The sequence below is a fragment of the Dreissena polymorpha genome, chromosome 1, assembly GCF_020536995.1.
Source record: "Dreissena polymorpha isolate Duluth1 chromosome 1, UMN_Dpol_1.0, whole genome shotgun sequence".
Classification (NCBI taxonomy): domain Eukaryota; kingdom Metazoa; phylum Mollusca; class Bivalvia; order Myida; family Dreissenidae; genus Dreissena; species Dreissena polymorpha.
In genome coordinates this window covers 101,232,179-101,376,357 of record NC_068355.1, presented here as the reverse complement: position 1 = coordinate 101,376,357, position 144,179 = coordinate 101,232,179, and the positions used below count along the sequence as shown (strand labels likewise).

Below are 144,179 nucleotides of genomic sequence, written 5' to 3'. Positions count from 1 at the left end.
ATCAGGGGAGACATTCTTGTCAACAATCGCTAGTGTTTACTCTATGCAATACAGGACAATAAAAATGACACGACAGTATAGACATTAACTGAGCAAAGCTTTTCTCACCATCCTTGAACTTGTATTTGTATAACCACCCAAGCCGAGAATTTATCGCAATCAAATTAAATAAATACAAAAATCAATTAAATTCGTTCTTATTGACAATATTTTTTAATGTTGCATCATAGGATGCTCACCGGTATGTCATATCCGCTTATATCTTAAGAAGTTAAAAAATCAAACATAATGGCACATTGTTTGGTTTATACACGCATATACAAATCAACATCGCATCGTGTTAGAGTAACAGACGTTAAGATGATTTCATTTCAAAATAGGTATATTACAAGTTGTTTTTTTTCACGTATTCTATATTCTATACTTTATTAATACTTCTCTATGTGTCTCTATATTCACTTTTATTAACCAACGAACTCATTCAAATTCCTGAACCATATCACAGAACCGATCACATGACAATGTTTTTATCATATGAAGAAAAATATCCGACCAAACTCGGACGGCCAAATAATATTATCATAAATCATTATCAAAATCAATCGTAAACGTTTGCATGTCATAGAATCAAACATCAGGGTGCAGAATCAATGGGATTTTCGGGAGATTTCACACGGGCTGGACATAATGTAAACACACCGTTAAAGGGGCCTTTTCACGTTTTGATAAATTGAAGGAGAAATAGTTGTTTCAGATTCTCAAAGTTTCATTTTAGTTATGATATTTGTGAGGAAACATTAATACTGAACATTTACCATGCTCTAAAATATCCATTATATGCATCTGTTGACGATTTAAAACCTGAAAATTATAAAGCGTTGCAACGCGAAACGATTGAATGATTTGGAGAGTTCTGCTGTTGTCGTTATTTGTTGAAACTACAAGGATTGCTCATATAAAGTATAAATACACCCATCATTGTATGAGCACGGATGGCCTAGTTGTCTAAGTGGTAAACTTTTACTCCAGGACTCCAGCGTCAGCGGTTCGAGTCCAGTTGAGGGTTACCTTTTTTATTTTTTTAAATTGTATCCTTGTGTTTTTTTTAATGAACCTTTTTAGATCCAATGTTTAGATTTAACAATATGAAGCATTTAATAACAAACTTCAATACATGCTAAAATCTGTGAAAAGGCCCCTTTAAGAATATTTTTTGCAAATATCTCAAGTTATTGAAATACATTTCCAAAAATCTTAAGTGCATAAAAGACAGTTTTTCTTTGAGTTTGTGCCGATGGAATTCGAATAAATCCTTGAATACGTCTGCAATTGTTGAAACAATGTCACGTTGCGTGAAGCATAACGTGCAGTACAAATTTACGTTTTGAATAAGAACACAGGCTTATTAAATACAGCAATTGTGATGTATTTCATATTGCCATAAGCAGAAAAAAATCTGCATTGTATCTACTAGTTGAAACTCTTAAGAAAAATTGTTTAAAAAAAAATATTTGAAAAAAAGCAACACTTAACAGCGTGTTTACATCCATTGGGAATCCCACAAAGTCAAGTATCCCTGAACATGGTTCATTATATATTTTTATACCAACGAAATTACATTCCTGGCAATTTAAAGCAAATACCGTTTCTGTAATGAAAACTCATAAATCGATGTGGACAACATAATGTGTAACATTGTTCATCGATACTTCGGAAATACGTGTTTTATTACTATATCTTTTTATTTCTTAATTCTTATTATCGCAGTGACAGCAGTTTACGTTCTTATACCGGTGAAGGCAAAACAAATGACATTATTTCCTTTCAAGAGAACTTATTCTAAAATAGTTCACACAGTGTATTTGTTAGTAAATTCGTGTTAATATTTTTATTAAAATTACGAACATATTGCAAAACGTTACTTTAAATAACATACCTTTGCAAACATATTTTGTTTAACATTCATTTTATGAAAACTAGTATGGAGACTTAATGTTTTCATTCGAAGAAGTACCATTTATTTCATTGCATACCTTATATCCCACAACAAGGACCATGTTACATTTAAGGTACTGCCAACCGTGTTTTTAAGTTCCCATATGTCTTGTTTGTTGGTTGGAAAAATAAAACATGTCTTAAATTAAGTTATATTTTTCTTACGATGTCATTGATATAGACATATAACATGCATTTTATTAAAATATATCTCGTTATAACACTACAGGTAGTTAGATTACTTAGATTAATTATCCGTTTGCTACTCATTCCCATTAATTTGTACGCAAATAATAACGTACTCACAACATGATGCTCATATATCAATAATAAGTTAATGTTGTTGATATGCTGCTCCGATGCTGGGTGATAAAATCACATATTTCCTTTCATACAGACGTTGAAGTAATTAATATGACATTTCTGAGGAGAAACTATACATTATTTGAAGTTAATTACCGAAACCGGTATGTTAACTGGTTAATGCTTCTTTTCATCGACCCCGGTGTTATACTGCTAATTTCCGACCAAGAGAGTTTTGTTAAAGATAAATATTCCAATAAAAAATTAATATGATAGGCAGATGAGGGGTGCCGTATATATTGTCACCCGAGGTAATTGATGTATACCTTTGAAACGAAAGTTAGGTATTATAAAAAGTTGTATCAAGTGAAGAACCAACTTCTTTGAAATGTGATTTAGTATAATAACGTTATTAAGTCCTATCATGCCTATTTTACGTCTATAGATTGACTGATTGGTATTTGTCAACATCGGACACCGGTTGTTATGACAACGTACAGCGTATTCATCATTCCGATACCGTTGACTGATGACAAATAATGTGTTTAAGCGGTGACATTGTTAGAGCTCTCACTATCTCCCACACTTTTTATTATTAAATTGTTCGAGAATTGTATCGAAGTCTGAACCTTATTTATATGTCTGTCACTAAAACATTTATGTAATAAGCATCCTTTTTTAAAAATATTTAATTGAGATATTGTACCAGATGAATACGCGAACACCGCGCTGTTACAAAAGACATTTGAATCCATTAATAAACGGCGGTCTGAATACTTGTGCTCACAAAACCTGTATGTCCGAAAGTTTGATTTGTTTGAGGTTTTTTTTTTTGAGCATGCCAAAAGTAGTTGGCACACAATCATGCATTTAGCTTATCCATGTCTATATTTATAAATGGTATGGCGTGATTATAGCATAATCTGTAATGTATTTCTATGTGTATGTCTTGTTTATTAAACCTTGTTGACACTATTTTATGTGGAAATATTTAGGGCATGCTTATAAACTTTCCGACTTTTCGCAATGAATCGAACTCATATATAATGCATAAATGATGTAATATAGCACGGTATGTAATATATGTGTGATTAATTTGTACAAGAGAAGCTTCAGATATACAAGTTAAGTTAACATATCTTCACGTGCAACCATTGCCGGATGGGGAGCTGAAATAATAATTTCTGATCATTTTAATCAATAGATTGAATCTGCAATTGTCAAAATGAAACCGAACGCCCAATTATTCAATGTGGTTACGATGGAACAATATGTGTTGCTTTTGCACATCCTCGCGTCCAAAGTACTTAAAGCAGACCTGGACAACGTAATGGCATCGATACTTTTAAGTAGTATTTTATTAAGAAACTTATTTAACTCACATATTCACAGGCAGACGGTTTATATTAATATATAGATGACGACGAAAACGACTAATGTTATGGTCATTTCTGTCTAGCATTCGTAAACCCTAACCCGTGAATAATATAATCGTCCTAAGGAAAAGCCGCACAAATTGAATACCAATTGAATAGTGTCAAAACTGTTACCAAGAAAACTGGCTACGTTTAATATTAAGGAAAGTGTTTCAGATAGGTTTAAACAAATATAACAACCACGAAAACACCTGTTTTTAACACCTGATGTACCATGTTGCTAAAAAAAATTACGGGAACCATTCTACTAGTTTTCAAATAAATGGTTTATTTATTACAGCTAGTTTTTGCAAATATTGTTGATGTTATTTTAATTTTCTTTCAAGACAAACATTATGGAATAGGTTCTGATGTTTTGAAGTTCAACATTATTGTATTTTATCATTTTATGTGTAGTATATTCGGTGAGTCAAACAATTTATGTTACCGCAATTGTGCTTTAGTAAGAAGTGAAATGGTTTTTGAAAGTTCGTAATGTTTCCGGTTCGTTATGTACATTCGTTCCCTGTTTAATGTTTCGATAACCGACACACTTACATTTATTATCATATATGAAACAATGTAAGTGCTTATAGGCTTCAGTATTAGATTGGCTCACCTCTACATTATGTACATACACAAAACAAGTTAGCCAGTTTGCAGGACGGACGTCATCTTTTTCATTTGGTTAACGCAACGGTGAGCCGAGAATTAATACTAAACCTTACTTTTACACGGTAATAGAGCACAAAACGTCTCTTAAAATAAAGTGGATACCGACATCGCGAGGAATCGATATTGTTAAAAAAAAATATTATTGCTATTTTTAAACAAATGGCCTTAGCATTTAAAACGTTTATTTGAGCCGCGTTCTGAGAAAACATTATGCCCAGTTTTCTCATAACGCGACTCATTTAACATCTGCGACCGCTTTCAGTTTCAAGTTAAACAATGCCCACACCTGCAACAACGAAATCCAATATTTATATGGTTCATAAAACAGGTTTTAAAATGACTGACAGATCTGAGACAGTTCATAATACCAGAGTTAGTCCGATTCAGATTTAATATCTTTCTTATAAACGAAAATAATAGTGTCATCCAAAAAACACTGCTTGCAGTATATTGTATGAAAGAAAAAGCAACGAATTTGTTGTTTATATAGTTGATATCATATGAAGTCGACTGAGAATAACCTGATATGCACAAAATACGCCTATGTGTAAAACTACTCAATGCATCAGACCTTGAATTTAAAAGTATTTTGTGTCATTCAATAAATATTGCAACAATCGATCTCTGAAAACTTGCAAAATATATCGTCATTTTGTCATGCAACACAAGCCGGTCAGCTTAACTTGAATTATAACTGCATTATGATTTAATCATTACGATTATAAAGGACGCTTATAGAAATGATACATGCATAAACTGATCGTTTTATGAACGGACAAACGAAAATCCAAATAAACCGTTCAACTGTAATACTTCAACGATGTTATCGAAATATTATATGTTGATTTTAAATGTATAAAATATTAGAAAATTGTCGCCTTTTCTAAAACAGAATATTCGAAAAAATGTCGTCCATTTCTTTTGCTTATATCCTGACATTAATATTTTTTGTGTAGTCGCTTAGTACTATTTTGTTTTAATGTGATAAATAGACCGTGTTGCTTTTGTTATTCACTTTGAACAAAAAGTTACCCCAGTTTTGCTGATGTTGGAAAATAGCATGTCTTCACAAAATTATCATTTTTTTCCTATTAATGTAATTGTTTTTAATAGTACATGCGCATGGTAAATTTATACCATATTATTTCACATTAAAACTTACGAAATTATTAATAGGACTTTCATAAAACCATGTATATATTCCAACAATTTGTGTAGGAATTTTAAATATAAATTACAACAGCCATAACACTATTTGCTATAACAAGTGTTAGCCTACTGGACGGAAAAGCTGTTCAAGCAAAATGTTTCAGTACAACTTCATGGTCTTAGAGTCGAAGTATCATAATGAGTATTATAAAAACACTTATTTAATGAAGCAATACTTACAAACACTTAATTACAAAAACATGTGTACATAAAGGTGTACAAATCACATACTTTATACCAAAACTATATCAAACCATAGGAAAAGTTATGTTTAACAACGTACTAAAACAACGTATCTATATGTTATCAAGTAATCAACATCATTAGACCATATTTATCAATATCATACGTTCGCATGATTACAAAATTGAGCTTAGTTGCAATGTTTATTTTATATTTGATGCACGGCATAATTTTTGACGGAAATGGGCTGTCAATTTGGTTTCGATTTCTGTAATTCTTTGAATATTTGCAAATGCATACATTCCGACTTCAAACTTTTCTTCGCAGAGTAGTGTAGTAAGGTAGTAAGCTAGTTTTTTTTCTGGAATTATGATAATTTATATATCACTGTTCATACCTCGACATTGCTGCAGATGAACAATAAACACGTTTATGAGTGTAAAGGCAGCAACTCGAAGTATGCTTAATTGTTGTCATTTGTCTAAAACACATAAGTGTAATACATGTATATGGACATACATAAGTTTTAAAAATGTAAATTAAATAACTATATACAAAACAACGAGACTTTTCTCTGAATATATATTTTCCGTTCTGTAGGCATCGGGTTAGTATTTGAGTTTTGATCAAATTGATTAGATCGTAACAAAAAATGTCGGACATAAAAATCAAAAGTTACTATTAAATCATTTGCAGATCATTTTAGAGCAACACATTTTACATTTTAAGGAATGTGCAAAATAAACAGTAGTTATATAAGAAAACTTTTCAATAATTGGGTTCAGTTTGCAATTTGATATAAGCGAACTATTTTACCATTACAATTGAACAAACACAAACATATTTTGTATTATTCAATTACATTTATAAACATTTGATGTATGGATTCTTTGATTTTTTTATTATTTATTATAACTAATCTATTTCAAAAAGCAGGTGGCTTTACTTTAAACAGATGTGAAACATGATCTAATAGGATTAGAACGAAAAACATTGTTTTATAAAGTACTCCTCCCTATACAAATACAATTGCATGTCATAAGATCATAATAGGATTTTCAATGATGGAAACCAGAGAAAGTATGGAGTTACATATGCGAAAAACAGGTACTGGGTTTACAAACCATTTGAAAGGTGAATGGGAGAGAGAAAGAGAGAGCGAGAGTGACAGCGTATTGGGAAAACATAAAATTAGTTTTGAAATACTTTATAAGTGCAAAAGGAGCAAAACGGGTTGAGAGTCTTTCTCTAGCATATCACGAATCGAATCGAAATCACTTAGAATTAATAATACAATTGTGAACTGCATCGGTTATCTAAGTATTGGGTAAGTAGTCATGAGTGTTGTCTCATTATAGAATAGTGTCAATGCAGGGAACGAAATAAATGGATAAAGTGTTTAAAAATTCGCATACTGGGTGCATTCGAAAAAGTAATGTGAAGTCGTTTCAATAATTCCGCACAGGTTGAATTATTTAAAGGCTTTATGAAATTATTAATTGTCAATCTGCAAAAGGAAATGAACACTGGCCTTCCACACCAAATTACCAAATGACACCAAATCAATTGATTATAAAACAACAGGAGTTTGTTTAATGTGTTTGAAAGGCCATAAAGAAAAGAAATACAGATTTAATGTATAAGTCCACACGATCATAAATAATAATTAGTGTTCCATTTAATTTGTTCAAGAATGTAATGAAAACAAATCTTTAAAACGTCAGCTACATGTGAAGCTTATTATCTTTAACAATTTTAAAATTGTATCTATTGTTAAAGGCTGTATACTATTATTAAATGTATTTTTTGTATCTAAGACGTTGTCGATGCACAAAAAATACTTAATATTGCAAAAACGTCACCGACTGTTATAGGTACTTATGTTTAATTGGAGTCAAGTACTTCAGGTAAACAATAATTATGTGTTATTCTTATGTTATATACAATTGTATTACTTTGTTTTTAACATGTATATTGATGTTTTTATATATTGTTTAATCTCAACGAAGTCAATTTTAAATACATAACATTCAATTACGTTTATGGTTTGAGGTAATCAAAACATTTATCTTTATTATATTCATTATGTATTCATACATTTCCACTATTTCCAATCCTTAAAAGTTTATTAAGTCATAATGTATATGTTAACCAGTTCGATGGCTAGTTTGAATTGTTAAATGTATTAGTTTTTTGAAACATGAGATAAATACTATAATACTCTATATAGTGCACAATATTGATTAACATTCTAATGAAAACTGAAATAATTGTATTTTGTAATAGAAACCTTGTAAGATCATAAGCAATTTACTTTTTTTATGTAAATCATATTGACAATAGATTGGATTACATATACAAAGGGTTTGCTATATTTTGCTTTATATTCCTAAACCCTGTGGGTCAAATGAACCTGGAACCTGTTAAACTGGTAAAACTAGCATGTAATACAAAGTTTCCAGAGCGCTTTTCGAAATCTTGACCTTCACTAGTATTGCAATATGCGATGGTTAAATCATCCTTATAAATTGGGCTGAACTATTCAGCCATTTTATTGTGGACACTATATAATAAAATTAAAGACACTTTTGAAAAGTAATAATCGCTCTGAATTAAAAAAATCCATTCTTAGATTTTGGTGAGACTGGGTAATGAGAACTTTGTTAAAAGATTCCTTAATTAAACAGACCGACACTGACTTATAGAACATAACATTTGCGATTGTCAATGTTTATATGTTGACAGATTATGCGTCGTTGAGAACCATTATACGGTGATGTTGTTTTGTTAAAAAAAAATCCAAATATATATTTATATATACATATATATATATACTTATATAAATTCCTTACTGTTTCAGGGCGTTTATCATTTATTAGAAGCATGCAGATAAAAGTATTATCAGCTCTATTACAGTGTATCTGTATCATTGGGGTCACTGTATCCTATGATTTTCCCTCAAGCCTTACTGAATTGTGTCCATACAGTTCTTTTTGTGGTCATAACAAGAAGACTATCAACGTTTCCCAAGGCCTTGAACCTTGTTGCCGGTCATGCTCGTGCGATTCGGACTGTGGTCTAAAGAGGAATTGCTGTTTCTACGAGGACGATCATTACAGAATAGAAGAGAAGGGTGAGACATCTTGTGTTGCGCCTATCAACATTGAAAAATCTACAAATCTACAGATCGGGAGATATTTTATGATAGACAAATGTCCAGGAGCCAATGATACTTGTCGAATTATAAAGGCAGCCAGATGGGGTAATCTCTTCCCACATTTGTCTTACAACACGGGTGTTATCTATTATAACCAATTTTGTGCCCGCTGCCATAATGAACTTCACGTCGTTCCGTGGGCACTTGCTGTTCATTGCCCCCCGCGTGTACGTGCGGATACTAAACCATTAGAAATTGAGAAACTTCTTGCAGGTCGAAACAGCTATTGTTTTCTTTATTTTCAAGCACCAGAAGGCATTGATTTGTCATCTGAATTTTGCAGCTCGGAAATAATTCAAGAATGCAAGAAATTAAATTCTTCAACGGATATTGATACCTTTCAAAATCTTGAGGAACAGTGTCGTCGCTTTAATGCAACATTCGCCCCTTATTCTTTCCAGTTCCGCTCTGTTTTTCGAAACGTTTACTGTTTCCTTTGTAGCGATGGACTCATCTACAAAACCACCAACATAACTAATTTATGCATTTCCCATAATAACGAAGTTGGCGGCCGCGTTAATCCGGGAAATCTCGAGACAATTCTTCTATCATACGTCACAGATTATTCAGTGACTGAAGATGAGGGGGAAGAAATGGTATGTGACAGAATCCGAAAGGTAAGAAATAAGCGTTTTCCCCTTTCTCAGAAACGCTTGACCAAAGCGATAAAGTAATGACATTCTTTTCATTTCAATATAAACTCGTGCTTTTCTTATATAAAATACACGTTTTAAATTATGAATATGTTATGAAGATGGCAAAATCAATTATTTTGTTGAGCCATAGTTTGGTATTTGATAATAAAATCAAATTATTAGTATTTATATTCTGAGCAATATCGTGCACGAAAGTGTATTGATTTTCAAATTGTTTTAACCGGCAAACCATTATTTAATCTTGAAAAACGACTTTTTACAGGATGTCTGTCGCCCACTTGTGTGCCCCGAAGGTCAGCTTAGTATGAACAACAAATGTCATTTTCCTCCTATTTTCGTCGGAGATACATGTTCAATTTTAATTAAACTGGAACCAACTAACCTCGAAATATCTAAGGATATGATTGGCTTATTGGATCGTGTAAAGGGACACGAACTTTTGCGACACGGATTAAACGAATGGACACTGGAGTTTTTCAAAGTAGTGAACAATGCAAGCTCAATCGAGATCAAGTATTTCGTCGCACGTTTGTACAAAAATACACATGAGGAATACCTTGAACATATACTTGCCTCCGTACGACAAGCTCTAGACAATATCTGGCAGTTAAAGGTTGGTAATGTATTCGTTAACCTTACACCATCATTTAATGACTTTATCACTGTCAGTGGGTCGTACAACAATACGACCTATTTCTCTGTGCTTTATCAAGAGGAAGTAAAAAACTACATGTTTGTTGAAAAGATGATAATTTTGTCTGAAGTACATACGATACGATCACCATCTCTGATCATTACTAAGTCATATTTCTGCAATCAGGTTGATTTCTTCGACGGGGAATACGTATATTTCGAGTATCACGTTTATTTGAAAAATGTAAATATAACACTCGGGAACGGCAAATTTCGGCGACTACAAAATAGCGACGGAAATTACATAATCCGAGTTTGTTATGTTGACATAGGACACGAATGGATGTACAAAAACAGCGCCAACATATTCATTGACTGGGCACTTTCTGTTTTTGTGCCTATTGGAGCCTCATTATACGTGCTCAATGGGTTTAAGTTGGTTGCATAATTATTCGTTTTATGTACGATATTTAATCATATGAGTTTATATTTTACAGCTTTATCATCCAACAATACCTTACGTGTTGTATCTTTTCCATTGACGGATAACGTATTCGACGCATTCATATAACCAAATGGAAATGTGTTATGCTTTATATGTTCCGTTTTGAAAGATTAAACTTTGAACGTTATACAAGGCCGCGCGAACAACAACTTCGACTTTACATTTCACAGAAATTTTATTAGCATCAAATCTACAATTCATAACTTTTTTTAGTTTGACACAAATTTGAAATGAATATGGAATTTATTTATAAAAAAACACATTTAAATGTAAACCAAAAATATAGTTTGCACAAATTGGAAAAAAATCGCTAAAATATAAAACCCCCAAAATGTTTGATCATTCATGTATCTTTGTTAATGTTCATCTTTGTTTCATGTTTGTTTTATCATCCTCATATTTTTCCTGTTTGTAATTTTTTGTCAGTAACCTATATATAAACTGCCAAAAAAATCTATAAAAAAATAAATGACAAAAAATATGTATAAATTAAAAAAAATATGAATTAAAAAAACTTCAAAGATATATAAAAATCCAAACAGTTGTTTTTGCTTGTTTTCATTTTTATTATACTTTTCTCCTTTTTTGTTTAATTTAACTCATCTTTGTTTCATTATTTTCATCATCCTCATTTTGTTTTCATGTTTGTACTTTATTGTCAAATTCTTGTATATAAACCATAAGAACACAATGTTTTGCAATCAACATTCAACATTCGACAATACTATTTAAATATGAACTTATTACCATTGTATAATTCGGGTTACTATTAATGTGGTATCTGTGTCAAATGACGATTGGACACGTGTCACACAATTAAACAAATATATTGTGTAAAATTTGCCTTAAGTTTTTATAACTCCAGACAATGCATGTAACACTAGGCACCCAACATGTTGCAATATAAATCGATAACATTTTCTTAGTTTTATATTTTATAAGATTAAAATGTACATAAGAAGTATTCATTATATCTTAAAAATAAGTTTTCTGTCTTTTTGATTGTTTGTTAACACGTTATGTTGCAAAGAAGGAATAAAATATATGTCATACAGTCCAATGTACAAAGAGATCAAGCATTTATTGAGCGACGGTTTTATAACATCGGATCAAGGGCCTAGTCGCATTGTATATTCGAGTAAGTTTATTTGTATGAGAAATCAAAGACAACAATATACCAATCTCTCCACAGCTTCACAATACAAATGCTTTTCTCACCTGGAAAACATTTACTTGAACGCCTGCGGAAACATATAACAAAACGGTTTATTTATTACAAAATGTTGAATCTAAAGTAATAATTAAGACATATTTGCAGTGATTTTTTTACCTGCGTCCTGGACTCACAAAAACCTCTGAGGATGCAAAGTTTCGAATTGTGTGAGTCCCAAAAATGCATAGAAATTTCTCAAAAAATAATATTGTTTTATATTTGGACTCATTCCATCAATTCGGGGACTCATAGATTTGCAAGTAAACGAGTCCCAGGACACAGATGAGCAAATTTGTAAAAGTATCACTGATTTGTTAAAATTCATTATTGTTGAGATTGATTGTACAAAGTAAATAAAATTAAATATAATATTGTTCTCTGTGCAAAGGTTATTTATCTTTATATATTTTAGACATATCCAAGAATAAAATATCGGTTGCAAAAAAAAACCCATACACAACGAATATATTTACGAGTAAATCAAAGAGTTGGGTAACTTTGACACTAGAACTATACGTTAGAGCTGACACGGGTGGGAAGGTGCGATCAAAGTTGTGTATATCTTATTTCAGTGATAAATACGCGAGCTTAACAAAGTGTTGACATAGGTTGTGTCCTTTATGTCCGTTAATTTACAGCCCGAAAGTTTAAGTGGTGCATTCTTCCTAGGATCCGCCAGTGATTTTGCGGAAGCCGGAATTATAATTACGGATATACAAGCAAATGCATTTGTTTGCACTCATACGCATGCCAAACAAACTTCTGCTACTTGTATGCACATGTTCGAATGGTAATCAACAACAACAACAACAACAACAACCTTTATTAGCATATAAGCATAATACAATGCTTTTTTGCCAAAAAACAGAAAGTTACGCAGTGCGTGTGTTAAACATACATTGATTCAATATTCAATAAGAGAAGTTTACAAAAATCGGTAGTACGTACAGCAGATCAATATAATTATATCATCAACTGTAATACGAGGAAAATGTAGAATTATTTTAATTATACAAACATATTCAATGAAATTAATAAAATTAAAAATAACATGGCTATGTCTTGTAGAAGTTAACAATTATATCTGATTGTCTATATTATTACGCATTTCATTAGCATTGAAAATATATTTAGCAAGGCTTATTATGTCCCTTTTATTTGCCGACTGCATTAGAAAGTCAAATTTATTGAACGTTGGCCACCTTTGAAAATATGATTTTAAATGTTTCTTTCTATTTTCTCTATATAAAGGACAAACAAGTAGAAAGTGATACTCGTTTTCTATAGCGTGTCCGTTGCAAAACTTACATTTTCTATTTTCGCGCTTATGTTATTATAACGACCTCTTTCGATTTCTAATCTATGTGACGATAATCGAAATCGTGTAAGTGGTGTTTTGTATTTCTTATTTGTTATAAAATCAAGATATGGTTCTAACTCAAAAGTGTTTTTAAATCTACAATAGCTCATGAGTCTAGGGTAATTATTTATTTCACTATACCAGCCTTGTTTGTAATTATCTAATAAACGTTGTTTAATTGTATTGTAGATGAATGTTTGATCGGTTTGATTTATGATAGTTGTTTGATCCGCCCATATATTGCTTAACCCAAGTTCGTCAAGAGTGTTTTTTATGTGTGACGCCCAATTTCGATGGTTGTATTTGATATTGTGTTGTGCATCGTTAAATATCACAGAATATATTGTTTTTGTGATACTGTTATCACTTGATTTAAGTATTTTTAACCAATAGCGGAATATTTGTAATTTGCGTATTATGTATAGCGGGTATCGTCCTAGTTCTCCGTACATACCAGCTAGATTTGTAGATTTGTTTACTTTTAAGATTTTTCGAAGTAGTTTTGTATGTATTATTTCGATTTCTTTACCTTTCGTAAATCCCCATACTTCTGCTGAATAGTGTAGGGCTGGGGTGACTAGTTTATCAAATAGGTTTAATTGTTCGCGTGTTGAGAATTCGTATTGATTAATAATAGTGAAAAGTTTATGTAGAGATCTATTTCCACGTTCTGCTAGTGTTTGGGCAATCAATATAACTATCTTGAGTTTCCATGTCTCCGCGTTCCGTGTCCGTGTCCGCGAAAAAAACGAACTGCATGGTTGAAATCTGTTGGAGCTATTCCATGTATCCACGATCGTCGTCCGCATTTTTCGTCCGCGGACTCAGTTCACGTACGGCAGTCAACACGAAAGGTCGACTTTCAAGCATAGATATTAGTGGTAAAAAAATAGTAAGGTATCAACCTGAAATATACAACCAACGTATGAAAGAATACAAAGACAAAACATTGCATCGAACATCTGGCAAAGCATAGCCAAAGAAATGTCAATTGATGGCGTTTCAGGTAAGTGAGAATAGTAATATGCGAATATATATCGTCTGCATATTGTACACTCTATAATCGCTTTTCAAAAGACACAGTATATATTTCAAACAAGATATAACGCTAAAAGAAGTCGCTATTTATGTTCTTTGTTTGTCTATGCGAGATCACTTATAAGTTTTGAAGTCTGTCTAATACGAATAAATCAGTAATGTTTATCAATATAATTATGCTAATTGTCATGAATTTAGCCTGTCCAGAGTGGCTTATCAGCTACTCTCGGCTTTCTGTACTGTGGTGTTGGAGAAATTAGTTGACAGCGGTGTGAAACAAGGAGACAATAAGGATTTTTTTTATACCTTTGGTTATAACAATATTAAACTATTATGTTAATAATTATTAATAACTTACCATTATTACAAAGAAATATTTGTGGAAAATAGACATTATTTGGGATTAAACAGTGATTACCAGGATCAGTGACATTAATTATCAGGACTTGAATTTGAAGTTTCCGTTTACAAACATGCAGTACTGCTGCAGCAGTCATTATAAAAAATGTGTGCTCTTCTAATAACGACATCCAAGTTCAAATACCACCACGTTTGGAATGAGCTTTTTACACGGAAAGGCATAAATAATAAGCATGCATGGAATAGATACTCCGTGTCCGTATACGGAACACTGGACGCGAACACGTGGAAACCCGGCCTCCGCGTTTCGTATCCGTGTGTCCGTGTCCGTGAAAAAAACGAACTGGTTGAAATCTGTTGGAGCTATTCCATGTATCCGCGTTCCGCGTCCGCACTTTTCGTCCGCGTATTGCGTCCCTGAAAAGTCGCACGGACGGCAGTAAAGATGAAAGCTCGACTTTCAAGCATAGATATTAGTGAAAAATAATAAATTTAGTAAGGGGTCATCCTGAAATATACAACCAACGTATGAAAGAATACAAAGACATTGCATCAAACATCTGGCAAAGCATAGCATAAGAAATGTTAATTGATGGCGTTTCAGGTAAGTTAGAATAGTAATATGCGAATGTACATCGTCTGCATATTGTGCACTCTATAATCGCTTTTCAAAACACACAGTATATATTTCAAACAAGATATATAACGCTAAAAGAAGTCGCTATTTATGTTCTTTTTTGTCTATGCGAGTTCACATATAAGTCTTGAAGTCTGTCTAAAACGAAGAAATCAGTAACGTTTATCAATATAATTATGCTAGTTGTTTGACGGTTTCTTATGTTGGCACGTGTCCAGTACCTATGTCTGCGTTTCCGTCTACTAACGTGCAGCAGTCACCATAAAAAATGTGTGCTCTTCTCATCTAAGTTCAAGTACCACCACGTTTTGGAATGAAGTTATACGAAACGCGGACACTGATGCACGGAGTACCGGCCTTATATATATCCACATGTACATGTTGTATTTATCTTCAGATCGTCCAGAAACCATATATAATGTCCGATAGAAAATAGCAGCGACCATGAAACGGGTCACTCAGCCTGAGCATTGCCTTGGATGAAGTATTCCTCGTGTATTTCGCTCTCATTTCAGTGGCTGTCACGCTTTGCTTTCTGTTTACCACAACGTTACATTATAATATATATATAGAGCGTAACACTAAGCGTACTTTATTCATTGGTCCAACAAAAAGCAAACACAAACTTCAGCATAAAGATGTTGCTGTAAATACATTGTGGTACACTTTCTTTGAAAAAGAATGTTGCTCTTGCAAAGACATTAAGGCGTTCGGACGCAACCTCCGCGCAGAGATTTGACGGGAACCAGCATAGCTGGATCAAATCCATGCCTTCATCAATGTGTCAACGCGCTAAGCATTGTGGGAAACGGACTATTTCCAGCATGGCGCCCGTAAACATTATGAACACGGAAGTAAAAATAGTAATGAATTATTATCAAAAACAGGCCTCATCAAACCGGGTCAGCTATGATATATTCTTGGATGCAGTTTGTGCTTCAAAAGGAGTCACTTTTCATGCCAGCCTATCGATGTAATATTCACTACACACGTTGCAATGACTGTTAGCTTCGAAATAACAAATAAATATTTTTACCTGCTGAAATTTTGAGGACGTCATCGATTCAAAATAAACGCTGTGAACATCGCAAGGAACCTTACATACATATAATGTGTGAGAGGATTATTTAGGGATGAAATAAAATGGAAGTTGATGGATTTAACAATTTGAGGAGGACGTCATGGTCAGATATCATCATCATGGACATTTGGCACATTCATATATTTATTTATTAGTAGATACTGAAAATGCTGAATGTGCTAATCGCAAAATCAAACTCAAAGTAAAACAGGTGGGATTTTTACTGCTTTGTTTTTCTTGACATAATATTGTATGTTTTCCATTCAATTTTTATGCTCATTTTTTTAATATAATTTACTAAATGTATTCATAACCAGAATAGTTGATGAATGTATAAATAACAAGAAATATCTTTAAAAAAGATATACGGCGTAAATTGTTTCATGAATGAGATCAAGGATAGCGTATGTCTTTTTCTGTGCAGTTCTTAGCTGCATCACACGCAGTACGGGATGTTACGCGGAGTTTTCGCGGCTTATTTTACATTATAACATATTTCTGGTCATAAACCTATAGATACAAAACAGAAAACCAAAAGAAGAATGGAAGTAAAATTTAAACATATGAGTCAACCGGCCACACGAGAAGTATCCGTATTTATAGGCGCGTTCTTCAAACAAACCTGTTTTAGTGGTTTGTCGGGCATTGCTATTTGATTCGATTATTAACAGTATCGAGAATCATCGTGCTCATGCTTAAAGTGATATTATGGGCATTTTGCACTGTGGAATTGAGCTGAAAAGAATTAACAGGTCAAAATAGTTAGTTAAAATGTGGTTACTGATCAATTTTCTGCAACTCACCTTGCTACCAGTTGTTTATAAAAATATATTTTATATTCGATATTCTTACGTGACCCACCCAGTCCTGTAAGCCGAAATGATCCGTAAAACAATATTGTGTCTTTGTGTCGTATGAACAAATCTGCACTAAAACTAAATTTAGGTTCAACTCGTAAACGCATGATCAGTTGTCAAACGAAAGTACGGTTGATATTCAAATGCATTATTTTTCTCTTTCTGGTATATTGTTTTAGTATGTTGATGCTGCATGAATTAATATAAGTGTATATGAAGTAGAAACATCAAAAATAATCAACGGTTGCGATAGACACCTATAAACTGTTACATGCTCATAATATCACTTTAGTACATTAGGCAATATGGTGGAATAATTATTGTTAAACTTATCAAAAATAATATTTATCATTGTATTGTTGAAAACACATTAAGAATCTATTATTGACATACCATAATTATATTGCTGAATATCTTCATTTAACATATTTCTGGTCTAAAGAAAATTCCAGGTCACCTAGTTCACGGATAGCGTCTTTATTATATAACGATTATTTTACTGGCCGCGAACTCCGGTGATGACCTGTATATAAACTCTGAATTGACCCGAAAACTCGCGGGTTGAAATGCAATGCTTTAAAGTGAGGCCTCGCTTCCACTGCTCTTTATACTTTTACATGTTAATATGTTGACAGGAATATGGAAGTAAGTACTAAATATGAGAACATAGCCTTTTAAGTATAAACGTTTGCGCTGGTAATACTCTGAAAATAAAAGGTGTACGCACAAACTGTATTGATGTCGAGAATTGAGTGTAAAACTGTTCTATCTATTAAGCCTTTTCATTAGAGATAAAATTGTTTCATACAGTAAAACAGTGTTACAAAGACGCGGATATGTTTCCAATGTTCTGGTGGTATACTCAAATCAGCCAATGGAATAAATGAAGTGTATTCATTCGTACCTAGCCGCGGGAAATTTTATTTGAATTGTATTGGACACTTACAAAGGTCAGGCTAAGGTGAAAAGCTGGCTTAATACAGCTTACGCCGAAAAAGATACATTAACAGTTTGTTTAACTATTTAATAAATATGCGTTGCTTAGTCGTTTGATACTCTTCTTTCGTGATTAACTCTTTTCCAAATTACATAGCTCCAGATAAGGATTTGTGAAATTAGTAACGGTACTGCCACTGACAGAAAGAAAAGGAGTAACACTGAAAATCAATTAGTACCTGTACTACCATATCCAAAAATACAGGTAGTACTGTACAACCAGTATTCTTGGATATTGAAGGGTGTATAACTGACTTAACAGAAACATTTGCAGCAATAAATATATTTAGCTTCTTAAGCAGTTACTTTATTAGGTTTTCCATTCTGAATTATGATGCAAATACAACTACACATTAAAACTCATGACTTAATAATATTTCTTCATTTTTCTTTACAAGAAAACACAAGCCAACTTGGCAACTAGTAAGCTAAGTAAATAATAGCTAAAGAAACTTCAGCGTACAGTTTATATAGTATTGACATACCTGTACGCTGAAGCTAACCCCGTATCGTAGGTCAACCAGAGTCGTAACATATTTATGTCACGCTATAAATCAAAGAAAGCTCATTTTCTTGGATACATTTCTACATATATTGGTGAATGAATATAATAATTACTGCATCGAGGAATATTTTAAGGTTCAAATGTTTCAAATGCATCTTACAATAGATGAAAATAACTCTCATCAGTCTGAAATTAACAATTTCGACGCCATTGTCGCTTTGTCACGTGACGAGTTTTCATTTGGATACTTTGGGATCGACCTTGACATTTTATGCTGAAATTGTAAACAATACTTTCGTTTTCTGAAATCTGAATTTGTGATTAACAACTTACGTCTGGTGGATTATAAGACTGATTTCATTGTGAATCAGGTAGTTTTATATAATATTTCCTTTGACTTTGTATTGACACTACAATTTGTTTACAAAATAAGCCAGAATAATTAAAATACCCGGAAATGTCATTCTGAATCTGAAAACACTCGAGCACATGGTTTGTTACTAAAAATAGAAATAACGTCATATGACCGTGAAATCTCGGGAGATTCGCATTTCAAGAAAGTCTGTCACATCGCTGTTTTTCTCGATATGTAAGAGCAGAATAGATACATTTTAAATGTTTAAGATAGTATTTTGTGAAAGAATATATCAGTTAAATGTGAAAAATGTCAATCTTTCCAATCAAGTGGTTGATTTGGGCCAACAACTGCATTTAAAAGCTGTTTTGGACCTGTCTTTGTTAACTGTCAACTTTTTCGGGAATTTCTGGTTAACTTTCCTAATGGGGTTGGTCCATAACTATAAAGTCGCGCCAGTCAAAAATCATTAAAAGCGACATTTTAAGTTATGGTAGCCAGAACTAAGTAAATAAACACTAATTTAACTGTCTCATCTAAAAAAAATCATTGCTTTAGCAGTCAACTGTCAATGTTGGCATAGCAAATTTCCAATTTAACCGTAAAACGTCTTCTATTTTCTCGGTGACAAGCCAATCATATTTGGTTTTCCAATCTTCCACAGTTTTTGTTTGGATCCGTTTCCCATCGTGTTTTCTAACGTTTTCATCCACCGATGCAATCAAATCGTTTAATATCGGGGCGACAATGTCTTTTTTCTGAATGTCAGGATGGTTAGACGACCGTATGTAGCCATTTATGGTTATATGACAAGAAAGTGTTTTTTTGAACCGCTTTCGGTTAAGTCGGCCTTCCCTTGCACGCATATTGTTTTTGGCGGGTTTACGAGTTACCTGAAATCACGCGACATAATAGACAATAATACCGGAACCCAGACTACAACTTTTCGGTAATTTAAATTAACGAAAAGCGCCGTTAGGTTAGAGACCAACAAATCACGCCGCGCTGACGCGGACGTATCGTTACGGTCAGATTTTTTTTCGTAAATGCGTAAAAGGGATATTAAAGTCGTAATTGTACGTCAAGTTTTAAAAAATTAATGTGTAAACCTTCATGAAAAGGCCGTATTTACGTCTGTACGGCACTTATCTGGAGCTCTGCAAATTACTAAAACTTTTCTGATAGCAAGAACAAATTGATTCAGTACAATTAATTGCATTTGCAATGTTATTGTGGGAACAATATTTGATAAACTCAAATTTGACTCAATCAACATTCGAGTCAACTTAATCAAAGTTGTTTGCACAGATAATTATTGCCCATTCATACTGCTATGAATGAATGGACTATAACACCCATATAATATATAGGTGGTACATAAAGTTTCAAAGTGGTACATAAAAGGCTTGGTATATAAAAGGACTGGTACATAAGGTGTCACATTGAGCTAAAGAAACTTCAGCGTACAGTTTATATAGTAATGACAGACATGTACTCGTCGTCTTTAAAGTCGCGCCAGTCAAAAATCATAAAAAGCGACATTTAAAGTTATGGTAGCCAGAACTAGGTATCAGTGTTTCAATAATGTAGTGTTTCCTAACTATGTATTGCTTAGATTGTTTTGTTTCAAATTTGCATTTATTTTAAAGCATCTTCAGTCATTTTGCAAACTCCATGTTTTTTTTGTAATAAGGTAAATTATGTTGCACATGGCAATGCGTGGTAAGTTATAGTAGTAGTAGTTTTTGTTGTTCTTGTTGTAGTAGTAGTTAATTAATTAGTAGTAATAGCAGTAGTAGTAGTTGTAATGGTTGTGTTTTTATTTTTATTTGTATTGAATTCTGCTCATACAACACAATGATGCAGCTGCTAATGATGATGATGATGAATATGATAATGATGCTGATGATTGTGATGATGATTATATGATGGGACTTAGGTATAGGTATAAGAACATTTGTGAGGTTCAAACACAAAACCTGCTGGATAATAAAACCTCTCATTTTATGACAAAAGAGCTAGATTATACAGTATAAAATAAGAATAAATTGGGACAGTTACCATTCAAGGATCATGTGGGCTTCATCAACAGCAATGCATGAAACAGTTATATGATATCTCTTGGAAATGTACTCAATATTGCTGTTCCAATTGTTGTGCTCAGAAATGCTTCTGGATGGGCATACACCAATGAGAACTTTCCTTCAATTATTTTTTCTATTTCTAAAGGCACATTAACAATACTTTCGCCCTTAGCAGGACTTCCGGACGTTCTCTTCCCCCCCCCCCCAAGATGTTTCCTCACCAGACATTTTCCCCGAAGACGTTTCCTCCACAAGCGTTTCTCTCCCCAATTTTAGTTTTAGTGCTGATGCCCCCCCCCCCAATAAATTTATAATCTTGATTTATTATCAAAATGATTATTTTCCTTATGAAATCTTTAATTAACTTTATCTATTAAGCAGCTTGTTTGTTGTTTTATTTGAATTAATAATTCATATTTTTTTGTTAAACTGTTAAAGGAATGCATGTAAATCATTAGTAAATGCATGTTTGTGTACTAGTGGAATAAATGGAATATTCTCAAAATCTTACTGAGTAAACAGTATCATGGTGGACCAAATGCATCGAGCAAACAAGGAATAAGTGCGTGTTTGCTTGACACGCACTGTCAAAGTGGTCTTCCTCTCTAGACGTTTCACTCCCAGTTTTGGAGTGAACTGTCTACATAATATTAAAATGTATATTTAATATAGAAGTTATTTGTAATGATTACTTAGTATGATAAGAACTACGATGTTAATGATTACTTAGTATGAATAACAAGTAGTGTGTTTATATAAAATAACATTTTTACGCATTTTCCAGATTTATCACGTATGTCAATTAGTGCCAATTAAAGTTAAAAGAGACGAGAGAGATAACGGTTTTATGTTGGGGGCCTTATTACTCAATTGTTACTACTTGGGGACCGATTGCGCTGAGAATTACAAATATTGTCAAAACAACATTGATGACAATTAGCGAGCGGGGACCAACAAGTGCGCCACTTTATCGCTCTTATCGACAATTATCGGCAACACTTTCATGCTTCAGTGCACATTTACCTCAAGTCTTGCTGTCAACACAGATTAGCAGATAATGCTTCGTTATTACTCTGGGTTTTTAATAAAAGTTTAATTATTATGACGGTCAGTCTTCCCCGAAAATTTGAAATCCACGAAATTACATATCAACGAATTAGTTGTTTTTTTAATTTGAAATCCACGAAATTACGTGTCAACGAATTAGTTTGTTTTTTTATTAAACCACGAAATTTCATACCGACGAATTTCTATACGTTTACAGTAACCAGTTTTTTCCTACGGAAAACCTGGTTAAAAATGCTCATATTAGCACTTTAAACCACAGGTGGTTAGCATGAGGCTATGATATTAATTAGTGAAAACATCATTTTCAATGATTATTAATCAAATTCAAACGAAAAATAAACTTTATTTTAAAAAATTCAGTATAAAATATTTTTTTACCCGACATGACTCATATTCGAACTTGACCTAGATATTGTCTCGATACAACTTCTGACATAGTTTGGTAAAGATCGGATGAAAACTTTTTGAATTAGAGAGCGGACACGAAAATTGTGACAGACTGACAGACGGACAGTGCGAAAACTATATACCCCCTTTTCTTCGAAAGGGGGCATACAAAGTAGCATTTTACCCCCAAAATCTGACCAAAATTTCCCAAAAGTATGCCAAACTTTTCCAATAAACTCAATAATTGGTTAATTGAGTCTATTATACAGCAATTTAATTCCCTAGCACTTTATAATATAAATTTAATAAAGCATACGTTTATAAACATTTGGTAAATTGTAATTTACAATCATATTAATAATGTTTAATTTTTCCCAATTGCATGGACTATCGCTATTTTTTCCAAATCCAAAAGGCACAGCCGTAAAAATATAAAGCCAAAAATAATCACTTACCATAATGTGAACAAAGTTATGGTCCAGACACAATTATGTACCTTCAATATATTCATATAAGGAATGTGCAAAAACTCATGGTGTCCACTATGACATAAACCATAAAGCAAGCAATAGGGTTGTTGGTCCATTGTGACCTTGACATTTGAATAAGCCAAATAGTTTGTTGTGAGTAAGACTTCTCTTGTTATGAAGATTATTGGTGAAATCCCATAATGCACAGCAAAGTTAAGAGCTGGACAAGAAATGCTCCACACACAAACAAGGGTATCAATATACAATGTATGCCCTTTGTTGTAATTTTAGTATATGATTTCAATTTAGACTGCTCTGTTTGATGCCATGTGGCATGGTGGGCATTTGTTATCAGAACAGGATACCAGTTCCTATGCCCAGACAACTGTTGTTTGACGGGAAGTCTTCTTGGGAGAGCTTTATACATCCGTTCTCTGAGATGGTCAACGCATGCAATTGGGATGAACACGAACGACTGTTTCGTCTCAAAAACAGTTGCGAGGAGAAGCAGCTGAATATACTTTTCGGTAGCTTGCAACAGAAACGCTAAACAATTATGACATGTTGAAATCAGCATTGGAGTTGCGGTTTAAGGAGATCCGTTCAGTATCATCATATGTTGCTGAACTTGAAGTCAAGCGTTTCAACAAGGATAAAGAGAAATTAGCAGAATATGTGTCAGAAATCAAACGACTTGTGTTGAAGGGTTTTCCAACCGCTGATTATGAAACGCGGGAAACTATAAGCATACGTCACTTCCTCAAGGGGCTGCACGATACAAAAGCAGCAGTATTCATAGGAATGAAGGAACCCAAAACAATCGATCAAGCTCGTGATTTATTGGAGACGTACCAGAGCTTACGGGAAGAGGTTAAAGGGGCGCGTGTTAGAAGCGTCGAGTCGAAACCACAGCAAGGCGATTACGTAACAGAAGCAAGACTTCAAGAGTTGGCCGGGATATAAAACAAATCTCGGAAAGAAGATTGATAATCTAGCAAACAAGCTAAATAGAATGGTGACCAAAGGCAGAGAAATTCGACACGTGACAGAAAAGACATTGAATGTTTTAAATGTCACCGCCGTGGACACTTCGCATCTGAATGTACTGCAGATATGTTCCATAACCATTCGGAAAACTAGACCAAGGCTAACGGCCCAGCGTTGGTCTCACAGACAGGCGAACATTTTCAGACAATTAAATGTAGAAGTACTAGTAGTGATGGACATACTGTGCTTTTACCTGTTAAATTGTGTGAGTCTTTTAATGTGAATTTTGTTATAGACACAGGTGCATGTACAACAATTATATCAACTGGCGTGTACAATAAGATACCAATAGATAAACGACCGGAACTTATGCAAGTTGATCCGTCAGTGCGTCTTGAAGTAGCGGATGATGGGATTTTAGCTTTAGATGGACAGTGTAAAATATCGTTTAAATCATGCGGACAGTGGTTTGAATATACTGTGTTTGTTGCACCAATTCGTGAAGATGGACTTATAGGTATGGATTTTCAATATGACTATGATTATCAATTAAGTGCTAAGAATGGATTACGTTTGAATGGGAAGTGGTGTAAAACAATTGTGGAGAAAATACCTCTGAGGGCAGTTAGGGTCACTACACGAGCCAAGGTAAAAATTCCAGCCAATTCGGAGTGCATCATACCTGGACAGGCAATAAATCTCGGGTCAATTAACTCACCACTTGGAATGCTATGCCCTGTGTTAAATAAACAGCCTGCAAATGGGATATCATTAGGGCACACTTTAATCTCCCCGCGGACAGTTAAAAGCAATCAAATACCTGTTAGGTTGGTGAATACTTCATCGAGGAATGTTACGCTGGTTAAAGGTGCTACACTGGGATTTTTACAAGAAATTGACTCCAATGAATTATTGAAAGAAAATGTCGATTTAAATTCAGAGAACTGTGCTAGTGAAAACTTGAGTAATATTAAACTAGTTATGACATTATGGAGTGATGATTTAAAAGCCTTGTATGAAAGATCGTCGCAAAATCTGAACATTATATTGAGACACCGAAGGATATAAGACCAATTAAAATACCACCAAGACGAGTACCTAGAACATTTATAGACCAGGAAAATAAAATAATTCAAGAGCAATTAGATATGGGTATTATTGAAGAAAGCACCAGTCCATGGTCAGCACAATTGTGTTCTATAAGAAAGAAAGATGGAGTTCGCGTAGTGTGTGACTATAGACGCCTGATTGAGGTAACACAAAATGTGCATACCCTCGACCGAGGATAGACGGATGCTTGGAGAGTTTGGGTGGAAATAAGTGGTTTTCATCCATGGATTTGTTAAGTGGATTTTATCAAATTGAATTAAATGCTGCAGATAGAGAGAAAAGTGCATTCTGCACTTCCCGTGGGGGATTTATCAGTATGTTACCATATAAAGAAGTGAAACTCCAGCTGCTGGAGCAGTATTGAATTTTCATTAAAAACAATTAGTTGGTCCTTTATTTAAAGCAAGTGACCGATTGCTCAAACAGTACAAAACAGCACAATACAGCACAATACAAACCAACATAAACACAAAATATGAATAAAGCTGGGGTCACCGCCTTGGAACGGTCAATGCAAAGCATTGGGGATTTAAACCTGGTTATTGAGCGCTCAACCTCACACTTGGCCCAGCAATATTCATAATACATTTAAGTGTAAATAAAATTTAACGTCATAGCATTGTAACTCAAATTAAACAATAATAAAAGGGAATTAAAACGCACCATGCCACAAGGTCTTCATGGATCGCCAGCAACTTTTCAAAGATGTATGGATTTAGTGTTCAAAGGTCTTCAATGGAAAACACTAATAATTTATCCAGATGACATTTGTTCATATGCGAAAACGTTTGAAGAAGCCATTCAGAGACCCGATGTAATTTTGGGAAGGTTAGAAAAGGGAAATATGAAACTCAAACCTAGCAAGCAAGTGTCACCTTCTTCAAAAACAAATTGATATACTTGGCCACACAATTGACTGTGATGAAATTCGCCCGAATGACTAAAAAGTGTCAACCGTTCGCCAGTGGCCTCGACCTCGAAATCTAAGTGATTTAAGGTCATTTCTTGGTTTTTGTTCCTATTACAGACGCTTCATAAAAGGATTTAGTCATCGTGCCGCCCCTCTTAATAGCTTGATGGAGGCCGGTCGAGCGTTTAATGTGGGCGATGAACAAGAAAGTGCATTTGTGGATCTGAAAACTGTGTTGACAGGAAAGGAAGTCATGTCGTATCCACAGGATGACGGGATATTTATTGTTGATACTGATGCTAGTAATTTCGCGATTGGTGGATGTTAAAGTCAGATGCAGTGGTGTGAAGTTGCAAAAGAATATGTCGAAAAACCTATCATCTTTGCAAGCAAATCACTTGATAAATGCCAGCGTCGTTACTGTGCAACAAGAAGAGAGCTTTTGGCTGTTGTTACATTTGTGACACAGTTCAGACATTACCTAATGGGTAAAGAGTTTGTTTACGGACTGATTGTTCAAGTTTAAGATGGATTATGTCATTCCGATCACCAACAGATCAAATGGCAAGATGGTTGGAAGTGTTATCGCAGTACGATTTTCGGATACAACACCGAAGTGGCCGAACTCATGTTAATGTGGACAGCCTTAGTCGAATACCCAGTGAACCAGAAGCATGTGAGTGTTATGAAGGACATTTAACACTAGGGGAGCTACCGTGAAAAGGGTGTGACACATGTTCGAGGAAACATAAGCAGTGGTCAGATTTCTCTCAGTTTGACAACGCGGTTCCTTTATTTGCCAAAAGGAATGCCGAGACAGCACAAACTTAGGGGTCGTCAAAAGCACGAGTTTCTAGAGTCAAACTTCAGGAATCCGGATTCTGGAGTTGGATATTCGTGCTGCTACAGCTTCTGGTGATGAAGTTGTTCAACTGTGCAAGTTTCATGTATTGTGGATTAATCAGAATTAGGAAATATTGTCTCTACCGGATATCCCGACTGCGCTCCCATGAAAATTCTGACAACCCTGATGCAGATCACAGTTCAAAGTCGGGTGACAGAAACTACGAAATGCAGAATAAAGACAGAGCCCTTACATTAGGTGAATTGCCATCTGTTAAAAGTATTGTCTAATTCGGCACAGTTAATTGTTCACCAGACAGAATGGCCAGACTACAACAGCAGGATCTAGATATTGGCGTTGTTATGCAGTGGCTTAAATCTGACTGCCAAAGCCCTCCAAGAGACACTGTTTCTGGCTATTCACCCAGTGTTCGAAATTTATGGCTAGATTGGGACTTACTAACATTGATCGACGGTGGGTTATTCAAGAAATTCATTTTGAAAACAAGCGAAGAATGTCCTCTTTTGGTAGTCCCAAGAGTTATGCAAAGAGAAATTTTAATATCAGCACATGACTCAAATACTGGTGCACATTTGGGCATTGATAAGACTTATTCGAAGATTAAACTTAAATTCTTTTGGTACAAAATGAAAGACAGCATAAAACGTCACATCAAGTCTTGTGAAAAATGTTCAAAGCGGAAACGGCCAGCAAAAACACCTAGAAGTCCATTGACAGAATACAGCGTTGGATACCAAATGGATAGACTTTCAACAGACATTATGGGTCCATTACCGGAAACTGAAAATGGGAATAGATATTGCCTTGTAGTAATCGACAATTTCACAAAATGGGTTGAAGTGTACCCAATGAAGGATCAATTGGCAAGTACAGTAGCAACAAATATAGTGTATGAATTTCTGTCAAGATATGGAATGTGCTTAGACATTCATTCGGATCAAGGCTCGAATTACCAGTCAAATCTGTTTAAGGAAGTTTGTCGCGTATTGCAAATCAATCAAATACGAACCTCTTGTTATAGAGGCATGGCTAATGGTGCTTCAGAGAGATTCAATCAGGTGCTCCAAAATATGATTTCAACTTATAAAATGAAAATCAAACTAATTGGGATGAAGACTTGAATCTAATAACGTCAGCATATCGTAGCTGTGAGCATGATGCGAACGGATTTACACCAAACATGCTAATGTTGGGTAGGGAAGTGACTATACCAGCAGAAATATCGTTGGGCTGCATCGTGACAAAGAATACACCTGACAGTTCAGTGGAATATGTAAATAAACTTCAGGAAAAACTATCTTATGTGTATCAAATTGCCAGAGAGACGCTCAAGAAAAACGCAATTCGTCAAAAGAAGGATTATGATTCACGAATTGGTAAACATAATTATAAAGTTTGGGACTTGGTGTTGTGCATTAATACTTCAAAATATAAAGGACCATCAAAGAAAATTACGCAAAAATGTATGGGAAGGACCTTATCAAATTCAAAGAAACATCAGCGACATTTTGTTCACATTCAAACAAGGCAGAAGATCACATGTTAAATTTGTACATCATGACAGATTGAAGCCGTACACAGGCAATAGATTCCCTGACTGGTGCATTCAATGTCATGATGACCTGTTGAAGACACCAGAAAACAAAGGAAACACGAGTGCAGAGCAGGTATCATCACAGACAGCTAGCAAGGTCAAGAAAGATGTTATTATTCCCCGTAAGAGTCTTCGTCAAAGTAATCCAGTTCACCGTTATCAAAGCTAGTGCCAGACAACAGCCTGATTTCATGGCCGTTCAGCCGATAAAGTGGTCATCAATTAATGGTTTGTTGTTTACATTTCCGAGCAGTTCAACTTTTACCCTACAGATCAAACTGGAATCTGTCCGCATGTTACACCTAAGAGCACAAATTAATTCTTCATTTGCGTGTCTCCAGTGCAACAAATCGAATATGTAATGTCACTGTGTGCGCTTTTATAGTGTTTAATTTAGTGTATATAATTCCAAACCAATGACTTTGGTATATATTTTGTGCTTATTTGTTGGATTAAGTGAGTTTTACGGAGTGTTTGAAAATTTCACTGGATTTAAAACGGTGTACACTTTGATGTATTCTTTTTCAGAATCAAACATTGCGCCATATTTTCATATAGAATTGTTTATACTATAACCATATGTTCATTTAATAATAAGGCGCACAGGACAATTAAGCAGGACGACTGCTACTTATAATTTTTATGAACATTAAAAATGTACTGTGCCTATATTATACAATTGTTAATGTTAGTTTAAAGTAATAAGTGTTAGGCACTTAACGCGGATGCATTTTAGGACTTGTGTGATAGTGTTATGTGTGAATATGTGCAACTAAATATTAAGACTTTCAAGTAATAAGTTGGACAATAAAAGAAGATTTTGTAGATGTGCTTATTAAACAGAGTGTTTACTTTGCATATGACTAAGAATGTATATTCTTGCTTTCATATAATCAAACTGTTACGATGTTTTAAATATACTAGTAATGCATGATGTTGGAGATAAAGTTGTTGAAGAATAATATTTCTTTGAATGTGTTTCTTGTTAATTAAAAGGACAATACTTTTAATGATTAATTATATTGGTGGATAGATCTGTGTAATTTTTATTGAGAAGTTATTTGCAATACAAGTCAATGTATATGGATGTTTAATGCCATGTCATGTAGTAATTTACAAGTAATATTCCTTGTAGTGGAGGTTTCTAATCATGTACAAGTACTTTAAAAGGGATGATTCATATGATGTTATGTATTATCACAATGTATCATCATCTCATAGTAAAATTCCTTATTTGTAGAAGGTTTCTAATATAAGTATTAATAATACATATAGTTTATATGTATCTGTAGATTTGTGATGTAATATTATATTCATATAAAGTGTTTTGATAACAGTTCCCGTTTAATATGTTGTGAGTGTGAGTCTGGCTATTTAGTCATGTATGCAACTATTTGGCTTAATTGAGGACAATTAAGAAGCTAAGGTGAGGGGAGTGTTGTAATTTTAGTATATGATTTCAATTTAGACTGCTCTGTTTGATGCCATGTGGCATGGTGGGCATTTGTTATCAGAACAGGATACCAGTTGGTCATCATTTTGTAATAAAGATTAGCAACACTGGTCTGTTCTGGTGCTCGCAGAGTCTGCTTGTAAAATATGTCAACACTTTCAATAATAAATACCAATTAAATGTTAGGTCCTATCTGTGTCTGTCCACACATCCAAATATGGGAGGGTGGGCAGAATTGTTTGAAAAGCCAGGTTGAGAGAGAGGCTGGGGAGAGTGGAATGGAACGTTGAGATGTAAAGAGACAAGTAGTATGAGAGACTTATTCATTGGTGTATATATTTATTATCATAGTGTGCAAATAAAATGTTAAGTGTATATACTGTGTTGTGAACTTATGAACTCTTCCCCCTGCAAAATTGTGACACCTTTGACCTGTATCCTAACAAGGGTTTAAAAACATTACAATCATCAGAAAACAAATCAGTTAGTAACCTTATTTTAAGATGATATATAAACATGCATAGAAAACATTAATTTTCAACATATTTAGTAAACCTTATTATAAGATTATGTATAAACATGCATAGTAAACATAAATTATCAAATATTTTCAAAACTAGACACAAAAACAATTAGCACTCAAAAAAAGACATCCCTATTACATGATTGTATTTATAACAGCAATCGTTCCATCCATTTATATATATTCGGCCACCCCAACATTTTGAAATTATTAAATATCTCTGATAAAAAATTATTTATTGATCTTAATTTAGCTAATTCTATGCCACAGCTTTTGTTTTTTAGCTCAACATGAGTGAATTTTCTAATTGTATTTTGAAAAATATTTGGTAAAAATTAACAAAATTTGCTAAACATGCCAATAACTTTTAATATTCACAATGTAACTGTATGTTGGTGTTTAAAAGGGCATTAAATAATTTATGTATTAATTTATTTGAAAATTATTACACAATATTTGTTTTGTTCTATCGAAATACTGACTGAACAGAATAATGGGAAAGATAAAATTATGAACAAATAAGCATTGCTAGGGTCCATTCCTAGCATTTGCCTGTGACTTGACTCTTGAGATATTCGATATGTAAATTATTTTGCCTTTCTTTTGCAGTTAAGACATACATGTGTTGGAATTCTTTTTGTTAAGTATAAAAGTCTATTTAACTCTTAAGTGGCACAGTATGCAGGAAAAGAGGCTATATATTATTGTATAATAAATATATTATAAAATTGAAAAACTGGCATAAGAATAAATACAGCTGTCATGATAAGCAGAATGATGAATTTCAGAGCAGCTAAAATGATGGTGTTCTACATAAGCTGGCTTTTGTTATAATCTCTATATAGGTTCAGTCATGAAGTCTACCATTATTGGCACTTCTTCCACCAACACTTTGTCCTTGCAAAGTTCATTGTACTCTTCCAAATAAAAATCACTGCATTCCCTCATTGAGACAAGACAATTTATTATTTTCGCAAACCGTTTCTGGTGGTTGCTGGGGTGTTGAATCTTCAAAAAGTTTTGCAAGCATCTGGTAGCAGACAATTGCAACAGTTCAACCAAATTTGGGTTTTCAAGCTTGCATCGATCAGTGGAGAGTAGTGATAAAGTTGAAACTAATGCCATTTCCTCTCGACAAAAATTCAGTTCATGTAGTTTGTCAAATATTTTAACAATTCTATCACAAGCTTCTTTTGAAAAGAACATGTTCACATATTCATCAATGTGATACGCCTCACCATCAAATGACAAATAACAACCATACTGTTTCCTGTAGCCTTTGTGCATGACAACCAAGAAAAAATCCATACGACCTGTTTTTAAAATGTTACACCTGTCCTTCAGTGACAGGGATTGGAACTGTGGAATTTTCTTTGCAAAATTACAAAACCTGCCTATGAATTCATCAACAAGTGGCTCAAAGTGTTTTACATAAGCCATGCGTCCATCTGCATCAATGCCATAGTTTTTATACAAATCATTATGCTCTTCCTTGGAAATGGCTTTCCTTGACCCATACAATTCCTGCTTCTTTTGATGAAGTTCATAATAATTACATAAAGCTGCCTCAATTTGTTCATCAGTTATGATTACAGGACCAAATGGCAACAGATCATCCAATTTTTTCATGAGAACCTTAACACTTTCATCCGAAAAATCCTGAAATTCACGGTGGCCATCATCACAATATTCTTCAAGTTTTCGAGTAATCATTTCTGACTGGGGATCAAAATCATCATTTTTACTGTGATCATTTTCAACAGAGTACATGCTTTCAGACTCTGATGAACTTTCTTCCTTACCCTCTAGTCTATTTACACTTCTAATTGTCTCAGTTCTTTTTGCCAAAGTGTAGCGACCAAGCTTTGATTTCTCCTTCGCCATACCCAAATCTAAGCATTTCTTCAGACGGCAACTGGAGCAGTTTCCACGGTTTCTGTTAATTATTTCACAGTAGCCTCCCTTAGTGCACTTGTAATCCAGAACACGAAGCAGATATCGTCTGAAGAACCCTTTGCATGCTTCGCAGCTGATAACTCCATAATGCGACCCAGAAGCATTTCCGCCACATACCTTACATGGCGGAAATTGTAATGTATGCGTTCTTCTATTATTTTTTTCTTTAGAATTTTTTACAGCTGCCTGTGCTTCAGGGATATACTTGAAGCTTTCATTCTCTTCAGCATCTTGCAAGGCTGTGGCAGTAAATATGGGCAGTGAGTTGACATGTTCTGTAGTGACTGCTGGGTGATTTACAACTGGTTTGGTATCCATGATTACACAAGCAGGTGCCATGGAGTGTTGAGGATTGCCTCTATTAATCAACTGCGAACACCTCTTTGCTGTGTCCTTCACTGTCTCATTCTGTGTTCCATTAAGCTCCATCTGTTTTGAGGAAAGCTCGCACAGATGGGACAGCAACAACAGGCCTGGATACTGAATCTCCATGGCAAAAGAGTTGTTTGCCTGTGTTGACTCACTAGATATAGTAGGTTGAGTAACTAGACACAGTTTGTGTGGCTGAGATATGCTAGACCCGTCACTGATGTCATAAGCAATACCAAAATCATTAACATGCCCTGCGGCATCAGGTTGTCCATGTTTAAGTCCTTCATTTTCCATTATGTGTATTTTCCAACAAATCTGTTCACATGTTATATTTAAATTCAGAATCCATCATTACAATGGTCTTGTGGTTCATATCCAGAGATTCTTGAGATGAATGGCAATCTGAAAATTCAAGATTAAATTTATCATTTAGAATAGCACTATTGTAACAGGTACTTGTAGTGTTTTAGAAAAAAACAAATTTTTTTGTTGTTTTTTTTGCTTTTTTTGTAGGTAAGGCAGTCTAAAGCACAAAACAAAAAAACAAGTCCTTTAGATATGATCGAAAATAATCTGGGTTTTATGAACACTCAAAAGTTATTAAAAAGCTATACTTTCATTTAGGACAACACAAAATAAAGAATATTGACAAGGAATGTACAAATCCTAGACAGCCTTGTTGCTGTGTACCCAATCTGTAACAGCCCAATATATACACTCATTATCAAAAGGAACAATGAAGATATAACATAGCCTTTTTATTAAAAATATTTTGAACTTAAATATTTAAACTTGTTCATTGTTTGTCGCATCAACAACAACTTCACAGCATGAAACTAGAACCAAATAGATGCTCATGAAGTAATTTATCTTTATAATAGGGCTCGATTGGTCATTGTCGACTCGGGTACTACTTACATGTACCCCAGGTACTCTTAAGTATACTTACATGTACTCCGGGTACGGTAAATATACTATAACGTACCCGGGAAATTTAAAGCTTAATCGGTCATTGTTGGCTATTTTTTTAAAATTAAATATATTCACATTTATGTCAATTTTCTGTAAAATGGCCTCTATATTATCGAAACTCATACTCACAAAGCATGTTGACGCAGTTTTTTTTAAAAGAGAAGTTTGTTTAAGACAAGGGCTGTTTGTAAAACATGCATGCCCCCCATATGGGCTGTCCGTTGTAGTGGCAGCCATCGTGTGAATACGTTTTTTGTCACTGTGACCTTGACCTTTGACCTAGTGACCTGAAAATCAATAGGGGTCATCTGCGAGTCAGGATCAATGTACCTATGAAGTGTCATGATCCTAGGCAAAAGCGTTCTTTAGTTATCATCCGAAAATCATTTTACTATTTTGGGTCACCGTGACCTTGACCTTTGACTTTGTGACCTCAAAATCAATAGGGGTCATCTGCGAGTCATGATCAATCTACCTGTGAAGTTTCATGATCCTAGGCATATGCGTTCTTGAGTTATCATCCGAAAACCATTTTACGATTTCGGGTCACCGTGACCTTGACCTTTGACCTAGTGACCTCAAAATCAGTAGGGGTCATCTGCGAGTCATGAACAATCTACCCATGAAGTTTCATGATCCTAGGCGTATGCATTCTTGAGTTATCATCCGGAAACCATTTTACTATTTCGGGTCACTGTGACCTTGACCTTTGACCTAGTGACCTCAAAATCAATAGGGGTCATCTGCGAGTCATGATCAATCTACCCATGAAGTTTCATGATCCTAGGCGTATGCGTTCTTGAGTTATCATTCAAAAACCATTTTACTATTTCGGGTCACCGTGACCGTGACCTTTGACCTAGTGACCTCAAAATCGATAGGGGTCATCTGCGAGTCATGATCAATGTACCTATGAAGTTTCATGATCCTAGGCCCAAGCGTTCTTGAGTTATCGTCTGACAACCACCTGGTGGACGGACCAACAGACCGACATGAGCAAAGCAATATACCCCCTCTTCTTCGAAGGGGGGCATAAAAAATTGGGAGGGGGCGTGGGGGTGGGTAGGAGGGGGGTAGGGGGGAGTGAGAGGGGGCTTTAATGTGGGGTGGGGTTATTTATTAGATGTTTTAAAAATATATGGGCTGTCCGTTGTACTGGCAGCCATTGTGTGAATACGTTTTTTGTCACTGTGACCTTGACCTTTGACCTAGTGACATGAAAATCAATAGGGGTCATCTGCGAGTCACAATCAATGAACCTATGAAGTGTAATCATCCAAAAATCATTTTACTATTTCGTGTCACCGTGACCTTGACTTTTGACCTTGTGACCTAAAAATCAAAAGGGTTCATCTGCAAGTCATGATCAACCTACCTATGAAGTTTCATGATCCAAGGCATATGCGTTCTTGAGTTATCATCCGAAAATCATTTTACAATTTCAGGTCACCGTGACCTTGACCTTTGACCTAGTGACCTGAAAATCAATAGGGGTCATCTGCGAGTCATGATCAATCTACCTGTGAAGTTTCATGATCCTAGGCATATGCATTCTTGAATTATCATCCGAAAATCATTTTACTACTTCAGGTCACCATGACCTTGACCTTTGACCTAGTGACCTGAAAATCAATAGGGGTCACCTGCGAGTCATGATCAATCTACCCATGAAGTTTCATGATCCTAGGCGTTTGCGTTCTTGAGTTATCATTCGAAAACCATTTTACTATTTCGGGTCACCGTGACCTTGACCTTTAACCTAGTGACCTGAAAATCAATAGGGGTCATCTGCGAGTCATGATCAATCTACCCATGAAGTTTCATGATCCTAGGCGTATGCGTTCTTGAGTTATAATCCGGAAACCATTTTACTATATTAGGGTCACCGTGACCTTGACCTTTGACCTAGTGACCTCAAAATCGATAGGGGTCATCTGCAAGTCATGATCAATGTACCTATGAAGTTTCATGATCCTAGGCCCAAGCGTTCTTGAGTTATCGTCTGACAACCACCTGGTGGATGGACCAACAGACCGACATTAGCAAAGCAATATACCCCCTCTTCTTCGAAGGGGGGCATAAAAAATTGGGAGGGGGCGTGGGGGTGGGTAGGAGGGGGGTAGGGGGGAGTGAGAGGGGGCTTTAATGTGGGTGGGGTTATTTATTAGATGTTTAAAAAATATATGGGCTGTCCGTTGTACTGGCAGCCATTGTGTGAATACGTTTTTTGTCACTGTGACCTTGACCTTTGACCTAGTGACATGAAAATCAATAGGGGTCATCTGCGAGTCACAATCAATGAACCTATGAAGTGTAATCATCCAAAAATCATTTTACTATTTCGTGTCACTGTGACCTTGACTTTTGACCTTGTGACCTAAAAATCAAAAGGGTTCATCTGCAAGTCATGATCAACCTACCTATGAAGTTTCATGATCCAAGGTATATGCGTTCTTGAGTTATCATCCGAAAATCATTTTACAATTTCAGGTCACCGTGACCTTGACCTTTGACCTAGTGACCTGAAAATCAATAGGGGTCATCTGCGAGTCATGATCAATCTACCTATGAAGTTTCATGATCCTAGGCATATGCATTCTTGAATTATCATCCGAAAATCATTTTAGTACTTCAGGTCACCATGACCTTGACCTTTGACCTAGTGACCTGAAAATCAATAGGGGTCACCTGCGAGTCATGATCAATCTACCCATGAAGTTTCATGATCCTAGGCGTTTGCGTTCTTGAGTTATCATTCGAAAACCATTTTACTATTTCGGGTCACCGTGACCTTGACCTTTAACCTAGTGACCTGAAAATCAATAGGGGTCATCTGCGAGTCATGATCAATCTACCCATGAAGTTTCATGATCCTAGGCGTATGCGTTCTTGAGTTATAATCCGGAAACCATTTTACTATATTAGGGTCACCGTGACCTTGACCTTTGACCTAGTGACCTGAAAATCAATAGGTGTTATCTGCGAGTCATGATCAATCTACCCATAAAGTTTCATGATCCTAGGCGTATGCGTTCTTGAGTTATCATCCGGAAACCATTTTACTATTTCAGGTCACCGTGACCTTGACCTTTGACCTAGTGACCTCAAAATCAATAGGCGTCATCTGCGAGTCATGATCAATCTACCCATGAAGTTTCATGATCCTAGGCGTATGCATTCTTGAGTTATTATCCGGAAACCATTTTACTATTTCGGGTCACCGTGACCTTGACCTTTGACCTAGTGACCTCAAAATCAATAGGGGTCATCTGCGAGTCATGATCAATCTACCCATGAAGTTTCATGATCCTAGGCGTATGCGTTCTTGAGTTATCGTCTGACAACCATCTGGTGGACGGACGGACCGACCGACATGAGCAAAGCAAAATACCCCCTCTTCTTCGAAGAGGGGCATAATAATCGGTAGCGCGTTTTACGACATAGGATTTTAGGCGGGAATACAACTCGGGTACAGTCTAATATTGACCGGGTACGATTAAGTATATTTACCGTACCCGGGGTACATGTAAGTATACTTAAGAGTTCCCGGGGTACATGTAAGTAGTACCCAAGCCGACAATGACCAATGGAGCGATACTTAGGTGTTGAGATAAAAGCCCACTACCACATTCATGTAATTAAAATAAACTGTTGCCATGCTATTGTGGATATATTGTCAGCCAATCAATCGGGATGCCACAGGTTTTATACCCTCTGTGGGTCAGTGTGGGAGATTTTTTAGATCTCCTCAAAAGACACTAAGAACTGGTCCCATAGAGATCCCACCACTTCTTGTATGGTAGTCAAAAAGCGTCAATACTCCAGTGGAGCCCTGCACTTAATGAGATCACTGTGGTGTAGTGGATATGGTGTCCGCCTTGCCCCCAATGCCATTTATATGGGTGTGCAATTTAGATCTCTCCCAAAAGACACCAAGTACTGGTTCTACCCAGCCACAAGACTCATTGAATAGTCTAATTGTGTCGATGCTCCAGAGGAGCCCAGCACTTAATGGGAAGATAAAATCTGGGAATAATAGGAACAAGATCACTTCCAACACTAGGCAACAGCCTTGCACAACATTCAACAAACAAACAAACAAAAACAACAGTTTAGTGGTAGTCAACCTAATAAATTGCAATAATCCAACTCCCAGCTATTGACCCTCAGGGCCAATGGGAGCTGTTCGTTTGTACCCATAAAAGCTCAAATAATTGAAGAAGAACGTTCATTATCTGCTTATTATTGGTATGGACGACTAGGTTCAGGATACTGACTTTAATTAAGGATTTTATCGCTTTCGATAACACATGACTGCTATCTAAATACAACAGCTTACACGTACGAAAACATTGAATAATAACGAATACATCAACAAGAATAATACCATCAAAAATCAATCTCATCGTTGTTATGCACTGAATTTTGACTTTCTTACTATCAATAATCCGACTCAGCGAAAGAGTTACGTTTCTTGACCCACGTTTTTCTTGATAACCAATCATCAGGCGTGTAACAAACAGCACCACATTTTCAACCAACGGAATACTCGTTTTCAAAATTAGATAACAAACAGGAAGTGAGGCAATTAAGGAAATTGACCATTTGGTAAAATGTCAACAAATGCTTAACTTTTAAGACCCGTTCATTATATTAATCGGTGAAAATTGATTGACCGTTTGAAACACGAGTCAAATATTTTTAATATAGTCAGGTAAGATAACATGATTTCGCAAATGAAAATTACCGTTCTTTCTCACAGCAAAATTAATCTTAACTTTCTGTTATACTTATACTATAGTACAGTCAAGTATCTAACTGCCTACAGGCTACAACTGGCATGCCTCTATTTTACATCGAATTTAGACAGAGGCCCCGATCAAACAGGGCAGCACAATTTACCCAAAGCCACCCAAATACCCCCAAATACAGTCAAGTTACCATTACCGGATCATTACCCATACAGTAGCAATCACTTTGATGTTCAAGACTGCGTATCGCAATAAATAGTCGACATTTTTTATTGATTTTTTTGCACACAACATCTTCAAGGCCTGTTTTTTAATACGCATTGATTGAGTCTTAATCGGAGCTACTCTTTCTTAAACATTTCAGTATGTTTTGCTGATATGTATATACGACTTTGTTGACTTCCGTCTTGTTTCCAAGTCGGGGCTGAACACTATTTGCGGCCACATGCTATAACTCTAAGTAAGAAAAGTAAGAAGTTTGCACATTAATTTAAAGGCCATTTAGAAGTCTCTCTGCCTGCAAAAGTCCATCAGTTTTGATTTGTGTTAAAGATTTCGCAACACCTTTTAAAAATGAAATGAAGAATAAGGGCAATAACGGATCAAGTGTGAGAATATGCGTATTGATGATACATTTTGTTAAAATATATGCAAAACTTGTTGAATCTTTCAATAAATGATCTAAATCTTAATGTTTTATTTCTGTTACATGTTCAATGTCGATGATTAGATATGATTAAAACAATTTACATGGTTTATAAGATTCCCATATCTTTTCGATCTTTTGAGGATTTTCAACAGATAATTCACACAAGAACGTCATGCGTAAAATTTTGATACAAGATAACATATAGAAAACAAAAACAAAAAAATTGAATATACTTAATAACTGGCAATGTTACTTGGTCATTGTAAACAACACAGTTCATGTTTGAACAGTTCAAATAGTGTGTTATATGCCCTCCTGAATAGTTTCGATCACGTGTTCCGTTATGGCTACAACTGATCCGTTAATGCATGAATTCTGAGGCGAAAAAAGGTCACAAATACATTTTGTCTGCTCTTAAAAATAAGACTATGCGCTGAAACAGTAAGCAAAGGTTATATTTAATCAAACAGGTGTAAAAGAAGTCTCAAAACATTTATTGCTTTTCACCAGAACAACTTTATTACGCTACTGATCCGGTAATGGTAACTTGACTGTACTCATAATTTAGACTCATTATGGCATCATGTTTGTCCATAATTGGACTTTTTGAACATACAGTTTGTCAACCAGTTCCCAATAATCAGCAGTTCAGATTAATTTGTATTAAATTTTCCATAATGCCCCAATGAACACAAAATGATTAGTGTCTAAGGTAAACATTAGGTAAAGGAATAAATGTACAAAGTTTTAGCAAGAAAGCTTTTGTATTATATGGACAGGGGGATAAATGCAGCAAAAAGTTAACCGGAACTGATTTAATGAGTTATGTTTTGAAATGCGCATAATCCGCATATGGATAAAGAAGGCTTTATTATTTTCAAATAAACGTTTTTCTGATTGAAAACCAAGCCATGACAATGTTTTGAAATACTAATTCTGTAATTTGAATGATTTTTAATAATTTTCCTAAGGGTGAACTTTAATTGTCTATTTTTTACAAAAAAATGCATATGCAATCTGGTCTAACCTGTTATCATACAAAATAAATTTTACCCTTTATTTTTACATCATCTCACATTGAGACTAAATCCTGAAAGAAATTATTGCAGTCGAAAGAATTTTAAAAATTTGCCCAGTGATTCTAAACTGGTTGACTGACTGTATTTTTGGACTTTTTTAATCAAGTGAATTTAAAATAATGATTTTGTGCTGATTAGAAGTCATTAGGGTTAGGTTTTTAATTCTTAAGATACCACGTTTTTCTTAATATTGCTTCAATTGATTAAAAAACTCCAAAAATATGGTCAATTATGCCATACATTCTCATTATCTCCTCCAGAGACACCAAGTACTGGTTCTTCCCAGGAAATGGACTCGAAATAGACTCTGCCCATAATACTCAAAAGAGCAGTTGGCAGTAAACAGAGATAGATAGATAGACCGGGGGTCACCCAAATTGAATAGGATACAGGGCAAAGGGAATATATGTATGTTGAACATTATACATAAGGGGCCCATACATAGTATTTGTATGTTGTCAGTCACTGTCACAACTATTCAAATGGCAAACAATTCTTTTGGGAGAATCGGATCCTCACATTTGACATTCATGAAGTCTGGCAAAACAATTGATATAATAAACAAATTAAGTAGCATTTGAAAACAGATGCATATCACATTGATGATTTACAGGCCAATTGCAATCTTAAAGCCCAAGTCTCACTATTGCCGTAAAGCCGGCAGCGTCCCGGCAGAGCACCCTGTAAACTGTTACTCCACCGGCACTCACCGGGGCTTTACCAGCATCAGACCCCGGCAGAGCTACGGCAACACCCCGGTTTATCCCTGGTCGTCGCCAGTAATGCCCAGGCGGGGCCGTGGTGAATGCTGGTGGCGTCCCAGCAGAGCGCCGGTTTACCGGTGTACCGTAGCTATACCCTGCCGGCATTCACGAGGGCACCACCGGCGACAACCGGGGCGTTGCCGTAGCTCTGCCAGGGTCTGTATGGACCCCGGTGTAGCAACAGTGCCGTCCCGGTTGTTCCTGTCGCTGCGCCAGTGGTTGCCTTGAGGTATTAAACAATTTAATACTTTCCGGGTGTAGCCCCTGTCGTCCCTGGTTCATCCCGGTTGTCCCCTGTGGAGCCCGGTTCATCCTGGTAGAGCCCTGGTTCATCCCAGTAGATCCTGGATCACACACTGGGGCTTCACCGTCATCATAGTGAGACTGGGCTTAAAACTTCCACCTTTACATGTATATGACCATCTGTGTTGCTTCAGAGCTGTAGCATATACATTTTGGTACACTTTTTGAAGCATTTAGAAAGACCCAATTTACAAGATGGTCAGTATACATTAATTTTGGTCAAGTTCCATGAAATGAACTTTTTTCACAAATGCAGGCATTTAATTCTTTACAGTGATAAATGTAAGCATTGGCATTAAATAGCTCCAGTATAATACAATAAAGGAATTTTAGAACATTTTTTTACCCCACCTGGGCTTGAACCACTGTTTTTTTTTCATTTAAAAGCTATTGCCCTTACTACTCTGCCAACAGTGCTGTTACATCGCATGAAGAATGTTTAACATTTTATAGGCAATCCATGTATTATTTATTTTCACATAATAACACAAAACAGGAGCACTCCATATTGTTTTATAATTTTGCTATTGCAATCTTTCATAATTTTATTAGCTCAGCTGTTTTCATAGCCAGCTCGTCGTCTTGTGTCTTGTCCGTCGTCGTGTTGTCCGCGTCGTGCTAAAACCTAAACATTTTGCCAAGGTTTTGAACATTGGCTCAAAAATCAAAGTGCTTCAACCTCCAACTTTGAAACTTCATATGTAGCTGCACCCTGATGAGTTCTACATGCCACATCCATTTTTGGGTCACTAGGTCAAAGGTCAAGGTCACTGTGACCTCTAAAAAAAAATATCTGACAAGCTTTCATCTATTGTTTCACCCGCAGCTGAGCGTGGCATCCGTTAGGCGATGTTCTTGTCATTTTTATGCCCCCGAAGGAGTGCATAAAGTGATCGCACTGTCCAGTTGTCCGTCCATCTGTCCGTCACAGTTTTCGTTTAGGTTTCGAAAAATGCTCATAGCTTCTATGTCGCTTCAGATGTAACCTTCATGTTTGGTATGCATGTGTATATGGACATGGCCTTTCCATACGCACACAAATTTAGACCCCTTGGACCTTGAACTTAGGGTCCGAGTTTAGGTTTCCAAATCAGAGTTTAGGTTTCGAATAATGCTCATAACATCTATGTCGCTTCAGATGTAACCTTCATATTTTTTATGCATGTGTATATGGACAAGGGCTTTCCATACGCACACAAATTTTGACCCCTTGGACCTTGACCGTGAACTTAGGGTCCGAGTTTAGGTTTCGAAATCTGAGTTTAGGTTTCGAAAAATGCTCATAACTTCTATCAAAGCGTTTATCGGGGCATATGTCATCCTATGGAGACAGCTCTTGTTCATTGATGATAACTGAAACATATTTTTAGTATGAATCCAATCAAAATGTGTTATTTCCCTCCCTGATGTAAAGAGTACTTTTCTTTTTTTTAATCAGTGACAAAAAATGAAAATTGTCATTTCGAACAAAGTCCTTTACAGTCATTTTCCACTGTAAATTCAACTAACACTCCAAGCTTGTCAGGCACGAGTTGGCAAGTGTTCAGGGTACTTACAAGGCATACAATGAACTACAATAGATTACTTTATATCAAATAGAGGCCTCTATCAGGATTATAAATACTTTACCCATAAAATAATTATCGGTATACTTTGATTTGTATGCCCCCGGATTGAAAGCATATTGTTTTTGGCCTGTCTGTCTGTCATTCATTCATTGTGTGTGTCCCAAAACTGTAACCTTGGTTAAAGTTTGGTCATAACTTTTTGAATATTGAAGATAGCAACTTGATATTTGGCATGTATGTGTATCTCATGAAGCTGCACATTTTGAGTGGTGAAAAGTCATGGTCAAGGTCATCCTTCAAGGTCAAAATTAAAAAAATACAACCCAAGGGAAGTAATAAGCTTTAAAAGGGAGATAATTTCTAAACCTGCCAAATGATATATTGAAATTTTATTTCAAAGCGGCGCAAAAGCGGGCAGGTCGAGCTACAAAGACCTCGTGAAGAGGCCAGAAGGACATGTAAATAAACTCTGATACACACACACGTACATTGTGTTTCTGACAAACACCTCTCTTGTTTTCTGTTAAAAACCATGTATTTTGCTAACAAAATTTTCAAAATATTATATATTTCTCAGTAATGTATTCAATTGATATTCTACAGGTACACTGGAATGGAAAACAGCCATGTCAGATATACAGCTTTCACATCCAACCGAGTCATCTCTGACTGTCCATCAAGAAGGCAAGACATTGCTAATTGATAAGAAAAATACTAAGTATGCAACTATAGGAGGTATTATATCAAGGATTTTGCTGCCCGTTAAAAAGAGGAAAGTGGAGAATGTCAAAAAACAGAGGTCCAAAAACCATGGGGTGTCACAGAAGCAATGTAAACTGTCATTTCCACCATGTAAGGTCTGCCTTGGAAAGGGAACAGGATTGCATTATGGTGTAAACAGTTGTGAATCTTGTAAATCCTTTTTCCGAAGATGCCTTACAAGAAAGGAAGAATATAAATGTTCAAAGGGCAAAAACTGCCCTGTGACATCACAGGTGCGTGGAAACTGCTCTGGTTGTCGATATTTACGGTGCCTTGAAGTTGGAATGTCCAGAGAGGCCGCATGTTTGGGGAGATATACCTTGTCTCGGAGAACAAAAACCATCATGGAAGCAAAGGGCGAGGAAGGTGCCCCAGATATTGATGTCAGCAAAAAGGCTTCAAACAGGATACGAAAGGATGGTCTCTCTGCAAGCAGCCCTTATTCATGCATTGACACCATCAAGGTGGCTGCAGATGGTTCTGAGGCTGATACATGTAGTCCTATTCAGGACCAATTGTTGACTGAGACAAAGTATATGCCTCTAAAGACCTCTGCAATTATAGAAGTGACTATTGAAGAGGGAAAGCAGGCAAGTTGGAAGTATATTAAAGATGATCATCCACAGATGTATATTGATCTTGTAGAGCAATTAGTGTCGGCCATGAAGGAAATTCGACCATTTGGGAGCATTGTTACTGAGGAAGAAATAAAAGCTAAGTTACAAGAGGACTATGAAAGTTATATGACTAAAGCTGAGGTGTTTGGGAAAATGAAGCCAGTTCCACAAGATGAGTATGTGACCTTGTTAGAAACAACTGGTATTGATATTGATGGGCGTCAGGAATTCCTACGCCAGTCGGCAATGTCTTGCCAACCTGTACTCCACAGCTATATAGCCTTTGCAAATGTGGTACCTGGGTTTTCGTCACTGTCACTTGAGGATCAGTGCAGTTTATTGAAAACCTCACACTTCGAAGTGTTTTTATTTTTGACTTACAAAGGTTACGATTCAGACTTGCAAATGATCTTGACTGAAACAGGGAAAGCTTACCACATTGACCAGGCAGCTGATATATTTTATTCGAGAAATCTCATTAATTCCATATTTGATGTCTGTAAGAAAATTCAGGCACTTTGTCTGTCAAAGGAGGAGACAGCCCTGTTGCTGGCCATAGCAGTGACATTTGGGGACCGATGCAATCTTGAAGATTCCATCAGCGTTGAAGAAATTCAGATGCAAGTTGTGAGCATTTTCAGATGGTACTTGTCAGTATCTCGGCCTCACAATGCCTCGAAATTTTTTACAAAATTGTGGACTGCTTCGTTGCAATGAGAGCAGTGAATGACCGGTATCTCAAAGAGTATGGTGTCATTTGTCAGGACAAATTGGTCCAAAAGGAGGCTCCAATCTGGCTAGCGTACATAAACCCCAAGACGGTTCAGAAAAACAGCCAAAGGTCTAATACAAGTGATGATGATACGTTTGAACTATGTAGTAAGGACTGCAGCAGTTGATGTTCAAGTATCATCATCTTGGGTTATAAAGGGCCTCGGAATAAGAATTGAATTTCATGCTAAAATTGTTAAAGTATGCTTTGTAAATTGTAATCTATAGATTTGATACTTCTTTTAGATATATATGTTTCATTTTGATTTTGAAATTTAAGAGTTAGGTAAAGCAGATTGTTTTTGTTTTTGACATACATGTACCATGATACCAACGAGGCAAAAATTACAATGTACCAGAGACTTATAAGGACATGAAATGTTTTCAGTAACTTATCCCTTTTCTCATACATTTAGTATAGGCCCTCCATATAGTATCGTGTTTTTAAGGAAAAACCCTCAAGAAGTGCTGGACAGTTAATATTTTTCAATTTATAGAAGTTGTAATACATTTGATGGTTATACATGAATATAACGACAATCATTCTCTAATATCATGATTTCCGGTGTTGATTGGAAAGTAGGTCATGTTTATTCTAGGGTGATGCTATGATTTTAAATGACATAAAACACAATAATGTTAGTTTTTTATGGATTAATAATAGCTTTGTCAAATGTTTTACAGGTATATGCGGCTTATTTTTTAATAAAATGTAAAAATCTTTTAAGAACAATGTAAGCAAGAATTTCGTTTTTCCATTCATATACTATTTTTTAGAACAAGCACATGCACATTGTATCAAATCTTAACAACCAATCAGAAGGCTGATATTATGAGAACGACTGTACCTGATACAGACTACTACAGGGAGCTGAATCTAGCCAGTATTTTGTCAAAAACAATACCGATTTTAATGCAGTTTATTATGGATTGACATATAACAAATGTGTGTTTTTGTATGTGCTTACTTCCAAACTGTGTATTTATTCATTAATAAGGCTGATGGATAGACATGCTATATGACAAATTTGAATGATTTCAGTCTTGTGATTGATTGGTTGTCAAGTTGGAGAAATTATTTGAGCTGCGCTCTATGTATGTCATCATGAGTACCGTATGCAATCTGCACAGGCTAATCAGGCACGACACTCTTTGCCTACAATGGATTTTGATTTAAAGTAACATAAATTCTCAAAATCAACAAACATTTAGTACACTATTTCATAAAATTAAGTTAATACATAAAAAATCAGTGTTCCTTATAGAAATAGCCAAAATTTCAATTATAGATGTGGTATGGTAACATTGATTTAACAAGATACAAAATTCTCTTTTTTATTTTTTTGTGCGACAATATATTTCAAGTTAATTTCCCGCCATGATATCCGAACACTGGCTTTGGGCAGCGTTGGAAGAACGACGTTCCCTGGTAAATTTTAGATATCATAGCCGGAAATTCACATGGAACATACATTTGTATTGTGACACAAAAAAATGAGCATTTTGTATTGCATTTAATTGATGTTACCAGACCACATCTACAGTTGTAATTTTGGCTATTGCTACAAAAGAACTTTGATTCTTTATTTGTTAACTTTATTTTTCAAAATATTGTAAGATTAATATTTGTTGATTTTGAGTGTTTATGGGCTTTTAAAGAGCCTTATTTAAAATGAGTAATTTCATAAAAGTGGAAACTGTCGTTCACACAGGCACATCTGAGACCATACTTTAGGCATGTGCATTAACCCTTTCAGTGCGGGAACCGAACTTTGAAGGCCTTTGCAAACAGTTTGGATCCAGATGAGATGCCACAGAACGTGGCGTCTCATCAGGATCCAGACTGTTTGCTATTCTGATAGTATTCTTTGAAAAAAATCGAAGAATATGCTAATTTTAGAAATTCAGCAGACGACATTTTAGCAGAAGACAAATTTCCCAGCATTCAAAGGGTTAATCACTGATAAGCCTTCACAGACAATAAGCCTGGTTTTTCCAGAGTGGGGCCCTTTTTACATCTGTTAACCATTAGCTGTTGAATATCTGTTAACCATTAGCTGTTGAACATCTGTTAACCATTAGCTGTTGGTACTTTAACTAGAAAAAGTATTGCACTTACATGTTATCAATTGAAAACCATGCACGCTTGTTTTTCAATTATGTTGCATCAAATATTTCAAATGATTTTTTTTAATGTCTAGTAACTGGCTGCCTGGTGTAATACGATTATGATTTGATGTTTATAAAGTTATACATCTGTTGATCTGTTAATTTGAATACTGCAAAGTTTTATGACTTTTCGGGCATAATATAAATCACTGAGCGATGATGCATGTCTTTCTCTTTAATTTTAATAAAGCACAGGTGCATAGACCCACAGTTGGCCAAAGGTTAGATTTTGTTCTAAATTAACTTGTTCTATATTATTTTCTAACTTACTCCTGATCATAAAATAAGAACATACATTTTGGAAATTCAGGCAGAGATACTCCTGATTTGGAAATTCAGCCAGTGTGCTTTAAGCCCTATTTGTAAGTCTCTTGATTATCTGCTTGGAATGTTTCTAACACAATACACACAATTCATTCACATAGTAAAAATTGTGTGATTGAACTAAAAGCCTTAGTTAACACAATATAAAAAACTTGCAAGTCAAAATCATACTGAAGAAAATAACCATAAAAGCATTTAAGAATGGGAAGTTAAAATGGTTTCATTTGGTAATTATAGATGATTTGTTTTCCTTAATATTGTAAAATGAAAGTTAGGATAGCAGTTACTGGTCACACTGATACTTCACCAGTCTTTAACTGTACTCTTATCTAACTAGGCCAGTTGTAAGTTGGCAACCGACAAGAGGATTTTGCTGTTAGGTTCACATGGTTTCTTAAGAGTCGTTTGTGTACGTTTGGTTATGTTTGTGTAACAAATGGATACAGCTGTGTTCCTGAATTGAAGTTTTGTCTTAAAAGGGGCCTTTTCACAGATTTTTGCATGTATTAAAGTTTGTTATTCAATGCTTTATATTGATTAATGTAAATATGGGATCTAAAGAGCTCCAGTAAAAAAAAACAAGAATAAAATTAAATAAAGAAAATAAAATAACCCTCAACTGGGCTCGAACCACTGAACCCTGGGGTAAAAGTCTTATCACTTATACCACTCGGCCATCTGTGCTCATACAACAAGTGATGAATTTTATGCTTTATATAAGGTATCCTAGTAGTAACACAAAATATAATGAAAACAACAGAACCTTTCGAATTATTCAATTTTCACGTTGCAACACTTTATAAATTTTAGGTTTTTAAATCGTCAAAAGATGCATATAATGGATATTTCAGAACATGGTAAATGTTCAGTATTACTGTTTCCTCACAAATATCATAACAACAATGAAAATTTGCGAATCCGAATTTTTTATTTTGTCAATTTATCAAAACATGAAAAGGCCCCTTTAAATGGGGGGGGGGGGGTGGGTTGCAATGTTGGAGGTATTTGTTTATTAACATAGTACATGTGAAAAAACAAAAAAATTACATGGGAATTGATAGTGGGTGTTGTACTTATTAAAATGAATTTAATGACATGTATTAATAGCCATATTTTCATTTGCTTTTCTATTCTATTATAAATGCTAAACAAGAGGGCCTGAAAGACCCAAAGTCGCTCACCTGAGATAACAAGATATTATTTGGACAAATCTTCTGACCAAATTTCACGAAGATTGGAAAATAAATGTGGCCTCTAGAGTGTTAACTAGGTTTTACTATAGCCATATAAGGAAAAATGCGCAACCCCCTGGCAGTTTTTCAACCAACCGGCATCATTTTTGAACTCGTCCAAGATATTATCGGGATGAATCTTCTGACCAAGTTTCATGAAGATCGGACAGTAAATGTGACCTCTAGATTGTTAACAAGATTTTACTATAGCCATATAAGGAAAAATGCCCTGCCCCTTGGGAGCCATTTTTTTAAGCAAACATAATTATTTTCGAACTCCTCCAAGATATCATTGAGACCAATCTTCTGACCAAATTTCATGAAGATTGGACAATAAATGTGGCCTCTAGAGTGTTAGTAAGGTTTTACTATAGCCATATATAGCAATATAAGGAAAAATGCCCCACCCATGGTGGCCATGTTTTTAAAGCAACCAAAACCATTTTCGAACTTATCCAAGATATCATTGGGACAAATCTTCTGACCAAGTTTCATGATGATCGGAAAATAAATGTGACTTCTAGACTGTTAACAAGGTTTTACTATAGCCATATTAAGAAAATAGCCCCGCCCCCGTGGTGGCCATGTTTTTCAACCAACCGGCATCATTTTTGAACTCCTCAAAGATATTATTGGGATGAATCTTCTGACCGAGTTTCATGAAGATCGAACTTTAAATGTGGCCTCTAGAGTGTTAACAAGATTTTACTATATTTATAGACATTTGCATTTTTGGTACGTTTTTTTTTGTTTCACATCGTTAATTGCAAAAGTTCGAAAGCCAATCGAAATACACTTGATCTATGAACGTCAAATTAAACATTACTTCTTCCGTAACTAGATACAAGCCACGTGTTTTCAGTGTAAGCGTTCTAAACATAGATGCTGACGTCATTGCGTTATTGCTATTAAGACCGGTGTGTAACGCGTAGTTGTTGATACGCCTTTATTCATTTATAACATTTATAAAATAAACAAGAAATATCTTTAAAAAAGATATACGGCGTTGATAGTTTAACGAATGAGATCAAGGTCGGACAATAAATGTGGCCTCTAGAGTGTTAACAAGGTTTTACTATATATAGCCATATAAGGAAAAATGCCCCGCCCCCTGGCGGCCATGTTTTTAAACCAACCAGCATCATTTTCGAACTCGTCCAAGATATTATTGGGATGAATCTTCCAACCAAGTTTCATGAAGATTGGACAATAAATGTGGCCTCTAGACTGCAAGATTTTACTATGCCATCTATAGCCATATAAGGAAAAATGTCCGCCCCTTGGCAGCCATTTTTTTCAAGCAAAGAATACCATTTTTTAACTCATCCAAGATATCAGTGGGACAAATCTTCTGAGCAAGTTTCATGAAGATTGGAAAATAAATGTGGCCTCTATAGTGTTCAGAAGGTTTTACTAAAGCCATATAAGGAAAAATGCCCCGCCCCCTGGCGGCCATGTTTTTCAACCAACCAGCATCATTTACGAACTCGTCCAAAATATTATTGGGATAAATCTTCTGACCAAGTTTCATGAAGATCAGACAATAAATGTGGCCTCTAGAGTGTTAACAAGATTTTACTTTAGCCATATAAGGAAAAATGCCCCGCCCCTTGGCAGCCATGTTTTTCAAGCAAAGGTTACCATTTTCGAACTCGTCCAAGATATCACTGAGACCAATCTTCTGACCAAAGTTCATGAAGAATGGACTATAAATGTGGCCTCTAGAGAGTTAACAAGTCAAATGTTGACGCCGCACAACGCACGACGGACAAAAGGCGATCACAAAAGCTCACCATGAGCACGTTGTGCTCAGGTGAGCTAAAACATGTAAATTTATCAGTTTTATATGCGCTACTTATGAATTGGTTTCATATATATTAATGTACATATAAACTTTGTGGACTTGTTTTAACAGCAGCATTATTCTAATTGTGCTCGTTTATTATCCAAGGATAATGCTAAAGTTATGTGCTTTTTAACTAAGAATTTCGATTACATGATTCTATAAATAAATACCTGATAATCACATGCAGCATCACTTGATATTTGTAGTGGTCATTACAATTTTAGCATTTGCTCCCTTCTGTTCTGTATTGGCTCACTTGAGCACAATGTTTGTGCATTATTGTGCCAGTTGGTCAACTTTTCTTTCAAATGATATTTCCTGAACTGCTTGTTAGAAGTTTATGAAACTTCACACAAATGTTTCTATAGAGGTTCTCTATGAAGTTTATAAAATTGTTATGGGATATTGAGTTGTTTTTTTTACCTGAAAAATACACATTTCACATGAAATTGCAAGGCACTGAGGTTTAGTATTTGATATGTACCAGTAATATCATGTGGTTTTGTTTCTACATTTTTTTGTCACTATGCCTCTAAATTGAAACTGGCCACTTTCTCTGTTTTATTAACAAATAGAGTTTAAATTGTTATGAGATGGTTTTAAACAAATACAAAGTAGTATAAATTGTTGATTGGTGACAAAATTATGTGTAAGTTCAGTATGATATGTGTTTGTTAAACATGCTGATACTCTAAATGTGAAACTTGAGCATAAAATGCCTCTATAAATTACATGTTTTGTTTTTAATTCCCATCCACATAATTCATGGTCACCCTGTAGTAATATTTGAAGGAGTTTCTTTTTGCTTCATTGACGACTTAAGACGAGTAGTAATTAATGTTCCGACTTAAATGTTTCCAGATGCGCATTTCTTCATAGGACTCCAATGTGTACAGAAGTTTGGATGTAATATTGTTACTGCTCAGGTCTGGATCGACGATGTCTGTGCCAATTCCAGAAAAACAATTAATGTATAGGAAATGTTTGATAGTTTTCATTGAATACATGTACATGTCTCCATTTAGTTTTTCAAGTGAATTGATTCATGGTTTCTATGACCACAGAAAGATAAGACTTTTATATATTCTACTTAAAACCACAAGTTGTTTTAAGGCCTTTCCACTGTCTAATTGATCATTTCAATGGGGCTTCCATTGACACATAGTCACTGGCAGTAACAATTAATGTTTCACTTTCAATGTGTGAAAGTGAAAATGAAAAGAGGAAATACAAGTTGAATAGTCAATAACATTAATTCTCCGTTTGAAATCAAAGATAGGGTAAAATAATTGCATTTCATTTACATGGTGATTAAGTAAATACTTGTACAAGATGAATGACTTAAACATAATCGAAGTACTGAAAGTACTGGTTTGACGATGCTTTTGAAGAGGATGGATATATAGAGGATATGTGTTGGATTCGGGGGGAATATCAATTTTCCCAGAAAAACAGCGAAAAATATGGATATTTTCACTGTTATTTTTCACTGTTTAAAACAGTGAAATACCAGTTTATTTCACTGATATTTCTGTATAAATCACCGGAAAGCATAAAATAAATAAGCATCCATTTAAGTTAATCTACATCACCACAATTGTGTAATTTTTATGTCCCCCACTATAGTAGTGGGGGACATATTGTTTTTGCCCTGTCTGTCTGTTGGTCTGTTGGTCCGTTGGTCTGTCTGTCTGTTTGCGCCAACTTTAACATTTTGCAATAACTTTTGCTATATTGAAGATAGCAACTTCATATTTGGCATGCATGTGTATCTCATGGAGCTGCACATTTTGAGTGGTGAAAGGTCATGGTCAAGGTCATCCTTCAAGGTCAGAGGTCAAATATATGTGGCATAAATCGCTCATTTCATGAATACTTTTGCAATATTGAAGATAGCAACTTGATATTTATTGCTTGTCATTTATCTGCAGGTCAATAGTTAATGGTTGTGGTGCAATCGTTTTCGTTCTTGGACACTGCACTCCCTTCAATGAGATTTATTTACCTAAATATCTCATATTTGAACTTACAATTCTTTTGGGAGTAATGGTCCAGACAACTGGATAAAACAGCAACAATATGCTAACCCATTATTTGTCGAGGAGTATAATTGAGAATCCCTGTGCTAGCCCCCAATCACAGTATGTTTGGGTATGAAAATAGTCAAATTTTGTTTTTCTTCTCAAAAGATTGTAAGTTGAGGAATTTATCATCCAAGACTACAACTTTTAGAAAGCCATTTTTTTCATTTATTTTTATTGATAAACAAGGTTTTGTAACAATCTATACTAAACATAGATAGCTTTAACAGCACAATGTGGCTCACCTGAAACTGATTGTTTCCTAGTGGTGTTAACTAATTTTTCATGAAGATCTAGAAAAAAAGGCATTGTGAGTATGAACAAACTATTTGCGTCTATCCGATCTAGTTGAGCCTTGTTACCGAGTTCCTACTTTTATTTATTTGAACATTCTGATCAACTGCCATGAAGATCAGGTAAAAAATGTGGGTGTTAACATAGATTTTAATGATTTTAGTTATTGATCAAATGCTTGGAAGCACATCACCCACTTTGGAACGTGACCTGTTAATCACTGAGACTAGACCTTGTGACCTAAATGTTGAAATGCTTCTTTCAAGTTTGACTTTGAAATTATTTACAATAATGTTCTAACCAATTTACAAGTGGATCAGAGAGAGAATGTGACCGCTAAAGTATTAACAGACCTTTTCTTAAATTTGACCTAGTGCCCTAATTTTTGATAGAATATGAAACCCAAAATGACATAGAGGTGACTAGTTTCATAAGAATCTGGCAAAGAGGTGACACCCAATTTAAACATTGTAAAATGACATCTTATGTGTTCAATATAAACTTTGGATAAAATACAACAGACAAAACTTGATAACAAAAGCTCACCTTGTCACATCATAACAAGTGAGCAAAATATCCAAAACTATGACATCATATAATTGCTCAGTTACTTCCAATAACAATAAAATGTTACTTTTGAAACAAAAACAATACCTTCCCTTTCTTTCTACAGGCTGTTCTAAAACAAGATAGCCCTGTATCGCTGACCCAAAACTCCTTCTATACTGTCAAAAACTTGTGTATGATTTTACTAAGTTGTAACCTAGCTTTAGCCTGCACATGACCAACTTGCAAATTCAGCTTTTGATTTGATTAAGATGGAAATTGTAAGCAATTTTCATGAAAATCAGAAAGATAATGTGACCTGAAGAAAGGTAAAGGAAGTTTTCTATATTTTGATCTAATGACCTAGTTTTTGACAAACAACCAACTTTCAAACTGAAACTTTATTTCATTGAAATAACATTCCGTCCAATTTTTATAAAGATCTGGAAGAAAATGTGACCTCTGGAGTGTTCACTAACCTTTTCTGTGATTTGGTTTGTTGACCTAGTTTGGACCACATATGACCTACTTTCAAACTTAACCTAGAATTGACCGAGATAAACATTTACCAACATAAGACAAACAAGGGCTGTTTGTAAAACATGCATGCCCCCCATATGGGCTGTCAGTTGTAGTGGTAGCCATTGTGTGAGTACATTTTTTGTCAATGTGACCTTGACCTTTGACCTAGTCACCTGAGAGTCTGCCAGTCATGATCAATTTACCTATGAAGTTTCATGATCCTAGGTCTAACTATTCTTGAGTTATCATCAAGAAACCTTTTTACTGTTATGAGTCACTGTGACCTTGACCTTTGACCAAGTGACCTGAAAATCAATAAGGGTTATATACCAGTCATGATAAATGTACCTATAAAGTTTTATGGTCCTAGGCGTAAGCATTTTTTAGTTATCATCCGGATACTATTTTACTGTTTTGAGTCACTTTGACCTTGACCTAGTGACCTAAACATCAATAGGGGTAATCTGCAAGTCATGATCAATGTACCTATGAAGTTTCATGATCCTAGCGTAAGCACTCTTGAGTTATCATCCGGAAATCATTAAACTGTTTTGACTCACTGTGACCTCGACCTTTGAACTTATGACCTGAACATCAATAGGGGTCATATGCCAGTCATGATCAATGTACCTATGTAGTTTCATGATCCTAGGCCTAAGCGTTCTTGAGTTAACATCCGAAAACCATCTGGTGGACTGACCGACATGTGCTAAACAATATACCCCGAACGAGCCACATAAGAAATGCAGCATAACACATTCTAAAAGTAAAAGACATCTGTGCAATGATATCTTTTCTTCAAATGGTAAGATGAACAAACAAGAGGGCCTGAAAGGCCCAAAGTCGTTCACCTGAGATAACAAGATATTATTGGGACAAATATTGTGACCAAAATTCATGAAGATCGGAAAATAAATGTGACCTTTCTAGTGTTAACAATGTTTTACTATAGCACTATAAGGAAAAATGCCCCACCCCCTGGAAGCCATGTTTATCAACCAATTGTAACCATTTTCGAACTGATCCAAGATATCATTGAGACTTATATTCTGGCCAAATTTTATGAAGACTGGAATATAAACGTGGCATCCACAGAGTTAACAAGGCAAATGTTGACGGCTCACGACGTCCATAAAGCGATCACAAAAGCTCACCATGAGCACGTTGTGTGATTTCACTCAATGCGTTCAAATTTTTTTCACAGGCTTTGCCATTGACCTTTATAGTATGGATGGCTTTGTTATTATTTAGTGCTATCATAGACCTGCAATAGTGTGTGTATGTTTACAATACACAAAGCATATGACATAAATAGACTAGTTGAGCTTATAATAATCTGATTGCTATAGCCAGGTCAATTAAGGACTTAAAAAACATTTTTGTTGTCCTGATTTCATGAAGACTTGAGATATTTATGCACATAGAGTTTCAAGATATGGGATTATCCACAAATAAAAAGTATTTTTGATCTGTGATGTGCAGGCTCTTTTTCCATGACTGTCAAAGTGAAATTTCCATGTGAAAAGGATGTCAATTTTTTCATTCAACCATTGTGTATAAAGAACGGTTCTGCATATAATTTGCCATTTTGATAGGAGATGACCAGGGTGACAGAGAAAAGGGATATGCATTTGAGATCTGGTCAGGACTCCATATAAAAGTGGTTATATTTAAAAATGTTTAATTACCACATAACCACGGACTCTAGATCTCCGTGACATGACTAAGGTTCTAAATTAATCTAGTATGAACATTTGAACTACAAAACTGTATATCTTTTTAAAACAATTAAAAAAATAATATTTCATGTACAAATTTAATCTACCAATGTGTACCGATACTACTTAACATATTTTTGTCTGTATTGAATGTAGGAACTAGTTAAAATATCCATTAGAAAAAGAGATCTGGATATGAAATATTCATTGCCTGAAGCAAAGACCCTGGAGCTATGTTTATATATCTTTAAACACACTGATTAAAGAAGTAAAACAATACATTGATACAACAGAGGTAAAATCATCCCCTCTGAACAATATGATACATAAGTATGTATCATATCTTTTTATCTGGATCTGGATAGGTACACAGCAGGATGTTAAGGTGTGCGCGCTGCGGGAGAGATATAGGAGTTAGTTATATTTTGGATTTAATTTAATTCACTGAAATTCATCACTGAAGTTACAGTATGATCTCATTTGATATAGATGTACATGATTGTATCAAGCAAAATATATAAATAATTATCAGTATTAATTCACTGTCATGATTTCAGTATCATTAAAATGATTTCAGTAAAGTCTATCATTCATATGCATCAATTTTGTAAATATCAATATAAGTATACTACATGAAAACATTTTTGAAACAAGGGCTGTTTGTAAAACATGCATGCCCCCCATATGGGCTGTCAGTTGTAGTGGCAGCCATTGTGTGAATACATTTTTTGGCACTGAGACCTTGACCTTTGACCTAGTGACCTGAAAATCAATAGGGGTCATCTGCGAGTCATGATCAATGTACTTATGAAGTTTCATGATCCTAGGCGTAAGCTTTCATGTGTCATCATCCGGAAACCATTTTACTGTGTCAAGTCACCGTGACCTTTGACCTATAAACCTGAAAGTCAATAGGGGTCATCTGCGAGTAATGATCAATGTACCTAAGAAGTTTCATGATCATAGGCGTAAGCATTCTTGAATTATCATCCGGAAACCATTTTTCAAAGTTGGGTCACTGTGACCTTGACCTTTGACCTAGTGACCTGAAATTCGATAGGGATCATCTGCGAGTCATGATCAATGTATCTATGAAGTTTCATGATCCTAGGCAAAAGCGTTCTTGAGTTATCATCCGGAAACCATTTAACTATTTAGGGTCACCTTGACCTTTTACCTAGTGACCTTAAAAGGGGTCATCTGTGAGTCATGATCAATGTTTCTATGAAGTTTCATGATCCTAGGCAAAAGCGTTCCTGAGTTATCATCTAGAAACCATTTTACTATTTCGGGTCACCGTGACCTCTGATCTAGTGACCTGAAAATCAATAGGGTTCATCTGCGAGTCATGATCAATGAACCTATGAAGTTTCATGATCCTAGGCATAAGCGTTCTTGAGTTATCATCCGGAAACCGTTTTTTTATTTCAGGTCACCGTGACCTTGACCTAGTGACCTCAAAATCAAAAGGGGTCATCAGCGAGTCATGATCAATGTACACATGAAGTTTCATGATCCTAGGCATAAGCGTTCTTGAGTTATCATCAGGAAACCATTTTACTATTTAGGGTCACCGTGACCTTGCTCTTTGACCTAGTGACCTCAAAATCAATATGGGTCATCTGCGAGTCATGATCAATGTACCTATGAAGTTTCATGATCCTAGGCATAAGCATTCTTGAGTTATCATCCGGAAACCATCTGGTCGACGGACATACGGACGGACATGTGCAAAACAATATGCCTTCTCTTCTTCGAAGGGGGGCATAATAATACAGTAGCATGAACCAACAAGGGAGGCAACTTGTTATTTCACAATTTGGCAGTGTATAAAAAGTGGTACTTAATTATCTCGCTAAACATGGGTCTAAATTACGTTTAAAAGCTATTTTCTGATTGGATGAAACAGTCGGAAATCATCCAATAAATAAAGTCTAGATATTTATCTTGCGTAACATGCAATGCAATGCCGCATGCAAGCTATTTATAAAGTAAATATTGTAAATCAAAAAGTTGTGATTTTTTCGCGGTCATAGACAGTGTTCCTGGCTGAAAACGATGAAATATTACTTTTAAATCATTCATGCATTGGTTTTTAGCAAGAGAGAGGTAGAATATTAGTGTAAAACATATTTTTTTAAATTTAAACTTGTGTCTGCTACAATTTAACGAGTGGTTACGGAAATTACCGATTGTACAGATGTATCGACAGACATATGCAAAACAAAAAGAAAAGCTTGCATATTTCAAGTTTATCAGCCTTGAAATTACCTATTAATCAAATGAGAATCGAAATTATTAAAATATAAACAGTAATGTTCATTAACACCAAAATCTTTGGTCACAACCATCATATTTTTGGAAACGGTGACGTATTGTTTTTCGGAGACCAACGATCGGTAATTTCCATAATCATATGGAAAATTTCATCACTGACAAGTTTCGTTTCTAATGTTTTTCTCAAATATTCTACCACAAAATTATTGTATACATGTACCATTACACAAATGAATGACAAGTAATAATTCCTTGATTTTGGGGAGGGACATTGCTATAAATGCTTATAAAAACGCATTAAGGCTAAACTTAAGTGCATAAAATATTGAAAAATAAATCATTATTCAAGTGTAGACAAGTGTTCGTTTTATCTGATATATTCATTCATCCACATTGCTCAGACACTCAAAATCCAGGCCCTGGTCTGACACATTGGTAACATTAACGTTAAACTGTTACCAGGCTTCTGAATTTAATTAGCCAGGTCACAGGAAAAGGGCAGTCTAATCAGTATCCAATTAAACTATTTGTCATTGTCAGAAAACCGCTCTTAAGCAAACAGCTTTCAAGCAACTGCAGGCTGAACAGGATCTAAACTGGCCACAATCGCCTTAATGTCTCTTTTACTGGGATACAGTTCATTTAAAGTGATATTATGGGCGTCTAACAATTTATAGGTGTCTATCGCAACCGTTGTTTATTTTTGGTGTTTCCCTTCATATTCACTTTTATGTTAATACAGCATCAACATACTAAAACAACATCCCAGAAAGAGAAAAATAATGCATTTGAATATCGACCGTACTTTCATTTGACAACCGATCATGCATGTACGTTTTGAACCTAAATTTAGTTTTAGTGCAGATTCGTTCATTCGACACAAAGACACAATTTTATTTTACAGATCATTTCGGCTTACAGGACTGGATGGGTCACGTAAGAATATCGACATAAAATATATTTTTATAAACAACTGGTAGCAAGATGAGTTGCAGAAAATTGATCAGTAACCACAATTTAACTAACTCTTTTGATCTGTTAATTCTTTTCAGTTCAATTCAACAGTGCAAAATGCCCATACTATCACTTTAACTTTAAAGGGATCTTTTCACGTTTTGGTAAATTGACAAAAATTGAAAAAAGTTGTATCGGATACGCAAATTTTCGTTTTAGTTATGTTATTTTTAGGAAAAAGTATTACTGAACATTTACCATGGTCTTATATAGCCATTATATGCATCTTTTAACGATTTAAAAATTATAAGGCATTGCAATGCGAAACGATTGAATAATTTGGAGAGTTATGTTGTTGTTGTTTAATTGTGTGAAACTACGAAGATTGCTTACTGGTATATTAGGTATAAAATACGTCAACCATTTATACTTGGCAGAATAGTCGAGCAGGCTAATGCGTTTTTACTCCAGGACTAAGGGGGTCACTGGTTCAAGCCCTGCTGCAGACTACTTTTTGTTAAAGAATTTTATTCTGGATTTTTAACTGGAGCTTTTAAGATCCAATGTTTACATTTATCAATATAAAGCATTTAATGACTAACTTCAAAACATGTCAAAATCTGTGAAAAGGCCCCTTTAACAGAATATCTACTCCTATAAATATGAGGTCGATATACATGGACTAAACTGTAAATTACGTCCAATTATTTGGACTATAATGATATCAACTACTTAAATAGAAAGAAGAAAGAATTCATACAAACCAGTAATTTGAGTAAAGAGTTTGTAATCAATGTTGTATTTCAGGACAGCTTGGTGATATGCAAATCCCATATGACATGTTGATATCGGGTATCATAGCCATTCAATAAGTCGCAAAATGCTCGAATAAAATTTATAAAGCAAAATGTGACTTAAATTGATAACTAAAAATACCAGTATCATCAGTATGCCAGTTTTGCCTTGTCAAGCTGTCGAGATCCAGAAAGTGCTTCATTCACATTGAATATATCCTTCGAATTCCATTTATTGTTGCATTACTAAATAGCGAAACAAGCCGATTTAAGCTGTAAGAAAGTTTTGAAACGAGTGTTATCAAGTCTCTCATGGGCGAAGCCATTGTTGTAGAAAGTGATCCATTCACATCGAATATATCCTTCGAATTCCATCCATTGTTGTCATTAGCGGAGATTTAGTGAATAAATAATTCATAAATCATAAACGACAGCTTCTAAATAGCGAAATAAGCCAATTTATGCAGTAGAAAAGTTTTGCCTCGAGACTCTCATGGGGGCGGCCATTGTTGAATGTTGGAACACGAACGACAACTCTGCTAGGAGAATGTTATCAATGAAAATCAATGAGGTCGAGGTATTTCGATTAGAAAAATCGAGTTATCTCAATCGGATTGGCTCGGTCTTTTACATAGGTCGCCATTGTGAAGAATTTTTTTATAGTTATCATACCTTAGACAATGCTGTTCCAGCATCGTCAAAAACAAAACACTGATATTGAAAAAATAAACATTTAATAAGAACATGTTGCTTTACAACAAAGATAATAAAACGATAACAGTCCTTGTTATGGCATGAACATACCCTGTCAGAAAAAAATAAAGTAAATAAATATATAGTTTCTTTCATAACATGACTTGTTCTAACATAAATAAAAATTTGTTGTCCAGTTATAAAGCAAAACTGATTTGTAATATTTGTGAATGATAAAGACATGAAACTCAGCTTAAAAAAATGAAGATTCTTTATATTATGACAAAATGCTGCATTCAATCATACATCCATAATAGTTTACCATACTATTTTCTTCAACAGATACCAAAAGTAAAAATGCAAAGCAAAACATCATTACAATTTCAGATTTCCTGGTAAAAAAATAAATCAAAATTTGACAGCTCACACTGGAGAACACTGCACATAGACTTTGACTTATGTACATGTACAGCAGAAGAGTGACTGTATATAGTAATAGTACCACTCATATCTGAGTTTTTAGGCACAAAAGCATAAAGTGGCAAATCAAGATGCAAACTGCTCAATTTCCCGCGGCTTCTGAATCCAGTGGCCCAGCCCAATCTTGTGAGTAAAGGACCTGAATATGCGCTTGGCCTCTTGATAATCTCGATCCATCTGTTTTGCCTCCTGGTAGTTTGCAGCCTGCGCTATTTCCGGACTCTTGAGCATTCTGCCTAGCTCACGGAACCGGAACAGGAAGCCAGCCTTGCACAGACGGCTGGCACATGGGCCGGGGTTCTTGGTGCTTCGGGAGGGTGAGCTGCAGAAGACAAGCAAGCTTTTGCCATACATATACGAGTCGTGTTCTGAGAAAACTGGGCTTAATGCATAGGCGTAAAGTGTCGTACCAGATTAGCCTGTGCAGTACGCTAATAAGGGACGACACTTTACACTTTTATGGTATTTTTAGTTATAAGGAAGTCCCTCCCTACCGAAAATCCAGTTTAGGCGGAAAGTGTCGTCCCTGATTAGCCTGTGCAGACTACACAGGCTAATCTGGGTTGACACTTTACGCACATGCATTATGCCCAGTTTTCTCAGAACGCGACTCATATATTTTCCCAGATTTAGCAATACACAGTGCACACATTTTGTACAACTAGGCAGGTAACGGAATTAGTGATCCTCTAATTGGTAGTCCAGGGCTAGCCAGCCTATACTTTACACTTGTAAACTGTATTAGCATTCTGTAACCCTAGAATCATACCTCAATTTAGAGTTAAAACACTCTAACCTGGAAAACCAAGGGGACAATCATAAAATTCTGTTAAAAGGGGATTCTGGTTTAAAGAGGAAGTAATTTGTAATGTTCAATGTCTGATAAGACATTATTAAGTAACATAGTAACAAATTTAAAACACAGCATGTTTCATGTTTTCATATTTATCCTTATTTAACATATTTCTGTATGGTAAACAATGTGATATCTTTGGAAAATATTTAATCATCATGTTAACCCTTTGCATGCTGGGAAATTTGTAGTCTGCTAAAATGTTTTCTGCTGAATTTCTAAAATTAGCATTTTCTTCGATTTTTTTCAAAGAACACTATCAAAATAGCAAACAGTTTGGATCCTGATGAGACGCCACGTTCTGTGGCGTCTCATCTGGATCCAAACTGTTTGCAAAGGCCTTCAAAATCCGGTTCCCGCACTGAAAGGGTTAATAATATATCAACCCTTGATGAATTTCTCTTTCAAGAAATAAAAAAACTTGCAATAAGATCATTATATGAATGGTTTAGTGCAGCTCCATTGATTTTAAAATTAACTCCTCTATGGTTTCTGCTCATGTTCCAAAACTAGAAAATAACAAGAGCTATCACCAAAGGATGACATATGCCCCCTATTAAACGCTTTGATAGAAAATATGAGCATTTTTCGAAACCTAAAAACATACTTCCAAACCTAAACGCGGACCCTAAATTCAAGGTTAAGATCAGAGGGGTCAAATTTTTGTGCGTATGGAAAGGCCTTGTCCATATACACATGCATACCAAATATGAAGGTTATATCTCAAGGGACATAGAAGTTATGAGCATTTTTCGAAACCTAAACGCAGACCCTAAGTTCAAGGTCAATGTGACAGATAAGGGTATCACGTTTACAGATTTTTCTAAACGTTTAAACGAAATGAAATAAACGAAGCGTTACCGTTTAAATGGTATTCCTATGTCTGTTTAAAAAGCATCAGTACATTCGCATTTCCAAACTGGAAAATAGTAATTATTTCCCGAAGTAATATTCAGTGCATATCCCATTCGCGCAATGATGTCATATTAAAACCATAACATATTATAAACCAGACCATCCGTATCACCACATGTGTATTCTTCATTCTATAAAAACAATTTAAAGAACGTCGAAAATAATGTAAAATTGATGAAAAATACTGTATCCTAAAACGACACTCCGAAAAAAATTGTACGTATTTTGCACATGAAATACAATGTGCATATCGTTTGACTGCAGAAAATGAAAAACCAGTTAACTAGCAAAAACGTTATCAATATATATTTTGGTTAAAAATATTGCTTTTCAACATGCTACCGCAGTGTTTTACTTTGCTAATCAATCACTTAAAATATTTCAAGATGGCGGCATATGCACTGTTTCGTTGCCAAGTTGTAAGATTTTCGGAAAGTAGCTAAGATTTTCCAGCAGTTTCCATTCATGTCTGTGCCATCCGCAAACCAATCAGAAATAAAATACTGCCAAATTCGGTAGCTCAGATTTACCGCAAGTACTTGGATTTCGCAGTTCGTCATTGATATACTTCGTTCGGCTAGTCAGCTACATTATTTGCACCTTAATATTTATTATATTGATATTGACTGTCGTTTAAACGTTTCCTGTCTTGGTAAACGTTTTTAGCAAAACACAAAATGCGACCGTTTAAACGTGATGCCCTTTGTGACAGAGGTCAAATTTATTTAGCGCATGGAAAGGCCTTGTCCAATGTCCATATACACATGCATACCAAATATGAAGGTTATATCTAAAGTGACATAGAAGTTATGTGCATTTTTCGAAACCTAAACACAGATTTTGAAACCTAAACGCAGATCCTAAGTTCAAGGTCAAGGTCACAGGGGTCAACATTTTTGTGTGTATGGAAAGGCCTTGTCCATATACACATGCATACCAAATATGAAGGTTATATCTCAAAGCCCTTGAGTCAAGGGACATAGAAGTTATAAGCATTTTTCGAAACCTAAATGCAGATTTCGAAACCTAAACGCAGACCCGAAGTTCAAGGTCAAGGTCACAGGGGTCAAAATTTGTGTGCGTATGGAAAGGCCTTGTCCATATACACATGCATACCAAATATGAAGGTTATATCTCAAGGTACATAAAGTTATGAGCATTTTGAGAAACCTAAACGCAAAGTGTTACGGAAAGACAGACAGACGTACGGACGGTCCGATCACTATATGTCCTCCTTCAGGGGCATAAAAATATCTAAATCCTGCATATAATCTACTGTTAGCTTATAGTATAGTACATTAAGTAAAACTGTTCTCAGTTTGCAAATAAAACAGAGAAGAGTTGTCAGAATGCAGATGAATATGGTATATTTCTTCTGTTATTGTTCATCTATTGCACTTTATTCGAACCTAATAACTAATAATTATGGTCATTGTATGGTCATTATTTAACATCCTAAATCATAAAAATAATTGCGTCAGGTTTATGTTGGCATGCTTTATCAGTTTAGTTCAGTCTGATAATTGCACTTATGCCTTTACACAATGGTCAAGCTGAGTAGAACTAAGCAATAACTAATGTTAAATGCACATAAGTGGGCTAGTAGCTGATAACTGCCTTTCTTCAATGATAAGAGGTGGGGCTAAAATAGTAGCTGATAACTGCCTTTCTTCAATGATAAGAGGTAACTGCCTTTCTTCAATGATAAGAGGTGGGGGTAAAATAGTAGCTGATAACTGCCTTTCTTCAATGATTAGAGGTGGGGGTAAAATAGTAGCTAATAACTGCCTTTCTTCAATGATAAGAGGTGGGGCTAAAATAGTAGCTAATAACTGCCTTTCTTCAATGATAAGAGGTGGGGCTAAAATAGTAGCTGATAACTGCCTTTCTTCAATGATAAGAGGTGGGGCTAAAATAGTAGCTGATAACTGCCTTTCTTCAATGATAAGAGGTAACTGCCTTTCTTCAATGATAAGAGGTGGGGGTAAAATAGTAGCTGATAACTGCCTTTCTTCAATGATAAGAGGTGGGGCTAAATTAGTAGCTGATAACTGCCTTTCTTCAATGATAAGGGATGGGGCTCAAATAGTAGCTGATAACTGCCTTTCTTCAATGATAAGAGGTGGGGCTAAAATAGTTGCTGATAACTGCCTTTCTTCAATGATAAGAGGTGGGGCTAAAATAGTAGCTGATAACTGCCTTTCTTCAATCATAAGAGGTGGGGCTACAATAGTAGCTGATAACTGCCTTTCTTCAATGATAAGAGGTGGGGCTAAAATAGTAGCTGATAACCGACTTTCATCAATGATAAGAGGTGGGGCTAAAATGGTATCTGATAACTGCCTTTCTTCAATGATAAGAGGTGGGGCTAAAATGGCTGTAAACATGAGTCTCACTCTGGGAACACTGGGCTACACACGAGTGCATTAAGTGTTGTATCAGATCTGGGAACACTGGGTGACACACGAGTGCTTAAGTGTTGTATCAGATCTGGGAACACTGGGCTACACACGAGTGCATTAAGTGTTGTATCAGATCTGGGAACACTGGGCGACACACGAGTGCATTACGTGTTGTATCAGATCTGGGAACACTGGGCGACACACGAGTGCATTAAGTGTTGTATCAGATCTGGGAACACTGGGCTACACACGAGTGCATTAAGTGTTGTATCAGATCTGGGAACACTGGGCTACACACGAGTGCATTAAGTGTTGTATCAGATCTGGGAACACTGGGCTACACATGAGTGCATTAAGTGTTGTATCAGATCTGGGAACACTGGGCTACACACGAGTGCATTAAGTGTTGTATCAGATCTGGGAACACTGGGCTACACACGAGTGCATTAAGTGTTGTATCAGATCTGGGAAAACTGGGCTACACACGAGTGCATTAAGTGTTGTATCAGATCTGGGAACACTGGGCTACACACGAGTGCATTAAGTGTTGTATCAGATCTGGGAACACTGGGCTACACACGAGTGCATTACTTGTTGTATCAGATCTGGGAACACTGGGCTACACACGAGTGCATTAAGTGTTGTATCAGATCTGGGAACACTGGGCTACACACGAGTGCATTAAGTGTTGTATCAGATCTGGAAACACTGGGCTACACACGAGTGCATTAAGTGTTGTATCAGATCTGGGAACACTGGGCTACACACCAGTGCATCACGTGTTGTATCAGATCTGGGAACACTGGGCTACACACGAGTGCATTAAGTGTTGTATCAGATCTGGGAACACTGGGCTACACACGAGTGCATTAAGTGTTGTATCAGATCTGGGAACACTGGGCTACACACGAGTGCATTAAGTGTTGTATCAGATCTGGGAACACTGGGCTACACACGAGTGCATTACTTGTTGTATCAGATCTGGGAACACTGGGCTACACACGAGTGCATTAAGTGTTGTATCAGATCTGGGAACACTGGGCTACACACGAGTGCATTAAGTGTTGTATCAGATCTGGGAACACTGGGCGACACACGAGTGCATTAAGTGTTGTATCAAATCTGGGAACACTGGGCTACACACGAGTGCATTAAGTGTTGTATCAGATCTGGGAACACTGGGCTACGCACGAGTGCATTACTTGTTGTATCAGATCTGGGAACACTGGGCTACACACGAGTGCATTACTTGTTGTATCAGATCTGGGAACACTGGGCTACGCACGAGTGCATTACTTGTTGTATCAGATCTGGGAACACTGGGCTACACACGAGTGCATTAAGTGTTGTATCAGATCTGGGAACACTGGGCTACACACCAGTGCATTAAGTGTTGTATCAGATCTGGGAACACTGGGCTACACACGAGTGCATTAAGTGTTGTATCAGATCTGGGAACACTGGGCTACACACGAGTGCATTAAGTGTTGTATCAGATCTGGGAACACTGGGCTACGCACGAGTGCATTACTTGTTGTATCAGATCTGGGAACACTGGGCTACACACGAGTGCATTAAGTGTTGTATCAGATCTGGGAAAACTGGGCTACACACGAGTGCATTAAGTGTTGTATCAGATCTGGAAACACTGGGCTACACACGAGTGCATTAAGTGTTGTATCAGATCTGGGAACACTGGGCTACACATGAGTGCATTAAGTGTTGTATCAGATCTGGAAACACTGGGCTACACACGAGTGCATTAAGTGTTGTATCAGATCTGGGAACACTGGGCTACACATGAGTGCATTAAGTGTTGTATCAGATCTGGAAACACTGGGCTACACACGAGTGCATTAAGTGTTGTATCAGATCTGGGAACACTGGGCTACACACGAGTGCATTACGTTTTGTATCAGATCTGGAAACACTGGGCTACACACGAGTGCATTAAGTGTTGTATCAGATCTGGGAACACTGGGTGACACACGAGTGCTTAAGTGTTGTATCAGATCTGGGAACACTGGGCTACACACGAGTGCATTAAGTGTTGTATCAGATTATTAGTTTAAAAGCAGTGTCTTCCAAACAAAAATCTAGTCTAGGAGGAAAGTTTTTTCTCCAATACGCACAGGCAATTCTGGGACTACACTTGACCCAAGGGCATTAAACCCAGTTTTTTCAATAATTTCATGAGGCTTTGCAATGCACTCAACTCAATACCCCTGGTTCAAAAGTCCTGCATTATACGGAGCTATCAAGCACTTCATACATTCTTTTAAAAATCTTGAGGTCAAGGATATATGATTTTTTGTCAAATTATTTTTTCAGGAAAGAGAAAATTCATTCATTTCTTTCCTTTTCACCTAATTTATGAACTTTCAGTAACGGACAGCTATATTGCTGTTCTATAAGCGCATTGGTTGTTTAACACCCTTCTTTAATAGGTGACCTTGATTAAATTGCTGCTCTTGGCGCATGTGAGCTTGTTTTGTAGTCACCAAAACGGATAGATAGTGTATCTTCCAGGACACTGAAGAAACTCTTAAAGAACAAGCCCAAAGAAAAAATGGAATAACTATCAGTAAAAGCTAAATAGCTGGAAATTGCAACCATATTTCAAAATTCATATCAACTTTCTTACGCTTAGTAAATTAATTATGTAGAAGTGGTGAGACATGCTCTAGGTTCTCACATTCAAGTGCAGAAAGACTTCAAAACTTTCAAATACACATACAATAGCTACTGGTGGTGCTACCTTTAGTTATCATGTATACCAGTAAATGAAAAAGACAATCAGACATACAGTAAACAAAATGTTTACTAGAAGAGCTCTATTGTTATGGAAATGTCTAAGCGTTGTTATGGTAAATTAGTAATGAAAGGTTATATGACAGTTTTGCCTACTTACTCTTACTTACTGGTTCAAGGTATTACCTGTCAGTGACCTTGCCTGTGAATCCTTCCACAATCTCAGGAAGCTCATCTGCCAAGGACCTGCAACACAGACACTGTCTCACTATCATTATTGTATATATCCATTAGAGTATTAATATCAGCGCTGTGACTAAAAAAATGTCAGGGAAGAAACACTTCCAACCACACTTAAAACAAAAGAGCAATATTTATACATTATTTGATTAAAATGTTTTAGATGTAACAAGCTTTACGAGGTGATCATTAGCTGAACATAGATGAAATAACTAGAATATGAATGAATGACATTGTAAAGAGTAACCATTCAGAAGTTATATGAGTTAATATAAATAGTATTCCACCAACTCGCCATTTAATACTGAAATATGTTGATTTGATTGGTAATCTGAATACTGACCAATCAAAACTGGAGTATTTCCCTTTGAAGGTTCTGCCTTCTAACAAATTAAAACTGAGTGACGTCAATTTGAAGAGTATTCTGCCTCCTTTCAAATTAAAACTGAGTGACATTAATTTGAAGAGTATTTGGCCTGCTCACCAGTTAATACTGAGTGATGTTCCTTTTCCCTCCATCTCTTCAATGTGAAGAGTTCCTGAGGACAGGTTTGGATGGTGCAGCCTGTATGTGTTGGGCAGGTACCTGTTCACCACATCATACAGACGACAGCACACAGCCCGTGACAGATGACCGTGGTGATACTCACGCCCTGTCAGAAATGTAAATATCCTATGTATGTGTCTACTTTCTCATAAGGCTAGAAAACATGAAAGTCAATTGTACATTGAACAGCTAGACTGTAACTGTGACAGACTATTAGTAAACATATAATTCGTACTTGTTTTGAATAGTCATCATTACAAAAAGAGAGTACAGTATTGCTGGAAGTGATAAAAATTAAATTGTTAATAAATTGTTATGAAGTGAATTTAAATCAGAGGAATTGCACTTGTTTGCATATTGAGCACATGGTCAAGTATATTATTTAACAAGCTTCACAAAGCCCATGTTTGAATTATGACCTTTAAGTTTGACCTTGATTGTTGTGAACATTTTTGGAAAAATATTTGAAACAACAACAACAAAAATTGGATGTACATGTATTACCGCTAAGTGTGACCTGATTCTTTGAGTTACACATAAAGTTGTAAGCAAAGACAAACACTATCAAAATGGTGACAATGTATGGATATTTAATAAACATGCTGTATACAAATTTGACATTTGACCTCAAAGTGCTAAGGTCACCTTTTGGTAAGGGCAAAGGTCACATTACACCCAGATGTAATGTGTAAGGTCACATTTATATGACACAAGAACCTACCTAATATAATTGAGTTGACATAGACAGGCAGCATGAAGGTGCTGAAGAGGCCACCCTGCAGCCCCACAGTGTTCCAGAGCAGCAGCTTGTCACTGCAGGACATGACCAGCAAGTCACCAGTCTCCACGTCCTCTAGGTTCTGTATGGGGGCCTGGTCCTCCTCCACACACTCTATCACCCCTGGAAACAAGATACTAACACGAGTTAGGCATTAGTCTATCATCCCTGGAAACAAGATACTATCATGAGTTAGGCATTAGTCTATCACCCCTGGAAACGAGATACTAACACGAGTTAGGCATTAGTCTATCATCCCTGGAAACGAGATACTATCATGAGTTAGGCATTAGTCTATCACCCCTGGAAACGAGATACTATCATAAGTTAGGCATAAGTCTATCACCCCTGGAAACGAGATACTATCACGAGTTAGGCATTAGTCTATCATCCCTGGAAACGAGATACTATCATGAGTTAGGCATTAGTCTATCACCCCTGGAAACGAGATACTATCATGAGTTAGGCATTAGTCTATCATCCCTGGAAACGAGATACTATCATGAGTTAGGCATAAGTCTATCACCCCTGAAAACGAGATACTAACACGAGTTAGGCATTAGTCTATCACACCTGGAAACAAGATACTATCATGAGTTAGGCATATCCATTATTTTCTACCGGTATACATGGTTATTTACCCAATTACGCGAATGTAATTGTCCATTTCCCCCAGGCAGTCATCTGCCAGGTTTTATGACCTTAATCTGGTTGTAAAATTCCATGCTCTTAGCGTCACAAGTTAAGCTAAAACAGGGCCGTATTCTCTAGAATAGCGCAGTAACATATTTTGTCTGAAAATTAAGAGACATTAATTATGGATGAAAACCCGTATGTCCGAAAATTAAATAAGAGTCACTAAAAATAATGTTTTGCTAAAAAAGAGTGTGTCCGAAAACTTTGAGTAATTACGGAAATCAGCAAACAAGAGGGCCATGATTGCCCTGAATCGCTCACCGGACTTACCTTGCTACATCAACTTAAATTCTACCAGACACATATACAATCCCAAGCCAGATTTCATTAATTAATACATTCTGACAAAATTTTATTAAGACATGATGAAAACTGTTACCTCTTTCATCTACACAAGGTTTTACTAGAATTGGCCCGGTGACCTAATTTTTGACTCCAGATGACCCAAATACGATCCAAAATCAGATATTATTAAGATAAACATTCTGACCAAATTTCATAAAGATTGGATGAAAACTGTGACCTCTATTGTCTAGGAAGGATGTCGCGGCACCGACACAGATGATATTTTAGTGTAAATTATTTAAAAAAAAATATTTATTGAGATATCTTCATGAAATTTGGTATGCATATATTAAATGACATGCTCTTTTCATTTTTAAGGTCCATTTTTCTCTATCTGCAAGTGCAAACATTTTTGTCCTATAAAAACCATGATGTTATTATTACCAGTAGTTTTTTTTAAAGTTAATAATTGTATGTCACATTACTTTGACGTCATTCCAAAACTGCTTTTGTCTATTTAAATTTTTACATAAAAGTTTACATATTAAACATGTCAATATAAGTAAAATCATTAAACAAACAAACATGTGGTTGAACAGAATACATTTATTGACAATACACACAAATAGACATAATACATTGAGTACAAAATTGTAAAATATCCCTTAATAGTTTACATACAGGATGATTATCTATAATGAAAATAATGCTTTTTCCTTTTATAACAGAAAAAATTCACAAACAAATATATATAAACATTAATAAAACTAAAATATAATTATATACAATTATTGAATATCAAAATCCTTTCACTTCCTTCTTTCCATTTAATGTTTATATCAACAGCATTTTTCACCCTGTATTTCAGTGTACTGTCATTTGCATCAGATGGATGTAAACGTCTCAACCATTCCATCGGTACTGTTATTGGAAGATTGTCTTTGTTAACATAAGCTTTTAACTCAATAACAAGACTGTTGGTCAGTTGTTCTGCCTTTATGGGCTGAATAGTCATTCAATACTTGCAAAGTTAAACCAATTGGTTTGCATTAAGGGCCTGGGAAGTTTCCGGAGTCCATCTTCATATCCCTCTTTCAGACCAGACCATGGAAGTTTTGTGGGATTACAATACACCTGAAACATAATTAAGACACACATTGCAATAAAATAACATGAACAGTCTGCCATAAACAAATTGTGCACAATTGAGAAATAATGAGAACCAAATGTCTAAAGTAGTAAAGACCTAAATACTGACCTCTGCACATTTAATATTGTACATATATATTGAAACAACTTAATCATTAAAATCCTTAATACTTATATAACATGTATATTATTATTTGTTTTCGTGCAAAATCAATCAGTTTACCAAAACTAATTGGTATATAATGGTTTAAAATCACTGGTCGAAATGACTGGTCAAAATGATGCGTATCCGAAATTATATACAGTACTGTTTACATAATTTGTTTAGAATTTAAATGTCCTTACAAACTTATTAGGGACAGAAAACACAGAAATATGTTAGATGAATTGATTAACACCCACTGTAGTGTTTTTCTTTAGCTTAATAGGGCTTTATTCTATGAATATTTCGTTAATTTTTCGCTAAGCGAAGGAAATTCAAAATGGTGGCTTTGCCGTAGAAGATTTCGGGATTTTCGTAACCACTGAACTTTGAACAAAAATGCTTGGGGTAAACGTTAACCGATTTGGTCATAAAATATATCAAATTAAAGCTTAGAGTATGTACTATTAAACAATATAACTTCTTTTGATACATACCGATTAAGTTTCCGACAAATTCACGCAGACTTTGGTAAATTCTAACACAATTGTTTAAAAGCCGATTTTAACGGAAGTTGCATCATCATGAAGGGGAATTCCTCCTCTGATTGGTTAATTTCACTTCATTAATATTCATTAGGATTTACCTCACAGCAAAACATGTGGAAAATACCCACTGTCACCGAACCGTGTCCGCCATATTGCACTCTACTGCGGACGTGTGAAAAAACCGATAATCCGCATTGTTCAATAATTAAGCAACGATTAATAACACTTATCCTTTATGGATTTTCATGAAATAAAAACTATAATAAAGAAAAAAAAAATCTCTTTAATCTGATATAAAAATTATTATTATACACTTAGTGAAAACAATTAATTATGCTGTTAAAGGTTTTTCTATTATTTGACCTAGTGACCTAGATTTTGACCCCATATGACCCAAATACAATCCCAACCCAGATTTCATCAAGATATACATTCCGACCAAATTTCATAAAGATTGGATGAAAACTGTGACCTCTATTGTCTACACAAGGTTTTTCTATTATTTGACCTAGTGACCTAGTGTTTGACCCCAGATGACCCAAATACAATCCCAACCCAGATTTCATCAAGATAAACATTCTGACCAAATTTCATAAAGATTGGATGAAAACTGTGACCTCTATTGTCTACACAAGGTTTTTCTATTACTTGACCTAGTGACCTAGTTTTTGATCCCAGATGACCCAAATACAATCCCAACCCAGATTTCATCAAGATAAACATTCTGACCAAATTTCCTAAAGATTGGATGAAAACTGTGACCTCTACTCTCTACACAAACAAATTGTTGACGGACACACGAACGCACACACACACGCACGCAGGCACGCATGCACGCACAACGGACGCCGGACATCACAGGGTCACATAAGCTCAGCATGTCACTTCGTGACAGGTGAGCTAAAAAATATCAAACACATTTTAATTGACAGATATTGATTGTAAGATGAAATCGACAGCAAATGACATCATTACAAAAAGGCTACTAGCGCAATATGAATATGCTGCTGCCAGTGTAATATTTGGACGGGATTAAAAATATTACTTTTGGGGGGGGGGGGGGGGGGGGGGGTCATCAAAAGTGCTGCAAAATTGGTTATTTCCTCTTACACCAAATTTCTTCTTGACAGATTTACACGAATCTCATACATTTTCACTTGGTCAATCAGATCTCAGAAATTCAAGGAAAAATCAAACATCCCAATGAGATGACACAAGTCTATTACTTTTAGCAACATGGTGACAACATGACTTCTCCACCAGTCAAAGACATTTTTCTGTATTTATCAGGGTTTTAAATAGCTTTGAAAGATGAAGACTTCTTGAACATAACTAAGAAACACAATTTGCTGAGCATTTAACAAATATTATCCATGTCATACATCAAGGTCCAGGTTTAAACTTTTACACCAGACTTCTCAAATGTTTGTTTTCACTATGTTGACCTACCGTCTTCATTCTTGACAGAGAACCATCCTGGCAGCTGTTCAGTGAAGGCAGGAAAGTGGGCCCCTTCTTCTGTGGCACATTCATTTTCATGTGTCAAAGGCTCACACGCACTGAAAAACACAAAGGAGCTGTGTTGTAACAGTTCCAAAATAGTTATTAACTCTTTCAGTGCTGGAACCGAATTTTGAAGGCCTTTGCAAACAGTTTGGATCCAGATGAGACACCACAGAACGTGGCGTCTCATCAGGATCCAAACTGTTTGCTATTCTGATAGTATTCTTTGAAAAAAATCGAAGAATATGCTTATTTTACAAATTCAGCAGACCACATTTTAGCAAATGACAAATTTCCAGCATGCAAAGGGTTAAAGATATGCAGCAAGCGATGCTTCAGACATTACCGCGAATTTGCGCATTCCGACAAGGTTACAAGGCCATTATGACTTGTCATAAGAGTGAACGCATGAATTTTGATGTATATCTTGAGCGGATGTCCAAAGGCGCAATTTGTACACCACCTCTCAAAATCAGTTCTGCTTTGTGCAGATAATTGATCTCATTGTTGAACACCAGTAGATGATAACATTTGTATTTACAAGGCTCCTTATGGGACAGTTAAGGTTAGATCTTGAAAGCATTCTGCTCTTTCATGATCATTAGCAATTACAAAGATATTCAAATAGATCAAATTTATATCATTGTTATTCGCTATTTTGCAAAAATAAATCTATTCACAATGAAATTTTGATCTGAATGAACATGTGTATCATTTAAGTATTAAATAATGTAATACAGGTGATATTCTTTATGAATGTTCAATTGAACAATTCATTAGCTACAGCATTCTAAAGAAATACAGAACAAGATTACTATCTTGCATTTAAGTAAGAATGGGCACCAACTTGTTACAAGCACATAATGACATCAATGCTTCCAACATTTAAAATCACCATATACATGAAACTTGAATATCGGTACCGTAACAACAGTGTTTAGATTGTCCAACCTATGACACAAGGAAATAATTAAAACAAAACAAGATCACTGCATAACGGATGCCACGCTCGGCTACAGGTGCAGTTTTGAATAAATGAAAGCTTGTCAGAATTTATTGATTTTTTTTTTTAGAGGTCACAGTGACCTTGACCTTTGACCTAGTGACCCCAAAATGGGTATGGCGTGTAGAACTCATCAAGGTGCATCTACATATGAAGTTTCAAAGTTGTAGGTGGAAGCACTTTTAGAGCCAATGTTAAGGTTTTAGCACGACGTGGACGGCGGATGACGAGCTGGCTATGACAATACCTCGGGTTTTCTCCGAAAACACAGAGCTTAAAATGCATAAAGGAATAAAAACCATTCAAAAATGCAAAATGCTAAGCTTCAATTCATATTTGGCTGTAAAAAAGCAGAACTACGTGTACAAATGTAAATAACAATGTAACTAAAAGCTAAGCAAAGTGAAAGGCTAAGCAAAACTGGTTGATTCTTCCAAACATTGAATGAACATATACAAACCTTGATTGAACAGTTCTAGGGAAAATAAAACTAGCTTATCAGAATTGCAAACAGTACATACTTTTGAAAGCCTGAAATCAGTCATTCTCGTGGTACAAGAGGAATTATCATTTGACTGTAAACAACATGTTTATATATCATAATTGTTGAACATTTTATGACCAAAATATAATTGATAATGGCAGCCACATATGTTTTCCAGCAGATTTAACAAGTATGTTCCCAACATTTCTTTTAAAACAATATCTTGGGGGCATTGATGAAAAAATGCAAAAATACTGTATTAGAGTATACTTTATAATGATTTATTTTTTCAACTATCTACTATGGTCACATGCAGAACAGGAAAAAAAGGCTTTAACGGTTCAAAAAGACACTGAAAATTCATACAATGTTGCATCGCTATTTGCAAATTTTCGTTGCAGTTATTTTTTGCAAGGAAATATTAATACTGAACATTTACCATTGTCTCAAGTATCCATATTATTCATATTTTTACAAGTTAAAAACCAGAAAATTAACAACCGTTACAAATGCGAAACAATTGTATTTGGAAAGTTCTATTGTTATAGTTATGATCTGTGACATTACAAGGATTTCTTGTATAAAGCAAAAAATGCAAGCTCTGCATGTCAGTATCGATGGCCGAGTGGTTTAAGCAGAAGACTTTTAATCCAAGGTTCAGTCGTTCTAGCCCAGGTATAGATTAAAGAAATGCTTTTGTTTATTGTTTTAAATGGTGACTTTTGTGTTCCAATTTTTTATCAATTTAAAGCATTCAATGACAATCTTCAAAACATGCCAAAATCTGCGAAAAAGTCCCTTGAAATCAGAGTTTATTAAAAGTTTCAGCAAATGAAACTTAAACATCTAAACTGATTTAAATGCTATGTTTAGTTTAGGTATGTTGAAGTTACAGATAAACAAATAAAGTGTTTTTTTTTCAAGGATAAGGAACCTATTTTTGGGAATACCAAAACACTGTTGTTTTTCTGGGTTAAAATCCCTCTTTCTGCGAGCAGAAAACAAGACAGGTCAATTTGGTCAGAGAATGCCTTCACATTTATTCTATACAATATTTACATCACAGGCAGCCCCTGAATGCACTCTCATCCTATCTACCCAATGTCCAAGATACGTACATTTCAAGGCAATCTCTGTAGTCCCCCGGTGGCGGGTTGTTAAGGAACAGATGTAGTGTGACGTGAGGCTTAAAGCGGAACTTGCCCCCTGGACATGATTCCTCAAAGATGGATGTGACTGTGTTACCTTCCAGATAGCTCTTGATTTCTTTGTGGAAATACCTGCACGCAAACAACATTAATTCTAATGAACATCTTTTGAAAATACCTGAAGAAGGAAGCAGTAATATTTGATTGGCATTGAATACAGATTTGTTTATTTACTGCATATTTAGATTGGCTAAGAAAAACCTCAACCACAAAACTTACTGAGTGTACATGGTGGAAAGAAGCAAAGTTTATTCAAAATGATAGAAAGAAAGCAAAGTCTATTAAACAGGATGGAAAGAAAGCAAAGTTTATTAAACAGGATGGAAAGAATGTCAAGTTTATTAAACAGGGTGGAAAGAAAGCAAAGTTTATTAAACAGGATGAAAAGAATGTCAAGTTTATTAAACAGGGTGGAAAGAAAGCAAAGTTTATTAAACAGTATGACCAGAAAGCAAAGTTTATTAAACAGTATGGCAAGAAAGGCAAGTTTATTCAACAGGATGGAAGAAATACAAGTTTATTCAACAGGGTAGAAAGAAAGCCAAGTTAATTCAACAGGATGGAGAGCATAGTTTATTCAACAAGAAATCCAGTGTGGAAAGAAAAACAAGTTTATTGCAAAGGGTGGAAAGAAAGCCAAGTTTATTGAACATGTACATAAAAAAAGATTATTCATCAGTATGGAAAATAGACAAGTTTATTCAAAAGGATGGCAAGAAAGTAGGTATGGCAAAATTATTTGAATATTCAATTGAATGGTCAGTATTCGAATAACAGAATTGGTATTCACATTTTTTTTTCAAATGTAATTGCCCTAATATTTAATGACCTGGGAGCTGCTTATGAATTGGCACCCAAAATCACTTGGGATTAACATTTTTGATGCGACGTTCTTTGATAACGCGGCCCGTATCAGCGTTGATTGTGCAATGCCATATACACACAAGAAAGGCCCCAAAATGTTGTTTGTCAATGAGGTGCCAATTAAAGGCTTCAATTGACTGACTAGCCCCCCCCCCCCCCCGAAACCATTTTCAAACTCAACTCTCATATCAAGAGTGTTCACATGTTTTTACTATATACATATAGAGAAAAATGCCCCGCCCACTGGTTTTCATCAATCTGGACCATTTTCGAACTCGTCCAAGATATCAATAAAACAAATGTTTTGACCAACTTTCATGATGATTGGGCAAAAATTGTGACTTCTAGAGTGTTTACAAGGTTTCTCTATAGCCAAATAAGGAAAACTAACCCCCCCCCCCCCCTGGCAGCCATGTTATTCAAATGACCGGAACCATTTTCGAACTCAACTCTCATGTCAAGGAAACAAATGTTCTGACCAAATTTCATGAAAATTGGACCAAAAATGTGACTTCTAGAGTGTTCACATGTTTTCACTATATACATATAGAGAAAAATGCCCTGCCCACTGGCGGCCATGTTTTTTCACTGATCTAGACAATTTTCAAACTCGTCCCAGATATATATAAAACCAATGTTTTGACCAACTTTCATGATGATTGGGCAACAATTGTGACTTTAAGAGTGTTAACAAGGTTTCTCTATAGCCAAATAAGGAAAACTGCCCCCCACCCCCCCCCCCCCGGCAGCCATGTAATTCAACTGACCAGAACCATTTTCAAACTCAACTCTCATATCAAGGAAACAAATGTTCTGACCAAATTTCATGGAAATTGGGCCAAAAATGTGACTTCTACAGTGTTCACATGTTATGGTTTCACTATATACATATAGAGAAAAATGCCCCGCCCCCTGGCGGCCATGTTTTTTCACCGATCTGGACCATTTTCGAACTCGTCCGAGATATCAATAAAACCAATGTTTTGACCAATTTTCATGACGATTGGGCAAAAATGTGACTTCTAGAGTGTTTACAAGGTTTCTCCATAGCCAAATAAGGAAAACTGCCCCCCCCCCCCTGGCAGCCATGTTATTCAACTGACCGGAACCATTTTCGAACTCAACTCTCATATTAAGTAAGCAAATGTTCTGACCAAATTTCATGAAAATTGAGCCAAAAATGTGTCTTCTAGTGTTCACATGTTTTCACTATATTCATATAGAGAAAAATGCCCCGCCCACTGGCGGCCATGTTTTTTCACCGATCTGGACCATTTTCGAACTTGTCCGGGATATCAATAAAACCAATGTTTTGACCGACTTTCACCATTTTCAGCAGTATTTGTAGTATATTTGTTGCCATAGCAACCAGTATTTTTTTCGTAGGAACAAAATGAAATGACATGCATAATGTCCATATTGCCATCTATTCATGTTTCAAGTTTCATGAAAAAATATTAAGAACTTTAAAAGTTATCGCAGGATACAGAAAAGTGTGACAGGCTCAGAGACTGACGGAGTTACGGACACACAGAGCGCAAACAATAAGTCCCCTCCCGTGAAACCGGTAGGGGACTAATAAACAGCCTTGTATTCAGCAAACGGATATAACTTACAAAACAATAAAACTTAACACAGAACAAGTTTCACTTTTTTCTGATACATTTCGCCTAAATAGGCTTTTTCAAAGTTTGTTTTTACCACAAAGCTAAATTTTCTTTCTATCTCTCAACACAACCAGGGCCCTTAATCTATCAAATCTGCCGCCGAATTTCGGCGGCAGTCCCCCACCTGAAAAGTATATTTCCCCCCCCCCCAAACTGATTTTGTTCGCTTCAGAAAATGAGAAAAAAATTGCTGATTTATGGTTGAAAATTGACTCCAATATATCACTGTCCGTTATATTGCGTTGTCCAATATATCACAAATCGGCTATGGTTATGGCTCCCAAAAATGTGACAAGCATAATCCCCAAATAACATGTTTTAATCTGAGAATTTGCGGAGATAAAATCAGGTACAAGCTAGTATTTTACCCTTTTTTCACCCACTTTAATTTTCTGTTTAATCCGACATTCATAATCCAGTTTTGACCAGATTGTTTGGTTTCATTGTACATCACTGTAACACCTGTGTACTGCGATAAACAATAACTCCTCTTGCCAAACATCAGGTCATTTTGGGTGTTAACATTCTCTCTTGAAATTGCTTTGAACTGCCGAAAAATACCACCAGTGCACTCATGAAGGTGTATACAATTTTAACTGTAAATGTCACAAGTCAATACTGACTTATCTCAACAATCTTTGCGCGTTAGATACAGTGTAAACTACTTACTTTTAATTGAGAGGCAAAGCTCCCTCAGTTTGTCAAAATGCACCATGCTTTCCATGAGGATAAGATAACGTCATTGTTGTTATTTTGTACATGGGGTCTAATTTGTGCATGCTTTCTTGAACAATGAAACTTGTTTTCGGATTACAAATTTAATTATACGCATTTGAAAATACTTACATGGAATAATGTTTTGTTTTATACCAATGAATAACATGGATATAACACATACTTCAATAAGGTAAGAAAATAGCGTGTTTTGAGATTACCAAATTATGCTAATGCATACTTAAACATGCAATAATAACCTGAAAATTTATATTGCGCGCCGGATATATCAAGGTCGCGATTTTTGAACCCCTTCAACCGCAATATATTTTGACTTTAAAATAAGATTACTGTTATATAGATTGAGTAAAAGTCCACCTTTCTGTCATATAGACAGTCACATATATAGAAATATATGTTTATAACAGTTCAACACAGTTGTTGTGTTTTATTATCAAAATTCCCCCATTTACAAAAAAATCCCCCTCCTAAGGGCTGCGGACCCCTTCCCCCAAAGTAGTGTGAGGGCGCTGACAAAGATTGTATATTAAATTGTATTTCTGTGTCAATTTATATTTAATATCCCTAAAGGATACGAAACTGAGTAATAAAAGTTAAATCAATTAAGCTGTTTTATGTGAATATTCGAATATTTGATTGAATGTGTTTGCGAATATTCGAATACCAATAAAGGTATTCAATGCCATCCCTACAAGAAAGGCAAGTTAATTCAACAAGGTGGAAAGAAAGCCACTTTTATTCAACAGGATGGAGAGCATAGTTTATTCATCAGGATGGCAAGAAAGACAAGTTTATTAAACATGGTGGACAGAAAGCCAAGTTTATTTAACAGGATGGCAAAAAAATCAAGTTTATTAAACAGTATGGAAAAAAGACAAGTTTAATAAAAAAGGATGGCAAGAAAGGCAAGTTTATTCAACAAGGTGGAAAACAAGAGGGCCTGAAAAGCCCAAAGTCGCTCACCTGAGATTCAAAGGAACTGACCTGTTCTGTGCAGCCCCAGATGTCATTAGAACAATATGTTCTTACCAACTCTCATGACTAGTGGACACCCTGGCAGCCACCTTTTTCAACAGACCAGAACCATTTTCATATACATCCAAGACATCATTTAAACAAATATACTGACAAAGTTTCATGAAGATTCATAAGTCCATATAAGGAAAAATGCCCCGCCCACTGGTGGCCATGTTTTTCAAGCAACTGGAACCATTTTCGCACTTGTCCAAAATATCATTGGGACAAATCTTCTGACAAAGTTTCATGATGAACGTACAATAAATACGGCTTCTAGAGTGTTAACAAGGTTTAACTGTAGCTATATAAGGAAAAATGCCACGCCCCTTGGCGGCCATGTTTTTCCACCAACCGGAACCATTTTGGATCTTATCCAAGATGTCATTGGGACAAATCATCTGACCAAGTTTCATGATGATCGGACAATAAATGTGGCCTCTAGAGTGTTAACAAAGTTTTACAAAAGCATGATATATAGCCATATTAGTAAAAATGCCCCGCCCCCTGGTGGCCATGTTTTTTAAGCAACCAAAACCATTTTCGAACTCATCCAAGATATCATTAGGACAAATCTTCTGACCAAGTTTCATGAAGATCGAAAAATAAATGTGGCCTCTAGAGTGTCAACAAGGTTTTAATATAGCCATATAAGGAAAAATGCCCCGCCCCCTGGCGGCCATGTTTTTCAACCAACGGGCATCATTTTTTAACTTGTCCAAGATATTATTGGGATGAATCTTCTGACTAAGTTTCATGAAGATAGGACAATAAATGTGACCTCTAGAGTGTTAACAAGATTTTACTATAGCCATATAAGGAAAAATGCCCCGCCCCTTGGCAGCCATGTTTTTCAAGCAAACGTAACCATTTTCGAACTCATCCAAGATATCATTAAGACCAATCTTCTGACCAAATTTCATTAAGATTGGACAATAAATGTGGCCTCTAGAGTGATCACAAGGTTTTACTATAGCCATAGCCATATTAGGAAAAATGCCCCGCCCCTTGGCAGCCATGTTTTTCAAGCAAACGTAACCTTTTTGAACTCATCCAAGATATCATACAGACCAATCTTCTGACCAAATTTCATGAAGATTGGACAATAAATGTGGCCTGTAGAGTGTTAACAAAGTTTTACTATAGCCATATAAGGAAAACTGCCCCGCCCCCTGGCAGCCATGTTTTTTCACCGATCTGGACCATTTTCGAACTCATCCGAGATATCAATGAAACCAATGTTTTGACCAAGTTTCATGATGATTGGGAAAAAATTGTGACTTCTAGAGTGTTCACAAGGTTTCTCTAAAGCCATATAAGGAATACTGCCCCTTCCCCTGGCGGCCATGTTTTTCAACGGACCGGAACCATTTTTGAACTCAACCAACATATCATTTAGACAAACATTTTGACAAAGTTACATGAAGATTGGGCATCAAATGTGACTTCTTCAGTGTTCACAAGGTTTTTCTTTTTTTTTACCTAGTGACCTAGTTTTTGACCCAGCATGACCCAGTTTCGAACTCAGTCGAGGTATCAATGGGACAAATGTTCTGACCAAATTTCATGAAGATCAGACAATAAATGTGGCCTCTAGAGTGTTCACAAGGCAAAATGTTGACGACGCAAGACGCACATCGGACAAAAGGCGATCACAAAAGCTCACCATGAGCACGTTGTGCTCAGGTGAGCTAACAAACAAGTTTATTCAACAGGATGGAGAGCAAAGTTTATTCAAAAGGATGGCAAGAAAGGCTAGTTAATTCAACAATGTGGAAGAGCCAAGTTTATTCAACATGATGGGGAGCAAAGTTTATTCAACAGTGTGGAAAGAAAGCAAAGTTTATTCAACAGGATGGCAACGAAGCCAAGTTTATTCAATAGTATTGTGAATAGACAAGTTTATTCAAAAGGGTGGCAAGAAAGGCAAGTTAATTCAACAGGATGGAAAGAAAGTGAAGTTTATTCAACAGGATGGAAAGAAAGCCAAGTTTATTCAACAGTATTGTAAATAGACAAGTTTATTCAAAAGGGTGGCAAGAAAGCCAAGTTTATTCAACAGGATGGAAAGAAAGCCAAGTTTATTCAACAGAATGGCCAGAAAGGCAAGTTTATACAACATGATGACAAGAGAGACATTTTTTTTCAACAGGATGGCAAGAAAAACTAATTTATTCAACAGTGTGGAAATACCAATAAGTGTATCACACTGGGCGTAATTTTGTCAATCCAAGCATGATGATAGATTAAAGTTCATTAATGTGTTCGTTAAATTACAAACACAAAGAAAAACTGATATCCTTTCATCTCATTAAGTGCTACTGAACAACAGGCAAAAAAGTAACCAAGGAAAGTTTAACATACATGTGCATTCAGGTTCTGTTTTTAGACAAGTCAATGACTCAAAGTGCAAGAGAATCATATTTACGAAGCATGTACACATGCCACTAAGTTTGAATTATCTAAAAAATTTGATAATTTCTTAATTTTCAATATTGTGCTTCACATGCATTTACTTCATGAAATTTTCAACAGACTGGAGCAATTTTTGAACTCATCCAAGATATCATTAGAACAAATCTTTGATGAAGATTGGACTATTAATTAAATGGCAGCATTTTTTTTTTACCAACCAGAACCATTTTCAAACTCGTCCAAGATGTCATTGGCACAAATCTTCTGATAACATTTCATACAGATCAGACAATAAATGAGGCCTCTAGAATGTTAACAAGGCAAATGTTGATGCTGCAGAACGCATGACAGAAAAAGGCAATCACAAAAGCTCACCATGAGCACATTGTGCTCAGGTGAGCAATAAATAAGGCAATCGCATCAACAAAGATAAAAGTTCTTTTCAAAAATATCTTCCTTTGAAGAGTAATTCCTTACTTTCAAATAAAAATAAAAACAAGCAGTACTACAGATATATGGCAACAAGCATGCCTTTATAAGACCAGTGAAAGATTTGCCATGTTCATACTTGAGAAGTGCTCTGCGGGCCACTGCCACAGCATAGCTGTCTATCAGCATGCGGCCATCCATCTTTAGATGCTCCCCAGAAAGACACGAGTTGCCAGTGCCAAACGCAACCATCTCTGGCTTCAAACTATCCACTGCAAGAAACAACATACAGACTCTTAAGATTAAATTGTTTTGCATCCGGACTTAACTGTTCAATGGGCACACACAAAAAACTACCCTAATGTATTCTTTGTCTATATTAATTCAATATCTGTACAGAAAGTGTTAAAGCCTGTGTCTTACATCCCCTGTTGATGATGAAGGCAGCAAAGGAATGGCGTGCCTGGTGTAGGTCGGCACTGCGGCACTGTGAGATCAGATCCTCCAGCTTGCGGTAGCATTCCTTGGCAATCAGGTCCTCCCAGTGATCCTTCCTCACCAGCTGAAGATCCAGAAAAACATACAGAGCAAATATGTTATGTGCACACCTGATTCTTGGTATGCATATCAGATCCTGTGTATACACATCAGATCCTGTGTATACACATCCGATTCTGTGTATACACATCAAATCCTGTGTATGCATATCAGATTCTGTGTATGCACATCAGATCCTGTGTATACACATCAGATCCCGTATAAACACATCAGATCCTGTGTATACACATCAGATCCTGTGTATACACATCAGATCCTGTGTATGCACATCAGATCCTGTGTATACACATCAGATCCTGTGTATGTACATTGGATCCTGTGTAAACACATCAGATCCTGTGTATACACATCAGATCTTGTGTATACACATCAGATCCTGTATATTCACATCAGATCCTGTATATACACAACAGATACTGTGTATACACATCAGATACTGTGTATACACATCAGATCCTGTATATACACATCAGATCCTGTATATACACATCAAATCCTGTATACACAAATCTGATACTGTGTATACACATCAGATCCTGAATATTCACATCAGATCCTGTATTTACACATCTAATACTGTGTATACACATTAGATCCTGTATATACACATCAGATCCTGTGTATACACATCAGATCTTGTGCATACACATCAGATCCTGTATATTCACATCAGATCCTGTATATTCACATCAGATCCTGTATATTCACATCAGATACTGTGTATACACATTAGATCCTGTGTAAACACATCAGATTATAAGTATGCACATCAGATCCTGTGTATGCACATCAGATACTGTGTATACACATCAGATCCTGTGTATACACATCTGATCCTGTGTATACACATCAGATCCTGTGTATACACATCTGATCCTGTGTATGCACATCAGATCCTGTGTATGTACATCAGATACTGTGTATACACATCAGATCCTGTATATGCACATCAGATTCTGTATATACACATCAGATCCTTTGTATGCTTATAAGATCATGAGTTTACACGTCAAATCCTTCATATGCATATCAGATATATTAAATACACATCAGATCCTTTATATGCTTATAAGAACATGTGTATAAGTCATTGGGAGCTAGCAATTTGTCAGAAGAATGGCCAAAGAAATTCTGAATTCTGATATGCAGAACCTACAGTCAATGGCTGCCAAAAAAAGGGAACCATTCTTCTTGTTGTCAAACCAACATTAGTAGTAAATTCTGCCAGTTTTATACAATAACATTGAACAACTTCATCTCTAGGAACCTAATTCAAGGACTAATAGAAACCCTAATAAGATCCAACATGAATATTGCACCTCCTCATTATGTGGATCCTTTACTACCAAAAGCATACAAAAAAGAGGCAAGTTTATACTTGATTTGCTTGAATATGAGCCAGGACTCGGGTCATTCGAAATTGGGTCTTTAATTCCTTGGAAGTGTTATAACTGCATGAAGAACCAGGGAACTAGGATGGCTGTCAGGGCTTACAAAATCAATTTTAAATTTTTACTGTGTTTTAGCAGTCGATGAAGGGACAAGAGAATATTTTACAATGCGTTGTATACAGTCAAAACTGAGAACAGCAGTCAACAGGTGCCCCCTGTTCTTGTATCACCACTTTTAAGATGGTTGGTAGTATTTCTATGTCGTTAACTACCCTGTCGTTCCCACACAGTGTAAAATAAAGGCTCATTGCCGATAACTAAGCATACATGTAATAACATTTATAACTTTTATTAAACAATAAATGATAGTATCTTCGAAATCGATTTAATTGTATACCTATTTATAAACTTAATATATGACTTTCACAACGATAGTATTGTCATTTACTCATGCATCTCATTCAGTAAATGCGACACTTCGTATTACATTTATTGGGAGATATTTTAAATAAAGGTTGATACGTGTCATCGACATAACGTCCAAACCAGTATAAAAAGCGGATCAGCTGTCATAAACCGAAAGTACAATATAACTGTAATCTTGTAAACATTTATTTAGTTTGTTATAAAAGTTGCAGTTCAATATCTATTTTGCCTCACTAGACTATCAATAATCCTTTTATTGTTTTCTTATAACAACACTCTCCAGCTAAGTGTTGTTTTTAACACCTTATAAGCAATAAAGATCCATTGACTTTGTCACGCACTCATGCTTTGTCGTTATGACTGCAGCCAATAATTGCTACTTATTCAAATTGTTATTGTCACTTGAACGTGTTAAGTTGTTCTCAGTCAAAAGATGACTTTCTGAGTGAAATATACTAGCCATCGGCCGTTTTGGACAGTTGATCGTTATTTTCGTTGGGGGAATCCAAGCTGACCATTGTCTGCAGTTGACTGTTGTTCACTTGACCGCTAGGTCAGTTTTAACAGTCATAAATTCCTTGAAGAACAAGTTGTGACTAGCTTTTTAAAAACAGACAAGTTGAACAATATGCAATTTTGTCATCTCTAAAACTGAAATATGGGAAGGGATTTTTCAAGGCAATATTTGAAAGATTTTTTTGGGGATAAGAGATCATTTTTTAAACATTGGTTACATGTATGATAGACAAAAAGATCTGTATGGAAAGATGTAAGATAATGTAGATGCAATGTTCTAGACGCAACCCTTCCCCCTCTGTTTGCCATATAAAAGGTGAAGGTAGACACATACGTGTTCTCCAATTAGAAGAGCTTCCAGAGCAGTCTCCAGTGCCATCTCACGAGCCTCACGTTTTGTCTTCGCCGTCTCCTCACTCACAACACGCCCACCTATCGTCACCTTACCTATAAACCTATGAAAAAAATGAGCATCGATAAAGTGTATATACCTATAAGTATTTCCTGGCAATTTTGAAAACACATTAACAAAACTAGTATATCTACTGGTATTATCTAGAATATATTTATATTTTCTTGAATCGTTGCAAATGACATGTGGGACATTACATGACATCATGAAAATGCCCATAACCCTGGAGTGTCTTAGCCAATTTAATATTTTTGTTTTCCAATCAACTCCAAAATAAATCACTATTTCAATCGACTAAAAACTGAAAACTAGAAAATAAGTCATTAAGTCAAGTTTTTCATGACGCGGCCAATATATATTGTACTTTCAGTGTGAAAAAAAAACTTTGTCACGACTAACTATCCTATATCTACAAGGAAACTGTAGTATAATACTACAGTTACAGTCATGTATATGTATATAAAACATGTTTGACAAAGAATGAAATAATCAAAGATACATTATAATATTAAGAATAGCTTTTCTCATTGGGTTTAATGAGATAATGCTAAGATACATTCTCCCCTTATAGAAGCCTACCTGAACAGTTCATCCAACACTTGCACTACACTCCCCCTTTACAGCACCCTTACCAAACAGTCCATCCAACACTTGCACTACATTCTCCCCTTACAGCAGCCTACCCAAACAGTCCATCCAACACTTGCACTACATTCTCCCCTTACAGCAGCCTACCTGAACAGTCCATTCAACACATGCACTACATTCTTCCCTTACAGCAGCCTACCTGAACAGTCCATCCAACACATGCACTACATTCTCCCCTTACAGCAGCCTACCTGAACAGTCCATTCATCACTTGCACTACACTCTCCCCTTACAGCAGCCTACCCCAAACAGTCCATCCATCACTTGCACTGCATTCTCCCTTTGCCTATCCAAACAGTCCACCCATCACTTGCACTACACTCTCCCCTTAGAGCAGCCTACCCGAACAGTCCATCCAACACTTGCACTACATTCTTCCCTTACAGCAGCCTACCTGAACAGTCCATCAAACACGTGCACTACATTCTCCCCTTACAGCAGCCTACCTGAACAGTCAATCAAACACGTGCACTACATTCTTCCCTTACAGCAGCCTACCCAAACAGTCCATCCAACACTTGCACTACATTCTCCCCTTACAGCAGCCTACCCGAACAGTCCATCCATCACTTGCACTACATTCTCCCCTTACAGCAGCCTACCCGAACAGTCCATCCAACACTTGCACTACATTCTCCCCTTACAGCAGCCTACCCAAACAGTCCATCCATCACTTGCACTACACTCTCCCCTTACAGCAGCCTACCTGAACAGTCCATCCAACACTTGCACTACAATCTCCCCTTACAGCAGCCTACCCAAACAGTTCATCCATCACTTGCACTACACTCTCCCCTTACAGCAGCCTACCCGAACAGTCCATCCATCACTTGCACTACCTTCTCCCCTTACAGCAGCCTATCCAAACAGTCCATCAATCACTTGAACTACACTCTCCCCTTACAGCAGCCTACCCGAACAGTCCATCCATCACTTGCACTACATTCTCCCCTAACAGCAGCCTATCCAAACAGTCCATCAATCACTTGAACTACAATCTCCCCTTAAAGCAGCCTACCCAAACAGTCCATCCATCACTTGCACTACATTCTCCCCTTACAGCAGCCTATCCAAACAGTCCATCAATCACTTGAACTACCTTCTCCCCTTACAGCAGCCTATCCAAACAGTCCATCCATCACTTGCACTACACTCTCCCCTTACAGCAGCCTACCCAAACAGTCCATCTATCACTTGCACTACATTCTCCCCTTACAGCAGCCTACCCAGACAGTCCATCCATCACTTCCACAACATTCTCCCTTACAGCAGCTTACCCGAACAGTCCATCCATCACTTGCACAACATTCTCCCCTCAGAGCAGTCTACCTGAACAGTTTATCAAACACTTGCACTACTCTCTCCCCTAACAGCAGCCTACCCGAACAGTCCATCCATCACTTGCACTACATTCTCCCCTCAGAGCAGTCTACCTGAACAGTTTATCAAACTACATTCTCCCCTTACAGCAGCTTATCCAAACAGTCCATCCATCACTTGCACTACACTCTCCCGTTACAGAAGCCTACCCTAACAGTCCATCCATCACTTGCACTACATTCTCCCTTACAGCAGCATACCCAAACAGTCCATCCATCACTTTCACTACATTCTCCCTTACAGCAGCTTACCCGAACAGTCCATCCATCACTTGCACTACATTCTCCCCTTAGAGCAGTCTACCTGAACAGTTTATCAAACACTTGCACTACACTCTCCCCTTACAGCAGCCTACCCAAACAGTCCATCCATCACTTGCACTACATTCTCCCTTACAGCAGCATACTCAAAGTCCATCAAACACTTGCACTACTCTCTCCCCTTACAGCAGCCTACCCAAACAGTCCATCCATCACTTGCACTACATTCTCCCCTTACAGCAGCCAACCCAAACAGTCTATCCATCACTTTCACTACATTCTCCCTTACAGCAGCTTAACCGAACAGTCCATCCATCACTTGCACTACATTCTCCCCTTAGAGCAGTCTACCTGAACAGTTTATCAAACACTTTCACTACACTCTCCCCTTACAGCAGCCTACCCAAACAGTCCATCAAACACTTGCACTACACTCTCCCCTTACAGCAGCCTACCCAAACAGTCCATCCAACACTTGCACTACATTCTTCCCGTACAGCAGCCTACGCAAACAGTCCATCCAACACTTGCACTACTCTCTCCCCTTACAGCAGCCTACCCAAACATTCCATCCATCACTTGCACTACATTCTCCTCTACAGCAGCTTACCCAAATGGTCCATCCAACACTTGCACGCCACCAGGTTTCCCGCATTTCCTCAAGTATTCCTCCAGTATGCGGTTCAAATCCCGCTTCTGAGGAGGGGGCTGATACTCCCCACTTGCTCCATGGGTAACAGGCGGGAAACCCTTGGCAGCTGACTGTGACAATCATTCAAAACCATTGCACTTGTTTTGATATAATTTTTAACAGCTTCCAATGATTTTGATTGACCCCATTCCCTGCATTTTGATGGTAGTAAATTGTAATTGCCTTTCAATTGTTGACCATTGTCCATGAACACATGTGCCATGTCATGCAAAAAGAGGTCCTTAGAACCTATGTGAACAGAGCAGCTCTAGGTATGCCTCTGCACCATACATTCAGCCTTAGAACCTATCAGAACAGAACAGCTCTAGGTATGCCTCTGCACCATACATTCACAGAGCAGCTCTAGGTATGCCTCTGCACCATACATTCAGCCTTAGAACCTATCAGAACAGAACAGCTCTAGGTATGCCTCTGCACCATACATTCACAGAGCAGCTCTAGGTATGCCTCTGCACCATACAGAGCAGCTCTAGGTATGCCTCTGCACCATACAGAGCAGCTCTAGGTATGCCTCTGCACCATACAGAGCAGTCTAGGTATGCCTCTGCACCATACATTCACAATGTTCGCTTATGAGACCATAAAACTTTGTGTGACTTAATAGCAGATATGAATGCACCTGATCAGACTGCCTGAGCTAGGCTGCATTCATATGGCATAATAGCAATTTTCTAAATTCACTGAAGATGTGGAAAGCATTTATGGTGTTTTGGGTAAAGTTCTTAATGTAAATTAAAACAAAGCCACATAAGCTGAGAGATTAACACAAACTGTAGAACCAAATAACTCCCAAAAGGGTGAATTCCTGAGAGTTGACATTATTGTTTGAGTGAAATAAGTGTCTTCAAAATATTGAGAAATAATAGCTTTTGTATAACAAATGGAGGATCATTGTGGCAACCTTTTGACACAGTCCAAGTGCCTAAGGACTTTCAAAATGAAATGGCATCCAAAATTCCTTGTGTAATTTTAACCACAAAACTCAGCACTGTTCCCTTTACTGTTTAACTTCACATGGGTATAACAACCTCATTTATAATATATTTGTTTCCATTAAAGTCAGCTATATGAATACAAAAATAACATTGCGGAAAAATGGATTTCTGATTACATCACAATTGCACATGGATTTATCACCAAACAAGGGGCAACATCTCATCATTAAAAGTCCTTGTAGACTTGTCTGCACATTTGGTGATTTACCCTCAAAATGATTCCCTTATCATTTAGACCCTTCAAACAACCAAGCCAAGAGATATTTGTTTCATTGCATAAAAAATATATTAAAATCTATGGCTGGCAAGTATAATTAACCCCCACCAAGATATTTGCAATAAAATGCCATTTATCCTGTCGGATTTCTTAATGTGATTCAAACACATTTTCAGCTAAGGAAAATTAACTGATCACAAAGATGTTCACTCAAACTTATAATTTTCTGAATAGCTATTGCAACATTATTTTAAATATACAATATTTCACTGGTAAGACTGAAAAATGATAAAAGGACAAAAGACAATTCTGTCAATGATGAAAAAAATCACTGCAATAAACAATGACAGTCAATACAGTAGTTGTAGTTAAATGATAGGGAAGAAAATTTTGCAAAAGTTGTTCTCAGTATTTCCAGAGACAAAGTTATTTGCAGACTTGAAATAAAATTTTGCTATGCTTAAAAAAAACTCCTTTCATTATTTATTTCTAAACAAGAGTGCCTAAAGGCCTAAAATCGCTCACCTGAGAAACAAATGACTGACCTGTTCTGTGCAGCCCAAGATATCAAAAGAACAAATATTCTGACCAAGTTTCAGGAAGATATAAGTATAATTTACTATAAATGTGACTTTTAGAGTGTTAACAAGGTTTTACTAAAGCCAAATAGGGAAAACTGACCTGGCCCCCAGGCATGGCGAAATTAGAAAAAATCTGCCGGTCATCCGGACAGGCATTTCAGAAAATGTGCCGGTCCGGAGAAAATTTAGCCGGACCGTAAAGCAACAACAACTTAACTAGAAAATTCAAAAATGGCAGCGATCACATCTTGATCTCTTTATTCAACCGGCCGTTAAATTGATTTTAATCGCTTAGAGGTTACACTGGCAGCTAATTGGTGTTAATCGGTTGTGTAATGTCAATCATGTTGTGAAAAATTCGCGTGTCAGTTTTTATTACATGTATTCCCTATTAGAACGGTTCGGTGCGATAATTTCAATAACGTATGTGCAAGCCAAATAATTATCAAATTTAAGTTATTCGAAACGATTTAAACATTCTTACTTTAATATGATTGCAGTTTGGAGCGGCTGTTAAAATATACTGCGCACAGTACAAAACACTTTACCTGACATTTAATGATTAAGGCATTTCATTTTTCAGAACGTTTACTAGTAATTAATTAAATAAAAAAGACGATTTATTTACATGCTAACGCAGTGTAATTGTTAACAGAGATTCATTTTCATTTTTGACCAGTATCAGAAAGTCCCCGGGTAGCACGTTTTTTTACATGGCACTGCATATGATGCAATAAAAACATTTCTTTGTACATGTATCGTATTGCATTCAATCTAAATTTAAATTCGCTCGTCCAATGAAAGCTCTGCCCCATAATGCACTGTACTCTTTACACTTATGAAAAATGGCGTATGCATATGGTTGTGTTGATCACGATACCATATTTTATTGTCCTTATCCTACTCGAAAAATATGTAAAAGCTATCAAGATCTTTTTTGTTAGAACGCAGTTGGCGATTTTGCAAACGAGTTTAAAGTAGGTGTTGTGTAACAAGTTGGATTTGCTAATTGTACGTAACAAACCTACAGCAAACATCAAAACAACGAGCGATTTCATTTTCATGATGTAGTAAGCGATTTGCTCTTCGAATTTTCAACTTGAAAAAAAAAGATTTGTTTGCAATCATTTCACATTTTGCCGGTCACCAGGACCGACATTCTTGTTAAACCTGCCGGACCAAATTGAAATCTGCCGGTCAGGACCGGCGGACCGGCAATTTCGCCAAGCCTGGGCCCCTTGCCGCCATGTTTTTCAAAAAACCAAAACCATTTTCCAACTCATCCAAGATATCATTGACACAAATCTTCCAACAAAGTTTCATGAAGATTGGACTATAAACATAACTTTAATCCTTTATCACTTAGATTCGCATTTTCACACATTTGTAGTCCCTTCAAGTTATATTTAATTTAAGACCTTTCTTACTAGATTCTAGTTTTTAAGGCTTCATCTCCAAAACTTAGGTACTGATGAGCAGCAAACAGCATACAACCTGAACAGACTGCGAGTTACTAACAGCTATTTTGGTTTTATGCTGTTTGCGTATAGCCATTTTTACTTTGCTTCTAAGTGGGAAAGGGTTAAGAGAGTTAACAAGGTTTTACTATAGCCATATAAAGAAACCCCTGGTGGCCATGTTTTCTACTCAACTGGAACTATTTTTGAACTTGTCCAAGATATCATTGGGACAAACCTTCTGACCAAATTTCATGAAGATAGGACAATTAATGTGGCCTCTAGTGTTAACAAGGTTTTAAAAAAGCCATATAAGGAAAAATCCCCCGACCACTTGCAGCCATGTTTTTCAACCAAGCGGAAACATTTTGGAACACGTCCAAGATTTAATTGGGACAAATATTCTGACCAAGTTTCATGATAATCAGACAATAAATGTCGCCTTTAAAGTGTCAATTGAGCAAATGTTGACAATGCCCAACTGACAAAACGTGATCACAAAAAGCTCACCATAGAGCACGTTAAGCACAGGTGAGCTAAAAAGGCAACTGCCTGTTACTTTTAGTCAAGTATAAAACTGCACTACTGAATATGAGTGAACTTACCTGATGAGACAGCTGGCCTTGTAAATTACTGGGTGTTTCTGAATAACACAAGTTTTTGCTACATAAATTACCAAATGAACACAAAAATGTAGATAGTAAACTTCCAGGTACTTTAAAAAAAAGTGTCAATGACCTTTAAAAACTAACTAATTACTTTGGCATAAAATCAGAAAAAAACAAGAATATCAGTAAAACTAATGGATGCTCCCCGATGATGCGCTTTGTCAATGTATGTGTAAATAAACACCTAAAAAATCTATTATTAGCAATGGTGACCTTGACCTTGACCCCAGTGACCTCAAACCTCATCAAAAGGTAGAGGTCCATGCAGGGTACCTACATGCCAAATACGAAAGCGATTGGTAAAGTATTGAAGGCGCTATGAGAAATGGTAGCAAAAGTGTGACAGAAGGAAGTCTATTATTAGCCTCGGTGACCTTGACCCCAGTGACCTCAAATCTCATCAAAAGGTAGAGGTCCATGCAAGGTACCTAAATGCCAAATATGAAAGCGATTGGTAAAGTAATGAAGGTAGTAAGGAAGGACAAACTGGCAACTATATTTTATTTCGGGGAGCATAAAAATCTTTAAAACAAGAGAAGGCATCTGTAAGCATATTAAATGCAAATGCATATTAACCAAAAGTGAGAAGATTTTGCACAATGCACTTAAAGGAACATAAATGGCAGTGTTTCTTATTTTCTAAAAGAGCATTGACTTCTAGCAAGTCCTATAAATTAAATATTTAAGGTATTAGCACTCTCATGATCTTCATGCAATTTCACCTTATTCTGTACATTTCTGTCACTTTGAACGTTTTCTGAGTATGTGTGGAAAACTACGAATGTTCAATAATATCGTTATAAAATACTAAATGCAAATTGCATGATCTAAACACGAACAAGGCTGATACAGTCGTGACAGTTGGGTTGTTTTAAGTAAAAGCAAATTGCCTTTTCTAAAGAGAAAGATTGATAGAAATGTTATTGTTGATAATAATATTGTGACTGAAGTTAATGAATAAAGGGTCATTGGTGCGATCCTCACTGTGGAAGCGTTCTTTAGATCTCCCCATAAAATAGACACCAAGTACTGATTCTTGTCCCAGGTAATGGACTCCAGAGTGTTTTCAAATAAGTCTAAGGCTTTCGATGCAATCAAGCTTGAATAAATAGGTTTAAACAAAACTTTGAGGCTTTGTAAGTAATATACTGATTACTGACTACAGCAAAGGTGGCATGTTTGATCGTTTTAGGTGTCCCCCTTTTTGGTCAAATGTCCCAACATTTTTAATGAAAAGTCCCCATTTGGACCTGAAAACTTCTGGCATGTATGATGAATTGTCTTATTTTCTTTTTAAGTCTTTTATATAAAGAAGAACGAATTTTATATGGATATTTCAAACTAGGTTAGCCATTTCTTACTGCACTGTGTAGGTTAAATGTTACACATGAGATACGATGAATGTATGTATTTATATATGTATGTTTATGAGTTTATTATAAGCTTGTCCTTATTTTTATCTATTTTTTGAACATTTGAACTCATCTTTATGCTCTTGTGTAAAAGTCTCGAATTTCAGTATGGGGTATCTGGCAAACGTGGGTACTCTTGATTGTGAAGCAGGATCTTTTGATCTTCACGGGTGACCCCCATTTTTTTGTCTATTTTTCCTTCAAACATACATAGTAGATAATTTCTATGTCAATATTGTAATTTTTTACGACCACTTCTTTTTATTCATATTTGTATGTCCTATGCATTTAGCTATTAATACATACTAAAAAAGTGTTGTTTGTTCAATATTTTCATTAATGAGAGTGAAACTTGTAAATACAGGGCTTTTTTTCCTTCTTTGGGACCTGTCGAAAAACTGCCCTTTCCCTCTGATTTTTTTTCCCCTCTGCAGGTAAATTTTCCCCCAGACTTCTCCCCCCCACCCATTTTTTTTTTTTTTTAACTTTTAATGCAAGTAACATGTACATAAGTTAACCTGATCCAGTGTAGAAAATATAACATATTGCATAATTAAATTATCTGTTGCCTTGAATTTGTTTTAAAAACAGCAAAATATGTTAAATTTATTATTTAAGACTTTCCTTATTTTCCCAAAAATGCGGCTTTTCGGGTGATTTTTACCCCCAAAATCTGGCATTTCGCGCTATTTTTTCCCTCTCAAAAAGGCCAGGCCCTTTCCCAAAAATCAGATAAAAAACCCTGAAATACATTGTTCAGGTAATATATTTTTTTTAATTGGGTTTGACAACTTACAAGAGCTGTCAGAGGACAGCGCACTTGAGTATTTGAGTGCTTGACAGTATAACGTAAGCCATCATGGAGAGGGGGGTACATGTATAATGTGGTTGTGTGGTCATTTAATAGATGATCTTTAAAAAATAATAATAATAATTAAAAAAAAAAAAAATGGGGGGGGGGTTCTGGTTTGGGGCATGGGGGATGGTTTGGGTGGAGTCCATTGTGGTATGTCAGGTAAGTGTTGTTTTGTGTCAAAGAATGAATCAAATGTGATCATTAATATAGAAGTACTGGCAATTTAAGGAAATTTACTAATTTTTCCTTGAGATTCAAGGTCATTCAAATACAAATGTAAACCATTTTTTGATCAATGAAGAATACTATAACTCTAAGAAATATGCAAAGAAAGAAGAGATCAAAATATAGTAGAAGAGTGCTAATCCTTAAAGGAATTTTAATGGGAATTTAAAAGAACCTGGGTACATTTTTCACTAACAATGTGTAGTAGTTTACTGTTGTTGTTTTTAATGATAGGGACCATAAATTGTATAAAATTCTAGCAAGAGCATGGAAAGATACCTTCTCCATAATCCTCAAATGTCTCATCTCCCAGGATAATATTGAAAGCTATGAAGGCTGCATTTGTCTTTGCATCTTTTTTGGTCTTCCCAGTGCCTTGTGGGTAACTAATATCGTCAACTGAACACTCATTGGCAAACTTGTTAACAAGGGAATAACTCTTCACAGGGACTTCTTTAAAAGTTGCAGTGTGTCGTTGCATTGCGCAATACTCCATCAAAGCACTGATGGGCTGCAACACAATAACATAGGTGATGCTTTTTTATAACATAATCAAACATTGATGTAAATTTTTTAAAGATAGTGGTAAAACAAGTTAAAACCGTGTTTATTTAATAATAAACACAAAAGTACTGTCACTGAATAATACAAAACATGATACAAATACACATTGTTTATAAATTAAGGGGGGGATTCTGGGGTGGGGCGGGGTGATGGTTTGGGTGGAGTCCATTGTGGTATGTCAGGTAAGCGTTGTTTTGTCAAAGTATGAATCAAATCTGATCCTAAATAAAGAAGTTATGGCAATTTAAGCAAAATTTACTCATTTGACCATTAGATTCAAGGTCATTAAAAGTCAAGGTCAAATTCAACTTGCCAGGTACAGTACCTTCATGATAGTAAGAAAGAATTTGAAGTTTAAAAGCAATAGCCTAATTAGCCTTGATACTTTAGAAGTAAAGTGCATCTAAACACAAAATTTAACCAAATATTCAAAGTTACTAGGTCAAACAAGACTATTGCCAAGCAATATATGTCCCCTACCGGCTCCACCATTGTCAGAATTTTTTTCTTTTTTTATATTTGTTGGCATAGCAACCAGAATTTTTGACGTAGGAACTAAATGAAGTGACGTGCATAATGTCCATATTGCCATCTATCCAAGTTTCATGAAAAAATATTAAGAACTTTTAAAGTTATCGCAGGATCCAGAAAAAACACCATTTTCAGCAGTATTTCTAGTCTATTTGTTGCCATAGCAACCAGAATTCTTGACGTAAGAACAAAATGAAATGACATGCATAATGTCCATATTGCCATCTATCCGTGTTCCAAGTTTCATGAAAAAATATTAAGAACTTTTAAAGTTATCGCAGGATCCAGAAAAGTGTGACAGAGCGAAAACCGTAAGTCCCCTCCGGTTTCACAGGCAGGGGAATAAAAAGGGCCATTATTCCGTCAAAATGCCAACCAGAGTTATGCAACTGGTCCTGTACAGTCCCCTAATGATAGTTAGCGAGTGTTGCGAGAAGTCTGAAAGCAATAGCTATGATACTTCAGGAGTAAAAACGACCAAAACACAAAGCTCAACTAAATTGTCAATTTGTTAAGTATCAAAGGGGCCATAATTCTGTCTAAATGCCAGTCAGAGTTACATAACTTTGCCTGCACAGTCCCCTTATGATAGTTAGTAAGTGTTGCAAGTATGAAAGCAATAGCTTTGATACTTTAGAATAATATGGACCCAAACACAAAACTTAACCAAATTTTCAATTTTCTCAGTATAAAAAGTGGCATAACTCTAAAAATAATGCTGACAGAGTTATGCAACTTGACATACACAATTGTCTAGTTGCCATTTAGAAGTATTCCAAGTTTGAGTTAATTATCTTTGATAGTGTTAAAGTTATTTGACTTTATAAAATACTTTAACCAACGCCGACACCGGGGTGAGTCGTATAGCTCTCATTTTTCTTTGAAAAGTTGAGCTATATAAAAGTATATATTTGTCCCAAATGGGACTTAAAACATTCCTAATCGAAGGCTTCCAAAACAAAATTATTTTTTTATTTTAGATTTAAACATGTTCAACCTTAGTAAAAATTAGTATTTTAACTGAAATCTATTTTTATTTTGAAGCATTTTTTTTAGCAAAACAGCAACAACACTTATTTCTCAATTTTAGTAAAAAAAACGCAAATTTTCCCAATTCAAGGGGAGCCAGCCCTTTCCAAAATTGTTTAAAAAAATACACTGATCTTGCGCATGCTGTCAAATTAACACCGTTATGCAACAGTTTATTAGTATAGACATAATTTGATTGGTCCTATACTTGAAGCAGACAACAATCAGTTTCGTTTGCAGAATTACATAGAATGGAAAAATCAAGTGCTGTGGTAAATAAAACAAGCATTGTGGCAACAAACATTTGGGAATTATGACACAGCCTGACACATTTAAAGTGTCTGGGTAAAGGCTTGATTGACTGAAAACATTTTCTTTGCCCTGCAAGCAGCAACAGTATTACAGCCATATAACATCAGTCACGAAGCGAATTCTCAATTTTCTAGCACATACTTAATCCATTAACTATCAACTGCACATCTTGAATTCAAGCTAAGGGGGCAAATAGCCATACAAATAATGTCCTTACCAATTCACACACATATGATATGGCAAAACCTTTTTCCTCACCACTTTGGCAATGGAACCACAACCAGTCAAATCGCAAAAAATAAGACTTGTTTTCAACATCATTGGGAATTTTATCACTTTCTTAACACATTAATTATCTTTATTAAAAAGAGGAATAAGTAATTGCTTCTTTTGTTTTTGGAGTTTTTGCTTTCACTTTCTCTTCTTAATCCTTTTGACAAAAAATTTAAGTTCTTAAATGAATTTTTTCAGAAAACATGCTTTGTTATTTACCTTAAATATGATTGAAGCAGTGCGCCAGCTAGGCCTTAATTTGAGGGCGCCCCTCCCTTCGCCCTGCCCCCCCCCAACAACAACAACAAAAAAAAATATTTTTTTTTTACATATGATAATTGATAAATCTCTTATTACATTACAAGTAACTAATTTATTTCATTTTGTAGACATTATATTTAAATGGTTTAATAATAATGGGAATAATATATTCTAACAATTATTAATAACATATCAATTAAAATGAATGTGGAAGCATTCCAGAAAAGCCCGCGCACTCGAAAGTGCCCTTTTGACAAAATTCTACGCATCGAAAGTGCCCTTTTGGCAAAAAAGCCACCCTGCCCTTTTTAAATCCTAGCTGGAGCACTGTTGAAGCATACATAAATTGATTTCATTTCTTATCAATAAGCAACAGGTTTTTTTTTCCTTCTTTGGGACCCGCCGAAAATCGGCCCTTTCCCCTCGGATTTTTTCTCCCCTCAGCTGGTAAATTTCCCCCTATATTTAATTTTTTTTTTTTTTTTTTTTTTTTTACATTTAAATATATAAGTAAACCTGATCCACTGTAGAAAATAGAAAAATCTTGCATAATTAAATTGTTGCCTTGAATTTGTTTTAAAAACAGTAAAATATGTTAAATTGATTATTTTGAACTTTCCTTATTTTCCCCAAAATCCAGCTTTTCGCACAATTTTTTTCCCCAAAATTCGACGTTTCGCGCATTTTTTTTCCCATAAAAAAAGGCCATGCCCTTTTTCCAATATCAGATAAAAACCCCTGAGCAAATAGAAAACAATGAACAAACTATCCTGATGATAACAACATCCATTATCATTTCTGCATAATACCTGTTTTGCACCATTCTTAAAAGCTTCAATTAGTTCAGGTGGGACGTCCTTTGGAATGGCAGAATTAGGCATCTCTTCTTCTCCATTATCTACTGGCCGTGGGGTCAAGCCCGGAATATACCTTGCTGCTGCCATAATCAATTATGAATCAGCACTGGAAGGGAAATAAAAAAACAAGAGGGCCATGATGGCACTGAATCGCTCACCTGACTAACCTTGCTACATCAAATTAAATTCTATCAGACCCATATACAATCCCAAGCCAGATTTCATCAATTAATACATTCTGACAAAATTTCATTAAGACATGATGAAAACTGTGACCTCTTTCATCTACACTAGTATTGGCCAAGTGACCTAATTTTTGACCCCAGATGACCCATATACGATCCAAAATCAGAAATTATCAAGATAAACATTCTGACCACATTTCATTAAGATCAAATGAAAACTATGACCTCTATTGTCAACCCAGGTTTTTTCTATGATTTGACCTAGTGACCTACTTTTCGACCACAGATGACCCGAATACAATTATCCAAACCCAGATTTCATCAAGATTAACATTCTGGCCATATTTTATTAAGTTTCGATGAAAACTGTGACCTCTACTGTCTACACAAGTTTTTTTCAAACTTTGACCTAGAGACCTAGTTTTTTACCCTAGATGACCCAAATTCGATCCCAACCCAGATTTTTTAACAAGACAAACATTCTGACCATGTTTCATTAAGATCTGATGAAAACTGTGACCTCTATTGTCTACACAAGGTTTTTCTATGATTTGACCTAGTGACCTAGTTTCTGACCCCAGATGACCCAATTACAATCCCAATCCAGATTTTATCAAGATAAACATTCTGACCAAATTTCATAAATTTTGGATGAAAATTGTGACCTCTAGTGTCTACACAAGGTTTTTCTAATATTTGACCTAGTGACCTAGTTTTTGACCCCAGATGACCCAAATACAATCCCAACCCAGATTTCATCAAGATAAACATTCTGACCAAATTTCATAAAGATTGGATGAAAACTGTGACCTATATTGTCTACACAAGCTTTTCTATTATTTGACCTAGTGACCTAGTTTTTGACCCCAGATGACCCCTGTACATTCTCAACCCAGATTTCCTCGAGATAAACATTCTGACCAAATTTCATGAAGATTGGATGAAAACTGTGACCTCTATTGTCTACACAAGGTTTTTCTATGATTTGACCTAGTGACCTAGTTTTTGACCCCAGATGACCCAAATACAATCCCAACCCAGATTTCATCAAGATAAACATTCTGATGAAATTTCATAAAGATTGGATGAAAACTGTGACCTCTACTGTTTACACAAATTGTTGAGGGACGGACACACGCAAGGACGCACAACAGACACCGGACATCACACTGTCACATAAGCTCACCATGTCAATTTGTGACAGGTGAGCTAAGAACTGCATGATCCTTTGTCAAAAAAATTTAAGGGACACAATTCTATTGAGAATTCACAGTGTATCTTAATTTCCAATTGGAAAAGATTTGGAAAAAAATGCATAGTATGTTGGCTGAAATTGACAATACATACACGTACAAGTGTTATTGTGTTAAAATAAATCAGGCTATACTTATTAGAAATGGATTATTCGTTCAGATGTGTACATGTTTTAAACAAGATGTGTTTAAGAAACACTATGCCCCCCAGCATGCCAAATATGAAGTTGCTATGTAGTGTATATTAAATTAGCGCTTTTGACCCATATATTTGACCTTTGACCTTGAAGGATGACCTTGACCTTGAAGGATGACCTTGACCTTTCACCACTCAAAATGTGCAGCTCCACGAGATACACATGCATGCCAAATATAAAGTTGCTATGTTCAATATTGCAAAAGTTATGGCAAATGTTTGACATGCTATGTACAATAGTTAAAAAGGTATAGGCATTTTCAAGTATATGACCTTGAAGGATGACCTTTACATGTCATCGATTCATACGTTTAGCTGTATGAGTAACACATGCATGTAAAATATAAATATCTGTATAAAGTGGTACTGACATTTTGGCATATTTAAAATGAAAATTGACCTTTGTAAATGACCTTTGACCTTTCATGATGATCTTGACCTTAACATTGTACAAATTAAAATGTGCAGCTCCATATGCATTTGAGAAGTTGTTACGAAGTTATAGTGTATAGTAAATGAGCGATTTTGACCGGTGAAACCGGTAGGGGACTAATAAAGCAGAATATGCCGTAAATCTGATTATACACAGATCTATTAACATGTAAATCAAACCTGTTTCATTTCAATACAATTATTGACAAACAAACATAACATATATATCTCTAAATTTTCGGACACTCATACTTCTTGAATATTTTCTGTATCTAAATTTTTGAACACGAACAAATATTTATTCAGAAAACTTAGAGAAATTACAGAACTTAAAATTTGAGAAATAATAGTGTTTTCAATATTATATTGACTTAGGTTTAACATATGGAGCTGGATAAAAGATGATTTAATTGTTGAGATTAAGTTTTCAAAGTAAAAAATGGTCCAGTTCTGGAAAAATTGATTCTTTTTTTCCAGTGGGAATGGGTCCCTATAAAGGCCCAAATTTTAAATGAAAAATACACACACTGTTTACCTAATTTAAAGGGGGAATAATATTGTAAAATTGAAAATCTTAGTTATGGAACTTTATCAGTGACCTCACACAATGATACCATACACATGTGTGAAGTCCTGAAGTAGAGACTGTATTATTGACTCATTTACATTGACCAGAGCATTATGAGGTTCTACACACCAACATTCGGGTGAACAGTTTTACTAGGTAAAAAGTTGAGTTAAAGAGACAAAACAAGCAATTTAACTAATTTCTCAATATTGTGCTACTTAGTGAAAAGGACATTCAATAGCAGGGTTTGTTTCTTCTTCAGCGAGGGCCTTATATGGGCCCCTTCACCCAAGAGAAAGGCCCCTTCCCCCAAGAGAAAGGCCCCTTCCCCAAAGAGAATTTCTTTAAAATGCGCAATTTCCCCCAAATTTCAAGCTTACTTTGGCAAAAAAATAACGTTTCTCAGTCTTGTAAATACTGTTTTCTCATACACTGAAGGCCAGGCCTTTTCCCCAAATCAAGAAAATAAGCCCTGAATAGTGATTATTTTCATATCAATAGGAACCATACAATCCTTGTCTCTCTCTCTCTCTCTCTCTCTTTCTGAGTTTCTTTCTCTCATTCTAAACAGATTGACGTACAACTTGCAATCACATTAAATAAGTTCTGGTTGCAAAACTTATAATGCCGCACTGCATATTTTCTGATTTTGCACGACAAAGTTGAAAGTAGGTCCTTCAGATCCTTTGCTGACTTTCAGTTTACAGCGATTTTTCTTCCCCAATTTGGAAAAGTACCTTGTGCCATACCAATTGGGAAAAAATAGCGCGATAAACCCTGAAATAGGGATAATTCTCGTCTTGAAATCTCCCAATTGGGAAAGATGGGTCTTTTAAATTGCTTGGTATCAATAGCACAAATACACAGGGGTCTCGCAAGTGGGCGAAGTGGGCGATTTTTTCGCCGAATTAATCTTCACTTCGCACATTAATTTTATGAAGGGGAAGTGACTTCTCCTCCTTTTAATGAATTACTTTGTGCCAGACATTGACCGCTTAAAATCAATTTGATGTGGAGAATTGGACACAGGAGGATTCTCAGCCATAAGTTGCCCCATTTACAGGTCATGCAAAGTTGAACATTCAAAAGAACAGTCTTGAGCTATTACACTTCTTGAAATTGTTAATAGATGATGCCTTAATTAATTGCCTTCTGCTGGCTACCAATAACTATGATTCAGCAATGTTAAATGGCTCATTAAAACAATACTATGGAATGATCAAATGGGAAGATGTAATCTAGCACTGGCAATAAATACAGTGCTCATTTACAGGTCAGATTTGGAATCTCTGCTGTAAAATGAGATTTTAATTTAAAACAAATATTGGTAACAAAATATGAATTTGATTTAATGTTGAATTGTTTAAAATTAACAAGGAAGTAAAAAGATTTTGAACATTACTGGCTTGTTACAATTGAAGTTTATTTGATACACCTGTTCAGGAAAAAAGTAATTAAAAGTACAATCATAATCAACAATCAATGAGAAATAAGGAAAATGTTGGTTTTATACACTTAACATGTCTTATTGTATAAAATTAGTGAAGAGTTGATTGAAAGCTGAACAGAAACCACATATCTGTTAAGTTGCTGCAAAATATACGTAAAACTAAGATCTATGACGCAAATGTACCATTTCTCCCAAAAATGTTACCAATTCTCCCTATTTAGGCTTAAGGGAGAAGTGACTTCTCCCTAAATTTTTAGCCTAGCTAGACCCCTGATACATTCAGTTGGCTTGAAATGTTCAATGTCAGTGCTCAATTTAATTGTTAACTTGCAGATAATGCACTTTTGGAAAAAAAGTGAAAAAACTTTCCTTCCTTTTGGGAAATTTTTAGATTGCAATTGGGTATTTTGTAGTTTTTCTTCAATTGGGAAAGTACCTTTTACGGGTACTTTATAAAGAAGAGAAAAAATCGCTGGTTTAGCTACAATTTAAAAGCTATCGTCCGAAACTAATTCAGTCGAATAACTGTTAACAAACCAAAAGTGTTAACGAATATACGACGGTTTCATTGACCGTTTTGTTTCTTAACATTAATTAATGGTTTAATGTGTCAGCTTTTAATTTAATTACGTGTAATTAATAAAATATATACCGTAAATCAGCAAGCACTAATTATAATTCAGGCCTATAGCTTTCCGTTATTTCGCGGATTTTTTAAATCGAAACCGTAACGGCTACAACCTACTAAACTATTCGATTACTTGAAATGCCGATGATACAATAACAACTAACTTCTATCTCCTGTACCAATTAATAGTATTTACTTGTTTAAATAAATTGTTACACTTTCGAGAAGCTTTTGTATTCTACAATATTCTGTAGCCTCAAACACTTGTCAATGTAATGTAGTAGCATGTCTATCTGTAGTATCAGCCCTTAAATGAATACATACGAATTTTGGAAGTGATTAGTGAACACGAATGTGTTATATGTCGATCTATAGTTAAATGTGTATTCTTAGAAATGAAAACGAAAGCTACATTTATATTTACATTTTTGGACAACATACAGAGAAACTTAGCTCCCTGTAGTAAACTGTATCATATATACCACGGTTCTCATATTGACATAATATAATTTTAAAATGCTGGCATCACCTTGACCTACTTTCCACTGAACACTGGAGATCATGAGAATGATCATCGTAAAAATCTTGGATAACCATCAAATTTAAACTTTAAAAAATTAAAAAAACATTTTTTTTCCAGAACTTCTTGAGCATTTTCATTTAAGTAATGATACCATGAGGAAGACCGATACTCAGGGAATAAGGGATACTAACATATAGAAGTTCTTGCATTAATTTTATATTTATGATGCCCTAAACTGGAATAAATACATTTCATTTGGAACGGTGTGGACCAGAGCCCTTCTAGCAGTGCTACTAATAATATCAGCTTGAAAGGCACTATTATTAGATGTCTGATTCTATGTAAGCTATCGTGAAGTACTATATTGGTAGTGTGTTGCTTTGGTTTATTGATTGCACTTATTTTTAATTTTTTGGCACTCATATCCTCTTACCCCAACTTCATTGAGAACACTGGTAATACATTATATGTTAATTAAAGAGCTTTCATGTCATATCTTTTCCCACCATGTACTGATGTCCTGTACAGATTTACTAAGTGTCCCAATCAATCACTCAAATCATATTCTTAAAATTCCGTAAGTTAATTTTAATGATAACATGACCAACAAAAAATCAAAGAACAGCAGTGACTCGACAAAAAGTTTCTGTAGAAGTGTCTGTACCCACAATCTCAAAGAATAATGATCATCCGTTTGTATGCAGCATGACACTTTATAACAACATTACATCCTTTCACTACAGGTTCTTTACATGTAGTATCCAAATTATAAACTGCCCATGTTATTATTAATTTTATTCAGGGACCTATACAAACAAATTTTGTTTGTATAGGTCCCTGTTTTATTCTGCTATCATATTTTTTAAGCACATAAACCCTAAAAATCAACAAAAAATTGTACAATATTACGAAAAAATAAAATTAACATAACAAATAAATCATAATGCTCCTTATATCAATAGCCAAAATTTCAAAGCTAGATGTTGTCAGGTTACATAGATTTAACAACATACAAAATGCTCTTTTTTGTTTTATGTCGACAATATAAACAGTGTTCTTGTTTCACATGAATAGATATCATGGCGAGAAATTAAAATGGAATATATTGTGCCACAAAAAAATAAAAAGAAGCATTTTGTACCTTGTTTAATCTATGTTACCATACCTTAATATCTTTTGTTGAAATTTTGGCTATTGCTATATTAAGGAACATTAATTATTTATGTTTTAACTTTATTTTTTGTGAAATAGTGTACAAAATTTTCGTTGACTTTGAGTATAAATGTTTTTTTAAATGGATTTTTTTTGTGCAACCAAGCATTCAAGTTTTTAGCTCCTGACTTATTTTGCAGTTTTACTGTGTAAGCGGCATTACATTTTACTTACTTATGATTTGTATTATACTCTTCAAGTTCTATGAATGATATCATAAAGAATGATGTGTATTACTAACAGAAGAGGAGTATATGGCTGCCAGTGAAGACACTGTAGATAAAGGGGATGGAAGAGCAGTAAAAAAGCTCGCGTCTACAAAGTCTCTGCGCCACTCGTTTGTGCGATTCTGTAATGCTTCAAAAGTGATTGTTGATGTCTTCTGGATTAATTATGAAGGTATGCACTGAAAGTCCACTATGCAGAACATTACTTTAACAGAGATTATCACTGTGGGAAATGTATGTTGTGCAATTATACTGTACAAAATAGCTTTTAACTGTAAATAGCATGCTTTTTCTCTTTTTTTAACAATTTTTCATATTTTAATCTGTCGTCATGTCATATGGATTGTTTGTGTTTTCCCAATTACTGAACTTTTTGTCCAATATCAGGATTTGTACAATATGTGTTGTAAATATCTGTAAAGTAACCAAGTCAAACCATGTATTGGCCCTTATTTCTAGTATTAATATCATTTTACATAAGCTAATAGGCATAAATTGTAACCGGACCGGGGGAAATCTGTGCCCTTGTTATTATTGGCATCAACACAACTCGCTTTTTTCATTAACTCTTTTATTCATTCATTATAAGTTCCCATAATTTCTTAACAAATTCCATCCCCTTATTTCCAACTGTCTTTCTAACTTGTAACTGACTTTTACTTTTTCTTACTGACCTCTACTTCCTTGCTTCATGAAAATAACTTGTCACTCTTTTGAAACCCTTTCATCCCTAATACCAAGTCACACCCACACATCTCACTGACCAATCATATCTCTCATTCATCCATGGATCATACAGATCCTTAATGCCAAGTCACACCCACACATATCACTGACCAATCATATCTATCTCTTGTCCAACATACAGTACCTTACTTCCTTACTTTCTATAAGACTGTAATTAATTAGCAACTAGACATTGAATTGTATGAATTTATTATTTACTCAATCAAAATCAACAATCAAAATCAAATAATAATGTAATAATATTTGTAACTCTGTGACACAATAACTTCAGACTTCAAATGCTTAAAAATTGAATTCTTCAAGTTAAGAATAAACAAGGTATGAACCAAAGGAATGTTCTGTTGGTGTATAATGTTTTTGATTTGTCAAATATTGTGGTACATGGTGTATTGCACACACTTGGTCAGATCTTGTATCTAGACAATATCTAGGTCAAGTTCGAATATGGGTCATGCCAGGTCCAAAACTAGGTCACCCAGGTCACTTAGTGCATGTTAAGGATTAAGCATGTTTTCCGCTCTCTAATTGAAGTAGTTTTCATCTGATCTACACCAAATTTGCTCAAAAGTTGTGTCTTGATGATATCTAGGTCAAGTTCAAATATGCAGGGTCAAAAAATAGGTCATTTTGCCACACAACTGGTAAAGTTATCAAGTTGTCCAAAACATCCAAATGGGCGTATCTTGTGACAGTTTGGCACTCTCGTTTGAGTATTGCAATACAAATAAGTAATTATGATTGCTTACCTGTTTGTAAACTGATACCATTTTATTTTGTGTACATGTGTAATAATCACATATAGTTTAATAATGATTAAATTATATAGAGGATATTTGTTGAATTCGGTGGATTATCGATTTTAATTCACGAGTGATCATAGCAAATATATATATATATATATGTCTGTATGTCGGCCTGTGCACAATTTTTGTCCGGGCTATTTCTCAGCAACTAATGACCGGAATTCAATGAAACTTTATGGGAAGCTTCACTACCAAGAGGAGATGTGCATATTATCAGCGGGTTTTGGTCTGATGATTTTTCACAGAGTTATGGCTCTTTGAAATTTTCCATTAACTGTACATATAGTGCAATTCTTGTCCGGGCTATTTCTCCGCAACTGATGACTGGAATTCAATGAAACTTTATGGAAAGCTTCACTACCAAGAGGAGATGTGCATATTCCTGGGTTCTGGACGGATGATTTTTCACAGAGGTATGGCCCTTTGAAATTTTCCATTAACTGTACATATAATGCAATTCTTGTCCGGGCTATTTCTCAGCAACTATTGACCGGAATTCAATGAAACTTTATGGGAAGCTTCACTACCAAGAGGAGATGTGCATATTATCAGCCGGTTCTGGTCTGATGATTTTTCACAGAGTTATGGCTCTTTGAAATTTTCCATTAACTGTACATATAGTGCAATTCTTGTCCGGGCTATTTCTCCGCAACTGATGACTGGAATTCAATGAAACTTTATGGAAAGCTTCACTACCAAGAGGAGATGTGCATATTCCTGGGTTCTGGACGGATGATTTTTCACAGAGGTATGGCCCTTTGAAATTTTCCATTAACTGTACATATAATGCAATTCTTGTCCGGGCAATTTCTCAGCAACTATTGACCGGAATTCAATGAAACTTTATGGGAAGCTTCACTACCAAGAGGAGATGTGCATATTATCAGCCGGTTCTGGTCAGATGATTTTTCACAGAGTTATGGCCCTTTGAAATTTTCCATTAACTGTACATATAGTGCAATTCTTGTTCGGGCTATTTCTCAGCAACTAATGACCAGAATTCAATGAATCTTTATGGGAAGCTTCACTACCAAGAGGAGATGTGCATATTATCAGCCGGTTCTCGTCGGATGATTTTTCACAGAGTTATGGCTCTTTGAAATTTTCCATTGTACATATAGTGCAATTCTTGTCCGAGGTATTTCTCAGCAACTTATTACGGGAATTCAATGAAACTTTATGGGAAGCTTCACTACCAAGAGGAGATGTGCATATTATCAGCCGGTTCTGGACGGATGATTTTTCACAGAGTTATGGCCCTTTGAAATTTTCTATAAACTGTTCATATAGTGCAATTCTTGTCCGGGCTATTTCTCCCCAACTACTGACTGGAATACAATGAAGCTTTATGGGAAGCTTCACTACCAAGAGGAGATGTGCATGTTATTTGTGGGTTCTGTTAGATGATTTATTTAGAGAGTTATGGCCCTTTGAAATTTTTAAGTCGCCAAACCATCCATCGTATTATTTTGTCCAAAGTTATGCCCCTCAAGACGTTTCCTTTTATCTGAATATATAGTGCAATATTGTGACAAAAAAAAACTTTGGGGAGCATCACCCGTCCCCGACGGTTTCTTGTGTTAATACGGATGAACATTTCAGTCTTTCTTTCTATGGTATTTATGACAACAGATTGAATGAAGACAGTAAGGAAAGGACGTCATCACAACCAAGAAATTAAACCCTGTCTTAGCTTTAAAATCTGTACTGCAGTATAAATTCAGTATGAATGCTGTTGGCAAATGTAAAAGCTTGTCTTAATATCACATAATGAATGATGTAAAATATAAAATATGTATTATAATACACTCATATTATTAAGTGAAAAAAATATTGATAAAACGCTCAACTATTAAAAAAAAAAAAACACTGTAGTACTCACTACTCATTTTCCTACAGTACTTAAATACCAACTGCACATCTTAACAATACTTTAAACACATATGTTTCAAATCAATTTCTCGGAAGATGTTTAACAAAAAATTGGGATAAGGTGACATTTTAGACCAATTTACCTGAATATACCTTTAAATAATTAATGAAAATGTAGAAGTTTGCATCTATAACAATAAAAGTTTTATAATAACTTCATTTCATTTTTGGGTGGTTGTCAGCATGCATGATTAAATCATTTTAAACAAATGTTTAGCTATAAAGTGCATAGACTTACAATCAAGGTACCTATAATAATTAATAAGAAAAAGTTCATTGAAGTCAACAAAGATATGTTTTAGTACATAATTTTGTTTTAATTATAAGAATAAGTTGAATAAATTGATGCATTGAAATTAATGCGAAGACTTTTAGGTAGTGTGAAATTTCTATTTGTGTACAGTTAAATTTACAATCTAGAGTATGTTTCCCCACAGTCAGTATCTTACGCTTTCAAATAATCAGTAAATTAATTATAACTTATGTATCTCACTGTCAGTTTTATTGCAAGAATACATTAAAGTCTTTAAACTTCATTTGTCATAGATTCTGCGACTTATTCCTTGGTTTGCATATTTCTTTCACAGGCAAGTCAGTACTGTACAAAAGGTTGCTTCCATACAAGTGGATGGATGTGAACACATTTGAAGGGCACCCATGGATCTTCCTGAACGCCCAAACTGGTAAGCTTTCATTGAAAGTTCAAATATTTACCAGTAGACTGTTTCATTTTCTGAACATGCTTGTACCTTATTCTATGAATATTAGGAATTCATTTGTAGACTGTTTCTTTTTATGTCCCCCACCACAATAGTGGGGGACATATTGTTTTTATGTCCCCCACCACTATAATGGGGGACATATTGTGTTTGCCCTGTCTGTTGGTCTGTACATTGGTTTGTTGGTTTGGTCAAACTTTAACATTTGCCGTAACTTTTGCAATATTGAAGATAGCAACTTCATATTTGGCATGCATGTGTATCTCATGGAGCTGCACATTTTGAGTGGTGGAAGGTCAAGGTCATCCTTCAAGGTAAAAGGTCAACAAAAATACAAAAAAAGTCAATGCGACGCAGAAGGGGACATAGTGTTTCTGACCAACACATTTCTTGTTCTAAACATATCTCTATTAATTGAATGTTGAATTTTGATGTTTGGGAAGTTGTTTTTAACAATGTTTTTTAAAAAGTTGAAAATCCTGGCAGGCTTAAGCTAGCATTGAATAATGTTAAAAAAACTTGAAATAAAGCCAGCTGTAATGGAGGCTCAGCTTGGGACTGTATTTGTGTCAAGTTAGGTCAAGATCAATGTTAATTTTACCAGTATTCAAAATTATTCAAAATGTCCAGCTCTATATTTTGATTTTGGAATTAAAACATTGCACTCTTTTTATGTATGAAGGTACCATTTATGATGCTCCAGCTTGGGATTTTGGGGCAAGTTGAGAAGTTCAAGGTCTCTGTTAAAAATAGCCAAAAAGAAAATGGGATACATCTAGTCAATCACTTTAAATTGGTTCGACGAATCATGATGAAATATAGGATGTAGAAAGCTTGCATGAATGCCCAGCTTGGTTTTGTATGTGGAGCTTTTTCGAAAAAGTTCAAAGTTGCTTAAAATAGAAAAATGGCATACACTCAATAATTTAAGGTCAAATGGATGTTTTGCACTTTAGTGTGTAGATAGCTGAGATCAACCCCTAGTGTAGAACTTTATATAGGCTAATTCAATTCAATGTCACTTACTTAAAATAGAAGATAGTGTCCAGTGAATACTTTGAATTTGGATTGTGGCCCTGATATTGTGTGGCAAGGTTTGCTTATATGCAGACCCCCAAGGTAGTTTGCGTTAGCCTCACGCTCAAGATCACTTTTACTAAAAATAGAGAGCAATATTGTCACTGCTCAATAACTTCAAATTTAATAGGTTGGTAGACCTTAGTAGGAGGAGTGCAGCACACAAGAACTAACAATCTTGCTTGTATATTTTAAGAGTGATTTGCGTTATTTTATATTTCTGTACTGGAATGTTGACAGAAGTTTATCTTGAAAACTATAAGAGGTATTTACTTGAAAATAATTGGTAGATATATCTTATCAAAAGGATGTGAAGTTTACTAGAGCAATAACTCTTGTGGCAATATGTTTTAGTTGTTGTCCATAATAAGATTTTATACTTACTTCAATTTTGAACTCATCATTAAAATAACAAGAGGTATTCTCTTTGAACTTCATTTATAGGTACACCTTTGTGAAGATAAGTGAATTGGATAAATATCATTACTACTGCTTTCATAATTTAACAGTTGTTGCCCATTTAAATGCATTTGCTTAAATTTTGTCTTGGGCATTTCATTCTGAAACTTCAAAGGTAGCTTGCATTAGTTGGGAAACCATTTTTTAGCTCATCTATTTTTTGAAAAAAAAAAATGAGCTATTGTCATCACCTTGGCGTCGGGGTCGGCGTCGGCGTTGGCGTCGGCGTCCGGTTAAGTTTTGCATTTAGGTCCACTTTTCTCAGAAAGTATTAATGCTATGGCATTCAAACTTGGTACACTTACTAACTATCATGAGGGGACTGGGCAGGCAAAGTAAGATAACTCTGGCGTGCATTTTGACAGAATTATGTGCCCTTTTTATACTTAGAAAATTGAAAATTTGGTTAAGTTTTGTGCTTAGGTCCACTTTATTCCTACAGTATCAAAGCTATTGCTTTCATACTTGCAACACTTATAAGCTATCATAAGGGGACTGTGCAGGCAAAGTAATGTAACTCTGACTGGCATTTTGACAGAATTATGTGCCCTTTTTATACTTAGAAAATTGAAAATTTGGTTAAGTTTTGTGTTTTGGTCCACTTTACCCCTAAAGTATCATAGATATTGCTTTCATACTTGGAACACATGCAAACTATCATTAGGGTACAGTAAAAGGACAAGTTGCATAACTCTGGTTGTTATTTTTACGGGATTATGGACCTTTTTTGACTTAGTAACTTTGAATATATGGTTACATTTTGTGTTTCGATCCACTTTACTTCTTAAGTATCAAGGCTATTGCTTTCAAACTTCAAATACTTTAATGCTATCATGAGGTTACTGTACCTGGCAAGTTGAATTTTACCTTGACCTTTGAATGACCTTGACTCTCAAGGTCAAATTATTAAATTTTGCTAAAATTGCCATAACTTCTTTATTTATGATTAGATTTGATTGATACTTTGACAAAACTACTCTTGCCTGACATACCACAAGAGACTCCACCCAAACCATCCCCTGTGCCCTCCCCCCCCCCTTCCCAACCTCCCCCCCCCCCCCCCTAATTTTTTTTTTTTTTTAAATCATCTCCGAATGACCACCACACCCTCACACTATACCCCCCACCCACCCACCCACCCACCCCAATTTTTTTTTGAAACGGTTAAAAAACACAAATATTTATTTTTATTATTTTATGTTTGAAATACCGTCCAACCATCGCACCCAAGAATCCCCCCCCCCCCCCACCCACCCCCTCCCCCACCCGAATCCCCTCCCCTATTTTTTTTTTTTTTTTTTTTTTTAAGATCATCTCACAAATTACAACCACACCCTCACACTTTACCCCCCCCCCCCCCCACCCCACCCCCCCCCCCCCTAATTTTTTTTTTGTAACGGTTAAAAAACACAAATAATAAATTTTTATTATTTTATGTTTGAAATACCGTCCAACCATCGCACCCAAAAATCCCCCCCCCCCCCCCCCCGCATTTTTTATTTTTTTTTTCTTTTTTTCGCATTTTTTGAAGATAATGTTATAAATTCCACACCTCACACGATACACCCCTCTTCACTCCGCCCCTCCCTCCTTTGTGATTGAAAATGAGAGTCCCTTCACCTTTAAAAAGAAAATAGATGAGCGGTCTGCACCTGCAAGGCGGTGCTCTTGTTTAACTTAACTTACAATAGAAGGTGCAACTGTAGGATGCAGGACAGTGACAGTTCTAGTTCCATTCTATTGTAATGTCGTCCACCTATTGTAGGAGACAAAATGGTGGTAGCCAATAATGATGTATACTTTCCTGCGTCCTCGGCACAGTCTGAGGATGATGAAAGGCTAAAAGTCAGGACTCTGGTCACCATTACCCTTCCATGTAAGTATGAGCTTAAGTCACACGAAATGTCAAGTAGATCGCCTTTTGGAAATTTATATAGAAACAGATGTTTTATAACAGGTATATATGAACCGGTATATATGAACCCTTTTCCACTCAGAAGCAAAATGAAAATGGCTATGTGCAAACAGCATTAAACCAGAACAGCATGCGAGTTACTCACAGCCTCTTCAGGTTTTAGGCTGTTTGCTGCTGATCAGTATCTAAGGGTTGGCAATAAACCCTTTTTAATTTAAATACAGTAAGAAAGGTCTTAAATTAAATTTAACTTTCTAAGGAACTACAAATGTGTGAAAAAGTGTCTAAAAGTGGTAAAGGGATCAATTAAAATACGATGAACAATTTTGCTCAGTTCATCATGGCATGTATCATATATAGTAATACATCAAATTTGTCACAGCAATAGCATCAGTTTACAAAATTCTATAATATAGCCAGTTTATAAAAAATAAATAAAGAAAGTGTAAATAAATTGATGTTCTTTTGCCAATTTAGATGATCAAAATGTGTAATTACAACACATTCAAGGGAAATACTAGTACTTATAATTTTGGTTAAAATTGAGAACATTTATGAAAATGTTTACATAAAGGCATTTGTTTGAGTTGCACAATTCTGATTTTGTTGTTCATGAAATGTCCATTCATACAGACATCTATGTATGAGCATTAAAAACAGGTGATAAACTTTGTATGTAATGTCAGTAAAGGGCTGTTTAAGTGTTGATTCGACATCTTAGCCTGCTTTTACCAAATGTTCATTACAATAGTATTTCCCAATACATAACATGATTTTGTAAATATTATTGCTGAGATACTTTGCTTTCATGATTTAATTTATAAATATCAAGATTATGAGATATGTGAGTTTGGTGTTTTATCTTCAGTGTATTCGCTGCAGGAGTGTTGTGTACGTGCAGTTAGACATTTAGTTGCAGAGGACAAGGTTAGACACCTTGAAATCACAGACATGCTTAAGACAGAGATTCTGCACAGTGTTCAAAACTTGAATAAGAAAAGCACTATCACAAGCACAGCGCAGTGGGAAGAATTGTTACATTGACTGAGATTTCAAAATGGGTCTGTACCCATCAAACTGGGAATACCATGCATTAAGCATTTAATACTTGTGGCTTACAGGTAGAACATGGGGTTTTAATGGTGTAAGCACTGTACTTGAAGAACACGAATATTTAGTCCACTGATATTCTCATTTATAATGTCATTGGTGCCAGAAGAATTGTAAATTGTGTTACAGGGGCTAGTGCAAGATACAGATATCCTGTTCCATAGAAGACCATGAGGCTCTCAAACGGCCTAGTACACCATGTGCACTGTGCTTCTCTTAAACTCTTATGTGAAAAACCAGTTACATGTACATGTGGCAGGTTAAGGTTGAGTCTGGCCTTGAAACAGCTCCCATGTTTTGGTACCAGTGTATAAACTGTTGAACACTATTTACATTGTTTTCACTGATCATGGTTAAGACTCACTCGTTTTGTTAGTCTCAATAAATGTTCCTTTTTTCTATGTTTTTAGTACTTTGTTACTGCTGATATGGGAATGCTTCCTGCAAGAATGGTCTTAGTAATATGTTCATTCTTTATATGGTATAAGATCCATTTTTGCATTACGCTGCTCATTTTTAAAAACAAAATAATGAGCGGTGTGCTCAAATTAATTTTAATAAATCAGGTCGAAGCTTATGAAAGTCCATTTGGCAGTATTTCTCATGATAAAACGGGAATAACTCATTATTCCATTCTACAACCTTTATAAGATCTAGTGTGAAAGCCCAAATAATTTAATTATAAGTGGTGTGGATATTGTTATTGTTCATCAGCGATCGAATGTGTAAGAGGTGCATTTAATCAATTATAAAACAAAGCCCTAAAAAAGCGGAATACATAACAATTGTTAAATTTTATAATTTTCTTTTCCATTGAATGGATATCCGTTTCGTTTCCATTGAATGACAATATTAATAATTTTAACCATACAAATGGAAAAAAAACCTGCATATTGTGCAAATTGAACTGTCTTGCATGTTTATTGAATATTTTTTACTAAGTGATAAGGAGTGATACATGTAACAATCAAGCATTTTATGATAAAAAAAACACTATATTTAATTTATATTATGCAAGTTTTTTTATTGCTTGATTTCAAGATGGTGTTTCGTGCACTGCTGTAACGTACACTGTTTACACATAATTGCGAATTTTATATTTGCCGGTAATCGTAATATACAAAAATCGTGTAGCAGTAAAATTTCACAATTTTTTTAATTTATAGTTATTAAACACTGTATATTATGATTAAACTGGGTCACAGTGACACGAAACAGTGAAATGGTTTCCGGATGATAACTCAAGAATGCTTACGCCTAGGATCATTAAGCTTTAATAGGTACATTGATCATGATTGGCAGATAACCCCTGATTTTCAGGTTACTAGGTCAAAGGTCAAGGTCACAGTGACAAAAAACGTATTCACTCAATGGCTGCCACTACAACTGACAGCCCATATGGGGGCATGATTGTTTTACAGTCCTTGTTTTAATCTAAAATGATGTGCTAAGCAGAGATCGAGATCTTTGTAGTAAAGCACATACCGAGCTCATAGATTGTGTTCTACTCCCGAGTTCGTTTATAGTAAAAAAACAAATAATAACAACAATATAATCGTTCCAAAAATGCATTTCCTTCCTATGTTTTATTCAGATTTTAATAAAATTATATTTGATAAAGTGCATGATGATAAATAAAATCGATGATTATGTTCACCGTCTCTATATGCGCTTATATGAATTTCATCTTTTTTTGCCAAAGACCTATAGAAAAGAAAGACCTATAGAATACATGTATGTATTTTATAGGTCTTTGTTTTTCGACAACCAGTGGGCGGAGTCTAAACTTTGCAGGTCGCGTGACGTCACGCGTAAATTGTTATAGACCAGTTGACGAGTGACGTCACGCGCACCAGCAAATATTAGACTCCGCCCACTGGTTGGCAAAAAGAGGTGAAATTCATATAAGCGCATATAGAGAAGGTTGAAATAATAATCGTTTTATTGATAATCATGCACTATATCAAATAAATCGTGCACTATATCAAATGTAATTTTACTAACTATGTCTGAATAAAACATAAGCGTGCAAGGAAATGCATTTTTGGAACGATTATATTGTTGTTATTATTTGTTTTTACTATAAACGAACTCTGGAGTGGAACACAATATACGAGCGCGGTATGTGGTGACCATAAAAATCTCTACTTGGCACATCTTCGCGACCATTTTTTAGATAAAAAATTCTCTGATATTGAAATTATTTCAGAATAAATCAAATTTAATGAACGAACAAAAACAAGGATGTAAACAAACAGCAAATAGATCGACTTTATGTACGCAACATATAGTAACTGATTTGAACATTTATGCCTGTAAAAACTTGCCTTGTTACACATTAAATAAATTCTCTTGATAAATGTAATTGTTTTTATTTAATTATTCACACCAATTCTGACACTCTTTGTTTCAGCGTTTTTAACCCGGTGTTTTATTGCACCTTTGTTCATCATAAAGCGATTATCTCGTTATGATCGGATACTGCCCAAACAATTACAAATTGGTAATTGTCTGGAAAGTATCATTAAAGGTCATTTGTTTGAAAACGGGATTGATGTTTTACTTTGTTTGGCGTATAATGTGCCACATGGAAGCAGTAGGGAAATGTTTATTAACGAAAGTTTATTTGATAAAGTTTTAAACGATATTATACAGTTCGAACATTTTTATAATAATAACTGCAGATTTATAGTTTGTGGAGATTTTAATTCAAGAATTGGCGTTAAAGCCGATTATGTTGAAAATAATGATTTACAACGATTTAATGTATTACCAGACGATTATATCGCAGATAATTTTTACCAAGATTAAGTCAAGATAAAGTTGTAAATGAGCACGGTAATTGTTTACTTGAGTTTTGTAAAATGACTGGGTTAAACGTGTTGAATGGTAGAGTAGGTGTAGATAGTAGGATTGGAAAATTTACTTGTGTAACCAGTAACGGGTCTAGTGTTATCTATCTTGTTATGTGTTCGCCTGCTTTGTTTAAATGTGTTGATAAGTTTGAGGTTTTTGATCCTAATTTAATATCGGACCACTGTGTAGTACAATTTTTTTATAAATACCTACACTAATGAAGATACATCTGATGATGTTGATAAAACTGCTTTGTTAAAAAATGAATGTGATAATGCAAAATACATTTAAAAATGGGATAAAAATAAAACCGATCTTTATATACAGTCACTCCAAAATGATAGTATTATACAGTCTTTAAACAAGGTATGCAATGATATTAATACCACTAACTGTTTCTTGTCTCTAGACCAAAGTTTAGAACATTTTTGTTCCATTATTGATGAAGTGTGTTCACCATTATTTAAGAAAACTATAAAAACTGGCAAAAATGAAAAATATCAACATATTCAAAATAACAAATGGTTTAATGACGAGTGTCAATCAGCAAATTATAAATTATTGAACATATATAGGAATGACAAGTCTGACGAAAATAGAATAAGTATGACCAGTGCACGTAGTTTATACAAATGCCTTGCTACAAAAAATAAATATCAATATGATACTGAGCAGACTAAAATACTAGAACAAAATAGATATTTAGATGCAAAGAGATATTGGAGTGGAGTATGTTAAAAGGATCAGTTAAGCCAATTAAATCAAGCAAATTGCATACAGATGATTTTGTAAGATATTTTAAATCAATAAATGATCCAGATTCACACTTTTATCAACCAGACGAAGACATCGTTTCTTTTAATGAGCGTTATTTGAATGACGAATTACATGTAATGTTTGAAGAGTTAGATATGGAGATTACACATGAAGAAATTAAAAAAGCATGCATTTGTTTAAAAACTGGTAAGTCGGCAGGTCCGGATTATGTACTAAATGAGTTTTTAAAACATGGTGTCCGAAACTAACTTTTTGGAGGTTTTGTTTGTACTTTTTAATAAAATGTTTAACTTGAGTTATTTTCCAGAGGCATGGAGCGAAGGGTTAATTGTCCTTTTACATAAGAAAGGCGATTTAGACGATACGGCCAATTACAGAGGAATTACATTGTTAAGCACTATAGGAAAATTATTTTGTAAAATTATTAACAATCGATTAAGATTTTGGGGGACAAATATAATGTTTACATAGAAGCCCAGGCCGGATTTCGGAAAGGTATGGGAACAGTTGATAATATATTCGTCTTGCAAGGTATAATAACTCATATTTTAAACCAAAAGAAGAAACTGTATACGGCATTCATTGATTTTACAAAGGCATTTGATTTTGTTGTGAGAGATATTATATGGTAAAAACTAATAAAACTAGGCATAAGAGGTAAAATTTTGAATATAGTCAGATCAATGTATAATGTTGTAAAATCAAAAATAAAATTAAAATTAGTCATGAATCGTTTACATGTTTTTTTGGGTAAGGCATGGGGAATCATTATCGCCTTTTTTATTTTCAATGTATCTTAACGACATCGAGGAACACTTTATGCTAAACAAATTCGAAGGTGTTGACCTAGGCATGTTAAAATTGTTTGTATTGTTGTATGCTGACGACATTGTTCTCTTTGCGGAATCAGAAGTTGGTTTACACACTGGATTAGATTTGTTAGATGAGTATTGTGCGAAATGGAAACTCTGTGTAAATATCAATAAAACAAAGATAATGATTTTTAAAAAAGGGGGACAAAATAGAAAACATTTGAAGTTTTCCTATCAAGGAAATGAGATAGAAATTGTTAATAAATTTACATATCTTGGAGTAATATTTACAACGGGGGGATCTTTCTCAGCAACATATGATGCGCTTTCGGGGCAGGCCCTAAAAGCACTTTTTAAGTTAAAATCAAATTTGGTGAAATTTACAAATATCTCAGTTAGCCATAGTCTTGAATTATTCGATAAGCTTATCGAACCAATTTTAAATTATGGCTGTGAAGTTTGGGGATTTAACAATAGCATCCAAATCGAAAGAATACATCTATGTTATTGTAAACAGGTGCTGGATGTCCGAACTCAAACACAGAATAATTTCATTTACGGGGAACTTGGGCGTTACCCTCTTATAAATAAACGGATTGTTTTTGTTTTAAATTACTGGATAAAATATTACAATCTGATGATGTTAAATATATTAAAATTGTTTATAATATGTTAGTACATGATCTCGAAATGTATCCCGAAAACAATTCTTGGGTAAAATCTGTTAAATATCTATTAAATACACTAGGTTTTGGTGATGCATGTTTTTTTCAGGGAGTAGGAGACGTTAATTGTTTTATATCCATTGTTAAACAACGCATATCTGATATATTCAGAATTGGATAACCGAGTTACAACAACGACAATTGGTAAAAATTATTGCATTTACGGATTTTTTAGATTTCAGCCTTATCTCAATGTTGTAAATATTTCAAAATTAAGATTCGAATTTACGCGTTTACGAGTATCTGCTCACAGACTTGAAGTCGAAGCAGGGCGATGGCACAAGCCTGAAAAGACACCGTATGAAAACAGAAAATGTAAACACTGTAACGTTCTCGAAGATGAGTTCCATTTCTTACTCGAATGTCCAGTTTTTAATAGTCTTAGAAAACAATATATACGTAGATATTATTGGAATCGCATAAATATGATAAAATTTATCGAACTTTTACAAACTGACAACGCTAAAACAATTAAAAATCTTGCAACATTTATTTTTAAAGCAGCTGAATTGAGAACTGAATTATATTATCAATAGTCTCTCTCCACATATTACTGTCTATGTGTTGTCAATCAAACAAAAATTATGTTTTCACATTGTTAGAACATTCAAGTTTATTTTGAATACGATAAGACTTTACAAAATGCATATTATATAATAACCTTAATATATAAATGTTAAAAATATTTGTTATTTTGAATATGAATGTCTTTAGAGTTGCCAAATCTTTCGTTATAAATTGTTAACTTATATTGCCTAAAATCGTATATGTATATACCTGTATGTCATTGACCACGGTTTACTACATTGTGTATTATATGTTTGTGTACTCATGGGCTTTAAGCCTAATGTATTCTGAAATAAAACCTTAAGAAATAATATTATTGTATGTTATTTGACTTTCAACACGAATTTAAAGTATAGTCAACCAATGCAACTGGCCCCACTGACAAATTTGAACATCATATACGCGACTACTTAGCAACATAGATAAGTTTTACATTTATTAATTATTAAGGAGTATTGAAATGATATGCACGAAAAATATCAACGAAACGTTAAAGCTGTTCATGTTAAATGAGTACATCCCGACCCAAGGGCCCGCTCTACTTAGAGACACCCCCTGGGTGCCTACACTATTTACGAACCTTGGTAGGGAAATTGATACTCTCCGGTGACTACACAAGCTAAATTTGACAACAGGGTTTTACTTTATATGGTCCCATAACATTTTTCTGCATTTTCGTTGCGATGTCGGAGCAAGAATCCCGGACAATCGCTCATACGGACAATCGCTCCTACGCTAAATTTGACAGGGCGGACAGTCGCTCCTACGATGTTTTGACAGAGCGGACAGTCGCTCCTACGATGTTTTGACAGGGCGGACAGCAGTCGCTCCTACATTATTTTGCCAACCCGGACAATCGCTCCTACATTATTTTGTCAACCCGGACAGTCGCTCTTACATTATTTTACTCCACGCTAAAAAAGGAGGGTTATGCTAGCTACCCTACCCTGTCGAAACCTTATTGCTACAGAAACACCAAACAGAACAACAACAGACGTCACGGACCTGGGAGGTGGATCTTCAGCTGGAGGACGTATGACGCCGGACGGTAAAAGCCAGTGTCAACTGGAAGCCATCAGGCCGAACACCATCATTGGTCAAACATGTGGGCAGTTGGAAAGACTCGCCCAGAACCGAGACGCCTGGCGGTAGCTGGTTGGCGGCCTGTCCCAGATGGGACCACAGGTGAAGATGAGATGACTTAGCGTCTACGTTTGCAAATAAATACATTTTCCCGCCAATGCAAACAGTACAAATTGCAGGCAGATGTGTAAGAAAATACACGTTTGGAATTAATTTCATTTGTTATTTATTGCTACTTCCAAACTCTTGAATTAACAAATATAGACCCAACGATACATATCGTTCATCGAGGTGCTGTCTTTCGTATTGTCAGCAGATTGCTGTTGTACGAATGTCCATGCGGCCGACGGACAACGGGAAGACCAAAATAACACACTTTTTATGTAATTACATTGGTCATTACTTCACGCAATAAGTCCGATCTTCACGCAATAAGTCCGATCATGGAAGCCTTGTAACGTCATTATTAATTATTATAAGACCGTTGACAATTTGAACCTTAAAAAAACAAGTGCTGGAGGCGGTAGGTTGGACTTGCGCGCGGCATTCGAGTGAACCTTCCAAAAAAAAAAATTAGCAATTTCGCTCTCTAACTCAAACAATTCGAATCGGATCATCACGCGACATGTTGAATATGTTTGTGGGTATATATGGGCTAAGTCCTATAAATAGTCTGATCGCATGAAACATGTCAAATCTCGGTCAGCAGCTGAAGCGCGCGCGTCACGACCGAGCGAGAGTCGCCCACAGAAGATCTACTCACTTGTGCGGGTGGCTCTGCTAATCCAGCTGAATCCGCCACCCTCGAGCCGGACGTCTTCCACACTGCTGGGATTGCTGTCTTCTCCAAAATGCAGCGGACTTGTCACCCGCTGTTTATCGTCGAGAGCTCGCTGGCCCGGACCTGCCAGAGGTCCCGTCTGTAGAGGGACGGGAACGGCGGGACAGCAAGACCACCAGTGTGATGGACATACCATGCTTGGGCTGCTTGTCCGGGGGGGGGGGGGCTTGAAGCAGTTCAATGAACATCGAGGGGATGGCCTTATTGAGGGATCCCGGTACTCATTACGCTTAACGCACTGGAGAAACTGTCTCGGGGATGAAGACAACGGCCGGTGACAGCGAGAGTGGCCATAAAGGCAGAGCGGTGTGCTGCAGTCCCTTGGCGGTGCTGCGTTCAGACATGAATTTGTCTTGAAATTGTCTACTACCAGTGCACATTAAGGTCTCATTTGCCACAGTGCACTGGTCTTTTTGGAGCTAAATTATATCTTTGGCGAATACCCGGGAAGCCGGGGTAAATTTGACCTACTTTGGCTCTAAATTCATATTTTTCCCCTGAAAGGTCACAGGGGCAGGTCGGGCTTCAAAGACCTCGTGAAGAGGCGTGTAGCATCTGTCAATTAATCTGATTCTACTACTACAACACGTCAAATTACATCCCTTGAATATCAAACAAGAGCTGTCAGAGGACAGCGCGCTCGACTATTTGAGTGCTTGACAGTATAACGTCAGCCATAATGGAGAGGGGGGTATAATGTGGGTCTGTGATCATTTAATAGATGATCTTTCAAAAATAAGGAAAAAAAATATTTATTTCTTTTTTTGGGGGGGGGGGTTTGGGGGGGGGCGTGGGGGATGGTTTGGGCGGAGTGCATTGTGGTATGTCAGGTAAGTGTTGTTTTGTCAAAGTATGAATCAAATGTGATCATAAATAAAGGAGTTATGGCAATGTAAGCAAAATTTATTAATTTGACCTTGAGAGTCAAGGTCATTCAGAGGTCAAGGTCAAATTAAACTTGCCAGGTACAGTGCCATCATGAGAGTAAGAAAGTATTTGAAGTTTGAAAGCAATAGCCTTGATACTTTAGAAGTAAAGTGGATGTAAGCACAAACTGTAACCATATATTCAAAGTTACTAAGTCAAAAAGGGCCATAATTCCGTAAAAATGACAACCGGAGTTATGCAACTTGTCCTTTACTGTCCCCTTATGATCGATTGCGAGTGTTCCAAGTATGAAAGCAATATCTATGATAATTTAGGGGTACAGTGGACTAGAACACATAACTTAACCAAATTTTCAAGTATAAAGGGCCCATAATTCCGTCAAAATGCCAGTCAGAGTTACATAACTTTGCCTGCACAGTCCCCTAACGATAGTTAGTAAGTGTTGCCAGTATGAAAGTAATAGCTTTGATACTTATGGAAAAAAGTGGACCTAAACACAAAACTTAACCAAATTTTCAATTTTCTAAGTAGTATAAAAAGGGCACATAATTCTGTCAAAATGCCAGTCAGAGCTACATAACTTTGCCTGCATAATCCCCTTATGATAGTTAGTAAGTGTTGCAAGTATGAAAGCAATAGCTTTGATACTTAAGGAATAAAATGGACCTAAACACAAAACTTAACCAAAATTTTCAATTTTCTAAGTATAAAAAGGGCACATAATTCTGTCAAAATGCAAGCCAGACTTATCTAACTTTGCCTGCCTAGTCCCCTCATGATAGTAAGTATGTGTACCAAGTTTGAATGCAATAGCATTGATAATTTATGAGAAAAGTGTACCTAAACGCAAAACTTAACCAGACGCCGACGCTGACGCCAAGGTGATGACAATAGCTCATTTTTTTTTCAAAAAATAGATGAGCTAAAATCATTTTGTCTGCTCTCTATGTCAAAACCATTCAAACCCAGACATTTTAGTGGACGTGACACTCTTGTTTTCTGTTGTATAATTCAAGTTTTCTGTTGTATAATTCAAGATTTCTGCTGAATTGTTTAAGTTTTCTGTTATATAGGTCAAGTTTTCTGTTGCATAGTTCAAGTTTTCTGTTGAAAAGTTCAAGTTTTCTGTTGTTTTGTTCAAGTTTTCTGTTACTTTAGGCTCATGGTGATCTTAACTTGTTTTATGATTTATGACTCACACTTTGGAACAATTGCAATCAAATTATTAATACTTTATTTTTGCATTTTACAATGGAAATATGGAATAAGTTTTACTGGTTTTATTATTAAAAATGAAGCTATAGACCGCCTTTATTTTTGAATTGACACTGAATGTATTTCATAAATTTCAATTAAATGGTAAAATTCCGCACCGTTATCCTTTTGTTTGTGCATGTAAATGCCTGACTTTAGCCGTGTCATATACTTTGCCTTTTCTCTCTGACCTCTGATATTTTGTGTTGAGTTTATCACAAAAAAGTATTGCCGCTAGAGAGGTGAAACTTATACAACAGTTTGCCTATTGCAACTTGTCTTGCTTCGTTTCTCGGTCTACCTTGTTTAGAACTGACCATTGACTTTCAAAAGTCAATCAATCCAGCATCAGTGTTTCAACATAGTAAATAACTTGTAGAACTGTTTGACATACTGAAATAAATAGAGGACATACACAAACGTGTCGCTGGCTGTCAAAACAGGCATTCGTGGAGGACATACACAAACGTGTCGCTGGCTGTCAAAACAGGCATTCGTAGAGGACATACACAAACGTGTCGCTGGCTGTCAAAACAGGCATTCGTAGAGGACATACACAAACGTGTCGCTCGACATAAATATGTTGCGTATGCATGCCTTTGTACACGTGTAAGGTCAATACTTGTGCTGTTAAAAGTCACGGGATATAGGTGCATTCAGTACAACTCATGGGACCAGGGCCAATGTTTGTGACAATTAATAGTCAGAAGATTGTCGGGACATATTTAAAGCATTATTTCTAAAAAAAAGTTAAGTTTTTAACACTTATCATTGCAAAATATATGAAGTCACATACAATAAATTTAAGAAGAGACTTATTGTATTAAATTAAAGAAATAACCACTGTCTATACAGCTCAAAATTACGGTATAAAATTAGGGACTGACAATTCTACAACAAAACAGAGTGTATTTACATTCTCCAGACATTCACATCGGTACAAATTTTAGAAACCACTAATTGATAAACAAACACATGTAAACAATTAGATTATTTTAATAAAAATGTGTTTTGCACATTACAGTTTTCCAACATGCAGTGATAAAACATCAACATCATCATCATGCTTACAAACTTACAATTGAACACTGTAAACTTCATTCAACAATAGAATCAAGAGTCAAACTTCGTTCTAGAAACAACAGGGCTTAATGCAAGTGCGAATTGTGCTGTTCCATATTAGCCTTTGAAGTCAAGCAGGCTCATCAATGACGACCCTTTTCACCTAAACTGGATTTTCATTTACCGGAAGAAGAGACTTCCTTTTACAAAATCATACCTGCAGAGAGTGTAACCCTTTCAGTGCGGGAACCGAATTTTGAAGGCCTTTGCAAACAGTTTGGAATCAAATGAGACGCCACAGAACGTGGCGTCTCATCAGGATCCAAACTGTTTGCTATTCTGATAGTATTCTTTGAAAAAAAAATCGAAGAAAATGCTAATTTTAGAAATTCAGCAGACGACATTTTAGCAGAAGACAAATTTCCCAGCATGCAAAGGGTTAATCACTGATAAGCCTGCACAGACAATATTTTATGCACATGCACAATGCCTAATTTTTCTCAGAGCCAAGCTCCAAGTCATTCAAGCGCATATTGTGACAGCAAGCACAGCAAAGGTAACCATAACACACAATCTGAAGGGATTAATGCACATATTAAGTAAAATAAATCCAAGCAGTTTTAGTGAAGGACTATACATACAGAAAATTGCTTATTCAATAACCTGCAGATTTGAAATGTTTAATGAAAGAATTGTTTCATTATCATTTTAAGAACAAAAACAGTTCTGGAAAGTGTATGTGTTTTTTTTAATTTGCTTAAATTGTGTAACATATTTATAAGCAATATTAAACTATGCATTGAAAGCTTTTGAGAACATAGTAGCAAATTCAAAGACAAAAAGCTACATGTACAATGTACTATGAATGACACTTGTCATTAGATACTTTCTTGTCAAATCAAAATCTCCCAAGTGTTACAAACATTCAGTACCTCAATTTATGTGTATGAGTCACTATCGTCACTGTTTGAGTCAATATCGTCAGTGCGTGAGTCTATATTGTGAGTGCGTTAGTCCATATCGTCAGTGTATGAGTCAATATCGTCCGTGCGTGAGTCTATATTGTGAGTGCGTTAGTCCATATCGTCAGTGTATGAGTCAATATCGTCAGTGTATGAGTCAATATCGTCAGTGTATGAGTCAATATCGTCAGTGTATGAGTCAATATCGTCAGTGCGTGAGTCAATATCGTCAGTGTATGAGTCAATATCGTCAGTGTATGAGTCAATATCGTCAGTGTATGAGTCAATATCGTCAGTGTATGAGTCAATATCGTCAGTGTATGAGTCAATATCGTCAGTGTATGAGTCAATATCGTCAGTGTATGAGTCAATATCGTCAGTGTATGAGTCAATATCGTCAGTGTATGAGTCAATATCGTCAGTGTATGAGTCAATATCGTCAGTGTATGAGTCAATATCGTCAGTGTATGAGTCAATATCGTCAGTGCGTGAGTCTATATTGTGAGTGCGTTAGTCCATATCGTCAGTGTATGAGTCAATATTGTCCGTGCGTGAGTCTATATTGTGAGTGCGTTAGTCCATATCGTCAGTGTATGAGTCAATATCGTCAGTGTATGAGTCAATATCGTCAGTGTATGAGTCAATATCGTCAGTGCGTGAGTCTATATTGTGAGTGCGTTAGTCCATATCGTCAGTGTATGAGTCAATATTGTCAGTGCGTGAGCCAATATCGTCAGTGCGTTAGTCAATATCGTCAGTGCGTTAGTCAATATCGTCAGTGTATGAATCAATAGTGTTTGAGTCAATGTCCTCAGTGTATGAGGCAATATCGTTAATGTATGAGTCAATATCGTCATTATTCAATATTGTCGTAGTGCGAGTTGATTTCGTTCGCGTGCAATTCAATATCGTCGGTACACGAGTCTTTACATTCAGTGTTTTAGTTCATAGCGCTATATTTCGAATAAAAATCGTCAATGTTCGAGTCAATATCGATGTGTGCAAGTCAGTATCCTCATTTTCGCAAGTTCATATCGTCGCAAGTTTATATCATAAAGAACAATGGCGGCACCTTTGAAAGTTGAACATTAAAAAGTCAGACGGACGAGCGAAGAACGAACATACATATCGGCAGATGGATTGACGGCAAGACGGGCGACCGGGCGGACAGACTTGTGACATATAAGATCAAGTGCTTCAGGCCGATGCGATAGTTAAAGTGTCTTCACCCACCTCAGTTTGCACGCTGTCAGATGGAATCACTCGAAGGAAATTCGGATACAATTTCTGGTTACCGAGATCTGCTGCGGAGCTGGAAAACCCGAGCTGTAACAACCGGTCTTCTGGGGCCACTGATCCGAGGATAGGGGAGAGAACTCGTGCCTCAGTGCTGAGCTCAGGACCGACAACGCCTGAAAAAAAGAAACTCATGCTTGTTTGGGTAATGTTTGCATATGTTCCTTCGACTTTGATCACATCTGTTTTGTCACAGTTATTTTGCCTAACTGTGAACAAGAACATTTCAATCGATGTGAAAATCGTGTATTTTTTTATAGATTGTTACACAAAGTTTCTAACAAGAAATAACTGGCTATTTTACTTGTATTGTTGTGGTGGAACAATCTAGAGCACACCTAATTTACTAGTGTCCTACGAAAATGGGTATTATGGCATGTCTCGCCACTAAAGCTCCAGACGCGCCTGCGTCATGCAGTCGGTCTAGGAGCTACGCTGTCCGCAAGAGACCGCGAAACCTAGTCTGAATTACATGCACATGACACTACGTGGATGGGTCAGGGAAAAAAATCATCAAACATTCGAAACACGTGATGGAAGATTTTAGCCGATCAGAATAGTCTGAAGGTACAACGGTAAAATTGGTTTATTAAAGTAACAACTTGTAGCATACTGGATTAAGCACTAGCATAACATTCGTCGTATTGGTTTACTTAAATCGGTACCAGTTTTTTTTCCCTTACACTACAATTAAAAGTTCGGCAAAACACTATTTCTACAAAACAAAAACAAAACTAACACACAAAAGTGAATCTACGAGCGTTTCCGAAATTCGTACTAGATTGTCCTGTCCGGAATACAATTAACTTGCGGTTCCATCGATATAATTATTAGGCCGTCGCCTGTTGCATATTAGCTTCGTTGTATAACATTTAACGTTTATTTACGTTATCAAGGTTTTGTTTATGAACGATTGTTTTATCAAAATGCTTTACTGCAAATAAAGCAACGTGTCCGATATTATTTAGAGTTGTGCCAGGCGTCCTATCGGATAGGGTTGCTCTTGACCAAATTGAGCGACTTTCATGTAATGAAACAATGTTGTTGTCTAATTTTCTTGCATAAATATTTAGCGGTATTGTAAAATTGATTAAATCATTCAGGGAAAAAGCATTATAAAGACAGTTCTGCCATAAATATGTTTGAGATGCGACCCTCAACTCGAGCTAACGCCAAACAAAATAGCCTACTTTAATGAGCATTAAACTGCTATGAAGTCTCTTCTTTGGAACACGTATTAAACTATCTTAAGTTAAAACAAAATACCGTATTGATTGTGGATATTCCATTTTAGGATTCGGTCTCTAGTTTTATGCCAAATAGATACTATACATAATCGATAAATGACTATATAGATATTCAATGATGGAAGTCAGCGAACAATAACTCACGTTAATCTTGCATGCGACTATTCACTGGCATTCGTGCGTGAAACAGCAAATACCGAGTTTTAAAATTAGAGGACAACCGAAAGTTATATGCTGATCGTGATCATATAAAGGGTAAATATCAACAATGAATTGCGTTATACAAAAATGTATATTGAACATGGTATCGTAATAATATCTTGAAACAATCCGAGTTTGAGGGTGTATAAACCTGTATCTAACCAAAGCGAGTTAGAAATCGTTTGACAATGAAACGGTTTGGACTTGTATTCTTCGTCACGGCGCTGCTTTTAAGCGGTAATTGCATTTTTACAAATTGTAATTTGCTTTAATATGTTAATGTATTATGTGATTAAACAAACAATAATCATATACTTGCGAATTAATAACATTGTATATTTTTGTTCAGAAACAAATTAATTTTGGCACATAATTTTTAATCATAACAATACATGATACTTGCTAACTGTTCCTGTTGTAAATGTTGTTACGCTTGCTTCAGTTGAACTTTTGCACATCATACACTCAGTTATATACTGATCTTGTGCGCGTGTAACTGTTGTTTTCTTTTTGTATTCATACTTTCGATGGTAGCAATTGTATTTCGTTAGATAAAAATTATTTCTCGCTAAAATGCACACGTTTAATTATTATTATTTGTACAAAGTTAACGTCGCGAATTAACCTGTGTTTGTATTCACAGAACATGTCGAGGCGGCGTCTGTCACCTGCTACGTGTGTTCCGGAAGTTCGGCTTGTAATCTGAATCTGTCTCTCAATACAGAGACTGGATGCACTGTCTGTAAAAAGACGGAGATAAATGGCGGTAAGTGAAGTTTTACGCCATATCCTTAGAGCAACGTTCTTGGAAAGTTAATGCAAACAAAGATCGGATTAGTGTTATTGTCGACACTTGAGATTGAATTAAACTAATTATATTGTGAAGTTATTATTGAAATTATTGACAAATCTCACAAAACAACAACAACAAAAACAGGTGGTAACTTTTGATAGGTGTATATCTTGAATATTTGAGTAGTCTGTTTTATTAATCAGTTTTTTTGCAGCGGTTACCCGATCTTGTGTTTTATCGCTCTTCAACATCTACAGCAGATCTTGCACCATTTCCGGTGGAGTTACGGAGTGCTACTGTAACACCGACTATTGCAACAGCGGCTGGCGTATGACATTTTCTGTGTCGACACTCGTGCTGTCGGTGGTAGCCGCTTATTTTGGTCTTGATCGGAAGTAACAGCGTGTCGTGGGGAATATGAGCTTTATTAATTAATATATGTTTTGGTTTGAATGACATTTATTTCAAATGATTGAAAAAAAAAATCACATATTAAATATACTTGTGTTATTGCTCGTAATTTTAAGCCTAATATAATATGAATGATTTAATGCTGAGTTAATACGAAGCCTCGCGTGAATAAAGTTCGTTTCATAAGTTATGTAACTTTTTGTTTATATATGGGGCATTTATTATTTTGAAGGTGAAAAACATTTTTTTCGGCGTAAGCTGAATAAGCCAGCTTTTCACCCTGACTTGACCTTTGTAAGTGTCCAATAATACTCAAATAAAATTTCCCGCGGCTAGGTACGAATGAATACACTTCATTTATTCCATTGGCTGATTTGCGTATAACACCAGAACATTGGAAACATATCCGCGTCTATGTAACACTGTTTTACTGCATGAAACAATTTTATCTCTGATGAAAAGGCCCAATAGATAGAACAGTTTTACAATCAATTTTCGACATAAATACAGTTTGTGCGTTCACCTTTTATTTTCAGAGAATTACCAGCGCAAAAGCGTTTAACTAAAGGCTATGTTGTCATATTTAGTACTTACTTGCATTGCATTTCAACCCGCGAGGTTTCGGGTCAATACGCGGTCATTTTGTGAAAGTCAGAGTTTATATACAGTTCATCACCGGAGTTCGCAAAAGGGGTTGCGATCATTGTGTCTTACTGACAATAACGTAGTGACTGTAATGCATTGCATTCCAATCCGCAAGGTATCAAAGTCAGTTTGCGGTCAGTTGCAGAAATCTTTATATAAACGCCGTCTCGTAAACTTTGTGCACTTGAAGTCTGTTTTGATCAGAAAGATACTAAATAAAGATATTCGGCGATATTATTGTGGTATGTCAATCATCGATTTTTAATATGGTTTCAAAATTTGCATGATAAGGACCAATTTTGATAAAATTAATTAGAAATATTTATCCATTTAGACCAGTTTATTAAGCATGACCACAATAATTCGCTATACTATAATTATGCAATTAAATAAGATTCGAGTATTGCCGGCTGACCTATATGCACTCGTTTATTTTCATGTTTCTTGTGTTTTTCTATTCTGTAAATATAGATATCTGAGTAATAATATCACATAAAGCAAAATAAGCCACGAAATCTGGCGCAACACCCCGTAATTGATTTGCTTATGATGTAGCTAACAACTGCGCAGAAAAAAGGCATCCGCTACTTTTTATCTCATAGAGATAACTTTTGATCGTTCATAAACATCGACCACAATCAACGCCGTATATCTTTTTTAAAGATATTTCTTGTTTTTATTATTTTTTTAACAATGAAAGCCAGTTTGTACAGACATATAACTAAACTAAATAGTGCTTCCATTTGCGATTGTAGTAAAAAAACTAATATTAAGCAGAAAAGAGGTTACGTACAACTATACAAAATAGGCGTTTAGAAACTCCACTTCGACCATATAACCAAGTGATAGTGACGTATGTATTATTAGTAACAAAATTAGTAGCCGTGAGATTATAACAATAGAGAAATAGAAAAAAACAACACTTTGATTCATTGGATTCATGGATATCGGTGATGGGCTAATACTGACAAGCAACTTTTTTTCCAAAAAAAAAGTATATCAATTGAAATGCTTGACATTTGAAGTGGCTATTCTGAAAAATACACATAACATATTGAGTGTTTGAATCGTTGTTAAATGCACAAATAAAACGATCGATATCTGTTCAATCAAATTGCTGTTATAAAATTGAATGCAACTGACAAAACCCCCGTCATGTCCTGGATAATACATTTTGATTTAAACGCTTTAGTTGCCCAAAGACCCGCAGTCGTTAATGATATCGAGCGCAATAACGAATCATGCGTGTTTGTTTGAAGACCAATGCAAATGCAATCATATATTCATATTTCTTAAGCGTTTATTAGCTTTTTACAAGGTATTGATTGAGGCGTCAACGTACTTGGTCGACAAATTACGCCTACCCAATTTGACGAACCTTCTTGTGAAACATGACATGAGAATCTAAATTTAATTGTGATCACATTTCTCCCCAAATGGTCGCTTTTTCAATGTCATAAATTAAGATTTTTTGTAAGTTAAAAAAAAAAGTTAATGATTGTTTTTTCTTGTTTTGCATATTATTTAATACCAAACAAACCACGATCAGGGTTCAACGTTATGTGTCTGGTATTATTGCTCTTGGTATTTCATGTTGAATTTTCGAATCGGTCATAACACAAATAAAGCACTTCGAGTGGCTTATAATATTTATCTCTCACAATAATATTTAACACACAACAATAAATGAGACGTTTGTTTGCTTTTAACAGTGCATACAAATGCAAACAACTATACAGAAATCAAAAGTCCTGCTTTAGGACAGATCATAATTACGTGACTCACCTGGAATGAATCCGGATTGAAATCTTGAGAAAAAAATAACCTTGAAAAAGTTAAATACACGTTTAAAGAAAATCCTTTCTAGTACTTTAAACATTGTATTCAGAAGTAAAATCGGACGATAATTCGAGGGAATAGAAACGTCACCTTTTTGCACACGACCACAAAGACATATCAAAGAGACCACAAAGTTGTTGACTTTGTTCATTAGATGCCTATACAAGTAATTTGTTATTAATACCACCAGGGCCACCAGCTTAACCCAAGGGCAGATTCATAAGAACGTCTTTCGCAAGCAGTTATTACTATAGACGAAAGTGACTGTTGATTTTCAGTGGGTGCCAACTCCGGTAGAACGTGACCAAACACATCTAGATATGTATGTTGAGCGAAGAAATCATGAAGTACTTCAGCTGTTTGATTGTCGTCAAAATCCAGTTGGCCAGCGCAGTTGCTAAGTGGGGTTAAAGCATTACTAATGTTAACTGTTAGAAAAGATTGACTTCGCACAATTCACACGAGAAGAAAGCTGTTCGATTTTAGTTTTCATGCAAGATAGTCGTAATAATTTGATTAAGCGAAGCGGACAAGAGAGACTTAATCATTACGAAATACACGAAATCTAGTCCAGCTAGATGGAGAATTTATTGTTTTAGCTTTCCTATCAGCTCGTTTTCGTTTTTGAATTTTTTATTTTATTTCCGATTAAAACGATGGGTGAACGGCTGGGCGGACAGTGACGTCTTTGTTTGGTATACAATTAGCTGCAGCATCAAGCTAAACGTTTATAAGATTTTTAGTATAGGTATTGGTATTGGCATCACTATATACGTTATTCTACTCAATATTTGATAGATTGCTTCTAAAAGAGTAGTATTTTCTCGAGTCGTACTTCCAAATGTTACGTTTAAAACATAGCGAGGGTGGCCTTTTAAATGTAACCATAACAAATACGGTACAATGATATATTATAACTTGATCAAGGAATGGTTGACCTACCCCAGAGAAAATGACAGACTCTTTGTTTGAAACAAATATGAGATCAATAATAGACGACGATGTTTCATTAAAATAGGTGGTATCTTGTATACATTTGTCGAGTGCAAACTGCTGCGAGATGGAGGTTATTTTACGTTTAGCTGGATGATATTTTGCATATTTTTGTGACTGATTGATCTGATACGTACACGGGTCTGTATTGTCAGATGGCGCTCTGACGTGGATATAATATTAACAGCCAAAGATTTTACAAACACGGGAATATTAAGGATAGCGACGAGGTAAAATACAGTGATTGATAGCGGTAAGAAGTTGTTGATTTGCATGTTGTACATGACAGCTACTATTTTCTGGCTTTTACCCATGATATACGAAGCAGGAGCAAAATTAACATGTAAGCAGCTGCCATGTCAGGGAGGGCTCAATATGGTCAACGTATCGTTCCATGTAGAAACAAACAACATTATGAGTGTGTGACGGTTAGGAGAATGAATCAAAGTACTGACAGTACTGGTGTGACGATGCTTTTGAAGAGGATTGATATTAAAGCATCTATTAAAGTTTATCTACATCACCACAATTGTGTATGTGGGTACAAACATTTTGGGTAGGAAAAAAAATGGGTACGAAAATTTTGGGTACAAAAATTATGCCAAAATTTTATTTGTAACGAACAAAGTTTTGGTTACGAACAAAAATTTGGGTAGGAAAAAAAATTGGGTGCGAAAAAAATTTTGGTTACGAGCAAAAATTTGGGTACGAAAAATGTAGGGTACGAACAAAAATGGGGGTACGGGAAGTAGGGGAACTTGGTCCATTCAGCGAAACTGGGAGGCGGGTTTCATTCTCGATCAAATATAACAAGAAAAGATATTCGACGTGTATTTTCTGTACCACTTATCTTCAAAAAAACGTTCTGTTACAGTAAAACGTTTGTGGGTTATAACATTACGTTTCAGCATATAAATTCAAAACTTGACAGGTTCTTTAATTACACCATGCTCTTTAATTTCACATGTATATCATACCAAACATTATATTTCGTTGTTTCCTTTCCTAAGTTAATGATGCTATGTGTACGGACGTAATTTCACATGCCCATGTGCATGAACATATCATTTTTCTCTTTTGAATATTGTTTTGTTCTCTAATTCAATAAGATTTGGCATGTTTGTTCGTTAAGTACGGCAATAATTTTCATGATGATTCCCGAAAGTAGGTATGATCACATAGTCGTAAGAGCACTTGAATACGTGAGTTCGCCCATGAACACATGGAAATGTTAACTAAATCTCCGCGATATGACCTTATATGTGTTTAAAACAGAAAACAATATCAAACAAACGAATGAATTATCAAACAAAGTATTTGCACTGATGTGGCTCTGTAATTTCTGTTTGAAAACTTTATTAAATATGCAAAATGAGAAAGCACGCATAAGAGCGAATTTCACAGATACTATATGGCTATTACGCTGTTTATATACCATAGTCAATACAACGTTTACAAATGGCAGGTTCGAAATAATTCGTTTTCTTTACACTCTTGATCGCGTCGAAAGTTAATTATACACGTTTTAATTCGCAATTTATTTACTGAATCACGACGAATGTCAAATACAATACAGAACATGCATAGTTGTTTCATTGATCTATAAACATATAATGGATTGAATATTGCTGATTTAAAATTAACGTTATCAAACTATTATTAAATCTTTTTCCCAGAATATGCTGTCCTATTTATAGCTGAGCTTCCTATACCTTTATGAATGATAATCATCGAGGTATGCCGATTAGAAAAATCGAGCTATCTCAATCGGACTGGCTCGGTCTTTTACGTAGGTCGCCACTGTGGAGATTTTTTCATAGTATGATAACTTAGACGAGCTGCTTCGCAGCATCGTCAAAAATGTTGTAAAAAATTACCAGGTCAATGCAGAAGGCTGTCCAACTAAATTCTCACATAGGCTTCTCAGATACGCTCTCCATGCGGGGCAGCAGCGTTTGGTCGGGGGCCAACCAACCGGATTCGTGATATTCTAACAGTTTCTCAGGTCTGACCCACAGTTCATTATCATACATGAAATATAATCCTTTTCATATGATAGTCGTAAAAGTAAGCTAAACAGTACCTATCGTGAGAGTACATAGATAAATCATTTTTGTCGAAATCGTCAAACTCGAATCAATGCTTATGCGTATACAATTTTAAAATAGCATTAAACTGTAATTGTTTTCATTTTTAGTTTTTCACACATGTTACCCCCATGGCTTGATGTTATGTCAGGGCATGGAATTGCTAAATTTCCGTGTCCAAGTCATCTAAATAATGCGTGATTTCAAACTGATTACTATGTTCAAAGACAATGACAATACAATGTATTATTAAGTTATAAACTGCGTACAAGAACAAATAAAGCGTTCGCAATAAACACTCATCCCATGTTAATTCAAACTTAACAATGAGACTTTAACTCTTTCCATGTGATAAATCGTTTAAATTTCTTTAACATTTTACTGCGTGTTTTCATATAAATGTCACATACATTTCGCCTTGGTATAATTATAGTTAGGGCTCGTGTATATAAAAAGGTAAGATTGATTCGGCGAACGCCTTCGGTCTTTATCCTTACCATTGATCTCCGTTGTTGATGTGTATACCTTACACGCGATGTTTGTTTTCAGTTCACAGCACGATACAGGACAAGTAACCAACCATCTGTAACAAAATGTTTGCCAAGGCCTTTTTGACGATGCTGAAACAGCATCGTCTAAGGTATAATAACCATCAAAAAATTCTTCACACTGGCGACCTATGTAAATGACCGAGCCAGTGCGAGTGAGATAACTCGATTTTTCTAATCGAAATACCTCGACCTCGTTGATTTTCATTGATAACATTCTCCTAGCAGAGTTGTCGTTCGTGATTCAACATTCAAAAATGGCCGCCCCCATGAGAGTCTCAAGTCAAAACTTTCTTTCTGCATAAAATGGCTTGTTTCGCTATTTAGAAGCTGTCATTTATGATATATGAATTATTTATTTACCAAATCTCCGCTAATGACAACAATGGATGGAATTCGAAGGATATATTCGATGTGAATGGATCACTTTCTGCAACAATGGCTTCGCCCATGAGAGACTTATTAACACTCGTGTCAAAACTTTCTTACAGCTTTAATCGGCTTGTTTCGCTATTTACTAAATGAACAATAAATGGAATTCGAAGGATATATTCAATGTGAATGAATCACTTTCTGGATCTCGACCGCTTGACAAGGCAAAACTGGCATACTGATGATACTGGTATTTTAAGTTATCAATTTAAGTCACATTTTGCTTTATAAATTTTGTTCGAGCATTTTGCGACTTATTTAATGGCTATGATACCCGATATCAAATTGTCATATGGGATTTGCATATCACCAAGCTGTCCTGAAATACAACATTGATTAAAAACTCTTTACTCGAATTACTGGTTTGTATGAATTCTTTCGTCTTTCTATTTAAGTAGTTGATATCATTATAGTCCAAATAATTAGACGTAATTTACCGTTTAGTCCATGTATATCGACCTCATATTTATAGGAATAGATATTATGTTAAAGGGGCTTTTTCACAGATTTTGACATGTTTTGAAGTTAGTCATTAAATGCTTTATATTGATAAATGTAAACATTGGATCTTAAAAGCTCCAGTTAAAAATCCAGAATAAAATTCTTTTAAACAAAGTAGTCCGCAGCAGGGCTCGAACCAGTGGCCCCCTTAGTCCTGGAGTAAAAATGCATTATCTGCTCGACTATTCTGCCAAGTATAAATGGTTGACGTATTATATACCTAATATAAACAATCTTCGTAGTTTCACACAATTAAACAACAACAACATAACTCTCCAAATCATTCAATCGTTTCGCGTTGCAACGCTTTATAATATTAAAATCTTTAAAAGATGCATATAATGGCTATATTAGACCATGGTAAATGTTCAGTATTACTGTTTCCTAAAAGAACCATAACTAAAACGAAAATTTGCGAATCCGATACAACTTTTTTCATTTTTTGTCAATTCACCAAAACGTGAAAAGATCCCTTTTAAGTTAAATGAACTGTATCCCAGTAAAAGAGACATTAAGGCGATTGTGGCCAGTTTAGATCCAGTTCAGCCTGCAGTTGCTTGAAAGCTGTTTACTTAAGAGCGATTTTCTAACAATGACAAATAGTTTAATTGGATACTGATTAGACTGCCCTTTTCCTGTGACCTGGCTAATTAAATTAAGAAGCCTGGTAACAGTTTAACGTTAATGTTACCAATGTGTCAGACCAGGGCCTGGATTTTGAAATCTAGGACATGCATGGTCAGAAGATGTCATTTAAGATTAAACATTTATTCAAACACATACAAATGCATACAAATATAAATAGTAAAATGCACTAAGTCAGAAGGCATTTGACTTCGGCTGGTGCCTTGGCACACCAGGTGTTTCGGTTGCAATAGTTTGATGGACTCACTACTTGGATGTGTAGTTACATTATTAACAGTATATCAAACAGTATTTAGCATGAACCTATGATTTTTTTTCAAACATAAATAATTGATGTAAAATGCTTGAAGGAATAATATTTAAGGTTTAAGAAGGCATTTTCTTTTTGTTTTGAAGGATATCTTTGGAAATTATATTTTTTATGAATTTTTTGGCAACAATGGGTTACGCATTTTTAAAAAATGTTATTTATTTTCTGACAAAAAAACTGGTACCATGAGAAGCATGAAACAATTTTTTTTAAACATTTGCAATTGATGAAAAATGATTGCAAAAATAATATCTAGGGTCTAGTAAAGCATTTTTTTATTTCATGTTAAAGGGATCTTTTTACGCTTTGGTAAATTGACAAAATTGAAAAAAGTTGTTTCAGATTCGTAAGTTTTCGTTTTAGTTATGATATTTTTGAGGAAACAGTAATACTTAACATTAACCATGCTCTAATATAGACATTATATGCATCTTTTGACATTTTAAAACCTAAAAATTATAAAGCGTTGCAACGCGAAACGATTGAATAATTTGGAGAGTTCTGTTTTTGTCGTTAAATTTTGTGAAACTACGAAGATTGCTTATATAAGGTATAAAATACGTACAAATGTGTACTCGGCGGAATAGCTCAGTAGGCTAAAGCGTTTTTACTTCAGGACTCTGGCAGGACTCCAGGGGTCACTGGTTCGAAACCTGCTCCGAACAATGTTCTTTTCCTTTTTTAAATTTTTTTCTTGATTTTTTACTGGAGCTTTTATGATCCAATGTTTACATTTAACAATATAAAGCATTCAATGAATAAGTTAAAAAAATGCCAAAATCTGTGAAAAGGCCCCTTTAAAAGGTTACTCTGAAATTTCTATTTTTCATGAATTTTTTTTGCAACAAGGGGTTATGAAATGTAAAAAAATGTTACTGGATTTTTGGAACAGAACTGGTTCTATGATAATACTGTGATACACTTCGCCAAAATATTTATAATTATATTGTTTATTCTTGAAAATGTATTTCCCTATTCACTAAAAATAACACTTTTGATCAGAAAGTTCATATATAATGATGTTTACTTTTATTTTCAAGAAGCATAATGCCTCTTTTTAGCTGTACTCAGCCACAAGTTTTTGTCAGCCACTTAAGGGTTATATGTTGCCTTTCTTTTACTAAATGCAAAATAATTCTACACTTTGAGACATTCATAAAATATTTTATGTCTTTACAACACCAACAGGCTAATAAATTTATATATCAATCTGTTATATGTGTTATGAATCATTAGTTAAGAGAACATTTAATGTTTTGTTATAACTTTTAAATTATTCAATGTTCAAAGTGATATTGTTATTGACCGATAAACCAACATACTGATTAAAAGGGAACATTTTATTAATTATTTGCATTTTATCTTAGAGAAATATTTGCCTAAATGTTTTTCAAACTATAGAGAAATCTATATACAATTAATAATTGACGACGTTTATCATAAAAAAAAACATTTATGAAATGGAAGTTTAAAGATAAAAATAAAAATGCAAGTTTCATCAGATATTCGTAATAATTTCCAATATAATTGAGTGTCTGAGCAATGTGGATGAATGAATATATCGGATAAAACGAACATTTGTCTACATTTGAATTATGATTTATTTTTCAATATTTTATGCACTTAAGTTTAGCCTTAAAGCGTTTTTATAAGCATGTATAGACAGTTTCCCTCCCCAAAATCAAGGAATTATTACTTGTCATTCATTTGTGTAATGGTAAAAATAATTTTGTGGTAGAATATTTGAGAAAAACATTAGAAACGAAACTTGTCAGTGATGAAATTTTCCATATTGTAAAGGAAATTACCGATCGTCGGTTTCCGATAAACAATACGTCACGGTTTCCAAAAAATATGATGGTTGTGCCCAAAGATTTTGGTGTTAATGAACATTACTGGTTTATATTTTAATAATTTCGATTCTCATTTGATTAATAGGTAATTTCAAGGCTGATAAACTTGAAATATGCAAGCTATTCTTTCGTTTTGCATATGTCGGTCGATACATCTGTACAAGCGGTAATTTCCGTAACCACTCGTTAAATTGTAGCAGGCACAAGTTTAAATAAAAAAATTATGTTTTACACTAATATTCCACCTCTTTCTTGCTAAAAACTAATGCATGAATGATTTAAAAGTAATATTGCATCGTTTTCAGCCAGGAACACTGTCTATGACCGCGAAAAAAAACATAACAAACTTTTTGATTTACGATATTTACTTTATAAATAGCTTGCATGCGGCATAGCATTGCATGTTCCGCAAGATAAATATCTCTACTTTATTTATTGAATGATTTCGGACTGTCACAGCCAATCAAAAAATAGCTTTTAAACGTAATTTAGACCCATGTTTAGCGAGATAATTAAGTACCACTTTTAATGCAATGCCAAATTGTGACATAACAAGTTGCCTCCCTTGTTGATTCATGCTACTGTATTATTATGCCCCCCTTCGAAGAAGAGAGGGTATATTGTTTTGCACATGTCGGTCCGTATGTCCGTATGTCCGTCCACCAGATGGTTTCTGGATGATAACTCAAGAATGCTTATGCCTAGGATCATACAACTTCATAGGTATATTGATCATGACTCGCAGATGACCCATATTGATTTTGAGGTCACTAGGTCAAAGAGCAAGGTCACGGTGACCCGAAATAGTAAAATAGTTTCCTGATGATAACTCAAGAACGCTTATGCATAGGATCATGAAACTTCATGTGTACATTGATCATGACTCGAAGGTAACCACTATTGATTTTGAGGTCACTAGGTCAAAGGTCAAGGGTCACAGTGACCCGAAATAGTAAAACGGTTTCCGGATGATAACTCAAGAACGCTTATACCTAGGATCATGAAACTTCAAAAGTTCATTGATCATGACTCGCAGATGAACCTTATTGATTTTCAGGTCACTAGGTCAGAGGTCACTGTGAACCGAAATACTAAAATGGTTTCCGGATGATAACTCAAGAACGCTTATGCCTATGATCATGAAACTTCATAGATACATTGATAATGACTCGCAGATGACCCTTTTTGAGGTCACTAGGTCAAAGGTCAAGGTCACGGTGACCCGAAATAGTAAAATGCTTTCCGGATGATACTCAAGAACGCTTATGCCTAGGATCATGAAACTTCATAGATACATTGATCATGACTCGCAGATGATCTCTTTTGATTTTCAGGTCACTAGGTCAAAGGTCAAGGTCACGGTGACCCGAAATAGCAAAATGGTTTCCGGATGATAACTCAAGAATGCTTACGCCTATGATCATGAAACTTCATAGATACATTGATCATGACTCGCAGATGGCCCCTAATGATTTTCAGGTCTAAGATCAAGGTCACAGTGACTCAACTTTGAAAAATGGTTTCCGGATGATAACTCAAGAATGCTTACGCCTATGATCATGAAACTTCTTAAGTGCATTGATCATGACTCGCATATGACCCCTATTGACTTTCCGGTCACTAGGTCAAAGGTCAAGGTCACGGTGACTTTACACAGTAAAATGGCTTCCGGATGATAACACAAGAAATCTTACGCCTAGGATCATGAAACTTCATAGGTACATTGATCATGACTCGCAGATGACCCCTATTGATTTTCAGGTCACTAGGTCAAAGGTCAAGGTCTCAGTGCCAAAAAACGTATTCACACAATGGTTGTCACTACAACTGACAGCCCATATGGGGGACATGCATGTTTTACAAACAGCCCTTGTTTCAAAAATGTTTTCATGTAGTATACTTATATTGATATTTACACAATTGATGCATAAGAATGATAGACTTTACTGAAATCATTTTAATGATACTGAAATCATGACAGTGAATTAATACTGATAATTATTTAATATTTTGCTTGATACAATCATGTACATCTATATCAAATGAGATCATACTGTAACTTCAGTGATGAATTTCAGTGAATTAAATTAAATCCAAAATATAAGTAACTTCTATATCTTTCCCGCAGCGCGCACACCTAAACATCCAGATCCAGATAAAAAGATATGATACATAGTTATGTTTCATATTGTTCAGAGGGGATGATTTTACCTCTGTTGTATCAATGTATTGTTTTACTTCTTTAATCAGTGTGTTTAAAGATATATAAACATAGCTCCAGGGTCTTTGCTTCAGGCAATGAATATTTCATATCCTGATCTCTTTTTCTAATGGATAGTTTAACTAGTTCCTACATTCAATACAGTCAAATATATGTTTAGTAGTATCTGAACACATTGGTAGATTAAATTTGTACATCAAATATAATTATTGTTTAATTGTTTTAAAAAGATATAGTTCAAATGTTCATACTAGTTTAATTTAACACCTTAGTCATGTCACGGAGATCTAGAGTCCGTGGTCATGTGGTAATTAAACTTTTAAATATAACCACTTTTATATGGAGCCCTGACCAGATCTCAAATGCATATCCTTTTTCTCTGTCACCCTGGTCATTTCATATCAAAATGGCAAATTATATGCAGAACCGTTCTTTATATACAATGGTTGAATGAAAAAATTGACATCCATTTCACATGGAAATTTTACTTTGACAGTCAGGGAGAAAGAGCCTGCACATTACACAGATAAAAATACTTTTTAATTGTGGATAATCCCATATCTTGAAACTCTATGTGCATAAATATC

The 144,179-nt window shown here is 35.5% G+C and overlaps 5 protein-coding genes across 16 annotated transcripts; 3 read left to right on the top strand and 2 right to left on the bottom strand.

Moving 5' to 3' along the window:
* Window positions 1–30,033: 30,033 nt before the first annotated feature.
* On the bottom strand, window positions 30,034–86,392 carry LOC127842874 (vitamin D3 receptor B-like). 3 transcript variants are annotated; one of them, XM_052372643.1, is made up of 2 exons: window positions 86,381–86,392; window positions 30,034–33,374 (listed from the first exon to the last, which is right to left on the bottom strand). In XM_052372643.1, exon 2 carries the CDS (start codon window positions 33,264–33,266, stop codon window positions 31,482–31,484), a length of 1,785 nt encoding a protein of 594 aa, XP_052228603.1. In that variant the 5' UTR covers window positions 33,267–33,374; window positions 86,381–86,392; the 3' UTR covers window positions 30,034–31,481. The 3 variants fall into 3 exon arrangements, with proteins under 3 accessions (XP_052228603.1, XP_052228594.1, XP_052228591.1); XM_052372634.1 differs by lacking the exon at window positions 86,381–86,392 and adding an exon at window positions 38,383–38,496 and having other exon boundaries at window positions 30,035–33,374; XM_052372631.1 differs by lacking the exon at window positions 86,381–86,392 and adding an exon at window positions 38,332–38,451 and having other exon boundaries at window positions 30,035–33,374.
* Window positions 38,514–47,537, top strand: LOC127842885 (probable nuclear hormone receptor HR3). The gene is made up of 2 exons (XM_052372658.1): window positions 38,514–38,658; window positions 43,662–47,537. The coding sequence occupies exon 2, from the start codon at window positions 43,685–43,687 to the stop codon at window positions 45,152–45,154; it is 1,470 nt and encodes a 489-aa protein (XP_052228618.1). The 5' UTR covers window positions 38,514–38,658; window positions 43,662–43,684; the 3' UTR covers window positions 45,155–47,537.
* On the bottom strand, window positions 60,683–105,363 carry LOC127842860 (double-stranded RNA-specific editase 1-like). 2 transcript variants are annotated; one of them, XM_052372618.1, is made up of 14 exons: window positions 105,216–105,363; window positions 100,260–100,413; window positions 96,760–96,991; window positions 93,925–93,962; window positions 89,968–90,119; window positions 86,992–87,112; window positions 84,190–84,328; window positions 83,906–84,038; window positions 76,553–76,714; window positions 73,894–74,003; window positions 69,568–69,747; window positions 68,784–68,952; window positions 68,246–68,305; window positions 60,683–61,460 (listed from the first exon to the last, which is right to left on the bottom strand). In XM_052372618.1, the coding sequence occupies exons 2-14, from the start codon at window positions 100,392–100,394 to the stop codon at window positions 61,205–61,207; spliced, it is 1,887 nt and encodes a 628-aa protein (XP_052228578.1). In that variant the 5' UTR covers window positions 100,395–100,413; window positions 105,216–105,363; the 3' UTR covers window positions 60,683–61,204. The 2 variants fall into 2 exon arrangements, with proteins under 2 accessions (XP_052228578.1, XP_052228574.1); XM_052372614.1 differs by lacking the exon at window positions 105,216–105,363 and adding an exon at window positions 105,044–105,194.
* Window positions 105,107–116,144, top strand: LOC127842889 (von Hippel-Lindau disease tumor suppressor-like). 9 transcript variants are annotated; one of them, XM_052372671.1, is made up of 6 exons: window positions 105,123–105,209; window positions 105,808–105,883; window positions 106,998–107,153; window positions 111,051–111,146; window positions 114,484–114,594; window positions 115,502–116,144. In XM_052372671.1, exons 3-6 carry the CDS (start codon window positions 107,009–107,011, stop codon window positions 115,675–115,677), a joined length of 528 nt encoding a protein of 175 aa, XP_052228631.1. In that variant the 5' UTR covers window positions 105,123–105,209; window positions 105,808–105,883; window positions 106,998–107,008; the 3' UTR covers window positions 115,678–116,144. The 9 variants fall into 9 exon arrangements, 6 of the variants coding, with proteins under 6 accessions (XP_052228671.1, XP_052228642.1, XP_052228631.1 ...); XM_052372692.1 differs by having other exon boundaries at window positions 105,145–105,196; XR_008031966.1 differs by having other exon boundaries at window positions 105,147–105,207; window positions 105,660–105,883.
* Window positions 116,145–130,452: 14,308 nt separating this feature from the next.
* LOC127868158 (uncharacterized) lies at window positions 130,453–131,522 on the top strand. Its single transcript, XM_052409792.1, has 3 exons — window positions 130,453–130,551; window positions 130,958–131,080; window positions 131,322–131,522. The coding sequence occupies exons 1-3, from the start codon at window positions 130,503–130,505 to the stop codon at window positions 131,504–131,506; spliced, it is 357 nt and encodes a 118-aa protein (XP_052265752.1). The 5' UTR covers window positions 130,453–130,502; the 3' UTR covers window positions 131,507–131,522.
* Window positions 131,523–144,179: the final 12,657 nt, after the last annotated feature.

Excerpts from the sequence above, each read along its gene's own strand:
- LOC127842889 (XM_052372711.1), top strand. The coding sequence starts at position 107,009 with ATGGCTGCCAGTGAAGACACTGTAGATAAAGGGGATGGAAGAGCAGTA. Across the intron at positions 111,147-114,483 it reads CTTCCTGAACGCCCAAACTG|GAGACAAAATGGTGGTAGCC; the intron begins GTAAGCTTTCAT and ends CACCTATTGTAG. Across the intron at positions 114,595-115,501 it reads GGTCACCATTACCCTTCCAT|TGTATTCGCTGCAGGAGTGT; the intron begins GTAAGTATGAGC and ends TTTTATCTTCAG.
- LOC127842885 (XM_052372658.1), top strand. The coding sequence starts at position 43,685 with ATGTCAGATATACAGCTTTCACATCCAACCGAGTCATCTCTGACTGTC.
- LOC127868158 (XM_052409792.1), top strand. The coding sequence starts at position 130,503 with ATGAAACGGTTTGGACTTGTATTCTTCGTCACGGCGCTGCTTTTAAGC. Across the intron at positions 130,552-130,957 it reads CACGGCGCTGCTTTTAAGCG|AACATGTCGAGGCGGCGTCT; the intron begins GTAATTGCATTT and ends TTGTATTCACAG. Across the intron at positions 131,081-131,321 it reads AAAGACGGAGATAAATGGCG|CGGTTACCCGATCTTGTGTT; the intron begins GTAAGTGAAGTT and ends GTTTTTTTGCAG.
- LOC127842860 (XM_052372618.1), bottom strand. The coding sequence starts at position 100,394 with ATGGCAGCAGCAAGGTATATTCCGGGCTTGACCCCACGGCCAGTAGAT. Across the intron at positions 84,329-86,991 it reads CTCTTCTAATTGGAGAACAC|CTGGTGAGGAAGGATCACTG; the intron begins GTATGTGTCTAC and ends CTGGATCTTCAG. Across the intron at positions 68,953-69,567 it reads TGTCAACTCAATTATATTAG|GGCGTGAGTATCACCACGGT; the intron begins GTAGGTTCTTGT and ends CATTTCTGACAG.
- LOC127842874 (XM_052372643.1), bottom strand. The coding sequence starts at position 33,266 with ATGGAAAATGAAGGACTTAAACATGGACAACCTGATGCCGCAGGGCAT.